This window comes from Phyllostomus discolor, chromosome 14, assembly GCF_004126475.2.
Source record: "Phyllostomus discolor isolate MPI-MPIP mPhyDis1 chromosome 14, mPhyDis1.pri.v3, whole genome shotgun sequence".
In the NCBI taxonomy this organism is placed as follows: Eukaryota; Metazoa; Chordata; class Mammalia; order Chiroptera; family Phyllostomidae; genus Phyllostomus; species Phyllostomus discolor.
This window is the reverse complement of record NC_040916.2, coordinates 26994799-27121743: the sequence shown is the minus strand read 5'-3', so window position 1 is coordinate 27121743 and position 126945 is coordinate 26994799. Positions and strand designations below refer to the sequence as shown.

Below are 126945 nucleotides of genomic sequence, written 5' to 3'. Positions count from 1 at the left end.
GGAAGGGCGCCGTGCCTTCGGGGACAACCGTCCCCCAGGACACACCGGACAGAGCTGCCCCTGCGACCACGGGGGAGATGCCCGTGCTGGGCCTGGAGAGAGTTGGACACCCGCCTCCCCCGCTGAAGAGGAAGCACTGCGATGATCCAGTCTACACGAAGGAGGCTTCGCTGCAGATACGTGGTCACCGCCGACAGACGTGTAGTAACGACCCCTGTTAATGCACGAGGTCCGTCCAGACGTGTGACAGAAAAGCAGAGACCTTTGCCGGAGGAGAAGATACTCGCCACGTGGTACGCTGGACAACGACGCCTCAGTCCCCTGCAAGGAAGGCATTTCGGGACTCACACGGTTCTCCCAGGCCCCGTCAGCTGCCCCGCCGCAGCTCCCTGAACTCATCAGTGACCTGAGTCTCTTCCGTCTCAGCGGCGACTTCAATTTCGGGAAACGCCAGGCATCATAGGGTGCTGAATCCGGGCTGCAGGGGCGCCGGGTCACCGGGGTGGTTTGGTGTTTCACCAAAAATCTCCGCATGAGACAGGATGGGTGAGCAGGCGCGTGGTCGTGAGGAGGCTGCCAGCCACCAGGTGCCCACGGGTGCGGCCTCCTGAGTCAGCCGGACGCCGTCTGCAGCGGGATGTTCAAGCCCCGCGCAAAGTTGGATGCGTATCTTCTGGTGCTCTTCTCCCGCAGGCACTTTGAACGTGACGGCCACACGGTGCACACGCTCACTGAGCAGCGGCCCCCACCCCCGGACCAGTACAGCGAAGTGGCCATTGTTCACGCGTGTGCATCCCAGTCCCGCTCCCTGGCTGCCGGGTGACATCGGTGTCACGCCAGTTGTCCTCAGTATATCAACAGTGGCTGGACTTTTTCTGGACCGGCCTCTGATTTTTATTTATTTATTTTTAACCCCAGAGCTTGTGGGCAAAGACCCACGCTCTGGGCGTCTGGACTCGTGGTGGGAGTGTCAAGACACCCACGCGAGCTGCCGAATCTTCTCCGGAGCTCCACGGGGCAAGCGCTTCCATGAAGTGCAGCGTTCCGATCAGGTGAGTGGGGTTGCCGGCCGAGGGCAGGGGCAGAGCTCTGGGCTGCCAGGTGTTTCACAGGAGGGTGGGGTCCGCCATCCTCCAGAACGGGGAGCGGTGGGCGGGGGAGGGAAGCAGAGTGAGCATCCAAATCATTAGGCAGAGTCGGGGCATGTGCGGGGGGTGGGGGGGACTTAGAGGAAGACTCGGCCACTCCCAGGGGAAAGGTCAGGATTTCAAGACGGGGACACCTGCGCACCTTGAGAAGAGATGCTTATCATCCGAGAAGGGCTCCTTGGGATTACCCGGGCTCCTTCCCTAACCAGGGTCTAGCAGCCGCCGCCCACAGGCCGCACTTCAGGGAAAAGCCAGAGGCCACCTGGCCTCCAGCACTGTGGTTTTGCCACCGACCCAGCCCTTATATGGGGCCCCTGGAGCTGGGTTTCAGCCAATGGGATGGAGGCTCTCCCCATGGAATCAGAGATGCTCGGCTCGATCCCCATCAGCATCCTCAGGGACCAGTCTGAGTGGCTGCATTCCGACCAATTAGGACAGTCCCTTTTGCACCAATCAAACTGGGGATTTAGAGCCCTCATTTGCATGAGGGTGGACCAATCAGGGCCAGGGGCAGGGGCTCCTCCCTATAAAGTCAGCTTCCCCCTGGCTCCCAGAGGCACTTTCCCTGCCCCCTGAGGACCGTGTGCTCTCTCCAGGTCGGAGGTGAGTGAGACCCTGCGGATGGCCCAGCAGGCCAGGCCAGGCCAGAGCGGGGCCTTGCAGGGGCCACCTTGTAGCCCTGCTGCGCCACGGCTGAGCCGTTGGCACTGAGTCAGGTTTCCCCTCCCGGGGCTTCTCGCTGGCGTTGAATCGACACCAAACACCGTCGGTGGACAATGTCGTGTAGTTGTAGCGTATCAGGCAGCCTGGGGTCGCAGGGGGCCCCAGGCTTTGGGGTCAGACAGGCGGGCTATGGGATGTGGCCCGGCCACCCTCTGCTGGCCTCGGGCGGGTCACTCCATCCCAGCGTCAGGGCCACACAGCGCCCCCCGCTGCTGGCTGTGTCCCTTCCTCAGTCTCCCAGGCCAGCGCCTCGACCCCAAGCCCCAGAGTCACGGGGTCAAAGGTCACAGAAGGTGCCAGAAAGGGTAAGTCAGTCGTACCCAGCCTGGAGACCCTGGTGGAAGGGTGAAGGTTACTTGGGAGGAGGAGAGATGGTTCTCCTCTGAGCTTTGTGTGGGCGTCGGAGCGGCAGGCCTGGGCGCTGACCCTAACCTGGCCCCTCGTCTGGGGGGTGACCTCGTCTGGTGGGGTGACCTCGTCTGGTGGGTGACCGCCGCGCCTTACTTTTCCGGTACAGCCCAGTTGTCATGGAGATCGGGGCTGTATAAAGACCCCGCCCTGTTGCCAAGTGTTTGCTAGACGGTGAGCATGTGACCACACGGCATCCCTTTGTTACGGGGGGCGGGGGCGGGGGGGGGGGCGTCATCTTCACTGCGTGAGCTCAGTGCGGACTCTGTGTGCCTCGGTTTCCCTACCTGAAGAAAGGACGTCATCGTTTCTGACTCTGCTCCCTGTGGTTTGGGCCAACGGGCTGTCCCCTCTGGGGGCTTGTTTGGTTCCGGGGATGAACCTCAACAAGGGGGACGTTCCACGGTGTGAGCAGCTCCAGGGGGGCTCCCGGAGCCTGGGCCCGGGGGCGGCTGCCCGCCCGTCTTCGCTGGCAGAGCAGCCGGGATCTGGCCTGTGGAGATGCTGCTTGAGTGTGTGTGTGGGGGGGGGCGTTGGCAGTAGGGTCGGGGGGCTCTCTGGGAGGACAGTGGGCACAGTCTGGCATGATCCCTGGCCTGACATGGAGTCCGGAGTGAAAACCCGAGGTCCCCTGTCACCCCAGACGAGAGGGAGCCCAGCTGCACGCCCCAAGAGCCGAGCTCCTGTCTGAGGAGAGAAACACCTCAAACAGCCTCGGGGCGGGGTGGGGGGGGCAGCTTGGCCGGGGCGTTGGTGCCCGCCCAGATTCTCTGCCCTTCCTCTGCCACCACCTCTTCCCTCCGAACACCCGGCTGAAGTTGTTCCAGTGAACAGCCCGGGGAGCCCCCGGCCTCGGGTGCCCTCCTGGGGCCCCCCCAGTCCCTCCTCCTGCCCTTCCCATGGGGGGGAGGCCACCCAGAGCCTCAGAGCTGCCACCTGAAAGTGACAGGTGTGCGTCCCGAATGTGCTGCCACTCAGCAGGCTCTCAGCATCGGGGCCTCGAGTCCTGCAGACCTAGAATTGTACAGCATCTTGTCACACGCTGCCCCACACCACCCCACACCGCCCCAGGGGGCTTGCGCTGGGAACTGGGTCCCCACAGCTCCGGACGGCCGAGCACCTGATAGGGCCGGGTGCCAGAGTCTCAGCTCACGCTCACCACCATCCTGCAGCGAGGGGGTTGCTGTCCGAAGCCGCAGGCGGGGACGCCGAAGAGCAGGGGTGACCATCGGGTTTGAGGACGGAAGGGCGCGGCCTGCAAGGGGCAAGCCAGCTCTGAGCGCCGGCTGTTACTCACGCCCTCCAGCACCTGACTGTGAAACCCCACTTCAGCCCCTCACCCACATGCCCTCTGCCCTTCCGGGAGGTTCCCCAACACCAGGAGCAAAGGGGCACGCCCGTGGAAGAACCACCACCTGCAGAAGCCAGGGCAGGAGACGTCCCGCCCCGGAGATGAGCCTGACGCTGCCCGCCCCTCCGGCTGCACATGAGCCCGGGGACCCCGGGACCCCGGGGAGTCACGGCCTCAGCTCGGCCTGCTTGCGGAGGCAGCTGGGCTCATCTCCGGGGTAACACTCCGAGTTCTGCAGCCCCCGAGCTGGACATACTGGCCCTCCCGCAGTGTCCTGGAGCTCCGGCGCGTTGGGGCAGCTCCCCACAGGAAGGGGCTGTTCTGCGTGTCTCTGGGAAGAAACACGGAGGGCGCTCCACTGAGGGCCTCGGGGATCCGAGAGGTCAGAAGGGCAGGCCCGTCCCGCCACGCCTGTGCACCTGGGCCTCCCCGTGGGTCAGTCACGTGGCTGCCCGGGTCAGTCATGAGGCCACAGTGTGCCGTCTGCGCCCGGAGGCAGTGGCGGACCAGGGAGGAGCCCGGCTCTGGGTCACAGTCACCCTCGGGTGAGTGGGAATCCAGGGTTCCGAGTGCTCAGTCACTGAGGTTCCGGGTGAGTGGTCACAGCCCCTGCTCCACCGCTGACTCGGGCGACCTCCTCCTTAGAGCGAGGCCAGGTCGGGAGGGGCAGCCCGCCCGTCACCTGCGTGAGAAGGGCGCCCCCAACCAGCAGCCCGAGTGCTGGTGGGAGCGTGGCCCGTGCTGGCCGCACACCAGCGGTCCTGCACCGATGCACAGGGCTGGGACCGGGGCACTGGGAGCGCAGTGTGGCCCGAGGGGGCTCGGAGACGGTCGGCGTCCCCCAGTGCTGTCCACGGAGGCGCGCGGTCAGTGCTGGCTGCACAGCCGAGTCTGCGAGTCAGAGACGCAGCCACGTGCGGGGAGTGTCCACACGGGGCTGCCGGGACAGGTGACCGCACCACCGGTCTGCGTGGGCGGGCGGCAGAGAAAGGCCCCGGGATCTGGGTGTCGCTCCACGGGAAGCAGCAGCAGGTGCTGTGGCTTCTGCGCGGAAGGGAGGCCCACAGCGCGGGTGGACGTCCCCTGCTGCCGCTGCCGCTGCCGTTGCTCTGGGGACTGACTCCCAGGCCTCCTCCGGGCCCCGCCCCCAGCTCGCCCTGGGCGGGTCCTCCCCTCCAGCTCGGGGCCCCGACCCTGGTCCTCTGCTGCGGTCGGTGAGAAGGTGGCCCCGAGACGCCCAGGACCCGGAGGGAGGGAACCACGTCCTGCCACCCGCGGGGAGTCGCCTCGCCCGCCCCGCTCCGCTCACGCATTTCAACGTCAGGTTCTGGGGGGGCCCTTGGGGAGCTCGGGGCAGTCTGCGTCCAGGCGAACTCCGACGCGCGCCGGCACTGGCGCGACCTCTGAACGAGGGGATCCCGCAGGATGGTGCCCGCGCAGGTCCCCGCGGGTGAGCGGAGCGGTTGCCGCTCCTCAGCGCCGCCGCCAGAGGGCACCAGAGACCGCTGGGCTGTAGCCGCCGCCGGCAGGACCGGCGGGCTCTGGGGCCGCGGGGGCTGGGGGTGGGGAGGGAGGGGCGCGAACGGCTTATCCCTGCTGAGGTCTGCGTGGCGGGCAGAGGGCAGCCGGGTCCCTGGGGTCAGGACAGGACCCGAAGCCTGAGTCCAAGTCCGGTTGGGCTACCAGCCAGCTGTGCAGCCTTCCAAAGCGACTGGCCTCTCTGGGCCTCAGTTCCCAGCTCAGGAAGGGGCTGGGGGGGGCGGAAGGAGCGGACCCGGAGGGCGTCTCCCTGCAGTGCTTTGAATGCTCTACGCGCCAGGGAACACGGGGAAGGACAGAGCCCCAGGGCCTTGCGTCCTGGGGCCTGTGACTGCGTCCCCTCCTGGGCACCGAGCTCAGCAGGACCAGGAGGAGCGAGTCTGGCAGGGAAGGGGGGGGGGGGCTCGGGTGATGTCAGAGCCTCGGGTCCCCGCCAGTGCTGGACCGGGCTCCAGAGGGACGGATCCCCCTTCTCGGCTGCCCAGCCGTGTCCGAAATGGGCCTCAAGCCACCATGTCACAGGACAGCCCGGAGGGTCGGTGCCACACGGCATTTGTGCTTTCGTGACAGCCCAGCATCCTCCAGGGTCCTCCGCACGGCAGCCGGTGCCAGAATTTCACTTTTTAAGGATTTGGCTGGGTAATACTGCACCGCATGGGGGGGGGGGGCATTCTCCCTCCGTACGGAGGGGACGATTATCCATCACCTGCCGAGAGGTGTGTGAGCTGCTTCCACCTTCCAACTCCCGGGAGCACAGGTGAACGGCACTCTGCTCAGAAGGAGGCTGTGCAGCCCAGGCTCATCCTCGCTCTCACCGGCAAGCCCCGTGTCCGTGGTGGCCTCCCTCCACGAGCTTGGCGAGGGCTTTCCTGGGACCGTGTGGTGGGCGCGCAGGAGTCGGTGGCAGGGAGCAGTGCCGCCACAGGCCACAGGGGGTGCGTGACTTCACCGGGAGCTCCCCGGCGCTGTGCCGGCACTCGGAAGGGAGAACAGCTTTACACTGAGACATCCTCCCCCCGCCCCCCTACACTCTCCGTTCCGGCCCGGAGACCGGGCTGCTTTTCCAGGAAGGAGTGGGCTTGAGAAACGCTTGTTGTGAACTGAACCTGGCCGCAGGTACAGTGTCACCATGTGAGTGGAGCTCCGGTGACAAGGGCGGCCTCTGGCCGGGGGCGGCCCCACGGCTGCTCAGACGGGCGGGCAGTTCCGAGGCCCCTGTGCACGGTGTCGGGGAAACGCTCCGAGCGGCGCAGAAAGGGGACCTGCTGGCGGTGCCGAGGGATTTATCACGGAGATTGTGGGACCTTTACAGGGCGGGCTGCCGCCGCCGCCGCTCACGAGGGAGACCTGGGTCAGGAGACCGGGTCTGGAGGAGGCCGCGCAGTGTCCTCGTTTTCCCGAAGTGTCGTTCCTCAACAGCACGGTGCCGCCCCTCCCCCGCCCCCCGTGTGGGCTCGGGGGGCAACGCCACGGCCCCGCGGAGAGCCCGGTGTGCTCATCAGGAGTCGGCTCCCCAACACCGGAGGCCCCACACGGCCCACCCAGCCTAGGCGGGCGTGTGCGGCCCCACACACACCCGGGCGAGCACACGGCTGTATTTTTCTTTTTCTTTCTTCCTTGTTTTTTTAAAGCATGCCAGTGGGGCGCCTGAAGAAAGCTCTGCTTTCGAAGCAGCTGCAAATCTTAAAAGCTTTATATGTCCAAAGAGAGAAGATCTGAAAATAAAACACGAACTTGCAGCCCTGGCTGGTGCGGCTCAGGGGACTGAGCGCCGGCCTTTGAACCAAAGGGCCTCGGGTTTGATTCCCGGTCAGGGCACATGCCTGGGTTGTGGGCCAAGTCCCCAGGAGGGGGCATGTGAGAGGCAACCACACAGGGATGTTTCTCTCCCTCCCTCTCTTCCTCCCTCCCTTCCTCTTTCTAAAAATAAATAAAATGTTTTAAAAAACCCAAAACCAAAACCACAAATGTACGTTGCACCCCCAAGCATTCCCATGGCCCCCTCACAGCCTCGTGTCTGTCTGGAGAATGCGGGCTTATAAAGAGCAGCGAGACCCGTCGCCGCGCCGGGGTGGGCTGAGCTGAGCCGACAGGCTCCCGCTGGAACAGCTGGGCCCTTACTTCGGGTTTTAAATAGACAAGCAGCGAGAACAGCCCCGGATTTGGAGACAGAGATCTGAGTTTGCAGGGGTAAGGCAGGGTCCCAGGCCGGGCCTGAGCAGGGGCAGCCGAAGCACATTCTCCACGAAGCTCGCTCCCCCGCCGGGGGAACCAAACCCTCTCTCGAGGGCACAACAGTCCCAGAGCTGCCGCACAGGGGGGCGGGGAGCAGGGTGTGGAAGCCGGTGGGGGGGGCGCTGCTGGGGGGGTGGCTCTGGACCCACGAGACCAGTGCGGGGGGTTGCTGACGGCTCGCCCGTTTCCATCACTGGGCGTTTTTGTGGGACGGCGGGGGCACTGGGTGCTCCCCTCTGCGGAAAACCCGGCCGTCCGTCGGCTCCAGGGCCAGAATTCCTCCACGGCGACTTAGGTCGCGGGACGTGTGTTTCCCACGGTGGGCTGCCCCTTCACCCGGGGAAAGCCGCTCCTCGCAGACTCCAGGCTCGGCTGCTGGCCTGCCACCAGCCGCGCCGCGGGGAGGACACGCCGTCCTGTGAGCCAGCCTCCTGTCGCCCAGACCCCGGGCAGTGACACCCCCCGCCCCTGCCCTCCTCCGGCTGGGCTCTGTGCTCAGGTCAAAGTCATTCCCTCTTTGCGAGCCAGGCTCCAGGCCCAGTCTGGGCCAAGCCGGTCCCGCCGGCTCCGCCCCCTCCCTGCCTCCCGTGACGCTCAGAGACGGTGCCTCTGGTTCTCTCGGTCGGGCCGCATCACCTTGCGCACGGCCGGGGGTCGGTCTCGCGCAGGGTGCCTGCCTCTCGCACCCCCGGGGCCCCTGGGAGGTTGTGAGAGCGGGCACCCCTCTTGGAAACGGTTTTACTGCCTGTGACCAAAAGGTTTTTGAAGCAAAAGCTGTTGAGTCAATAAGTATTTCTCACCTGAAATATGAAGCCAGGCCAAGAAACACAGCTGTGAACTTGACCTGGAAAAGCAAGGAGGTCCCTCCGCTCAGGACAAGCCACACCAGAGAGAGTGCGCAAGGCCGGTGGGGGCCCACCCAGCCTCTGTCAGCAGCTCAGCACCCCCAGACCCTGCCTCTCTCTCTTCATGGCAGTCTGGACCCCAGGTGGCCCCAGGAGAGGGAATGTGGGGGCAGCCTGTAGACCCCCCCATGGCCTGGGATACGTGGTGTGGGGGCAGGGGGGAGGGGAGTCAGTTTCAACTAAGGGGGAAAACATGTAAGTCAGCGTCAGAGCCTTTTAGAGCAACTCCTATGGGGAGAACACCCCAAAGTGTTGGTTACAGAATAAAAGACCAGGACTGAGCAAACCCTGACCAGAGACCACCAGTGAGGGAGGGTCCTCTGCCTCTTTCTCCCTCCCTCTCTGTCTGTTTCCTTCCGTCCACCCACCTGTCTGTCTGCCACCTGTTTGTCTGTCCACCTCCCTCCCCACCTTTGCCCAGAAACCACACAGTGTCTTTACTGCCACCTTTGAGTTGGGCGCATGGCTCTCGCTCTCTGTGACCCGGGGAGAGACCATCGGGTAACAGTGATGTCGTGGAACAAAACCTCAAACTCTTTGGAGCGAGTGTTACCTGGCAGGAGGAAGTCACTGTAACAACTGTGGGTCGTTACACCTTGAAGTGACTATTTACTCAGAGATTTTATGAGTTCTTCCACGTGTGCATCTGAAAGTGTTGAGCAAGTGGACACACTCTTTGTTCTTTTTTTTAACGATTTCATTTATTTATTTTTGGAGACATGAGAAGGGAAGGAGAGAGAGGGAGAGAAACATCGATGTGTGGTTGCCTCTCACGTGCCCCCTACTGGGGACCCGGCCTGCAACCCAGGCATGTGCCCTGACTGGGAATGGAACCCAGGACTCTTTGGTTTACAGGCTGGTGCTCAATCCACTGAGCCACACCAGCCAGGGCCACACTTCGTTCTTTGTTGGCAGTTCTCTGGGGAGGTCCTCAGACTTGTCGCTCCGAGAGCTACACAGCCTCGGGGTCCTCGTCTGCCCACCCACCTCACGTGGCCACTGGAGACACCCACAGGCCGTGCTCAGCTGGTGAAGCAAGCATTTTACGGTCAAAAATGAATTCACTTTCTCCACTTCAAACATGGGCTAAAAATAAATTCGCTGCCAAGTAATTTATCACTCGTCATTGTGTGAGGGAGAGTTTCTGAGCTCGGGGCTGGAGCCTGGAGTGACCACCGGAAAAAGGACTTAACCTCTCTGAGTTGTTGGGTTTTTTATTTTTTTATTTTTTTGGTCTTTATAATGAAAGAGCTGGGTTAGAAGGTCACTGTATAACTTCCAGTTGTAAAGTCTGTGTTTAGGATTTTTTTGAATTCACTTTTTTTTAAAAAATATTTTATTTATTTTTAGAGAGGGAAGGGAGGGAGACAGAGAGAGAGAGAGAAACATCAATGTGCGGTTGCTGGGGGTCATGGCCTGCAACCCAGGCATGTGCCCTGGCTGGGAATCGAACCTGCAACACTTTGGTTCGCAGCCCGCGCTCAATCCACTGAGCTATGCCAGCCAGGGCTGAATTCACTTTTAAGCAAAACTTTAATAAAAACTAACAAAATATGGTATGCTTTGACAGTTTATCATTTACTCACGTGCACTCCAGATTAAGAGTGTCGTATGCAAGTCTAGAACACAGGAGGCTCTGGGGAGCGAGGCACACGCCTGTCGTCCCCGTTAGGGAGTGACGCCCGATTCGCTCCTGTGTGGATCTGGAAACGCCGTGGGTGGAAGCCAACGGCCAGCCCCTTCCAAGGTGTACAAACAAGACTGAAGTCTCTGCTGCAGAAGGAAGTGACTCTGGATGCCCATTGTTCCCGGCAGAAGGTCGTCCCGGGCCTCTGCAGTCGACACTGGAGCTGGCAGAGGCCAGAGCGGAGAGCAGGCCTCTCCTTCTGGAACATTCTGTCTTGGCCAAGGGGGATGGTTAACCGAGCCTGGCAACGGCACACACCTGCAGAGCACGTGCGCGTCTCGCCTGCAGCAAGAAGCCTCCTGAGCCTTCCCCGGCCACGGCGGCAGCACCTCTGGTCGGAACCGGAGTCCAGTGCCGGCTCCGTCCCCTTTCTAAACGTGTGACCTTGGGCCAGCCAGGCGATGCCTCTGTGCCGCCGTTTCTTCCAGAATGGGGCTAGCCTTAGGGCTGTTGTGCCCGTTAACGGAGATGACACATGTCACACAGCGACCATTAGCTGTAATTATCACTTGATTCCATAACGAATTATTGGATGTGTGCTCGGCCGTAGTCTCTAGATACCAGACCCTGAAATACTTCGGGGGCCCAGCCTTTGTGTCCTGTTGGAAAACAGTGGGTCACAGCTGTAGGTCTGCAGCTGCGGTCATCCGGTCCCGGGAATGAAGGCCGTTAGGAGGCAGCGGATTTTTAGGCTGGGGGAGGGGGCTCGATGTAAACGAGGTAGTTATTCACGGTCTCGCCTGGACACTTCGCTCCGGCGCCAGGTTTTGGAGAGTGCCCTGCGATGCGTGTTAAAACCGGGATGACATTCAAAGAGTCAAACGAGCCTGATTAGACTCACGTCCTGTATTTATAAAAAGGTTAGCGGCGTGCTTCCTCAGTGCCGATTATTTTTGGCTCTTACTAATACTGAGGGATAAATGAAGTCTGTCCAGCGTAACGTACATGGTTAACCTGCCCCAGCCCTCAGCTGGCTTTTATTCAGGGAGATGCCGGAGCGGATGCTGCACCTGGACCAGTGATTCCAGCAGCCAGGGAGTTGGTAGCATGTGAAAAGGGTTTCCAAGACGAGAAATATGACGATGATGCTAGTGCATTTTATAGAAATTCATGTTGCAAATGGTGTGGGAAGACATGCCCTTTGCAGGCGCTTCCCCTGGGACGTTTCCCAGCCTTGTCTGCGCAACAAGCAGCTGAGGTTCCTGCTGTGCAGGCTGTCTCAGGCGGCTGTGCCCCTGGTTCAGGTGGTGACTTCCCAAAGGAGCTGGCCACTCCGCCTCCGTGACCTCGGGCCGGGCTGGCTCTGCTCGCGCTGGTTTGGTGGCTTTTTGGGTGACTTTGGGGTACTAAGCCTGTCCGTGACAGCTGCCCTGCCCCCTGCCCACGGGGTCTGACAGATGCTGGCTGAGTGCTGGGTCCCTTCATTTGCACCGTCGGCACGGGAAAAACTCGGACGCGAAGGGGAGGCACGCACAGGCCTCTCAACGACGGGCAAATCGAGCTCCAGCTCTCCCCAAGACGGACTGCGGGATCCACCGCCAGAAACGGGCGTTTTTCATCCGTACCCCGTTACAGACGGCGTTTCAGGGAGAAGGACCGAACACCGCCGTGGCTTCTCCCGGTCTCCGTGCCCCGCCCCAGGACACAAGCCAGGCAGCCCTGCTCACGGGGACACAGCACGCGACAGAGGCCCGGTTTGGGCACCGCCTCGGTTCTCCGAGCAGGGAGAGCAGCCGCTCGGAAGTATGAGGTGGGTACCTTTGGGCCACCAGGCTGGGGCCTTCCCGGTAGAACGTGCAAACAAAACAGCAAGTACCGCCCCTGCCCCGCTACAAAAACAAAAACAAAAAGCCCGGGCGCCGCCGCCGCTAGCAGCCCCGCCCGCCCGGAACCGACAGGGAAACAAAAGCAGGCCCCGCCCGGGTTCCCGCGACCCGGACGCCGGGCGGGGAGGAGACCGGGCCCGGCCGCGGGGGGGCGCTCCGGGGACTCGCACCGGCTCGGCCCACGCTGGGGGCGGGGCCTCGGCGGTTGTGGGACGGGCCTCGGCGGCGGCGGGCGGGGCTGCGGCGGCGGCGGGGGGCGGAGCCTCGCGGGGGGCGGAGCCTCGCAGCCGGAGGAGGAGCCGCCTCGCGCTGAGCCGGCGTCTCCGTGACAGGCGCTCTCGGCCGCCGCCGCCGCTTTTTTCTTCCCGGTCCCGGGCTGCCTGCCCTGCTCCCGCTGTCCGGCCTCCCCGCGGCGGGACCTGCGCGGCCGCAGCACCGCCCGCCTCGGCGCCGCGCCGGCCCCCGCGCCGCCCGCGCGCCCGCCCTCCGCCCCGGGTCCGGCCGCCCCTTCCCGCCGCCCGCGCTCGCCATGCCCAGCAAGACCAAGTACAACCTTGTGGACGACGGGCACGACCTGCGGATCCCCCTGCACAACGAGGACGCCTTCCAGCACGGCATCTGCTTCGAGGCCAAGGTGAGGGCGCCCGCCGCGGGCGGCGTGCGGGCGGGCGGAGGGGTCCAGCCCGGACCGAGGGGGGCGGGGGCGGGGGCGGGCGGGCCGGGGGCCTCTGCGCCGGCGGGCGCAGCTCTGAGTGTGGAGTCCGCGGCTGCTGCCCGGAATCGGGGTGTGCTGGCAAAGTTGCGGCGGTATCGCCACCCCCCCCCTGCAGACCCCCTCCGCCCCTCCCACCCGCAGACCCCCGCCCTCACCCTCCTCCCACCTGCAGGAACCCCTCTCCTCCTCTCCTACCTACAGACCCCCCTTCGCCCCCTCCCACCTGCAGACCCCGGCCCTCCCCCCTCCCGCCCACCTGCAGACCCCCGCTCCCCTCTCCCACCTGCAGACCCTTGTCCTCGCTGGCCCAACACTGATGGCCGCATTTCCAGACCCCGTCCTGGGGAGATAGCCCCAACAGCCTGGGCGGGGGCGCAGTGAGCACAGCCCGGACACCCGGTCCCTTAGAACCAGTTCGGGGAAGCTCTGGTGTTATTTACCTGCCGGGATCCCACGGGAGAGGCGCTCTCGGGAACGTCCCTCGCAGGGGGAATACCTGCTTCCGGGTTGAGGAGAATAATACAGGGTGCGCTTCGGGCTCCAGGCAGCCAGGCCCCGGTCCGCCCTTCCCCATGCCCGGGAGGCCAAGACTCCTTTGCAAGCGGCAGTCATGGAGGGGGCGGGCTGAGAGCCCCCTCCTGCTGGCTCCCTGGCACAATGCTAAGTCTCAGCAGCTCGCAGGGAGCCGGCCACAGGTGCAGAGCTTAGGGGGGTGACCAGATCCCCAGCCTGGGGCCCGAGCCCGGGCCTCCGTGGGGCGGGGTGGGTGGCGGCCTCTGTCCTGGACACTCAGGTGTGAATAAGCTCCCCCCACCTCCCCTCCCCTCCATGCTGCGTTTCTCAGAGCCAGGAGCTCTGGTTTCTAAAGTTGCAGCTGGGGTTCCCGCTGCCCATCGCCGGGGAGGAGTGCCCATCGCCTGTGGAAAGGTGGCACTTTCCGTGTGGAGGTGATTTTGCTCAGCACTCCCTGCTTCCCCTGCAGGGCTGTGTAGGTACAGGTGTTGGCAGGGATTGGGCTGTCACGTGGCCCCTTCGTGGCAGCCGTGAATCCTCTTCTGAGCATGGACACAGGCCCCGGGGCGTCGGTCCTGCTGAGATTTGTCCCCTTCTCTTGGACACGTGTGTTGGGGACCTGCCTCTTCTTTTGCCCCCGAGTGACCTTCCCCCGACCGTCTTGGCCAGTGGAGCAGGGACACCCCCTGCCCCCAGACGTGGAGCCCCGCGGTGGAATGCGGAGCTGAATCACTGCCGTGGCTGGGACCAGAGTGGGGCTGCCGCCAGCGCCTTATCTTGCTTCTCTCAGAATAGATCTGGTCGGTCTAGGAAGGGATGTTTGGGTTAATTTTTGTTCAGGCCTGTTGCTTTGGTGAGCAGGGTTTTTTTTTTTTTTTTTTTTAATTTTAAATGATGTTTCCACTCCCATCACAACTTAATTTTCTTGGATGAACCTTAACTGGGAACTTGGCTCCTGTCTCGTTGGGTTCACGGGGCTCTGTTTTGCAAGAAGAAGGGTGAGGAGCGAGATCAGACTTAAAACGTTTTGAGCCTTTCCGTTCCCTTCTCCCAGTCCCCGCACCAGATCCCCGCTCGGGCTCCAAGCCTGGAGTGCATGAGAGTCGCTGGATGAACTCGTTAAAAAGTCCGCTTCTTGCAGCCTCCAAGTCTGACTTGATGACTCCTGGGGGAGCCCAGGACTGTGGGTGTTAGGGGGCATCCCCTGTGCTCTGATGCGGGTGGCGGGGTCCAGACTTTGGGAACTACTGGGCCTGCGGCTTGCCTCCAACTTGCTGGGCCTTGCCCTCCCTTTCCCGGTTTCTTTTCTAAGCGATGTCTGGGGGCTGCGTGATGTGGTTTCCATGGCAACTTCCCTGGGCTCCCACCCAGCGATGCTCCAAAAGAGGAGGGGGTGCCCCCGAGGGTCGGGGCTGTTTCCCAGCACAGAGCTGAGTGCAGGGAGGAAGCTGAGTGTGGTGAGACAGGGGAGGAGGGACAGGGCTCCGAGGACAGGGTCCTACCTCCTGGGTCGTAAGGCTTGATGCCGGGCACCTGCACCCCCCATCAGCTGAGACCCATGCAGAGGGGGGAGCAGAAGCTCTTCTGTCCTGAGCACACCCAGTTTTCACGCCCCCACTCCTGGGCCGTGCCTGCGAAGCTGCACGGTTGCTGCACGGTTGGGGTTGAGTGTGCAGCACCTCTGCTTGTTTTGGCCACGCACCGGCTGTGAGACGTTAAGTGCGTGGCTGCTGCCTTGACAGGTCCCCCTGGAGGGCCAGCCAGGGCCTTCCCCCCCAGGGCTGGCAGAGTCCCCGCAGAGAGAGCGACTGGATAGCTGCCTCTCGTCTCCAGGGCTCTGCAGAGGTTGAAAGGTTGTGGCTTGGTTGAAGGGCACCCAGATGTCAGAGGTCTGGCACTTAAAAAACCCACCATATTCAGCTACTGAGCAGAATCCTAGATGCTTTTCACCTGTAGGGCCTGGCGTGCTTCTCACCGCCTCCCTGGAGCGGGCCTCCTTGTGTCCGATCCCCAGGGATGCTGGGGTGCTTGGGGCCGCACCGCGGTGCACGGCAGTGCGGGACGGGACCTGGACCGGGAACTTTAGACTCCCGCACCCGCTGCTGCCTCACCTGACGCCCTGCGCCGGGCAGTGGTCTGGTTCACAGCTCGCTGGTGGGCTGCCTCCGGCTGCGGGCCCCTCAGACTCTGCCGTGAGACATTTTCCCAACTTTTCATGCTGGGCTGTTCCCGGATCCCCCCTTGGACTGGGAGCTGCTCCCCAGGGTGGCCCACACAGGCCCCCGCTCCCCGGCTGTGGTGGGTCACGTGGCCCCCTCCATGTCTCGGTGTGCCTCCCCGGGGGCCAGCGCCACCCACCAGCAGACCCTCTGCTCACTGGGCGAGGAGGAGACACCGAGTGAGGACGGTGCGAGGGTCATGAGAGCTGTGAGCCTTACACGCATAGGCGATTACTGACTTGCACGGGGGCCTGCACACACAGAGGTCTCCTCGTGTGCAAACAGGCACTCCTGGCATCTGAGTTTCCGCGATGAAAATATGGGGCTTGGAGTGACGAGCCTGTCCGGAGTTGCAGAGCTGATGAAAGCCTGGTGACGGTGGCTGATGCTCTCGCTGTGAGCTGCGGGCTGTCCCCGGCGAGGCCTCGTTCAGTCCACACCCGGCACTTTGCCCCGGTGGTGGCTCTTAGCGCCCGCAGAGCGCAGACAGGAAGTGGAAAGCACCTGAGCCTCCTCGTGGTGCAGAGGCGGCGGCTCAGGTGCGGGGGAGGATAGGTCACGGGCACGAGGTCACAGACCCTGGTGAGAACAGAGCCAGGATTCGCCCTCGCTCTCTGGGTGCCTCCAGCCTGAGTTCAGGCACCGACTGCTGCTGCACCAGTGACCTCCCAGCCCGGGGCTGTAACCGGGCACCTGTGTAATGAGCCGCTGCTGCCCCGTGGCCCGGAACTCGGGCTGGGCCCGCCTCGGCTGCGCCGCCGGTGTGCCCCCACCTGGGTCACTCAGGGGCTGCAGCGAGCTGCAGGGGGGCTGCGCCAGAGGGTCACAGAGGCGCCATTCCCATGGCTGGTCTCCCCGCGGCGGTTCTTTCCACCCGCCACCCCCGCACGGCCGCACGTCCTCACGGCCCCGGCACGGGGCAGCTGGTTCCCGAGAGGCAGTGTTCGCGGTGGCGAAGGCAGAAGCTCGTGAGGCCCGGCCTCCAGCATGACCCAGGGTCACTGCTTCTGCTGCTGCTGCATTCTGTTGGGCGCCTCGGGGCGTCGGCCCGCTCAGATTCCAGGGCAGGGGACACGTGGCAGTCCCACCGGACGAGCGTGCACGGGACGAATGACGCTGCAGACGCGAGCTGTCTCGGGGTCCCCGCGGACCACGGCACCTGCGCTCTTCCCCGGGCGTCCCCCTGCGTCGACACCGAGTGTCCTCGGGGGGCCTGGCCCCCGCCGCCAGGCCCTGTGTCCACCGAGGAAGCGCTGCTGCTGGTGTGGAGTCTGGAAGCAGCAGACGCAGCCACACCGCCAGGCAGTTGCACACACATTTCAGTGAGCCCTTGGAGGCCTCCCCGGCGTCCGATCCACTTTGCCGTTAATTTTCCTGAAATATAATTACGTTGCTCTCCTCCTTGAAACCTCTAGATCCCCAGTCCTCAGCGTGACGTTCAAGGCTCTCTGGTTTTGAGCACCCCCCTCACTGCCCCTGCGCTCAGTCCGTCCGGCAGGAGTGCTCACCAGCCCCTAAACGCCCCAGCAATCGCCCGCCTGTCTCTTGGGCCCGCCCATCTGTCCCCAGTGACCTGGACGCCGCCTGCCAGTCTGATTGCACCCCCACTGTCGTGGCCAGGTCCCTGCCACTTTGCCGCTGGTGTTCCCTTCTCGGCTGAGTGCAGCACTTCGGTGTAGAAAATGCACTTTGAATGAATGTGCATAATTTCCAAGACACTCCCAACAAGGACTGCTGGGCCCTCCTGTGTCACCCAGGGTGGGAGGTGCTTCCGCTGGCTCCTGTCTCCTGCCTGCCGTTGCTCTGGCTTCAGGCCTGTGCCGCTCAGTCCCCAGAGGCCCCACCCAGTGTCCCACAGGGCACCCGCTCCCACCTCCCAAAGGCAGTGCTGAGGGTGCCAGCACTGAACACACGGAGTCCCGGCGGTAGACAGGCAATGCAGTCAGAGTCTCTGATTGTGGGACACGTGGCCGACTTCGGTAGCTGATTGTCGTTTGTAGGTAAAGACACACCTTCAACCTTGCTGCCATCCTGTTGGTGAAGTGGTCCCTTCCCTCCACCTGTTTTCTGCTAATCTGCCACGTCGCAGTGTTTCTGACCTGAACGTGGCTGGCGGCCCAGCACGGCACGGTCCGGGCACTGCACGCGGCGTGGCCGCAGACCCCGCCCTGTCCCTCCTTCGCCGTGTGTCCTCGTGTGGGCTGCTCGAGCCCTGCGGACATCTGTGGAAAGACGATGCAAACATCCCACACCTCGGAGGGCTGGAGAGCGGAGGAAGTGAGTTACACGTGGGGCTGCCCGACACACTGCCTGGCACAGAACCGGCCACTGTCCTCACCGTCCCTCAGTCCCACGCACTGCAGCTGAAGATGCGTGGTTTTGACCTTGGGATTGGGATCCTCTGCTCATTTGCAAGACAGAGGCTTGTAGCGGGCTGTCCTCCTTGCACGTGCTGCCTGAAGCACCCAGCTGCGGTGCCGCTCGGTCCCTCCACTCGGGATCAGACAGCGCCCTGCTCTGCGGGTTACGGCAGATAGCCGCCGGCCTCCTTGGAGGGGCAGAAGGGGGTTAAGGAGCTCCGGCGCAGCCCCATCGCCTTCGTCCCTCTCTCTCTCTTGGCATTCCTCGGGTAAACGTTTCTTTGGGCAGAAGGGACTGTGCATCGTGGGAATGAGGAATACCTTGCGATGCTTACATTTCCGTTTTCAGTTTTCAAATTGGGCACCGTGTTTCCTTGCAAGCACAGCAGCAGCTGCTCTGAATGTTACTTAAAACGGCACTTCCAGGAAGTGCTGAGCCCGGGTGCTGGGACACACTGGGTCCCTCCTCTGTCCGCTGCGTGCGCCTCTGGGGGTTCTCTGCAGCGTTTCAGGGAGACGCGTGGGGCTCACCGTGGCGTCCGTCCAGGAGAACGGGGACAGAGCTGCCCCCGCCCGACCCCTGGGCTGCAGTGCTGTCAGGAAATCGGGGGAAACGGGCGCCTGGAGAGCTGACGAGGCCTGGGGCCCCCCCATGGTGTGGTGGCTGGGAGGGGGGCACGCGCCACCCAGAAGGCATTCAGAACGCGCCGAACTCCGTGGGTGTGAGCGCCGTGGGGAGCAGGCTGCCCGCACCCTGTCCTGTGCCGCTCTCCGATGCCGGCACGGGCACCGCTCGTCTCCTGTTCTGGGGAACCTGCTCCTGAGGCCGGGGGGCCCCCACACGCCTGCCCCGTGCCGTCCGCGTCAGAGAAGACGAACATCATCGTCACCGTCGTCACTCAAAAAGCACTCACCGCGTTCCAGGCACTACGCCACGCTCTGTGAATGAGGTGATTAATCCTCCCAGCAGCAGAGACTGAGCCTCACGGGGCGCAGCTGCTGCACAGAAAGGTGGGGGACCCCCCGCCGCACAGGTGGTGATGGACAGGACCCCGGTCAGACCCCGGCAGCGTGGCCGGGGCGTTGGTGACAGCGGGCCAGTGTCTTTGACAAGCCCGAGAGCTGACGTCTACCAGGCACTCGCCACGCGCTCCGTGCGGGGCTCCGCGGGTCAGCTAGTTTAGCCTTGGCGGTGGCCCCCTCGGGGTGGGCGTTGTTCTCACGGTGCGGGCGAGGAAACTGAGGCACATCTTCCCAGGCTGGATGGGACGGGCAAGCGGTCTCCTCAAGGTGGGGGTCTCAGCCCCTCCCGCTGCAGTTCCGCCTGGGACCAGGCACTGGCTGGTTCCAACCGGGTCCAGCGGCAGGGCTGTAGGTGCGGAAGTGGGGCCCCTGCTCGGGGCCTCCCAGTCTGCACACGTCGGGCGGTGGGCCAGGGTCCTCTTCCCTCAGTATCTTCCCCCGCAGCCCCAACCCCCCCCCCCCCCCCCCCCCGCTCCTGGGACCAGCTCTGTGCTCAGGGCCCCCCAGGGTGGTCCGTGCACATGCCAGGAACCTGCAGCCCGAGGTGCGGCCTTGTGCTGGGAAACCCGCTGCCCGCAGCGTGGCGGGAAGGCTCCTTGGCTGCGTGCCTCCTCCCTGGGGCACGGCCGCTTCCCTTTCTGGTCCGGGCTCCGTGCACGGGAAGGGAGCTCACACGGAGGCATTTTCTGTTTCCGACGCCGGGAAGGTCAACGCCTCCCGTGGGCCGAGCGGCAGGTGGCGGGTTTCCTCGCTCCGCGCCTCTGCCCCGCGCACCGTCCCGGAGCCGCATTTGGACCTGGCCCCCAAGGCCCCGTGTCTTCTGCCCTTCACCTTGGCGGCCGGTTGCACGCCTTGCACCCTCCACACCAGGGTCCCCTGGGCGGCCGAACCTCGTTTCTCACCATGATGGAAACTGCCCCTCTTGCTTCCAGGCCGCTTCCACATAGCTTTTTCCTCGTTCAGGGGAGCGCCTTGCAGCCTCCTCACGGGAGGGGGTGCCCCGCAGACCCCTCGGATGAGGGGGCCCGCTGCTCTCCCGCGGGGTGTCCGTCAGAACCTCCCGGACCGGCCAGCGCCGCCCGCCCCCGTCCACGTGCGGCGACTCTGGCGCCCAACCTGGGGAGCCACCGCGCGGCCGAGTGCTGGGAGCCGGCTGCCCGACCGCGGCGGCGGGTGGAAGCAGCGTCTGTGCGCCGCGGGCGTTCACGTCCGTGTCGGGTGCCTGGGGCACACCTGCCCTCTGGGCGCTGGCGCCGCCGTTCCCCGCTCCCGGCGACACCGTCCTGGTTCCCGGGGGGGGGAGGGGGCTTTGTCACCGCGCCCTGGGCGTCGGAGCGGGAGGCTAGGGGAGTCCCGAGCTTCGGTGTTCTCCTTCGGGGAGACGCCCCTGCCAGGGCCCCGGGGGCGCGGGGCTGCTGCGCCGCTGGCGGGTGGGGCTGGTGGCCTAGGCCGCTCAGTGGCCTCGGTGGGTGCCACTCCGGGGCTGCCAGGTGGGCCTCGGGCCCTCCGCTCGCGCGGCCCAGGGGGCTCTGCCCGGTTCCCGCCACTCACGTGGCCCGCGGAGCTCTGCCTGGTTCCCGGCTCACGTGGCCCAGGGGCCTCCGCCTCACCCCTCCGCCCCTGTGGCCTGTGGTGCTCCGCCTCCGTTCCTCCGCTCACGTGGCCCGAGGTGCTCCGCCTTGTTCCTCCGCTCACGTGGCCCGCGGCGCTCCGCCGTTCCTCCGCTCACGTGGCCCAGGGGCCTCCGCCTCATCCCTCCACTCACGTGGCCTGCGGCGCTCCGCCTCGTTCCTCCGCTCACGTGGCCTGCGGCGCTCCGCCTCGTTCCTCCGCTCACGTGGCCCAGGGGCCTCCGACTCATCGCCCCCACTCACGTGGCCTGCGGTGCTCCGCCTCGTTCCTCCGCTCACGTGGCCCAGGGGCCTCCGCCTCATCCCTCCACTCACGTGGCCTGCGGCGCTCCGCCTCGTTCCTCCGCTCACGTGGCCCAGGGGCCTCCACCTCATCCCTCCACTCACGTGGCCCGCAGTGCTCCGCCACATTCCTCCAATCACGTGGCCTGCGGCGCTCCGCCCCGTTCCTCCGCTCACGTGGCCCAGGGGCCTCCACCTCATCCCTCCACTCACGTGGCCCGCAGTGCTCCGCCACATTCCTCCAATCACGTGGCCTGCGGCGCTCCGCCCCGTTCCTCCGCTCACGTGGCCCAGGGGCCTCCACCTCATCCCTCCACTCCCATGGTCCACAGTGCTCCGCCACATTCCTCCACTCACGTGGCCCGCGGTGCTCTGCCTCGTTCCTCCACTCACGTGGCCCGCAGTGCTCCGCCTCATCCCTCCACTCACGTGGCCCGCAGTGCTCCACCGCATTCCTCTGCTCACGTGGCCCGCGGTGCTCTGCCTCGTTCCTCTGCTCACGTGGTCCGGGGCGCTCCGCCTCATCCCTCCACTCACCGCGTGGCCCGCGGCGCTCCGCCCGGTTCCTGTTGGCCGCTGGCGCCCTGACGCTCGGCCGGGCCTCCTCTGACACCCCCGCCCGGGGGAAGGACGCCGTGCGGCGGTGCGTAGGGCAGCCGTCCGCGCCGCCGCCGGCGGGGGCGGGGGCAGCGTCCGTCCAGCGCGACGACGGGGTCGGGGGGCCGGTTTCCCCGGGGTCCGGCTGCAGTTGGGGGTGTCGGCGCCCAGCGCTGCGCTGCCGCGGAGGCCGCCCCTCCCGGGCCTCGGGCTGGAGACCGCTGGCCCCTCCCGGGGCTCCGCGCGTCCGCGTTCCTGGGTCTCGGGCCTCTGCAGCCGCCGAGGCGGACGAGCACTCGGCCGCGGCGCTGGGGTCCCGGCTGGCCGGCCGCTGCCCCTCCGACCTTCTCCGGAGGCTTGCGACGCGCGCGCGGCACTCGGAGCGGCCGCGCTGGCGCGGGGAGCCGCGAGGGGGTGTCGGCCCGTCTCCCGGGAGCTGCGGCGCGCGCCATTTCCACTCGAGGCCACGTGGTCAGCGCGGGGCGGAGCCCGCGGGACCGGGCTCACCCGGCTCGGGGGAGGCCCCGCCGGCTCGGGGTGTGGCCCCGGGCTCCCTCACCGGCTCTGGTCGCTGGTGCTCCCTGCCGTAGACGCGTCCCGCGTGTTTTTCTCTCCACGCAGCCGGTGCCCAGTCTCACTGCCGTTTCCCGAACCCACGACCCCAAGTACGGGTGCAGGAGCACCCCGATCCCGCGGGAGGCATCCGTGGTGTTCACGGCCCGGAGAGGCGGGGGCGGGGGGCTGGGAGGCCATCAAACGGGCGGCGGCGGCGGCGGCGGTGGGGTCCCGCAGGTGCGCAGCGGGAGCACGCGGTGAGCCTCCTGCTGGGCGTGGCGGAAACTTCGGCTTCTCCGCCGGCTGCTGCGGGGTGGAGGCTGAGTCCTCAGGGGCTTCGCCAAGGCCACCCCGTGCCCAGCTCCGGGGCGGGCTGGGACCTGGGCTTTGGTGCTGGGACTGGCCCTTGTTTTTTTTTTTGGTTTTTTTTTTACACGGAGATGTTGCCTGACCTCTCATCACACGCATGCTCATGGGGTGCAACTGTGCGCCCCAAATTCTGGTCCCACGAGTGCTCGTGGGGTGCAGCTGTGATGGGGCGGCGGTCACCTGTTGACCTTCTTCCCAGGCCAGTGTGTGGAGGCAGCTGCTGTTGGTGCTTAGTCTGCGACTTTAGCAGGGGTCTCGCAGGGGCACCAAGGGGTGAGCCCCGAGGTGTAACAGGGTGTCTGTCGCAGTGCTCTGGGGAGTGGGCCGTGACAGGCGTTGTGAGGCTGTCCAGGAAGCTCCCACCCTCGGGGCAGGGAGGGGGGCTGCCACGGGGGGCCGTGTCCCTTCTGGAGTGGCCGAGGGGTGCAGGCTCGTCTCGGTGTGGACAGCTGGGGTGTGAGCGGGGAAGGGGGCGGCGGCTCTTTGGGGAGGGAGGGAGGGAAAGGCTGGAGCTGGCCCCTGGCGGGGAGCGGGCTTTCTGTGTGGGCTGAGGTCACTCCTGCCAACCAGGGGTGGGAAGACCACCATGGCTGGTGGAGGCGTGAGAGGGAGGCCGGAAGACGGTGCCCCCGGAGGCTGGAGGTGCCCGGCTTCGGAGAGGGGCCTCGTCTCGTAAACGCTGGGGAGGGAGCGGGTGTTCCCAGCAGCTGATGGGACTGTGCTTGTGCAGTGTGCACGTGCAGTCGTGTGTTTGGTGTGTGTGTGTGTGTGTGTGTGTGTGTGTGTGCGTGCCTACTTACATAACATATGTATGTGGGAATCGTGTGCCAGGTGTACATGTACGTAGCACAGGTGCGTGCACACGAGTCACTCCTCGTACACGTATGCAGTGGTGCCCAAGTCCAGGTGTGAGCCTGAGCCAGGACGGGGGTGCGGAGGCGGGGGTGGGGCAGGAAGGGGTGGGTGGAGGGAAATGACTGGGAGGCGGGTGGGGCCGGGCTGTGCTTGGGGGGCAGGGACAGAGGAAAACGTGCCGAACTGGAGCCCCGCTTCCCAGGGACCTTTGTCTGAGCGAGTTGTTGACACTCACCCGGACACGGAGGTGTCTGCAGCCCTGGGCCTGGGTTCTGCTCACCGCCCTCGGCTGCACTGGGTCCTAACGCCCCGCCGGCCGCTGTCCCCGTTCAGAGCGGCCCAGTAAGTGACGCCGTGTCCGGGTTCGGGACGTGGCCGTCCAGGGCCTGTTGAGCTGGAGCGACGAGGACAGGGCCGTGTCCACAGGGGACCCCTCTGTGAGGTCAGGAGGGGCTGCGTGGGCACCGTGGGGGCTCAGCGCAGTGGGCAGTCCCACCGGCCCCCCCCAGGACGCCCCTGCCTCCCTCCTGGCCTCTGCTCCGCAGTGGAGGCTGCTGGCGTGCGAAGTCCCGGCCGGGACTCGGGTCGCTGGCAGGTTGGGGCCGGGCCTCAGAGGTGCTCCCCTGCGGGGACCTGGGCGGCAGCGTCCTTCACGCCCCTGGGTTCCCGGGGACGCTCTCCTGCCCGTGGGGCGGTCCCTGCGTCTTCAGCCCCTCCCCCGCTCGGTGCCCGCTGGCCGGGGAGAGCCTTCCGGGGGCAGCAGGTCGGGGTCACCTTCGCGCTTCCTGGGTGTGGTGCAGGTGTGTCATTGGTCTCCAGCGAACACGGCCGTCACTGCACACCTGTGGCCTCGCCCTCACTGTGTTCACGCGGGGCCCGCCCAGGACTGGGGCCCCCCCAGGACTGGGGCCCCCAGCACGGGGCTTTCCAGGGCGGTCGCTGTGCCGCTCCCGCCCGGCCCACTGGTCCTCAGGCCGTGCCGTGGGCCCCCTCTCAGCTGTATTTCACAGGGCGGTTTTTGTGGAGAAGATGCGGTGTGTGGTGACTCTGCCCTCCCGGCCAGTCCCTTGCAAGACGGCGGAGCCGGTCCCGGTGCCGGCCTCCTTTTCCCTGTCCAGGCCGCAGCTGCCCCCAGACTGCCGGCTGGAACGTCTGTGTTGGCTCCACACTCGTCTCCCGGGGCGAGGTGGCCCAGGACTCGTTTCTGCCCGTCCCCCAAGTCGGCGTGCGTCCCCTCCCCTGACAGCGAGGCCCCGTCTGGTTTGCGCCGCGGGACTGTGTGTGCACAGGCCCCGCCCGGCGGCTGCACGTCGGGGCTCCCTGCGGCCCTGGCAGAGGCCGGCACCCGTGGCTGCTGAGCGGGGGTGTGGTGGGGCCCGCGGAGGCTGGGAGCCCAGGAGCCCGGGGTCGGTCCCCGGAGGGTCTTGTGGGTGTCAGGTGCTCGCGGCTGAGATGGCTCTTAGTGAGTGTCTGTTTCCTCTTTCCATTTGGGGGGAGAAAACAGCTTGAGGCTGTTTTTCCTGAGAAATATGTCGGAAACGCACCCAGGCGGCTGACTCAGCTCCTGTGCCGGGGGAGTCGCTGCCCTGCCCACGCCACGGGGGAGGGGGAGGGCGGGCAGCTGTCCCTCTCTCCTCCTGCAGTCGGTGGGCCCTGTGCTCGGCAGGGAGCCCCTGGGCCCGAGGCTGGAGCGAGGCAAGGACTGTCCGAGGCGGGCGGCCCCACCCATGCCGTCCTCCGCCAGGTCGGCGACGGCAGGAACCAGTGGGTGCCAAGTCTCTGCACCTGAGTCCCTCGTCCATGAGGCGAGGAGCTGGCTTAGAAGCTGCACCTCAGTGGCCCTGACTCTGTCTCTTCTTCCCTATCCCCTGCAGACCACCCCGTCCCCAGGGAAGCCACGTCCCCGTCACTTAGTCCCCGCGCTGGCTGGCGGATGTGCGGGGACAGCCAGCCGGGACCAACCCTTGGGTGTCCCGGGGGGCCGGGCGGGGGCCCGGGCCCCTCCTCCCTGAGCCGCATACTTCACTCCCTGCTGCCTTCCGTTCTCCGGTGTTTACACCTTTCGCTGCTCTGTGGAAAAGCTCTTTAAGAATTTGTCATCCACGTTTCTGTATTGCAGCCGGAAGAGAAGCGTTTTGAAAAGCAGCAGAGTCCCGCAGGGTCGGACCCCACAGACAGGCACGGGCGGAGAGGACGGGGCTGCGGCCTAGTTTCTGTGGGCGTGCGGGCGGGCGGGAAGGGGCCGGGCTCCCCCGGGGCCAGGGCCTCAGCCTTTCAGGGAGTGACCCACACCCGGTGTCCCGGGGTCAGACCCCCAGCTTCTGCTGACTTCCACTGCAGCCCAGCACTCATCGGGGCCACCGGAGGACTTAGAGGCACACGTGCCGGGTCCCTGTGTCCTTCTCCCGCGGGCCGGGCTGGGGGCCCCACCCTGTCCCCGTCCCGGCTTCTGGGTGAGTGCAGCCTGCAGCTGGGAGGGTGGAGGTGCTCAGAACTGGGGTGTCCGTGCGAGGCCCCGATGCACAGGTCCGATTTTAGGCCAGAGTCCTTTTTGTGGGTCTCCAGTGCCAAGCCCTGCAGGGGACGCCAGGGGCACGGTTGGAGGGGTGGCACCCCAGCAGCAGGGGGGCTGGGGAGTGTGGAGGCTGAGGCCCGAGAGCCGTGCGGTGCCCCCCCCACCCTGGTGACGTCCCCCCTGGAGCCAGAGCTGCCCTGCCGCGACGTGTCGTCACGTGTGACCGAGTCTAGGGCGGTGGGTTTTCCAAGAGCCCCTCCATCGGGCGTGAGCGCCGCCTCCCTGCCTTCGGGGGTCGTCCCCTCGGCCCGGGGGTCCCCCCTGCATCTCCCGTCTGTCCGAGCTGCAGTCCTCCCGACTCTGAGCTGCATGTGAGGGCTGCTCCCTCCCGCATTTGTGCCAGCTGGTGTTCGTTTCCAAAGTGATTTTCTTCTGGCTTTTCCCCCTGAGTCCTCGTCCTCTGTTTTTGAACTTCCGTGATTCTAACTTACCCCTTCGTGTCTTGCATAATTTAAAGTGTGGGGGGCTGATTTATGCATTTATGTTTTTATCTGATGTGGAGTCTGTGTCTTTGGCTTCATTGCCACACGTCCCCAGAGATGCTCCTTTGCCTCTGGTCTCTCTCTTGTGACATCGCCGGTGGATTTGACCTTGACACTTCCCTGGTGTCGGCTTCTGTGAGCCTCTGTCCCTGCACTCGTAAGGGACGGTGAGTTGGGTGGCATTTCTAACCTCACAGAGCCTCTCTGCCGTCCTCGCTAGGTGAGAAGAGAGCGGCTGTCCCCCTCGCCCTGCACCCGAATCATCATCTCTCTCCTCTGTCTCCTGCCGCACGGCGCGCCACCCCATGGCCTCCCCCGCCTGAGAGCCCAGGGGCTGGTGTCTGCCCCACGGCCCCCGAGGCCCGAGTTCCCCTGGGCTCCCCGCCACTCCCTGCCGCCCCAGCGTGTGCTCTGGGGGCTGCAGTCCTCCGGCCTCTCCTTCAGGGTAGGCCTGGGCCTGGAAGCTTGCTCCGCAGGAACGCCAGCCTCGGGCTGGCTGTGGGGGGGTGTGCCCCTCGAGTGTGTCTGGCTGCGGGGCTGCCTCGTCGCTATGCTCTGCTGGGTGCTGTCTGCGAGGTTTCAGTTTTGCTGTCCAGTTTGTCTGTGGCCGGAATGGGAAGGGGAGACAGGGTCAGGGCCACTGAGGTGCAGGTTCTAAGCCAGCTCCTCGCCTTACGGTCGAGGGACTGAGGTGCAGAGACTCGGCACCCTCTCGTTCCCGCCGTCGCCGACCCAGCGGAGGGTGGGGTGGGTGGGGTGGGTGGGGCCGCCCACCCGGGAGGGTCCTCGCCGTGTGGGGCGAGCGTGGAGCGATCAGACGGCTGTCCTGGGGGGACGCCGGTCGTGGAGTGAATTGCAGGGTGTCCAGGCTTTTGTTTCAAGACGTGGGCGTTTCAGCCGGTGGGTTTTCTTGAAGTGGGGGCGCAGGGGGTGGGGCCGTGTGGAGCCGGACTCATCGCAGCAGCAGAGCTCCCCCGGCCCCGGGGGCCTCGCCTGGAGGCCCTGACACTTCCACGCACAGGGGGCGTCTCTCCGAGCGCTCTGGGCCGCTCCGGACGAGGTTTACGGCGGGCTGACGCGCGCTCACCTCGGCCGACGCTCCGTCCAGGGGCCTCGTTTCTGCTGCTGAGGGCACAGTGGCCCCCGCACCTGTGCTCCCGCACCCGCGCTCCCGCACCCGCGCTCCCGAGCACCCGCGCATCCATGCACCTGTGCCCCCGCACCCGCGCTCCCGCACCCGACGATCCCGCACCCGCGCCCACTGCACCCGCGCCCCGCACCCGCGCTCCCGCCACCGGAGGCACACCGGCACCAGAGCCCCCCGCACCCGACGCCCCCCGCACCCGCCGGCCCCCGCCACCCGCCGGCTCCCGCACCGCGCCCCGCACCCGCGCTCCCGCACCCGCGCCCCCCCGCACCCGACGCTCCCGCACCGGAGCACCCCGCACCCTCGCTTCCCGCACCCCGCGCCCCCCCGCACCCGCCCCCGCACCCGCGCAACCCGCACGGCCCCCCCGCACCCGTGCTCCTGCACCTGTGCCCCCACACCCGCGCTCCCACACCCGTGCCCCCACACCCGTGCTCCCACACCCGTGCTCCCACACCTGTGCCCCCACACCCGCGCTCCCACACCCGCGCTCCCACACCTGTGCCCCCACACCCGCACTCCCGCACCCGCGCTCCCGCACCCGCGCTCCCGCACCTGTGCCCCCACACCCGCGCTCCCGCACCCGCGCTCCCGCACCCGCGCTCCCGCACCTGGCCCGTGGCCCGTGCCACTGCACACGCATGCACTGCACGTGTCTCTCTGGAGAAACGGGACCCGCACTCGAAAAGGGGAGCACGCTGAAACCCTGTGCGTCCGTCGTTGAACACCGCGCAGTGCACGGCGCCTCCGAGGAGGAGGGCGCGGGCTTCCCGGAGAAATGGTCCTGGGGGAGCCGGGTCCTCGCTCTGCTTCTCTCTCCCACGCTCACCTGCGCCCTTACAGCCGTGGCGGGGACGTCACGTGAGGGGCGCCCTGGGAAGGTGCGCTCTGCCCTCAGGGAGAGATGGCCGTGGGGGAGAGGCACACGTTCCGTGGCATCCCCCGCGTGCCTTGCAGTCCGATCCCCAGCCGGCCTATTTGCTCCTGCAGCTTCTCAGACGCTGTAATGACCGTGTCTGGTCCTCAGAGCCTTCATTTGAGGGTTATTTCTGTGTCCCCTTGCCGGCAGGGAAGCGGCCTCCTGCCACTCAGGGTTGTGGCGTGCCTTGGCCAGTGGGAGGCAGTTTCCTGGGACCCAGAGCCCCCCGTGTCACTCTCGGAGCTGTTCTGGTGGAGGGTGTGCCCCCGGCAGACGCTCTGTGGGGAGCCTCAGGCGGGAGGGGCTCGTGGGCACGGTGTCACTGCTGCCCTCCCGGGCTCGTCCTGAGCTCTGCCGCAAGCCAGGTGCCACGCTCAGGGTCAGCGGTGGGGCCTCGGGCCCGACAGTGCCTGGCTGCAGGGTGCCGTGGCGTAGCCTTGGGTCACATCAGGTGGGCTGGTCCCGTGGGCTCTGTAGAGTTGCCGGGCCGCAGGTGTGCAGAGCACCTGTCCTGGGTGGCGGCGTGCTGGTGCCCCCTCTCCCCCGGCCACTGAGACGTTTTGTTACTGTCCACCTGAGGGCTGCAGGGTCCGTCCACTGTCACAGCGACGCCTGGATTCGCGTCTGAGGGACTGCGGCCTGGGCCCAGCCAGGCTGACGGGTCAAAGGACAGCATCGCCTCTGTGACCCGTCCCGTTTGCACCCGGCCTGGGGAGTTGGGTGCTCCAGCGCCCTGGTGACCGAGCCCCTCCTCCTGCAGCCCGCCCCGCCCGCCCCACCTGGGCTGGGGCCCGAAGGGAGGCCTGGGGGGAGCGGGCGCACTGGAGAGGGAGAGGGCGCATGCGGCAGGTCAGCGCTGCTGGTCTGCCCAGGGCCAGGTCCGCCCGTGAGGGGCCGACCTGCACGCCCCGGCCCGGCAGCCCCTGTGGTCGGTGTGCCGCCCTGCAGCCGAGAGGTCGCAGGTTGGGTTCCCGGCAGGGCACGTGCCTGGGTGGGGGTTTGGCCCCCGTCCTGGCGTGAGCTGGAGGCAGCTGACTGACGCCCCCTCTCTCCTTTCCCTTCCCTCTGGAAGCGATGGGAAAGCGTTCTCGGTTGAGCATTAAAAACAACAACAGTGAAGTGAGCTGTGACGGAGAGGGCCAGCGTGCGAGGGGACGACGAGAGCGGTGCAGCTTTGGGCCGTGAGAGCTCGCAGGGGCTCTGCGGGGGCACCCCCCCTCCGGGCCCCCAGTCCCCGCGGGACACGCGGGGGCCCCGCAGAGAGGTCGGGGTCTTCGCTCCGTAGCCGTGGAGGTGGCCAGGCCAGCCGCAGCTCAGCCGCGACGCCCCGTGGCGACAGACTGGTTGACGGGCTGGTCGCCGGGCTGGCCCAGAGAGCTGTGCCCTCCGGGACATGCCCCGGGGCGTCAGCCGCTGCTCGGAGCTGCGAGGTGTGACCCAGCTGCTGCCGGCCGACCTCGGGGTAGGTGGGGCAGCCCTCTCTGGGGGCCGTCCCGGGCTCCACTGGAGCTGCTGGCGTGTCTTCCGGTCGTGACCGAGATGAGGAGGGCCGGGAGGGCCCTGGCAGAGCGTCGGGCTCCCAGGCCTCTGACCCTGGCGGCGGGCCAGCTCCCCGGCGGCTCCCCGGTGGCTGAGGTGGGGGTGCCGTCTGCTCGGTCTCCGGGGCCCTGCCAGACCCGCGCGGCAGCCAGTGAGGGCGCTCCGAGGATCAGCTGCCGCACCGGGTCGGTGACTGCGGAGACGTGGGGTTTGGTGCAGTGGCACGTGTGTGTCCCAGACACGCTGACCTCGGGGCGTGCATGCCGGGGTCGGCCCAGACCGTCTGCTCCTGGGGCCGGGGTGGGTGTTGGGGGGGTCACGGCACAGCCCTGGGTGGGGGAGGCCCTGGCCCTGACGGAGCACGTCTAGGTGCACTCTGGGTGCGCGCACAGCTCCCTGCGGCGGAGAGCGGGGCCCAGACGCTCTGGGCACATGGCGCTCGTTGGGGAGAGGGTGCGTCCCACAGGACCCCCAGGCAGGGGTTGGCCACTCACGGCGGGAGGTTGACCTCTGCGGAGACTGGTGGGGGAGGGGGATGCCACGTGGGGTCGTCTCCTGTCCCCTGGGTCCCATCGGTGCACACGCGGCCCTGACGGAGAGGAGTGGAGGGGATGTAGGCTCCTCCCTGGGGGCCAGGTGCGGTGGGAGGGGGGAGAAGCGTCGCATGGGTGGGGCCTCAGGGTGCGTGACGGTGACTCCAGCCTGTTCTCTGCTCGTCACGTAGGAGCAGCGCAGAGGGTGCTGCCGAACAAGCGTGCTCTGACGCGGGTGCCGAGTGAGCGACTCTGAGGGCGGCGTGGGGCCCGGGCCCGGGCTTCCTGGTCTCCACGCCGCTGCCCGGCCTCCTGCTCGCTGGGGCAGAGCTCGCCGCCTGCCCGTGCCCGGCGTCTTGTTCGCTCCGGCTGCCCGTCCTCTGCCGCCGCTTCTGCCTTGGCGCCAGTGGAACCTCGGCGTTGGCAAGGTCCAGGGATGGGGGTGGGCGGGGCGTCCCGGTGTCGCCTGTCGGCTGAGATCTCGGGGTCCATTGCTTCAGCCCCAAGGTCATCCCCGGGTGGCCGTTCACCTCGCACCTGCTCTGGCCGCCTGCCTGTGCGTGAGCCCGCTCGCTCGGCCTGCTCTCCGAGTTCGAGTTCAGGCGCGTGGACGCGACCGACAGCGAGGGCCAGTCCCGGCCGCGCTGCTGCGTGCCCCGTGCTCTGTCCCAGTCCCGGTCCCGTCCGGCCAGTGCAGACCCACCCACAGGACCTCGTGCACCCGCACCCACCAGACGGAGCTGGTCCTGGGGGCCCTGCAGCCCGCTGGTCCCCGCTGGGCCTGAGCGCAGCGGCCGCCGCGGTCTCTCTGGAAGTCTGAATGGGGTCGTCGTTGTGTCCCCGGGTTCTTGTTCCGAGAGCGTGGTGCTCTGGGGGACCAGGGTTTGCAGCTGCCACCTCTCCATTTCTCTGTAAGCGGGCGGCGGCCTGTACGCGGTCAAGGTCTGTGCGGCTGCTGGCGCCCCGCCGTGGCGTCGGGCAGGCCGCGCTGTCGTGGGAAACGCCGCCCCGGAGCCTGTCGCAGCCGGTCCGTCGCCGTGCCCTTGAGGTCTGCACCGCAGGGTGGGCGCTGCGGCCCGCTCCGCTCCGGCCGCTCCTCAGTCCCAGTGTGGCTGGTCCTCTCGGGGCCGGGAGCCGCGGTAGTCCTGGACGGTCACCGTCACGGCTCTTGCGGCAGGCAGAGGTGAGGTGAGTGGCGTCTGCCGAGGGCCGAGAGCGTGCTGGTGGCGGGGAGTGGAACGCGGGGCCCGGTCAGGGGAGCAGGGGTGGTGGGGAGGGAGAGGGAGGAGGAGACACCTTTCCAGAACCTGCTCCTCCTCGGGGGAGAGAGAACGGGTTCAGGTCGGAAGGGCACCTTCGGGATTCAGTCAGGTGGGGCGAGACACGGGTGGCGGCTGTCCAGGCCCCGCGGCTCTGAGGGGTGAGCCCGGCAAGCACAGGTGCGGTGCCGGGCACGCTACAGAGCGGCGGGGTGGGGTGGGGGCAGGGGCGGGCAGGTGTGGAAAGGTGAAGGTCGGAGGAGGCTGAGAGGGACCCCGAAGCCCACCCTGGGTTCGTCCCCGCTCCGGTGGGCCGCCTCTGATGACGACAGGGGCGGGGGGCTGCCCCTCGGGCCCGCCATCCCGCCCGGCTCTCTCCCTTGGCTGCTGGCCCTGAGTCCCGCCCCCGCCCCTCATCCGGGAAGCTGCTGTTTGACCTGATTACAGTGTGAGGTGCAGAGTCCCTCCGCCCCAGGCGGGAGGACTGGCGGCAGGTGTGGGAGCAGCCCACACCTGTGCTGGGTCCCAGCCCACGGCCTCTGCCCGCCCACCCCGCAGGGCCTGTCTCTCCCGGCCAGCACCCGGCCGGGCCAGCTCGGGAGCGTGCAGGTGCACCTCCAACCCTGCCCCGCCCCGCCGGGGAGCACGGCCGCCACCGGTGGAAGCGCGGGCCTATCGGCTGCGCCGCGGGCCCCTAGGCGGCGTGCGGTGCACACGGCTGCGCTGGGGGACGGGCTCCCAAGGACGGACAGCAGGCCCGCTGCGGGCCGCGGAGGCGTGTGGCCCCACCTGCGGCACGGGGAGGAGGGGACGGGCTCCCGTCTCGCTCTGGAGCACCAGGGCTGGAGGCGGCACAGCGGGTGCAGGTGTCCTGGATCCGCGGCCCTGACCTCGCGGGGACACCTGCTCCATCTGCGGGGTTGGCACAGGCTGGACCCGGGAGCGTCCCTGTCTCCTGCGGGGACAGCCGGTCTGCGCCGGGAGGCGGCAAAGCTGCTTCGTTACTTGGCAGGGACTGTCACCATCTGGGTGTCAGCCGCCTCCTCCCCGGGTTGTGTCTCCTGTCCCCGAGTCACAGCAGGGTCGCCTTGCGCTCCTGTAGGGAGGGCTCTGTCCTCCTCGGACTGCGACCCTGTGGACCCTGGGTCAGAGGCTCCCAGTCCCTGCGCGGGCGCCGGGACAGCAGGCGGCCTTCCGCGCCTCGCGCCGAGGAGGTGGGGCCTGGGGAACCGCATGTCCCCCCAGCGCGGTGGTTTTCCTCTGGCGTGTACGTGGGGGCGGGGTGGCCGGGAGGATAAGCCTTCGTGGTGGCGGGGGTGGTTGCAGTTCCTGGAATTTGCCCAGAAATACCCGTGGTATCAGCGTGCGGTCCCCCGTCGCCGTCTCGTGCCCTGAGCAGTGCGGCGTCCGGTCCAGTTAGCTCCCGGTCTGTCCTGGGCAGACGGTGGGGGGGCCGCCGGGTGTCCCCGGAGCCCTCCCGCACCTGTGCCCGCCGCCTTCCCCACACCTACGGGAGAGGCCGCTGGCACCTGCAGCACCCGGGGGGGCTCGGGGCGGAGGGGCGGGGACGCAGCGCCGAGGGCCCCATCGGACGGCTCGCCCGGCCCGGGTTCCGGGGACACGGAGGCCGCAGCGCTCAGACCAGGGCAGCTCTGGGCAGGCGGGTGGCTGGTCCTCGCAAACACGGCGGGAGTTGCTTCCCTGGGGGGCTGCACCCCTCTCCGCACCCAAGCGACCGGCGCCCTCGGCAGGCGGCCCTGGTTTGGGGCGTGCGGCAGTGTCTCGCCCCAGCCGCTGCCCTGGGCCCGTCCTGGGGTTGGGCCTCGTCCCTGCTCGTCCTCTTCCCGGAGCCGCAGGGACCCCAGGGACCAGAGGGCTGAGTGGGCGTTGGACTCGTCAGCCCCTTGGCCACCCTGCTCCGAGGCCGGGGGTTTGGGACTCGGGGCGAGGCCCCTGCCCTCCAGGGGCCCCCAGGCGATGTGGAGGCAGGTGGGGACACGTCACGGGGCAGCCCCCCCAGCGCAGGCTGTGGGAGTGCTGGCGAGGAAGGAAAGGGCGACCCCAGAGCACCTTCGGGTGGCTTCGAACGGGAGCCCCGTGAACGCTGGCCGGGCACCCAGCTCTCCAGGACTGGTCACGCGTTCTCGTTGAACCCTTTTGTGACGTAACCTCGGACACGACTCCTGACGTTCCTTTGGGCTCTGAAGTCGGTGCTGCTGCCCGTGACTCTGGTTTTCAGCAGGCGCCGGGACAGATGGCTCGTGAAGGAGCGGCTCAGGGGGGCGCCGCCCTGGTGGTTTCCAGGTGCAACAGAGGGAGCTGGGTTTCTCCCTGGCCGTGTGTGGCTGGGGGACCGAGGGAGGTGACCCGGCAGGCAGGACCCAGGCCCGTTTGGACCTGAGTGGGGAGAGGTAGTGGGATGGCGGGCGGGACCGGACGGTCTGGGGAGGAAACCGGGGGCTGGGGAGACCGGCCCCTCCTCCCCTGTCTGCTGAACCCCCAGGGCCCGGCCCCTCGTGTGGCCTGTGCTGCCGGCTCTGGGCCCAGGACGAGCGGTTTCCAGAGAGAAGCTGAGAGCCAGAAGCGCGGGGACCCGGGGACCGTTACTGTGCGTCCCCCTGTGGGCCTCCCTCTTCACCGCAGGAGCACAGGGCCCTGTGGCCTCTCCCGCGGCCCGGCCTCCCGCCGCCCGGTGGGCGTCAGCAGCCCCACAGCACGGCCTGCGGTCCCCTTCCGAACACTGCAGAGTTCAGGTCCCCCAGACAGTCAGCCCGGCCGCTCCTGAGCCCTAAATCTGCCCCCGCGGGGGGGGCGGGCGGGGGGCGGTGCCGCTGTCCCTTCTGCCGGGCTCCTCGGAGCCTCCCGTGCACGCCTGCAGTGCGGGGGCATCCGGGGACCTGGGTGGGGTGGACGCCTGGGACGTGGGCTCCCTCTGTGAGGCCCCCGTGGGGTCTCTGCCTCCCTCTGGCGCTCCTCGGGCCGCCCTGTCTCTGCTGCCCGCCCCACCAGGTGTCTGAGTGAGCCGTTCGGCTCACGCTGCAGGCTGTGCCGCGGGCCGTGTGCCGGGCAGGCACCGCGCTGGCCGAGCGCCCGTCTGCCTGCGCGAGTCTCCCCAGCGCCTCCCGAGTGATTAATGGACCTCATTCTTTAAGACTCGTTTAATGATCAAAGGAAAATTGGGTAGCGAGGACAGGACGGAGCTCCCGTAGACCCTCCTCCCCAGCCTCCCCATCACTGGTCTCTTGCTCAGCGTGGCGGTGCACTCGTCACAACTGAGCCCCTGTGGACGCGTCGTGGTTAGCTAGCGTCCACAGCTGTATCGCCGTTCTCGCTCTGCACCCGTGCTCGCTGCAGAGTCACTCTGTGTCTTGTGCGGACTTCTGTTTTCTGTGTGAAGGCGCCCGGTCTGGCGATGACACAGTTGCTCCAACACGACCAGAAGCACCGTCACCTGACGCGTTTATTTCTGGTTCACACGTGTCTTTTTCTGGTCTCTGGAAACGCTCGTGAATAAAGGGGGTTCCCCGAGGAGGGTGACGGCAGGAGGGCTGTCAGGTCGAGGGGTGGCGGGGGCACTGTGGCTGTCGGGTGCCACGTCAGGCTGCTTTCGGGTCGTGGGTCACGTGCCGGGAGACCCTGCAGCCGAGAGTGTCCTCGTCTTCAGAAGCTAATCTCCAGGAAACGGGTGGGAGCGAGAAAGGGGAGGTGAGCTTTCCAAGGCTTTAATCCAGCCCCGAGGCGGCGGTTGTGCGGAAACTCCGAGGGCTAACTGCCGGGCCCGTCGGGGGCCTGGTTTGCAGTTGGCGCCTGCTGACCTGGGAGACGAACTGGCCGAGGGTCTCACGTCGAGACCGCCCAGTGCGGTCACACCTTCCAGTCGCTGTCCCTTTCTGGGTGCTGGGGGGAGAGGTCGCTCCAGGGGGCCGGCCCTGCCGCACGTCTCGGGGAGGTCCCACTGTTCCCACAGCCGCAGGCCCGTCCTGACTCCCGCTCCTACCCCCACGGACGCCGCCTTTGCTCGGGGGGTGGCCCCCCCCCCCACCCCGGGGCTGAGTTCTGGGGTCGCCCTGGGCTCCTTCGTGTGACTGTGCGGCAGGAGGAGAGGCCGAGCCCTGGGGCTGGTCGGCGCCAGGAGAGACGCCCAGGCTGTCTCTCGTGTGGGGACCCAAGGAGCAGGGCCGTGCGAGTGAGGGCACGAGCCTCGGCGTGCAGAACGGACACCCCGCGCGTCCCGGAGCGTCACGCCCGCTGTGGCGCAGGGACGCGGCGCAGGGACGTGGCGCAGGGACAGGCCCGGCTGCTGGCGCTCAGGCTCCTTCCTTCACCCGGCACCTCCTGGGCGACTCGGACGGCGTCCGGTGAGGAGCCGCTCGCACACCGAGCAGCGCCCCGTGTGTCGCTCCGTGTGGTCAGGTCGGACGCTTCAACGAAACAGGACGTGCCCTTCCTTCTTCTCCGGTCCGGGCTCCCGCGGCGTGTGGGCTCTCCAAAACACCGGGCCCCGGTGCTTCTCCATTGGCTGAGAGACCTTCCTGTCCTGCTGTTGGTCCTCCGGGAGTGCCGTAGTGTGTGCGCGGCGGGTTTGTGTGAGAGACCCCTCGTCTCCTGGGCCCGGCCTGGGGCCCCGGGCCGCAGGGAGGGAGGTGGCGCGGGAAGGCCACCGTGCCACCCCAGCTGGGTGGGGGCCGGTCTCCCCCTGGGTCTTCCTGGGACCTGCGGGGGCCAGCGCTGCGCCTCTGGGGGCGACCTGGAGGGTGAACGGAGCACCTGTCATCTCATTTCAGTCTCCATTTGTTTGCTTTTGACACACAGAGCTAGAAGGAGTCGCGCTGTGTGGCTGCTTCGAAGTGGGGTGACGAACTGGCCGGCCCCCCATGGCCTGTCCGCTGCTCACAGGCCGCCCTGGGGACGCGTGCCAGCTGTGTTCTCACTGGGCGTGTGCTTCCCCCCGCAGTACGTCGGGAGCCTGGACGTGCCGCGGCCCAACAGCAGAGTGGAGATCGTGGCTGCCATGCGCCGGATCCGGGTGAGTGCCGGGGGCGGGGCTGCCCCTCGGTCCCCCGGGCCCTCTCCCCACTCTGCAGGGGAGCTGTTCCCAGTGGGGGGCGTGGCCTGGAGTGAGGGCCAAGGGCCAAGTGGATGGAGTGGCTGCAGGGGCACATCCTTCCGCTCGGCTGACCTGCTGCTGCTCACCCTGAGGTGCCTGGCGCCCTGGCTGGCGGACGTGTGGGGCCCAGCGGGGCGTGGGCGGGGGTGGCGAGAGGGTCTCAGTCAGCGGGTTGGGGAAGGGCTTGGCCAGCAGCAGTTAATGAGCACGAAATAGTCAAAGCCCAGAGCCGTTTACTGTGATACAGAAGGTGGGGTTCCCTCGAATTTCAGGAACAAGTGTGGGAGTTCACCCGTTCCCTCGACCGGCTGCTTTGGGCTCTGCAAGTGCATGTGCCTCCCCCCACCATGGAGGGCCCTGGGGAGGGGGGTTGCCGGACGCCCCTCCTGGCTCGGGGGCGGGGCAGAGCACGCGCACCCAGCACCCACCGAGGTGCCTCCTTCCGACTGCTGCGCGGGGCCCTGCCAGGTGCCGTCCCTGAGCGGGGAGGCCACTGCAGGTCCGTGGGCGCTGACCGCGGGCCCAGGTCGGTTGGACGAGCTGCGGTGACTTTGGGGTTGAGGGGGTGTGGGGGCTGGGAGTCATCCTGGGTGCAGCCCGTTTGTGCTCTCTGTCTTTGGGGGAACCCACTGCTCCCCGAGTTCCCCCATTGCCCGCCATCCATGGGGCCCTGTGCCAGGAGCCCTGTCCCCGTGACCTGCTCCCAGGGCTTAATGAGCAGCCCGTCACGCTGGAGGGAGAGATTCATTGGCCACGGGGCTGCTTGGTCGGCTGCCCGCAGCCTGTGCAGACTGGCCGCCACCCACTGGGTGTGGGTGTCCCACAGGCCCCCGTGCCCGTGGCGGGGGGCATCTGGGCGGGGCTGCCGCTGCCAGGGACTGGGGCGAGGGCCTTCCGTGTAGAGGGCAGTTCCCGTCTTGGTCCTTTGTGCTGAGCGGGCGAGGCCAGCGTCGGGCTGGTCAGGGCGGGGCTCGGGCCTCCGGGCCTGGCCAGGGCAGCGGGCGGTCCCTGGGCGCAGCAGGTAGGACCGGGTCACAGTGTTCTCATGGGTGCCACATGCAGTGTCCCCTCCCTGACCCCGTGTGCGGCTGCGCTGGGACCCTGGGCGGGGCCGTGCAGGGCCCAGCACCCCCCCCCCACCAGGGGCAGACTGGCCCCCCCTGGTCCCGGGGCTCCTCTCCTTCCCCAGCCCCGCCGCCCGGTGCCCACTCCAGGGCAGACACCAGGCTGGGCCCCTCCGCCTGCTGTCCCCCCTTCCCTCTTCCCGGTTCCCAGGTCTTCTCTCCCACGTAGATCTTCTTCAAAGATTTGGGGTTGAACTCGGGGATGTTTTCCGCCACCTTCCTTCTCGGCTTCCAAGGTTGCCACGAAGCCCGGCCACACCGCAGGGCGCAGGCGGTGCCGTGGCGCGTGCTCGAGTCACTGTGCTGGTCTCTCCGGACCTGTCACCCTCGAGAGCGGAGGCTCTGCCCCTCACACGCCCCTCCTGCCTCCCTCTGCCTCCCCCCCCCCCCCCCCCCCCCCCCCGGGCACGGCATCTCTCGTCGGAGCCGCTCCTGCTGCTTCTGCTGCTCCGGGACGCCCAGCAGTGACCTTCCTCCACGGTCAGGGCGCTGGAGGGCGGGGGGGTGGGTGAGGCGCCCCCAGGTCAGGGCACCACTGCTCCCCCGAGGGGCTTGGGGCCCCTCGGGTCCCCACCCTGACTTGCAAGGAGCTCCGACTCCCTTCCCCTCTCCCCGGTGGGAAGGACCTCGTGAGCCAGGGGCTGGGACGCTGGAACAGACGCCCCGGCTCCCAGGCCCCGGCTCCCAGGTCCCGGGAGGACCGCCCACGGCCCTGCCCCACCACCTCCGGCTCAGCCTCCCTGTGGGTGCGCTCCTCACGCGGCCGGCCAGTGGGCAGCCCTGGGCGTCCGGAGGGCCATTCCTGCCCTCCATAAACTTTCTTGGAGACTCTGAGGCTCCTAGACCCGGGGTGACGCCCCGTGGGGGGGTCCCAAAGGCACCTCAAGTTCAGCGTGCCCCTCAAAGACCGACTCCATCGTGTCTGCGGCGTCTTCTTGTTGCCTGGAGCCCTCTCCCGTCTGTGTTTCCCTCTGTCCGGAGACCCCCTTGCCAGATAGCCGACCCAGGCGGGAGTGGGAGCCAGGGGCCTCAGGGTCGCCCTCGGCGCTTCTGCGGCAGCCCCCCCGCCAGTCCCCCCACCCCCCGAACGTCTCTCAGGCTCGAGGCTCCCTCTCCGTCCCCAGCCCCCAGCCGGGGGGGCCCAGGGCGTCTGATGCACGGACGTTGGCAGTGGCCCTCTGGCGGTCACTCCGCGCCCTCCCACCGCCTCCACGCTGCTGCCCGGCGCACGCGCCTGCCGGCAGGTCTGCGGGGGTGGCTGTCCGGGACCCTGCGGCTCCTCGCCTGGGGACTGGGGGCTGGACTCTGGATTCCCTGGCGCCCGGGCCCTGCACGTGCCCTGGGGCCGCCTCTGCCTGGGAGGCACCCCCTTCTCTCTGTGGCTGAGCCTGTCTCCTCAGGTATCCTCCACAAGCCTCCCTTCTAGAAGCTTCCCTCTAGAGACCTCTGTGCACTCACCACGCTGGTAAAGGTGACAGAGGGAAGAAGGGCTCCGGGTCCCCCAAAGCCTGCCTTCTCTGGGGGATGGGACCACCGCCGCTCCGCGTGGAGCCGCCCGGTCTCTGTCACCGAGACCTGCTCCTCAGACACGGTGAGGAGTTCTGGTTGGCTGGTACACCTGGTCTCCGATCAGCAGGATGACGGTTACGTCCAGGGGGTCTGCCTTTCAACCAACACCTACCTTGTGGGGGCCGGGGGCCGAGACCAGGGGTTCACTGCGAGAACTTGGGCTGTGCTGACTTAGGCAGGGCTCGCACTTCCGTCCGTCCCCAGACGCCCGGCGTGTCACTGCACAGCCGAGCACTCGGCTGCCCGGGGTCAGGGCCCAGGCTCTGTGCGCAGGGCCTCGCATGCTTGTGGCGGGCGCCCCTCCGGCCTCAGAGCGGGGCGCCCCCCCTGCGCTGGCACCGAGCCTGACTGTGGGCACTGAGCTGGCCCTCCAGCGGCAGGAGGGACGTCAGCGTGGGTCGTGCCCCTGCACGTGGGTCGTGTCCCTGCACGGATGGGAGGCGGGAGGCGGGCAGGCCTCCGTCCCGTTTGGGGCTTTCACTGCCCAGGCCCAGAGACCGGCACCTGGGGGGATTTGGTGGGGTCTGACGTCTCCGCAGGTGTGGCAGAGGTCACGGGACTTTCAAAGTCCCCACCTGACCTTCCTGCCCTCGGGCCAGGTGCACGCCGAAGGCACCTCTCTGCCCCCAGGGTGGCCTGCCAGCTCCCCCCAGCCCCCAGCAACACTTCTCCTGCGGGGCGGGCTCTTCACCCCCAGGTTCCTTCTTCCTCCCCACCCCCCCACCCAAGGGTGTGTTTGCTGATTTTGGGGAGGGAGAGAGAAACTTGGATGTGAGAAAAACATCCACTGGTTGCCTGCCAACCGATCACCAGACTCGAACCCACAACCCTGTGGTGCGCGGGACAACGCTCTAACCGGCCAGGGCAGAGCACGTTTTGGTTGGTTCGAGCAGCCCAGGCCCTGGGCGCGCCTGAGGAGCGAGGCGGGCAGGGAGGAGGGGGGCACCGGGCTGAGCAAACTCCGTGAGGAGGGCCCTGCGCTGGGCCCCTCGGGCGAGGTCTGAGTCCCCACCCAGCCCAGCGCTGAGCCTGCCCAGAGCAGCCTACTCGGAGCAGCTGCCCAGAGGCCTCCGCTTGGTTTCTCTCCAGCCCGGACGGCCGCCACAGTCCACACGTGATGGCACCCTGCGCCCCTGGGGCCCGGGCTCTGGTCTGTGTCCGCCCCGGCTCAGCTGCCTTGCCGACATTCTCCGCTCCTCTCCGAGCGTCCTTCTCCGGGGGTCCCCCACTCCCCAGGGCTCTCTGCACCATGCCCTCCAGTGCCGGGGCCGGTGGGGCTGGGCACCCAGCCCGTGTCCCTGCGTGTCCTCTCCAGGCCCCACGCGGGGGAGGGGGAGGACATTCCCTCATTTCCCCCCCCCACCCCACCCCCGGACTCCTGGTGCTGTTCTGTGATTTCCTGAGCTGCCGGAGGATCTGCGTCTGGGCTGCAGGGGAAGATAAGGGATTCCAGACATTCCTGCAGCTCTCTCCCGAGTGCTGGCCAGATGCCTTTCTCCCCCGCCCCCGCCCCCCCGCCCCCGCCAGGAGGCCCAGGAGGAGAGGGGGTGGGGCGCGGCCGGCCCCGTACCTGCCTGCGCTCCCAGTCTGTACTGGTGTTCGGTCTCCGGGGCCGCGGCCCCCCAGTTCCAGCGAGGACCAGGCTCGCTGCCGTCTGTGCGGGCACACCGCCCTGCAGCCTGGCCGTGCCCCATCCGTGGGGGATGCGGTGACAGGGGCCGGGGGCTTGTCTGCCTCCTGGTTCGGTGTGGGGGGGGGACTGGTACTCGGCTCACGGTCCCCTGCTGCTCGGCTGGGAGGGGACTGTGCCCCGGAAGTGCGGGGAGTTGGCTGGGGTTTTAGGTCAGCGAGAGCACCCTGGTCTCCTGAGCCTGGGTCCTGGGCGACCAGAGTGACCGAGGCCAGTGCTTCCCCAGGTGCAGCCCCGCGGCCGGCAGCCCCGCCTGGGAGCCTGTTAGAGGGGTGCTCTCGGCCCCACCCACGACCCGGCCCAGCAGCTCCGGGGTTCCACGAGCCCTCCCGGTGGTCTCGAGGAACGTCGGTGTGGGGGCTGCGGGTCCGGGCCGTCGGCCTGAGCTCTGGGGTCCCTCGGGGCATCGCAGGCTCCGGCATGAAAGCTGTTGCCCTTGAGATGGTTCTGCTGAACGGGACCGGCCCAGGAGAGGTTTTCGGAGGTGGACGGGCGGGCGGGCAGGCGTGCAGCCTGTTTGGCGACAGGCTGGTGGGAAGGAAGCCCGTGGAGCCAGAGACGGGCGGCGCAGGCTTGGGGGAGGCGGGGTGCTGAGCAAAGGGCCGCTGGGGGCCGCAGGTCTGGGTGCCGGTGTTGGGAGCCAGACCCAGGCCGTAACCCTTCACCTGCGGAACGGAGCCCCCCCACCCCCCCATTTACCCCCAGAGGCTCCGGCAGTGCGTCCGAGGGAGGCTCCTCCGGCCTGTGGCCCTGTGGACGCTCAGTCCCTCTGGGCTTCCACGGTGCCAGCCCTTCTGGTCTGGGTTCGTGTGGACACAGAACCGGGTCTTTGCTGCCTGGTCTCCTGTCTGTTTCCTGCAGGCGGTTTTGGGTGTGATGCCAGTTTGGTTTTTAAGTTCATGGTCAGCAGCATGGGTGTGACGTGCTCCTAGCCCTCTTTTGCAGGGCGAGGCCTGTCCCCACATCCTGCACACAGACAGCCCAGGGGACCTGAGGAGGTGTCTGTCCCTGTCACTCGGCTGCCCCCAGGCCCTGCACCCTCCACTGTGACCTGGCCAAGGAGCGGCACAGGCCCGTGCAAGGGGCCTGTGGCCTCAGCCCAGAAGTCCCCAGGGAGGGCTCAGCCTCTCTCCGGAGAGCTGGCGGCACTGCTGCGGAGGGATTAGCACGGGAGGGTCTCCTTGACTGTTGGTGAGGGGCCGGGCCCTCTCAGGCTCTCGGGAGACACGGTGCCTGGGAGTCGCGTGCAAACAGGCAGCTCCCGTCCCCCATTCCAGATCCCAGTGACAGATGGGCCCGTGTGGGGCATCTGAGAGCGGACGCCATGGCCCGAGTGGAGGGGGTGGGGTGGGGGGGACGGGACTGTGGGCCCTCCTGGCTGAGGGGTCTCTGAGGGGAGAGAATGTCCTGGGCTCCTGGGGGGGGTGTCCAGGAGTTGGAGCTTCTGGGCACGGGCGTGGGCTCCTCCTCCTCTTCCCCACGGACGGACGAAGTCTTGGTCTGTGTGGCTGAACAGCAGCCAGGAGACCGAGTTCTCTGGGCTTCTGTCTGATTCCGCAGGGTTGTCTGCTCCCCTTCCTGACGGTTCCCTGGAGAACCTCCTGGCGCAGAGGGGGCCCAGGGCACGGACGCCTCCCGGAGACCCCGCGGCCCTTCTCTCCTCGCTGCCCCTCCCCCGCCATCACGGGAGCTAGGTTCCCGGCTCTGTTCCCGGCTCCGGGAGGACGTTTCTCTTCTCCTCTCCTCTCCTCGCTGACTGAGACGTCACCGTGTGCGCTGGCCGTGAGCGTTTGTTTGCCGGGAGACCGAGGCGCAGCGGCCAGCCGCCAGAGCGAGGTGGCGCTGCCGCGTCCGTGCCGGGCACACACGCCCCGTGCGTGTGCCGCTCCCACACCCAGCCTCGGCCAGCATCTCCACGGACCCGCCTGCTCCCGTGTCGACTCCCTTCCCACCTGTGTCTGCTTCTGAACGAGACGCCCCACTGCCCCCCACCGCCTGGTGTGGACCCTCCAGGAGGCCGTGCGGCGCAGTGTGCCGGATCGGTGAGCGAGCAAACCCCTCTCGCCGACTCGGTGTGTAGACGCCCCCGGACCGCACGCACCTGCTCCCCGGGGCCCGTCACTGCCATCCCTTTCCTTGGTCCCGCCCGCCCTCTCGTTCCCAAACCCCGTTCTCTTCCCTGTGCCATGCTGCGTCTGGCCCCCCGTCCCGTCCCGTCCCTTCTCTCCACGGTGTGTCCGCAGCCGCCCCGGCCTGGCCAGCCCACCTCGGCAGCCCTGTCTGTGTGTAGCCCGTGGGGCCTGTTCTGGGACTGGGCTTGTGTGGGCGTGTCCCCTCCCCTGCCAGACCGCCAGCTTCTCGGGGGCAGCCGTTTGCCACGCAGGGGTCTGTCCATGGGGGCCGCAGGCCAGGGGCAGCCCCGCACGAAAGGGTGCCGTCGTCGGCGTGACTGAGGGAGGCGGGGGAGGGGGCGAGGCGTGCGTGGGGACGGCGCACGGTCTGTGTTGGTGGTCGGTCTGTGTTGGTGGTCCGTCTGCGGGGGCCCGGGGACAGGTGTCACAGCCAGCGTTGGGGTCTGGGCCTTCTCTCTCCGCCCCCCTCCGGTTCTGCTCTCGCCCTTCCCAGCCGCTCTGCCCCGGAGGCGGGCGCCCTCCGAGAGTCCCCTGCGTGTGGGGCGCGGCGGCACGCTGGGGCTCCGCGGCTGGCCGTCCCGCCGGCTTCCCAGGGTGCTGCGTCTGCCCCTTCTTCCTCTGGACTCCTTCTACCCTGCTGGGGGTGCTCACGCTTCTCTGATGGTGTGAAGGAAAGCGTGGCAGGATGAGAATGTGCCACCTGCCTGTGGGGAGGGAGGCCGCCCGTGTGGTGATAAGGGAAGTGGGGGCGACCGATGGGAGCGTGGAGGCTGCTTGCCCAGGGCAGCTGCACCCGGTCATCTTCCCTGGGCGGGCGATGCCTGACGGGCGAGATCGGCGGGGGCGGAGTGAAGCCGAGAAGTCTGCATGCGCCGGGATGTCAGCAGGTGTGCAGCGCACAGTAGGTGCTTTGTGCGTGTCTGGGGATGGACGGATGACACGGGAAATGCGGGGCCGGGGCTGGGCTACAGTGAAGCGGCAGGGAGAGAGCCGGGGCGAGGGGTGGGCGGAGGACCCCGGAGGAGGGGCCGAGCAGCAGCCCGTTGCCCCGGGGCTGAGACTGCGAGACCGGAGGCGCTGCAGCGCGGTGTTCTGCTGCAACACCGTGTTCTCGTGTGACATGGCGTTCCGCTGTCACCATCTGCAGCCAAGAGCTGTCGGTTTCACGGAGGACCCAGCCCCGGGGCGGGGGGAAGGGGGGGGTGGAGGCCGACTGGCAGTCCCACTGTGGGTGAGCAAGGCCACGCGGTGCGTGCGCCTCTCCCGGCAGGTGCGTGAGCACACGCTGCCGAGGGCAGAGTCCGTGGCCGTGAGGGGTCAATCATTAACTGCTCGTGGTGCTGCCGTGGGTGCTGCCTGGTAAACAGTGGCGGCGTACGTGCTCGGCCTCTGTTCGGTGAGGTTTTCAGGCCGAGCCGAGACGGCATCGGACACACCCGAAAGGTGGTGTTTTGAGTAAATACAAACGCAAACAAAGGGGAAAAGTCCAGCTGGTTTTGTCCACGGGACTCTTCCTGTCCCGCGGAGGACGCAGACTCGGTGGCGGGGGCAGGTGGTGGCGGGCGTGGCGCCCTGTGGGGAGCTGGGGGCGCCCGAGGGAGACGCGGCAGGTCCAGGGCTAATCAGACAGCCCGGCTCCCTGAGCGGTGGCTCCTTATTTTTCCTGCCGTTCCCTAATCAGTTTGCGTTCGTTAAGTCCGGGCTGCACCCACACCTGGCCTTGCCCCCACGGTGACAGCTGTGTCCCCACCAGCTGTCTCCTCGCGGTGCTGGCTCGCCTGCCACACAGTGGCCGTCACTGAGACCAGAGTCAGCCCACTCTCTCTGGACGTCACTTCCGCCAGGCCCACGGCTGTCTCGGGGCCGGCTCCCCAGGACGCCCTTCCTCTCCCCGAGGGGCGTCTGCAGGGCCCCCCGGGGCGCTGTCCTGCCCAGTCACTGGGCGGTTGTGTTCACGGCAGCCCGCTCAGGCTCCCTGCCTGGACTGTCCCCACGCTTCCTGCTGGGAGCTGGGGGTCTGTCTGTCCGGACAGTGGGGTGACAGTGGTGCCCACAGACGGTCCCGTGACGGCAGCCTTCCTCTGCCCATGGAGCGCCTTCACTCTTCATCTCTGCTGCTGTGGGCAGCGGGGCTCCACGTGCAACCAGCTGGGGGCCCTGAGCTGCTGGGTCCAGCCTACGGCCTGTCCCCGAGCCTGGGGCTCTGGATCTCCCCTCCTGACGCCGCACTGTGCTGGCCTCGTCTGCTCACTGCTGTGCTCCGCCCACCTGCAGGTCCCTGGGTTCTTCAGGGGGTGGCAGGGGGCAGTTTGGGGCTGGGGAGCCCACAGGCTGCTGGGGCCTCTGCTGTCTGCACCAGCTCGGCCGTCACACAGAACCCCACATGCTGGGGGACAAGAATTACGTCTGTCTGTCACAGGCCTGGCGGCCGCACGTCCACACCAGGAGCTGCGCCCGGGGACCCCCGAGGGGACAGACCCGGTCTGTCTCCTCCCCTCCTCGGGCCGCCAGAGCTGTCGGAGTGGGGCCAGCTCTCATGGCCTCGCTGAGCCCGAGTCACCTCCTCCACGCCCCTCTCCAGGCAGTCACTCTGAGAGGCAGGCCCTCAACGTGGGAGTGTGGGGGACCTGACTGCAGCCATGGCACTTAGTTACTGGTGGCTCTGAACGCAAGGAGTCGTGTGCCTCCCAGGGCGTGCACCCTGCAGTGAGCAGGGAGCCGGTGGCTGCGTCTTCCCGCTGGGACGCCGCCTTTTCCCTCCCTTGTGCCCGTCCTATGCCTGTTGGAGACCCGGGAGCCACCTCCTCCTCTCCACAGTGCGCCCTTGTCCACAGACAGCTGAGCAATCCTGGTGCCTGGACACTGAGGGAGTCCGGGTGTCTGGGCACGGCCATCCAAGGAGAGAGCTGGGCCCGAGTCCGGGCTCAGACGGGCTGGGCGGGGCCTGTTTAGGGCGAGCTCCGGTCCCTCCTGCACCGGAAGAGCGTGTCCAAGAGACGCAAACCTGCGATGGCTCCCAGGGCGACTGTCTTCAGGCTGCTTCTCGCAGGACCGGGAGGAGCCTGGCCAGTTGTGAGCCCAGGTGGCTGCAGCTGCTGCTCCCCTGGCGGCTGGAGCGGGAGGAGCCCGCCAGCTTTGCTGCTGTGGGAGCTCCTGTCACACCGAAGGGACAGGAAAAGGAGGAGATGGCGCACCGTGTGGCGTCTCCCCAGGCCTGCGGGTCCCGCCGCTGTCCTTCAGACCCGGCGCTCGGGACGCGCAGTGCGAGTTCTTCCGCCCCGTGCTGCAGGCTGGGATGCGGTGGGACGCAGTGGGTGGGAGTGTGCGGTCCGTGGTGCGTGCGACGGCGGGCCCCAGGAACCGCCCCTGCAGCACAGGCCGGTGTCGGTGTCAGCGCGGGGCCCACTGCAGTCACCGGCCGGGCGGGAGCCCTCGGGACCTGGTCGCCCGGCAGCGGCAGCCCTGCACGCTCCACACCGCCTCCTGGTTTCCGTCCCCTCCCTGCCCCGGGAACCACCCTGCCCTCCGCCTCGGCGTGTGAGACCTCCCGGACCCCACACGGGCGGGGCCCGCGGGCGCTGGCCTTCCCGGTCTGGCCCACTGCACCCGGTCGGCAGGGGCCCTGCAGGCCCATCGGGGCCGCTGCGAACGGCAGGGTCTCCTTGTGTGAAGCCGAGTGGTGTCGCACCGTGTGTATTGTACGCGCGTGCACACACGTGCAGCGTGCGCACACACCGCCATCGCGCCGTGCCTGTGGGCGGGGGGCGCTGAGCTCAGGCGGTTTCCCCGTGCTGTGCGTCGGGGGAGGGGCTGCAGCGGGCGTGGGGCCACGTCGTCTCTGGACGCTCGCCGGGAAGAGGCACCGATGGCGGGTCATTGGGCGGCTGCGTGTCCGGTTTTCTGAGGGACACGCGCAGTGTTTTCCGGAACAGCCGAGTGGGTTTGCCTTCCCACCAGCGGCGTACGCGGTCCCGTAGGTCAGGGTTTCCTCGCCAGCCCTTCGCTTCCTCCTCTTCTCGGTGACAGCCATCCCGGCGGGCTCCAGGCGGCGTCTCACCCGGCTTCACTCTCTCTCTCCTGCCGACCAGCGGTGCCGGGCACCTCCTTGTGCAGCCACTGGCCACTCGTGCGCGTTCTTTGGAGAAGCGTCTGTTCCGGCTCTTTGCCCGTTCCTCACGGGGTGGTAGGTGGTTTGTTGCTGAGCTGTAGGAGCTCCTCACGTAACCCCCGGCAGACACACGGGTGCGAGTGTCTTCTCCCAGGCCCAGGCGGCCTGCTCACTTTGGTTGATGGTTTCCTTTGCTGTGCAGGAGCTTTTGAGTCTGATGTGCTGCCACTTCTTTGTTTTTTGCTTTCGTTGCCTGAGCTTTTAACGTCCCATCCAAAACGCCGTCACCGAGGCCGGTGTCAAGGATTCCGCCCCCTAGTGTTTCCTTTGGGAGTCCTGTGGTTTCCGGCCCCGCGGCCAAGCCTGTGATGTTTCCAGCTGGGGGTTGAGGATGGGTGAGACAAGGGCCTAGGTTCACGCTTCTGCACGGTGCCGTCCTGTGTTTCTAGCACCGGTTGTTACACGGATGGTCCTCTCCCATCGTGCGTCCTTGACTCGGTGGCTGAACGCCACGCCACGGCACTCGGGTCCACTTCCGGGCTCTCGACCCGGTTCCATCCGCGTGTGTGTCTGTGGGCTCCGACCCCAGCCCCACCCTGTTCTGATGACCGTGACTGTGTGATGTGGCTTGGAGTCAGGAAGCAGGATGCGTCCAGCTTGTTCCTCTTCCTCCAGGTTGCTGTGACTCCCTGGGGTCTTCCGTGGCTCCAGGTGTGTTTCAGGATTGGCTTTTCTCTCTACGTCCACTCCCGTCTGGCTCCTGAGTGCCCTCGGGGCGCCCCACGGCCCAGTGTGCGGTGCCGACACACTCAGCCGGGTGTGGCAGTCCCGGTTACCGAGGAGCCTGGAGACCACCGCTGGGAAGCCTGTCCCACGACTGCCCTGAGTCCAGGCGGCATTTCTGCCCGTCCCGGGTAGTGCCGGGGGGAGCAGGGCGGGGTGTTGTGTCTGGGCGGAGCAGGTGTGGGGGGGTCAGGAGGACTGGCTGCCTCGTTCCCCCCAGCCTTGGGGAACCCAGGTGCTACTGGGAGTCCAGAGTCACCTGCTTCCTGAGAAAGGGCATGAACTCACGGCCACGGCCCCGTTCCGCACACATTGAAATACCGGGCACCACCCAGCTCGGGCTGGGGTCACCGACTGTGCACCTGGCCCTGGGCCTGTCCTTCGGTCCCCGAGCCTGTGCTTCCCTGAGAATCCGCTCCTTCTTTGTCCGGCCCCGGGCAGTTCCCCGGGAGCTGCCCAGTGAGGAATTTCTGCATTAAGGCCGGAGACTCCCACAGGTCCCGTGTGGGCATTCTTGCTGACAGGTTGCCATGGCTAGAGTGGCCGCCTCCAAGAAGCTGACCCTTCACCTTCACCCGGGTCGTGTGCTTTGGGGAAAGAGGGCTGTGCCCGGCCCCCTTCCCACCCTTGATTCCTGTCCTGCTGTGGATTTTGGTTGGCATTAGATGCCCAGTCTGCAGTCCTACCTGACGAATTGGATTGTTTTTAATTCTCCTCGGGATGAATTACGAGCTTTCATGACTCCGGCCGGGCTGCCTGGAGCCGGGCCCAGCCGGGCAGGTGCGGTGCCAGCTTCCCTGGCATGCGGCCGTGCCAGCGTACTTTGCCGTTGACCCCTCGCGCTGCCTGGAAACACCAGGCCCGGGGCCCGAGAAGGCGTTGCCGCTGGCGGTCCTGAAAGGCGGCTTTGTTCCGAGGAGAGCCTGTCGCAGGGAAGCTGATAAGCCGCCAGCTCACTTCCCCGTAAATCACAGCGAAAGGACCTTGCCCAGGGAGGTCACGTCGCTTGTCTCTTCTCCGCGCTTCCATGGGTCTGTTCGAGGCCTGAAGTGGGGCGCCGTGCCCGGCACTCAAAAGGGCCCAGAAGTCGCAGGCCGGGGGCCTGGCCCTGCAGGGCCCGAGGCTCCGTGGTGGGCGCAGACGTGGGAGCCTGAAACCACCGGGGAAGCTCAGCAGAAGCCCCCGGGCCACTGTCTCCAGCTGCCACCCGGACCAGCGCTCCCTCGGTACGCCCCCAGGGAGACGCTTGCACTTTGGTCCTGCAGCCACGGTTCTCCCGTCGCATCAGCATCCCCACTGCCCTGTGGCCCCTGCCCCGGGGACCCTGTTCTGTGTCGGTCACGACGGCGCGTCTGCATCCCCCTGAGAAGGCTGGAAGCTGCTGAGAGAGACACGAGGGAAGAGACGTCGGCGTGGAGTTCGGGCTCCTGGCGGGGCGAAGGCCCGTGGCCGGTGGGCCCGGGGTGGCCCTCTCCCGTCACCGTCTGTCATCGGGGAGCCGCTGCAGCCTGCCCCTGGCCGTACCACCACCTCCTGCCCCGGTCAAGACCTTCCAGCGTCTACCCAGGGCGCTGAGGACAGGGTCTGTGGGCTCGTTAAAACACCGTCCTGAAATTGTATCCGAGACGCTGTGATCGTTCTTAAGTGGAAAAACACCCCCCTTAGAATCAAGCGGTGGAGCTTTCTGCTTTCAACTGAGAGGTGCCGTTTGGACCCCCACCTCCCTGACCCCCACCGCTCCTTCCCCTCTTCCCCGGGCCGCCCAGGGACCGAGGAGGCCGGCTAAGGCCAGGGCGGTGGCAGGGGACGCTCCAGTGGTGTGACAGCTGCGGAGCAGCTCAGGGCAGGTCCTTCCCCCCCCCCGGTGACGGGGCTTGGGGGGTGGTGCTCGGGCTGGGGGAGCTGGGGGCGGGCCGGCTGAGGCCCCTGGGTGCGTGCTGAGCGGACGTTGGTGGGAGGTCAGAGGGGGCCTGGTGTCCTCGTCACGACGCACAGGCCGCACTGCAGTGAGGGTCTGAGTCGGGCCCGGGTTCGGCTCCCCTGCGATCCGGAGACTTCCGAGCACATTGCTAACTGTGCTCACGGCCGTTTACAGGACACACTTCCCAGGCGCGCCAGCGAGGTCCCCTGTTTTAGGAGACGGGGCGCTGGGCGGGCCAGAAGCCCCAAGCCCGGCAGTTCGGCGGCCCATTTGCAGGAACAGACCTAAGGGAACCTGAGGTGGGAGACAGACCCTGCCCTCAGGTCTGTGGGGCGGGCGGGGGAGCCGAGGGCAACGTGACTGACCTGCAGACTTCCCTGCCCCGGGGCCTGGCGAGGCAGGGGGGGGGAGCACCCTGCAGCGCCCTTAGGAAGTTCACGTCAGTGTGGCCTTAATTTGTGCTCCTCTTCGCACTTCCGGTCGAGGGTGTGAAGACTGCAGAGTCATTAGCTCCTAATTAACAGGGCCTGACACCTCTGGTGCAGACCTCAGAGTGCATCTGGAGAGAGGGGGCGAGCGAAGCAGGCAGGCCTGTCTGGGACCCGGGCGGACAGACGGGTGGGGACCACTCCTGCAGCCTGCCCTTCACCTGTTCCGCCCGCTCGGTGTGGCTGACCCCCGCCCGCCCACCCGCAGCGGTGCGCTGCCTGGATGGAGCGGGAGCTGGGCGCACGGTTGTCCCAGGGCGGAGGGCGTGGCTCTCACTCGTCTGACCCGGCGCCTCCTGGCGGAGGGTCTCCAGGTGGGGTGGTGCGCGGACCTCAGACCATGGACATCTGTGCTCGGGGTGCTGGGGTGGGGGGACACAGGACAAGGAGGAAGGAAGAGGCGTCCAAGGGGTGCAGAGGTGCAGGGCGGTGGCCCGGAGACTCCTGGCACCCCTTCAGTGATGCTTTCTCCTCGCTTCTTGCTGCACGCAGTAGGCCCAGCCAGGGACAGAGCCCCCTGCCCCCTGGGTAAGGAGAACGGGGGAGATCGAGATGACAGACTAGTAGCTAGGAGCAGGAACAAACCCTCAGGGGCGAAGAGAATGTCACAGAACCACGGGGGCAGCCTCCGGGGGAAAGGGGGTCCCCAGAGGTGCGTGTCCAGAGCCAAGAGGGTGGTAGAGAAGTCCCAGGGCACCAGCAAGACTGGGGGGCCACGCGCCCCCAGGAGCCGGAGCTCCGAACTGCGGCCCCTGGACGGGAGAGGGACCCACCCCCAGCGCCTGTCCAGCGCCCTCTGCTGGCAAGACAAGGAGCCTGCAGCCAAGCCCCTAGGATTCGGCAGCGCCACCCGCTGTGCACTGAACCGGCCCTCCATCTGGCAGCCGAGAGAGGGAAAGGCACCAGCCCCTCGCGGTAACTCCACCCTGGTGTTCAGCCCGGTGTGCCCAGAGCAGTGTCTCGCGGGGCAACCGGTGTACGGTTGCTGCGGGATTTCCGTACTTCACCCCCGGTCTCCGGAACCTGGCAGGTGCCTGGCCCCGCGTGGCTGGTGGTCCGCGCCGGCCCCTGCACGCCCCAGGCACAGCTGGCCACACGGCGGGCTGCAGCAGCGTGGATCTGGGGCCGGTGGGGAGGAGCCTTCTGGCGCTGCTGCCGGCTCCTGGCCTTGGCGGGTCTCCCGCTGCACCCCCTCCCCACCGTCCTCTCCCCCTGGTTTGTGTTGCAGAAACGTGCCCCGCGGGGAGACCAGCGCTGCGGGGTCTGGTGAGACGCCGTCGCCGGCTGCTTAATTAAAGCCAGGCCCGTGTGCCCGGCTCGGCGATGGGAGGGAGCGAGGCCACTGCTAACAGGTGGTGGCAGTTAACTCCCGGTCCCCCCCCCACACCGTCTTCCGGTTTACAGGGGCTGGTGTGCAAGGAGGGCTCGCCTGTCTCACCCGCTGCCAACACGAGTGTGTCTGTGTGTACATGCACTCACACGCAGCCAGGTCATTGCACGAGCAATAGAGGTGCCGGGTGAGAGGGCTGGCGGGGGCGTGGCATGCCTGGTGCCGTCCCTCCAAGGCCAGAAACAGGCCGGTCCAGTCGGAGCAGCGCCTCCGTTTCCTGTCCCAGGGCTGGGGTGTGGCCCCGGGGCCGGTCCTCAGCCCGAGGCCGGTCTAGAGGTCAGGCACGCGCGACCTCGGGTCAGGTCTGTATGTCTGCCTGAGGCTACTCTGCGAGTGGCAGCTGTCTGGTGAGAACGGAGCGAGGGTTGGGGACCAGTCCTGTTCACGCCGAAGCACTTGGCTCCAGCGGACCAGGGCGCAGCCGGGGCGCCGACGTGAGCGGTGCAGCTCCGTGCCTTGCGGAGCCGGAGCACACGCCACGGAGGGAAACGCGTGGTCACCCGTGGTCTCCAGTGGGGACGTGCATCCTTCCTGGGAGGGGAGGGGTGCCGAGGGGGCCGAGGGGCCGTGGGGGGGCTGTAGCCTGGCATGCACACACCCACGCACACCCACCCTCGGGTGTGCGGAGGCGTCCTGCATCCTGACCGCCTGTGACCAGACTGTGTGCCGGGGACGGGAAGACCGCCCCACGGCCGCCCCTCGTGGAAGTGCTCGGGCGGAACCTCGGCCGTGGTGGGGGTGGGGCAGGGAGGGCTCCGGGAGGTCGGGGCGCTGTGGCTTCAGGGAAAGCTGTGCGTGTCCTCGTCTGAAGGACTTGTGCCCCGAATGTGTAAAAGTCCTCACAGCTCAGTAATGAGGAAATAACCCAGTTTAAGGGACGGCAGGAGATCTGAGTGGACACGTCACCAGGAAGATGCACAGATGGCAGACAGGCCCTCGGGAAGACGCTCAGTGTCATCAGTCACCGGGACACGCCAATCAGACGCCGAGAGTAATCGCAGGACGGCTGCGCTGGGGACGACTGGCCGCATCAAGGTCGGCGAGGACACGGGCCGGCCGCTCGCTGCTGGTGGGGGCGCCGCGCGGCCTCTTTGGAGGGCAGCCTGGCCGCCTGGTGAAATGTGAAGCGCACACCTGCCGTGTGACCTGACCGCTCCACTCCAGGTGCTCTCACCGGAGAGAGACGAAAGGACGTCCACACAGAGGCCTGGGACGGTGACAGCCCCACACGGGAGCCAGCCCCACGCCCACTAGCCACGGCTCCTCCGGCGCCGCTCTGCGGACCCGACCCTTCAGCCCCTGCAAACCCGTCAGGCTCGGCCGGCAGGCTGGCGGGAGCCTCTGCTCGGGCCCAGTGGCTCTCCGAGTGCCGTGAGGCACTGCGCAGTGGCCAGGACCCGCAGACCCCCGTGGTCCTCTGCAGAGCCTGAGGCCCAGCAGGCGGGCGAGCCGTTCCGGGTGCCGCTGGACTGGCCCCCACTCCACCGACACAGGCGGCAGCCGGCCCCCGCTCTCATGCCCCCGTCTGTGGGCTGTGGGGTCGGAGGTCTGGCACACCCACCACACGAGTCTTCAGGGGACAAGCCTGGCGGGGTGCTGCCGTCTTGACATAACTCCAGTTCTGGCGGTTTTCTCCTTCCCCCACACCCCCACCCCCGCACCCCTCGGCCTTTCATTGGGGGTGACGGACAATGGACGGTGGCAACGGTTCCTCTGGTAGCGGCGTCTGCGTCGTCTCCCTGGAGACTGGCACAGGGGCCTCCGTCTGCAGACCGGCCCCCGCAGCTGGAGGGCTTTGTGCCCTGAATGCAGCAGCGGGGGTGCGGGTCTCCGGGCCCAGGCTCCCCGTTCCCGCCAGCTCCCGCGGCCGGGCGCTTTGGGCAGAGAGCCGGCTCCCACCGGCGTGGGGGCGGGGAGGCGGGGGAGCGGGGTGGTTCTCCGGCCCCGCCCGCAGCCACACCTTGTCCTCCGTCCAGCAGCAGGTAACCAGTGGCCTCAGCCAGTGGGCCTCTTGCTTTCCCAGGAGCCCGGCAGCTCCCTGGGGCCCCACGGTGGGTGGGAGTGCAGCGCACGAGCCAGCTGGGTGTCGCGAGTCTGCAGAGAGCCCTGCACAGGGTGCCGTGGGGCAGCTGTGCCAGCCCCGGCCCTCCCTGCTTCCGTGGGTGCTCCCTGGGGAGGACCGAGGCCCTGGTACGTCCGCGGTGCTTCCCGGTTCACACAGATGGCTCGCCGCTCCCCGTCCCCGTCTCCCAGGAGCTCCGGTGGGACAGTGCAGCCTTGCTCCTGGTTTCTTAGCGCCGGGCCTCTGGGGGCCGGGGTGTCAGGGGACCAGGAGCGGTTCAGGAGGGTGCGCTGGCCGGGAGCAGCCCGAGTCGCTGTGGCGCAAAGGGGCGAGCAGCCCCGCCCCCCGCACGCCCCATGCTGACTTCACACGTGTTTGTACGCGTCACCGGGAAGCGACCCGGGTGTTTCCAGCTGACGGGCCAGACCTCTTGTTAAGACCCCCCGAGCCACTTCCCGGGGCGCAGACCAGCCTGGCTTGGGCCTTTCCTCTGGGCCCTGGAGGGCAGCGTGCGGCTCCGCTGGGCCGAGGGTCCCGAGGGGGCTGCAGCGGAGGGAGCGCAGCGGGGCAGGGAGTGGAGCCGAGCCTGCACCCGGGTGGGCCGGGAGGGGGCAAGCAGGTCGGGAGCGTCTGGGGCCCGGGGTGCCAGGAGGGGGCACAGGCAGCTTGCTCTTTCAGGGAGCAGCACGGGGTGCGAGGGGCGCAGGCTGTGCTGCCCACGCAGTCGGCGGGGCAGGGCGGGGTGCTGCTCGCCGCCTGCGGGGGGGGGGGGGGGCAGCTGAGGCCGTGTGAGTGCCGCCCCAGGGATCGCGCAGCTGGGAGAGCCCGGTCCGGGCTCCGGAGCCAGGCCTTTCTCAAGCCCGGTTCTTCCTGCCGCTGCTTGCTCTGCGGTCCGGTCCGGTCTCTGCGGCCAGGACGCTATGGAGGCGCCCTTCCTGGGAAGGCCCTCCGGACCCCGGCGGAGCCCTGGGTGGGCTGACGTGTGCCCCGAGGGGCTGTGGGAGCCAGAGGGGGGGTTAGCAGCTGCCCACAGTGCCGGAGGGGCTCGAGGTGACCCTGAGGAGCACTTGGAGGGGCCCCGCCTGCATTACAGACCAGTCACCGTTGTCCTTTCTGGGAGACTGGGCACAGGGGCTCTCTCCCCGGAAGCTGGGCCGCGTGCTCTCTGCCCACCTGGGCCGCTGGCCTGGTCCAGCTGAGGCTGGCTCCCGGGCCCCCAGGGCTGCTCCCGTCCCTCAGCCGTTCAATGCCGGCTCTGCAGGACACGGCGGGCGGCCCGGCAGAGGGACTCGGGGTGCCGGTCTGTCTCAGCTTGCTGCTCCAAGCTGCTGCGAGCTGCCCCGCCTCTGCCCCGACTGCTCCTTTGTGACCCTGCGTGACCCTGCACAGCTGTGGCGCACTGCGGTGGGGCAGGAGTCCGTGGCCGTTGGGGGTGGGAGAGGTCAGGTGGACCCTGTGGGGGAGGAGGGCCTCTGTGGCGGCGTGGTCACAGCCTGAGCGCTGCGCACACACGGGGACACAGGCCAGGCCCTTGCCCCTCCTGTGGGAGTGCCGGGCAGGCAAGGGTGGCCGGAGCGGATGAGCTCGGAGAGAACCAGCACAGGTGGGCAGCGCAGCCGGCAGGACCGGGGCCGTGGCTGAGCGTCCGGCAACCGTCCTGCTGTCCTCAGACACGCGGGGGGACGTGCGGCGGCTGTATCCTTGGCTGCGGACAGGACTGCGTCTCCCGGCGGCCGCATCTTCCTCCGCGAGGTCTTTGTCACGCTCGCCCGAGTCTGGGGGCCGGTGGCCGGACAACTCGCTGACGGGGGCCGACTGACCCACCCCTCCCTGGCCCCGGCGTGCAAAGCCCCCGCCTTCCACGGCCTGCTCTGCCACGTTACTCATCGGCTCCTTTGCTCCCCGCTCTCCTCCGACACACGCACTCACTCACGCGCGTGTGGCTTCTGTCTGGGGTGACAGTGTCTCTCGTCTCTGAGGAACAGATCGGCTGGTGACGCGGGGGCCACTTCCCCTGGAGCCTTCGGGTCTCTTGTGCCCTTGGCTGGGCCGGGGGGCGGGGGGGACTTTGCTGCCTCTCCCATCTGTCACCTAGTGCCAGGCGCGGCCGCTGGGGCCGCCCCCCCCCCCGTGGGGGGAGGTGCCGCTCTGTGGTCCTGCGCCCCCCGCCGGCCAGCCCTCCACGCCCCACGGCACCTGTGGGCAAGGCTGGTTCTGCGTGAGGTCGCTTCCAGTGGGTGGCCGGGGGTCCTGGGGGTGGGGGTGAAGGGGGTCCGCCGGAGGGGAGGGGAGGGGACTGGCAAGGCCTCAGCAGCTCACCCCACAGCCCCACGTTCTGGCCTCGAGTCCGCGTGGGAGCCGCGGGGCCTCTGGTCGGAGAGGAAGGTGGTGGGGTGGGGCGTTCCCAGAGCTGGGCAGTGGACATGCGGGGGGACAGCGGGGAGACAGCGGGGACCCCGAGCTTCTGTGTGGGATTTTCCTCATCGGAGTCGGGTGCCCGGGTCCCAGTCCAGCACACTGCGACAGCTGGTGGGGGAGGGCGGCCGCCCACTGCGGGTGTGGGGCCCGGCGTGAGCTCGCCCCTCTCGGCCGGAACTGCGGTGGCCGCCAGCCACGGGCGAGGCCCTCGCTCGACACTCCTCTCCTCGCGCGCTCTCCTGCCGTGGGTGTGGCCCTGCTTTATCTGAGGGCCGCAGAGGTCAGCTCTCCGTCACCTTCCAGATTTACGGCCTTGTTTTGCTGGCTCCAAAGCTGGCCGGGCCCTGGCTCTGGCCACGCTCCGAGCCTTGTTGCCGGCCTCTCCCGCCCTCACTTCCTGCAGGCGCAGCTCGGCCGTCTGCACCCCTGAGCTCCGCAGGGGGGAGGGCTCTGGGGGCCACTGTGCACCCTGCACCCCTGCCCCGTGGGCTGCCCGGCCCCCAGCCCTCCGGGCCCCCTTCCCGGTCTCCGGGGCACGCCCCCGTTCCCCGCCCCCCAACCGCGCGGTGCTGGTGACGCCGAGCCACAGCTGTCACGCACCGGCCTTCTCGCTGGTCTGTGGCCGGGGAGCAGGGGCCACGCCAGGTGCTTTCTGCGTGCTCTGGGGTCACAGTGACGCCCTCGCTGGCCCCTCCCATGGGGCCTGGTGGGACGGGGGTGCTGATGGCCGGGCGTCGATTTCAGCACAGCCTCAGGGGCTGGGGGCCTCCGTCTGTGACCATCCAGTGGGCCTTCCGCTCCCCTCCAGGCAGCCTGCCCACCTTGCCTTGTGCCCAGGTGGGTACCTGTTGTCCACGTGTCTCCCACCCCGGCTCACCCCTGAGCTCTAGGTGAGTGTCTCGGGCCAGGCCCGTGGCCTGCCGTGCGAAGCCCCCGGCCGCAGCACCCGTTTGCCCTGCTGCAGGCCCGGGCGGCATTCCGACCGGCGCTGGCGCTCTGTCTCCGATCCAAGTTTCTCTACGCTGCTCCCCGCATGCGAGTTTTCGGGGGACGGGGAGGCGCCCACAGACAAGTCTGCCACCAGAGTCGGCAGGGCTCCTCGGGGTCACGCGCTGGGGGCCGGTGCGCGTGGGGGCGGAGCGGCCCCAGGTGGCGGGGTGTGGGTGGGTTTCGGGGGCCCTTCCCGCAGCCTGCGAGCTCTGTGACTTACACCCTGGCCCTGGCTCGGGGCCGGGGAGAGGGCTGTGGGCCCTGAGCCTCCCCGTCTGGGACGGGAGCCCGCGGGCACACGCAGCCCCGAGGACACATGCGTGCCCTCGTCCTCCCGGAGCTGGAGCCGGGTCCTCGTGGGTGACTGGGTCGGACGACGTGTCCGGTCCTTGAAAACACGCTCCCACGCCTGGGGAGGCGTTCCCGGGACGTCTCTGGGCTGCAGAGCAGCCGGTAGACGGTGAGCCCTGGAAGGCCGTGCGGCCTCCCGGCGAGCACGGGGCCGTCCCGGCCAGACCGCGGCGGTCTCTCAGGTCCGTGTGGGCAGAGGCGGCCTTGGGGGGCCGGCCGCCCTCTCCACGAAGCTGCGTGTCTGTGAACGCTTTTGAAAACGTCGAGCTCAGCTCTGTGTAACCGCGGGGCCTCGCCGGGGTCTCTGCTCGTTTCCGTGAACGCGGCCGCGCCCCTCCCCGTCCCCGCGGTTGTCTCGGTTCTCCCGTTTTCCTGTGCGGCTTGACTGCTTATGAGATTCCCTCTCTTTCCTGGTTGAACTGCTAAAAGCCGTTAAAACTTACTTGCAATTAGGTTAAGTTCACAGTGAATAAACCCACGAAGCCAAGCGCCTTTAAAAAGCTGTAAACGATTTCAGAAGCACGACACCGTTCCGACGTGTGTCGAGTGGGTGCGGGTCTGTGGTTAGAGAAGAGCCGGTTGGTTTTCTTGGGCCGAGTCGGGCTCGCCCCGGGGCGGCGGCGGCTGCGTTTCGGGGAGAAGGGCCGCCCTCATGTGCCCGGGTCCCATCGGCTCCCACCTGCTTGCACCTGTTCGTCCCCGAGGAGCCGAGGCCCCGTCACACGGCCCGTCCCCTCACGCTGTCCGGGTCTGGTCCCCTGCAGCCACCCCTGTGTCACCGTTGAGCCTGAGCCCCCGGCTCCTGCTGGGCCTGGAGCCGGCTCCCACCACGGCGTCTCAGCCGGCGTAGCAGCTGCACCCGGTGCAGGCCTGGGGCTCTGCTTGCGGCCCAGAACTTGACCTTCCCCCTTTCTGGTGGGTGGTCGGTGTTCCAGGACTTGGCTGGTTTTGTTTCCGAAAGGCAGGTCCTGCGGGGCTTCGTCTGCCCCGGCTGCCAGGGGCTGAGCTGGACCTGCTGGCACAGACCCCGGAGCGGCACGGGCCTTGTGGGGGTCTGGCCTCGGCCGCAGGCGGTGGCGCCAGTGTCCTGTCTGTCCCCAGCCCTGGCACAGCCCAGGCGGCTGGCTCCCCCCCTGAGGCCACAGATGCTCCCTCCCCAGCTCGCCTGCCCTAGGGGCTGGGAGCCTGGGAGCCTGGGAGAAGGGGGTCTGGTCCCCGTGAGCCCCGGCTCTGCCGGTCTGCTCGCTCCCAGGAAGGGCACGGCTCAGAGACTGGCTTCACCTCGGTGGTTCTCCCCAGAGCGTACTCTCTGTGCTGGGAGAGGGTCGGGGATGCCCGGCCCCGGGCGGGCGGGGCAGGTCAGAGGGTCGTGTCTTGGGGGCCCTGGCAGTGGGCTGGGCCTCTCCGGGGCGGGCGCCTGGCAGTGTGCAGAGCAGCCCCACCTGCGGTGACGAGGACGCCCGTGCTGCCTCTGTCCCTCCGGCCGCACAGCTGCACCCGTGGTCCCTGCGCTCCCACAGACCCCGTGTTAGCCCCAGGGATGTGCGTACGGTGCTCCCGTGAGAGCTGCTTCCTGTGCAGAGAGAGACTTCCGTGGCGTGTTGAGTCTGTAAGACGAGGGTCACAGGCAGGGCCGAGGGGGGAAGACTCAGGAAAGAGAAACCAGTCCTAGTGGCGCCGGCAGGGGGCTGGCAGGGCGCCTCTCGCCAGCCTCGGGAGGGTGTCCTGACGTACTGAGGGTCCCAGGGACGGTGAGGCTGGTAGGAGGTGGCCGGGCAAGAGAGAGAGATGCTTCTGGAAACTCGAGCCGGGTCAGGGCCTGGTTTGCGGGCACCTGCCCCCTGGGCCCGGGGCCGGAGGGGTGGCCCATGTCGGCAGAGGTTTCAGCCCGTGTGCTGATTGGCTCCACCGCTGGGGGGCGGGGTGAGGAGTGTGGGAGGAGATGAGGGAGCAGGGGGGACCCAGCCGTTGGGCGGGGAAGGGGGCGGGGCAGACCGGGGACTGCGTGGGGAGCGCTGCCCCAGTCTCTCAAACCACAGCAGCAGGAGTCACAGCCCCGGGACGGTCCTGCACGCCTGACGAGGTTTTCGCGGGAGGCTCTGTTTCCACGTCATCGCTGGGGACACCAGGTCCGTTCTGTGGTCCTGCCTGAGGGCCGAGCGGCGAGACCAACGGCTGTGCAGTCATGGTTCCGACCCGGAGTGCCCGGGCTGCCGCCCACCTGCCGCCTCGCCCCGGTGCCCCTCGTCCGCAGGAGCCGCGTCGGCCCGGCCGGTGCTCTGCTCTGACTGCGCTTCTCGGCCCCTTCTCTCCCGCAGTACGAGTTCAAAGCCAAGAACATCAAGAAGAAGAAGGTGAGCATCATGGTCTCGGTGGACGGGGTGAAAGTGATCCTGAAGAAGAAGAAAAAGGTGAGCAGCCTTGTGCCAGCACCCGCCGGGGGCAGGGAGCGGAGGAGTCTGCCGCGGCGCCTCCGGCCTGTCCGCTGTGCCCGCACCTGGCTCCGGGGCCGCTCAGCACCCGTCATACCGCTGATCACAGTGTCCAGGGACCCCGCCTCTGACAGACGGGGGCGGGGGGGGGGGCGTTCGCAGCCACCGGCCTCTGTGCCTCTTGCTCCCACGGGACAGCCCTCAGGTGTGGGTGTGCCGACGTCACCCCTCCGTGTCTGTGGAACGGACAGTGGGCACACCCCCTGGTGTCCAAGGAAAGGCGCCCCCAGCAGGTCTCGGTGGTGGCCGTCCAGGTCAGACCAGGAGCCCACCGCAGGGCCAGGCACCCGTGGGTGAGGGAACGGCCGTGCTGGTCCTCGGTGACACGCCACCCCGGGCCCTGGGCAAGTGCGGCCTAACGCTCTCCACCCATGGGTGCCCCTGCCCGAGAACGGCAGACTGATCTCCGCCTGGCCGGCGGGCCGTGGGGGAGGTCCCTCAGCTGAGCCGAGACCTGGGTTCTAGGCCTGGCTCTGCCCTTCCTGGCTGTGGGGTTCCCGGGAGCGACTGCCTCCCTGAGCTGCACCTCCACAATGATAACTGCACGTTAGCGATAACCCTGAAGTAATAGTGACCGTGTAGTAACAGCACGGTAGTGACTACATAATGACAGTAACCGTGTAGTTACAGTGTCCACGCAGCGGTAACGGCTCTGCAGTTACAGCTGTAAGAGTGATGCGGTAACAACTGTGGGATAACGACACAGTAACAACGATGTAACAACAGTGACACAGCAGTCACTACCATGTAACGATGACACTGCCCGCAGACCTCCGACGCCTGGGAGGCTCAGGGCTGGGGTGTGGACGCAGCTGCTGGGACCCAGGGCTGCGCTTCGATGTCCTGCGGCCCCACGTGCTCCTGCGCCGTGGCCTGAGCGCCGCCGCCCGGCCTCTGTCAGGTGGCTGTGGAAGCCTGGGGTCGCCCCGTGCTCCGAGGAGTGGGGTCCGAGAGCACCCTGAGCACCCCCCCGGGGACTTTGTGCAGAGGGTCCGGCGGGCCTGCTGCATTCGGCCCCTCTCGGGGGCCTGTGACCCTGGGGGTCCCCACGGAAACATTCCGGAAGGGCTTCGTTGTCCCGGACGGACCCCCACTGGGCAGGACGGGCGACCACTGTTGGCCGAGGGCCCTCGCAGCACAGCTGGCGTGCTCGTGGCGGCCACGGCCCCTCCCGGGCAGCAGCCGTGGCCGTGAGCGGAAGGAGCAGGACCCGCCCTCGCTCCATTTCCCTGTTTGGGGGGGTGCGGCCGAGGGGGCACGCTGCCGAGGGTCACTGCACCCTGAGTGGTGGCCGCGGAGGGTCCCAGCCCACGGGATGGCAGGCCCTGCCTGCCGCCCTGCACCCTCACGGCCACCCCAGGAGGTGGGCCTTCCTTGCCTGCTCCTGCCAAAGAACGGGGCTCCTCCGCTCGGGCGAGACCGCAGGCCGGCTGGCTGGGGGTGGGGCCGAGGCTGAGCCAGGCGTTGCTGGACGGCGGGGGGGGGGCCCTGGTGTCCTGCCCCAGGACAGCGCTGCTTCCTCTGCCCGCGCCTCTGTGAGCCTGCGATGGAGAGCCAGCCTCGGTGCCCAGAGCCCCCGTCCTCAGGCGCTGATATGGGCGAGGAGACCGGGCACCAGGCACGCACACGTGTCCTTGGGAACTCCCTCCGGCGGTGGGGGTGGGGGCGGGGTCCGGCCGTGGCTCCTGGTGTCTGCCCCGCCCCCGCGGCCGAGGACAAGCCTAACCCGTTCACGCACAGCTCCTTCCGTTGCAGAAGAAGGAGTGGACGTGGGACGAGAGCAAGATGCTGGTGATGCAGGACCCCATCTACAGGTGAGCGCCGGCACCCGGCCCAGGGCCCCGTCGGGGCGGCACTCGGGGCCGAGCCCCCTTCCCCTGCCTGCCCCGCCCAAGACATGTCAGCAGCCGTCGGCACTGGAGCCGAGGGGCCTTGTCCTGGACGCCGCCGAGAGGAAGCGTCTCCCCCGGGCGGGCTCCGTGGGCCCCGCAGAGGCCCGAGTCCGAGGCCGGAGCCAGGGGCCGGCTGCCAGAGCGGCTTGCCTCTCTGGCCGGGGCGTTGGCCGCCGCTGCCCTCCCGAGGGAGGGAAACCCAGCGTGATTCTCGCGGTGACGGTGACGCAGCGTCTGCGTGGGCGGCGGGCTTCACGTCAGCGTCCTGGGTGGCGGACCGCCGGCCGAGGAAGGGGGAGCCCGTGTGCCTCGGGGGCCCTGAGCCGTGCGGACGCGGGACGTCCATCGGCTGTGGCCCACAGTGAGCGAGGGTGGGGCTGTGGTGGGGCCGGCCCCGCTCTGAGAGCGCAGCCTGCAGGGAGCCTGGGCCTCCTTTCCGGCCACTCGGACGGACCTCAGCTGCGGGGCCGAGGTGGCTGGGAGGACGGGGGTTGTGTGGGGTGCGGGGCGAGGGGAGGGGAGCCCGGCGGGCCCGGGGGGCGGCTGTGGCAGCCTCCAGGCCTCTCCTGTTCCTGGCGGCACCGGGGACCCCACCGGGCCGTGGGGAACCGCGTCCCTGTGCTGGGCTCAGTGTCTCTGCTGTCACCTCCTTGGTCACCTCTGCCCCACGACGGCCAGGCCCCTTCCCTGATGGCGTCCCCCTGCACCACCCCCCCTCGGCCCTGACTCTGCCGGTCCTGGTGCTGCAGTCACCCGTGCGTGGCCCGTTCCCTCGTCTCCGCGGCCACTGCCTCGTGCACAGCGGTGCTCGGCACACTTCTGGTCGATTGAATCGATCTCTTGAATCTTGGCAAAACTCCCAGGAGGCAGTGCCTTCACTCTGCGGGCCTCTACCTGGAGGTGAACGGGCGGGCGGAGGGGCCGGATGGGGCGGTGGCTGGGGAAGGTCGCACGGGACGTGGACTGCGGAGCATCCAGGACGCTAGCTCCGACAGCAGGACGGCTGTGACGCGGGCAGGGTGGCGGCGGGGGCCCGGGGGAGCGAGGAGTCCCACGACCCCATTCCGCTGTGTTGGGGGAGCCAGGCGCCCCTGCGGGCCCCCCCGTCACTCAAGGTCACGGGCCCTCGGGGTCGGGGCGTGGGTGAGGGCTGCGAGCCCTTGGTGACCCTCCGGCTGCACTGGGCCCACCTGTGCCTGACCCTCCCCCACCTGGAGAAGGACGGTCACTGTCTCGGAAGTGGGGGGGGGGCTGCTGGCCCTGGGGACGCGGCCGCGGCCACCTCGGGGTCCAGGTCTCAGATGCACAGGACAGGCCCTCGGATCTGCAGGCCCAGTGGGGACAGTCAACGATGGGGGAGATCGCCGTGTGGGAGGGGCTTGGTTGTGAGGGGTGCGGCCCGAGTCTGCCCGCCTGGCCAGTGCTGGGCAGGGGGGGTCACCCTTAGGACGCCGACCCCCGCACGGCCCCGTGGGGCGGCTTGTGGCTGCGTTGCAGGTGTCACGCGGGTCGCAGTGGGACGGGGGGAGGAGCGTGTTGCAGCTGGGATGTTGCAGCAGGCCAGCTCCTGAGACGGGGCGGCAGGCGCCTGGCCAGGCTCTCGGGCAGACATGTGCTTGCCCGGCTCACGTCCTGCCGCAGGGTCTTGGCAGGGCGCCGCGGCCGGGACTGAGACGTCCGTGGGCCCTTCTTCCCCGGGGGGCCTGGGGGTCATTCCCCTGCCGGCAGCCGGGGTCTCCGTGGCCCCGGAGCCGGGGAAACTGGCACCTTGCGAGCGGGACGCAGGGTCCTGCGGGGGGTGGGGGGGGCGTGCAGGTCCCGGCCCCCGTCGGAGAGCCTGAGCGCCGCTGGCGGGAGGGACCCTGTCTCGTCTCTGGGCCTCTGCGCTCCGACGGGGGCTGGCGTTGTCCTCCGGGACAGAGCGGCTCCTGGCCGGGGTCGGCGTCCTCGGGCTCCTGGACGCTGGTGCCCGCGGCCGCGCTCGCTCACGGGCGTCTCTGCTGCTGCCCCCTCCCCCCCCCCAGGATCTTCTACGTCTCCCACGACTCGCAGGACCTGAAGATCTTCAGCTACATCGCCCGGGACGGGGCCAGCAACGTCTTCAGGTGCAACGTCTTCAAGTCCAAGAAGAAGGTAAGGTCACGGTCTCGGGCGCCTGCTCTCGTCCCCTCGTCCCCAGACACGGCCCCAGTGCGCCCCCTCCCTCAGTCTCTCCCTGGTGACGGGCATGGCCTGCAGGTGGGGCGCACGGGGACCCTCTGAGTCCTGGGCTGTCGCCCCTGTGTCCCTCTGGTGTTGTCCTCGGGGCTTCGTGCTCAGCACGCACAGACAGGTGGACAGACCGCCTCCGGCCTGCGCTCTGGAGGGGCTGACCGGGGCCGGCGCCCACGCCAGGGCCCTTGTGGAGGGGCTGCTTGGGGGACTTGGCGTGGGCCAGGGGTGGTGCCGGGAGGCCGCTCCTGCGCGGGCCCTGGGTCCTGCCGCGTCGCTCTCCCCGGCTACTCAGCCTCAGCTCCCCCCGGCCTCCGGCTCCAGGCTCTCTGTCCCTGCGCCACCCCCTGCGGACCCGGGCGGCTGCATGTGTGTGCAGACCCCGGGCCGGGAGCGGGACAAGCGGGGCGTAGGCCCCTCGAGTCCAGAGCCGGCTGTGAGGTGGGCACCCCGCTCCGTCCCCCTCCCCTCCCCCCCATCGGCCCTGTGTGCACGGGCTCCTGCGTGTCCAGTGTCCGCGCCTCCCTCCCTGGCCTGCCCACAGACGCCCCTCGTCCAGTCCACCAGCTTGGGAGCCCAGGGCGGGTGCTCGGGACAGCGCCCGTGGGTGCCTGCTGAGTCAGCTGCGGAACGAGGCTCGCAGTCACCTTGTCCGCACGTACACAGGACTCCGGTTCCCCCGGGGTGCAGGGCCAGCCGGCGACACGGCCACTTAGGGGGAGGACAGGACCTGCATCCGTGACGGACTGTGACTTTGCTGGGGCAGGAAGGCCGGGAGGCCCCTGCAGGCTCGTCTGCTCTGAGCGGACGCCCCCCGCCCCCCGGGGGGCGGTGCTGGCCACGGCGGCCCGTCGGGTCGGGCCCCAGGGAGAAGAGCTGCTGCCCGGTCCCGACCCCCCGGTGGGCCGAGTGGCGGCCTGGCAGCCTGGCGCTGTGCGTGGCGGGCGGTTTGAAGAGACACGTCTGTTCGCCTCGAGGGGAAGTGGCACATCCTTCTGTTTCCACGGAGATGCCCGTCACCGGCATCCCCCCGTGTTCCGGCGTCTCCGCGTGCAGCTGGGGGCTCCTCCAGGTCGGCGTGTCCTCCGCCTCTGAGAGCTGCCCAGCGACTGCAGTCGGCCCGACCCAGCCACCAGGAGCCGTGGGTGTTTGGGGTCCTCACAGCACTGGATGCTGCGGGGCATGGTGGTCATCCTCTCTTGGTGGGGGGACGCCAGCTTCTTTGAGGGCCTCCCCCTGCCCGAGGGGTCCCAGCTGCCCCGTGGCCACGCTGTCCAGGGTGGTGGGATGTCGGGGAGAAGGGCCCCCGGCCCCCAGCCTGAGCGCACCACGGTCTCTGAGGGGCTGTGGGAGCAAACTGGCCATCCGGTGACGGCCCGGGGGCCACGGTGGAGCCCAAGCCCAGCGCCTGCACGTGACAGCTGCTCGGGGCCTGCGCGGGCCTCAGGCTCTGCGGACCGGCGCCCTGGCCTCCCTCCCCTCCCCGCCCAGAGCATCAGAGTGCAGGGTGCGGGGTCAGGCTGTTCCAGGGCTGTCCAGGGAGGAGATTCAACTGCAGAACACGGCAGAAAGGCGGTGGCGTGGCGGGCCCCGGGTGAAGGCGTGCCCTGGGCTGTCGAGCCCACCGGTCTTGGCGGTCCCCACGGCCCTTGGTGGGCGGGGCTCCCGGGCACCTGCCGTGCCCTGCAGACAGGGGACAGCGGCTGAGGAGCCCCTGGCGTGTGAGCCCACTGAGCTCGTGGTGGGTGGCACCCGGGGGCTGATGGCCTCGGCCACACTGGGGGAGCGGTGGGGCCGAGCCGGAGTCGGGGCTTCCGCTCTGTCCCTTCCATGGACCGACTCTTCCCCGGCGGTGGCGACCGCGTCTGGAGTGTGGGGGGGAGGGCAGTGTCTCCACTCTGTGAGTGTGTGCCCTCGGGACACCGTGGGGGCCCCGGCCCCGGTCCCCCTGCACGTCTTGCTCCGCCCCTCGCCGAGGTCCCCTCGCCCCTCACCCGCGTCCCCTCTCCTCCAGAGCCAGGCGATGCGCATCGTGCGGACGGTGGGCCAGGCCTTCGAGGTGTGCCACAAGCTGAGCCTGCAGCACACGCAGCAGAGCGCGGACGGCCAGGAGGACGGGCCGGGCGAGCGGAGCAGCCGAGGCTCAGGGGACACAGGTAGGCGCCCCCGCCCCACGCCGGCCGGGTCCTGAGCAGCGTCTGCGTTCCCTGCCCCTCTGGGCACCCCTCGTGCGCCTGCAGGGGCGTGTGCCCTTCGCAGCGGATGGTTGTCGGGCACACCCGAGGGCACAGCTGCCGCCGCGGGTCTGCCCCCAGGAAGACTGGGCCCGAAGGCCTCTGCAGGGAGCAGAGGGGACGTGAGTGGGCGGTCACCCCCAGAGCGGCTTCTCCTGTTCCTGGACCCGTAGTTCCGTGCCCCCTCGGTGTGGGCGTTACCCTGATGTCCTTGATTTTTCTTTTATCTGACCAGTCCCAGAAGTGGAACTGAAGCGATTAGACACAACTACCCCACGCTGGTGACGGTTCTCTCAGGTCCCAGGGACACAGGGGACCTCTGCCGCGTGGCATTGTCGGCGTCCCCTCCCCCGGGGGAGAGGGCACTGGATCTGCCACAGGTGGAAGCGCCGGGGTCCGTGTTGGGAAACTCTCCAGGCCCCACTCGGGTGCTGGGAGTGGCTCTCCCTGGAGGCCGGGCCGCGGTCCCAGCCAACGGAGGCTGTGCCTGCCCTCCCCGTTGCTGTGTGTCACGTTGGCGCCCACAGGGCCGTGTCACCCTCATGCGGATGTGGGCGTGGCCTGTGGGCTGACTGACGTGAGCTGCGTGGGCCAGGGAGACCCGGGCGGCACCACCTGTCTCCCTGAGCCTTTGGGGCGGGGCCTCCCGTCCCCTCGTCCACTTCTGCAGTCACGCAGCCCCTGCCCAGCCACAGGGCCCTGGACCAACTGCGCTCCCCAGCTGGGGGGGGGGGCCGAGACGACCATCACCCCTGCCCAGGCCCCCACACCCTGTCCCTGTGCACGTCCCTCCCAGGCTCCAGGCTCCAGAGACGGGCGCCGCGTCCCCAGGTTGGAAAGTCGGTGGGCTTGCTGCAGGCCCAGTGAAGGTGTTAGGAAGCGGTGGCGTTCCCTGGCGTGGCCCGGTGACACGGGCGTGTCAGGAAGGACGTGGTTCTTGGGGCCCATCCCCCGCCCTCCTCCTCTGTCCCCGCAGGCTGCCAGCTCCCAGGGGCCGAGAGGGCCACCCCCACCACCGCAGAGGAGACCGACATCGACGCCGTGGAGGCGCTGCTGCCGGGGGCTGACGGCCTGGACTTCAGCCGAGGGGTGACGGACCTGGACGCTGTGGGGAAGGAAGGCAGCTCCCAGGCAGACGCCAAGGTGGGCGGGGCCGGCTGGACGCTGGGCACCACCAGGCCCTCTCAGGCCTCCGGGCTCGCGCGGGCAGCCAGGCCCCAGGGGCACCTGACAGTGGCCTGGGAACGAGAGGGGGGCCTGGAGACCAGCTCCCCACCCCCTGAGGACGGAGCAGACGGCCCGGGGACGAACCATGACAAACGGCCCCCGGCTCCCAGAGGGAGAAGCCCGTCCCCTCTGGGGGCTGGTCACGCTCGCCCTTGCTCCCCTGCCAGCGTCCCGGGGGGGCTTGCTCCTTCACGTGTGAAGCAGCAGCAGCAGAAGTCAGGGTCAGGGCCCCCCGCAGCCCACGCCAGGCAGCGTCTTGTGGGATTGGTCCCTGCCTTCCAGGAGGGGCGGGGAGGAGGGGCTGAGGTGCTTTCCAGGACGGCAGGCTCTGTCCGGGCCCTGACCTCCCCTCCCCCCGTGGCTGTCACCACGAGCGGGTGGCGGCGGCAGCAGCCTGGCACCACGGCCTGCTCCCCCTGGGCCGACCTGGGGACGCAGCGCAGCGCGGGCCCTGAGGATGCCGGCGGGGCCCTGGGGCTGCGGGGCAGCGCTGCCTCGGTCCGCTCCCGCCCCCTGCACCGCCGCGGTGGGGGCCGCGTGGCGGAGAACTAGGTCCTTGCACTCTCAGAGCACACGGAGCCCAGCCACGTGGCACCGGCGGTGCAGGGGGCGGCACTGAGCCGGCTCTTTCCCGTGGGCAGGGCCTCCCGCCCTCGGTCACAGCCCTCGGTCTCAGCCTGGTGTCCGCGTGGACCCCGCAGGTGCCACCTCGGGTCCGAGAGGGCGAGGGCCCCGCAGCGCCTGCGCCCTGGTCATGCTGGGCTTCTCTGCCCCCCCCAGGTGCCGCCCCCGGAGCCCGGGCCCGCAGCCTCGCCCAGGATGCTGCTGCCCCCGGCCTCCGCACCGGACCCGGACCCCCAGACGCCGCTGTCCTCGCGCCACCAGCTGCAGCTCCTGCAGCAGCTCCTGCAGCACCAGCAGCAGCAGACCCAAGTGGCCGTGGCCCAGGTCCTGCTCAGCCTCCTCCCCGCCGCCAGGCTCCGCGCTCAGGGGCTCGACGCGCCCCCCGCCAGGGCGCGGGGCAGGTTTAAAGTCGGAGCGCAGGACCGCACACGCTGAGGCCCGCGCTTGTGGGGGCTGGGGCCTGGGGAGGGGGCCGGGCGCTGGGCGGAGGGTCCCGTGCGTCCCGCTGCATTGGGCTTGGCTGGCTTGGCTGGATGCCGCTGGGCGTGACTCGCGCTGACCTGGGGGCAGGGGCGGCCGATCCCCTCTCCTGCCTGGCTCCCTGCTGGTGGCGGCAGCTGGGCCGTGAGGCCCGCCTTCCAGGAGCTCCGTGAACGTGTGCCCAGCGCCCTTGCAGAGCCCCCCCGTGCGTCCCGCCGCTCCCCACACGGGTCCCCACGCCTGCCTTCGTGCTGCAGGCGTCCCAGGGGGGCTTGGACACCTGCCTGGCCCAGGGTTCCTGGCGGGGGCACTTGACCCCCAGGGGCTCGGCCGCAGTATCGGAGCCACGACGGAAAGACCTGGCTGAGGCCGAGCAGTGGGGTCGTGCGACCCCCAGAGGCTGGTTGGGGGGGCCACTGGTTCGCAGAGGAGGGCGGCCAGGCCCCCCCGCCTCTTGTCCCCCTGTCGAGGGACGCAGATCCGTTCACGGGAGCTGGCGCTGTCCTGGCCGGCTCGGTCAGGCGGGGACGTGACTGGAGGCCCCCAGGCGAGCATCCGTGCCCGCGCCACGAGGGGCCTGGGTGGGGTGCGGGCGTGCAGTCTTCACCCAGGCCGGGCAGGGCCTGGGGGTCGGCCGGCAGCTCCCCGGCACGCGCCGCGCCCTCCCTGCCGTCTGCTGGGGGTCTTGGCTGCAGGGAAAGTGGCCGAGGTCTCCTTCGTCCCCATCGCTGGGTGCCCGCGTCCCCTGGGCAGCTGGGTCCTGACCCACCTTGCGCTGCAGGTGTCCCCGCACCCCTTTCCTCCTCCTGGCACCCCCCCCACCCCCCAGGGCCTGGTCAGGGTCCCTGCCTCCAGGCGGAAACCGTCACCTAACCCGAGGGTGGGCCCCGCCTGCGGGTGTTCCCCGCGCATTTGAAGCAGAAGGGGGTCTGGCGTGCGGGGGCTCCGCACGAGGCAGCTCGTCCTCGCTCTGCCGGTCTCTCCCCTCCCCCTCCCCTCCCCTCCCCTCCCCCCCCCCCCATCGCACCCACTGCGCCGGCGCGGCGGGGGGTGTGTGGGGACCTCCCGCTCGGCCGGGGAAGGACGGTTTCTCGCAGACCTGCGCTCCCGGGGGGGTCTCGTGTCACGCCCCCCTTCACCCTCGAGCCTGTCCGGCTCTGCCTCTGTCCCTGGCCTGAGACCCCCCCAGTAGCCTGAGTCGGTCTCCGACCTTAGCTTCTCCCGTCCCCCCCCCCACAAACTGGTTCTGAGCTGGTTCTGAGCAGCTGCCCCACCCGAAACAGAGCTTGGGCAGAAGCGGTGTCCACCTGCCCACGTTTCGGCTCAGCCTGCGTGTGTGCGCTGTGGACACCAAGCCCCTCTGCCCGCCTTCCCCACGCAGCATGAGGCTTGTCTGGCTGCCCAGCTCCCGCTTTTTAACGCACGGGACGGCCGGGGCTGGGACCGAGGGCCTGGGCGTCCGCATGGCCGTGGGCTGGGCCCTGTGGCCAGCTGCAGCGGGGTCGGCTGCCCACCTTCCTGGCTGCCGGGCCCTGGGGCTCCAGGGGGGGCGTCAGTGCTGCTCAGTGTCGCCGTCTGCCAGCACCCCTCCCCCACACCCCCCCCGCCTGAGCTGAGCCAGGGGGCGGTCCCCGGCGCCGTGGCCGCCTGTGCCGCAGTTAGAGAAGTGTGCTCAGAGCGCTCTGCACCCGGCCTAGGCCCTGTGGTCAGTGCCTGTCCCCACGGCTGCCCCCACGCCCCTGGCCTGGCCCCCACCCTGTGCATGCTGACACGCCAGCCCCCACCTGCATCCGGGCGGGGGGCCGACTGCCGTTCCCCTGTGCCCCTCTGTGCTCCCCGGCGTCAGCCCGGCCCTGCCCCCACTCCCAGCGGAGGAGCTGGCGTCCAGGCAAGTAGGCCAGAGTGAGCAGGCCGGGGTCAGGGTGCAGGACGGGCCGAGGGCGGGAGCCAGAGGGGCGGGGGCAGCGCGGAGCCGGGGCTGGACGCGGAGTGGGCTGTGCTCTGCAGGCCATGCTGGAGTCCGTGTCACTGGAGACCTGGTGGCCCCGGGGAGGCGGTGCTGACGCGTGTGAGACGGGGGCTGGACGACCTGACGGGGCCGCGTGCTGCAGGCGGGGGGGCGTCCGTCTGCAGGGAGGGGTGCGGGTGGGGGGGCTCCCAGACTAGAGCCCCAAGTGTGCTACGGGAGACAGCCGCTCCGGTCGGTGCTTCCGGGCCCACTGGGCCTGGCCGGAGCCGCACGGTGGCTGGAGCCTGAGCCAGGTGTGACCGGCAGCGGCAGAGCCTCGTCCCGGCTGGCCCTGTACAGCGGCAACCCGGGCTTCCGTGTCCCCGGGGCGTGGGAGCCGCCGGGACGCCATCGCCGGCACGTGCAGAGCCGCAGCGCCCCCTCCCTGCTGTGGTCCGCCCGCCGGGAAACGCACTCCCCTGCGGGAGCAGCCGCTTTCCTCCTGGCCCGGGCGCCGGCCGCTCTGTCTGCCTGGACGGGGGCCCTGGCCCCCCGTGAGCCGCTGGCCAGGCTTCGGGGCTGGGCGACGAGGAGGTGTGGCCTGGGGAGAAGGGCTGCCTGCGGGTGCGCAGGGCCACACGGCCCAGCTGCGGCCGGCTCTCCGGCAGCCTGTGCTGGGTGCTCTGGCGTGGGAGCCAGGGGCCCACACCCGCGGGTGGCCGCGTGCGGGGCTCCGCCCTGTTCCCGTGCCCTGAGAGCTTAGGTGCACGTCTCTGCACACCGAAGAGACTAGAGACCACCGTCCGCTCGGGAGACCCCTCCCAGCTGTTCTCCTGTTGCGACCATTACTCGCAGGTGGGAGGCTCCGCCCACCTGCCGTTCCTCTGGGGGCTTCCCCCAGCCCCGCCCTGTTCCTCAGAAGCAGCAGGTCTGGGGGCTCCTTCCCGCAGGCTGCCTTGTCCAGGCCACCGAGTTCCTAGGGACCTTTTCTCAGGGACCTTCTGAAACGCCCTTCAGGGACCTCTTAATGCCCTTCCAGGCACAGGGTCGCCTGGGTGAACGTTGTTGCTGCCCGTGTCCTTGCTTCTCCAAGCCAGGGCCCCCCTGCCCTGAGCTCACCCCCACACCCGGGCACCCAGAGCAGACCGAGCGCCCAGCAGGCGGGGGGCCCGGCCCCGGGTCCGTGGAGATGGGAGGGGCGGGCAGCTGGGACGAGGCTGACACCACAGACGCGACGGCAGGCCTGGCCACGGCCGCCTCGCAGCTCAGGAGGGCGGCGGGGCTCCCCGTCCTCTAGCATCCCGGTACAGGGGACGGTGAGTGTTGGGGGGCGTGGCCGCTGGGAGGGGGTGAGCCCAGGCGGGTCCTGGTACCGGCCGCAGGGCGAGCCCGGGCCAGTTTGTCTGGGACGGAGCGCGGAGGCCCCTCCGGTCCTGGCTGCCACCGGGACCACGTCCTCACTCGTGCTCTGTCTTCTCTCGGCCCCTCGGCCCTGCGCCTCCCGCCCGCAGGTGCACCTGCTGAAGGACCAGCTGGCGGCGGAGGCGGCGGCGCGGCTGGAGGCGCAGGCCCGCGTGCACCAGCTGCTGCTGCAGAACAGGGACGCGCTGCAGCACGTGTCACTGCTGGTCCGGCAGGTGCAGGAGCTGGAGCTGAAGCTGTCGGGACAGAACGCCAGTAAGCCGGGCCCCGCCCGCCCGGACAGCCCCGTCCCTGGGCGCGGGGCGGAGGGGGCGGCCTGGACCACCGTCCCAGCCTGAGGAGCCGGGAGGCCCCCCCGCTGGTCGGGGTGCAGGGTGGAGGGGGGCCCCCCCGACCGCGTCGCGCTGACCCTCGCTCCCTCGTGTCCGCGCAGTGGGATCCCAGGACAGCCTGCTGGAGATCACCTTCCGCTCCGGGGCCCTGCCGGTGCTCTGCGACCCCACGACCCCCAAGCCCGAGGACCTGCCCTCACCGCCCCTGGGCGGCGGCCTGGCCGACCTGGCCCCGCCGGCCGGCAGCCCGCTAGGTAGGCACGACTGCTTGGTGAAGCTGGAGTGCTTCCGCTTCCCCGCGGGGCCGCGGGGCCGGCCGCTGCTGGGCGGCCTGGAGCTGCTGCGGTTCCGGGAGTCGGGCATCGCCTCGGAGTGCGAGTCCACCACGGACGAGAGCGAGGAGGAGCCGCCGCGCCTGCTGCACGTGCGGCGGCACCAGGAGCCGGGCGACACCCTGGACGACGAGATCGCGGTGTAGGCGTGGCCGCGGGGCTGCGCGGCGGCTCAGGGGCAGCGGGCGGGCCCTGCCGGGAGTCTGTGGCTGCAGAGGAGGACGAGGGTCTGCGCCCGAGGGGGCCGTGGAAGACCCTGGAGGGCCGGGGGACCCGCTTCCCCTCCCCCCGTGACCTCGGGAGGGGCGGCCGGGCCTTGCGGAGCCCGGGGCCCCAAGGACAGCCCTCCGCAGCCCCTGCTGCGCGGTCCGGTCGGGAAGGGGACTGCGTGCCGCCTCAGGTGCCTTGTGTCTGGACACCCGCCGTGGCCAGCTGCCTGGCAGGACAGGGCCCCGCCAGCCCCTGCGGCGGTGTGGGGGCCGGACGCTCTGGGTCCCAGTGGGAAGGACGGTCCTCCCGTGTCAGGGTGCCACGGGTCTCTGCTCAGGTCCGTGCGCCCAGGGGGTGTGCCCGTGTCCACCGTGAGCGTGCTTCCCAGGGGGCGGGCCTGCGAGGGGGGGGCGGCCTGTTTGCTGCCGCTCGCATCACTCGGTTCCGACTCTTGTCCCGCCCACCTGCGAGCCCCGCCGTCCGTGTGGAGGGGAGGGGGCTGCTCCCCCGTCCTCTCTGTCTCCTGCCCCCAGGATGTCCCCGTGGAGGCTTTCGCTGCACCTGACCTCTGGGAAAGGCCCCGAGCCCCAGCCCCGCTTCCCGGCGGGCCCCTCTGCTGGGCAGCGGGGTCAGTTCTTGCTGCAAGAGACCGGCACGGGCTGCAAGTGGACGTTGTTGTGCCCACGGCCCAGAGTCACCGCCACCTCAGCCGGGGGCCGCGGCCACGTCCCCCGACGCGTCTCTGGGCCGTCCCGGGAGCGCATTGGCGGTGCTCGCACCTGGCCACCTGGCCCTCGCCACTCGGCACCGGGGGGCCGGGCCGTGAGGACGAGCTCCTCTGTGCGGCCCGGCCCGAGGGAGCGTCCGCCAGGTGGTCTCCCTGGACGGAGGTGACGCAGTGGACAGTGGGACCGAGAGCGGAGGTTGCAGCCGCGTGCCCGTGTGTGGTGCCTGGTGTCGGGTGGGGTGGCGTGTGCGTGCATGCTGCGTGTGCCGTGAGCGTGTGTGCGGGGGCGGGGGTGGTGTGTGCGGGTTGTGAGTGGCAGACGGGAGAGAACGGTGTGTGGGTGTGTGGGTTGCCGCTGGAGGCGGTTTCCTCCGGTGCCCCTGGTCAGAGAGGGTGGTTCTGCCGGCTGTCCAGCTGCCCTTGCTGATTCAGCGTTGGCGGTGGGGGCGGACACGTGAGGGGCAGGAGGGGCTGGGACGTGAGGCCTGGGAAGCCGAGGGACTGCCTGCCGTCAGGCTTCGGGCGGGGCCGACACGGCGGCACGGCGGGCTCCTCCAGGGGCCCCCGGAGGCCGCCAGCGTTGGGAGTTTGGAGACTGGAAGGTCCGGGTCTGAGGCCCCACCTGAGGCCAGCCGGTGACAGTGACGTGGGGGACACTGGGAGAGACGGGTGGGAGGACAGTGCTTCCAGGTGAGTGAAGGGGACCGAGGCGGCAGCGGAGGAGAGGTGACAGCTTTGGGGACGCTGATCCCTGAGCCCCTGGCTTAACCCACCCACGCCTGGCCCTCCGAGAGCACAGGGCTTCCAGACGCCTGGCCGGCCCCAGCCTCGCCCCAGGGGCCCCGACCAGCACACGCCGGGGCGGACCCGGGCTCGGGACAGATCCGGGGGCCTCTCGCTCTGCTAACCGAGTCCTGCCCCCCACCTCCCCGCTTGTCCCCCTGCTCTGCCCCGTGTGGAGGACACATGGACACTGCGGCCAGCCCCCCAGGCCCACAGTGCGGACAGACGGACAGCACCTTTCTGCGGGGCTTCTGCAACAGCCCCGGGCTGCCGGCTCCCTCCGCTGGGGTGTCCTGGGCGGGGGCTGCGTCCCTCAGCCTTGCTGGCCAGGCGCTCGCTGCCCGCAGCCCGTGGGGGGCGCTGTGGGACCCGTGCTCTGGGAAAGCTTGTGTCCTGAAAGTGCACTTACCCTCAACGCTGACACTTGTGGCTTTTGCTAATAAACCTCGCTCGTTTCTGAAGCTTTCCTGACGTCTCCTCTTGCTGCTTCTGTTCCACCTGCTCCTCCTCCTCCTTCTCACTGTCGCCCGCTGCCCGAGCCCTGGGGCGCGCTCTCCAGGCCGCGGTGTGAGGGTGCGTCCGTGCGTGTCTCAGAGGCGGGCGGGGTGTCCGTGGAGCAGCCCGGTGCTCATCCGGGGACGGATAGCTGCTCTTCCCCCGGGCGCACTGCCTCACGGGGACGGTTCTGGTTGTCATGACGAGGGGACGTGGGCAGGGTGGGCGGGTGCCGGGACTCTGTCCGCTCTCGAGGGTGAGACGCCGTCAGCTCGGCCTGCCTGGCTCCAGGCCGCGCTCGGGTGGGCGGCGGCGGCCGGTGTGAGCGCTTGAGAAACGTGACCTCGTGGCTGTGTGGTCGGAGCCGTCACTGAGACCGAGAGCACCAGGTGACCGTCCCTCGGGGTTCCTGACGGGACGTCTCCACGGGAGGCCGCTCGGGCCCAGCTCGGGCCGGGCCTGGCAACCTCTGCACCCGGCTCGGGCGGGCTGCCCCCGCCGGCCGGAAGGACCCCGGCGCGGGGCCGAGGGGCTCGGCAGCAGGAGGGGAGTGCGGGACGTGCGGGCGAAGGCGGGAGCGCCGGCGGGTGGGAGAAGCCGAGAGGCTGGCCGGGGTGGTCAGCCGTTCTGACGGCCGGGGGCTGGTTCGGCCGGGGGCTCGGGCCGTAGGGACGTCGAGTCATGACCGGAAGCCGCGCGGGGGCGCTGCCTGGTGACCAGAGGCAGGGTTCTCGCGGGCCCCCCGGGAGGACGACCGCACGCAGCCGCACAGAGGGGCCCCGTGTGCTGTGCTTCAGCCGGCCCTCCCTTCGGCGAGCCCGGCGGCCCGGCCATGTGACCGCCCGCGGCCTCGCGAGCAGGCACACCACCCTCCCCGCGCTGCCCCGCCCCATCCCTCCCCGCGCCATCCCTCCCCGAGCACGCCGGAGCCCTCAGACGGCACCGAGGTTCGTGGTGCCAGTGGAGACCCCACGCTGGCAGGAGAGGGCGCCCCCCCCCCCAGTCCCCTCGGGAGCACCCCCGCAGGGCGGGCGAGGGCTGGTCCCGGGGGGCTGGCGTGTGAGGGTGGCAGGCCTCACGCTCGAGCGGCATCGGGGTGCCCTGCAGGCCTGGGAACCTTCACCCTTTGGGGTCCCCAGAGCTGACAGTGCCAGTCCGGGCTCCTCAGGCTGAGAACTCACTGCCCTCCCAGTGGACCCCCCCCAAACCGTAGGTGCCATCGATAGGGGGGAGAGAGGGAGAGGAAAACGGACGGGCGGGCCTGGATGCGGGCCGGGTTGCCAGGCAACAGGGAGCCGCGCGCAGGGGCGGGCGTGGGGCCGGCCGCCAGCAGGTGGCGCCGGGTGACTCGGACCGGACGGAGCTGTGGTAACGGATTTATTGGTCTCTCTCCGGAGCCTCGCAGGCCCAGCCCCCGCAGGCCGGGCCCCCAGGCTACTTGTGGGCCTGGCAGCCGCCCAGGGGCGAGGACAGCCTGTCGGCCGGCCGGGCCCAGAGGGCCTTGAGCTTGCGGTAGAAGACGCGGCAGCTGAAGCCCTCGCGGGAGCCGCCGCGCACGTGGCCGCGCAGGGAGCGCAGGGTGGGGTACATGCGGCAGCAGGCCGCGCACTGGAAGCCGCTCTGGGGGGCCCGCGGCCCCCGGGAGGCCCGCAGCAGGTCCTGGGGCGTGATGTGGTCCGCGGCGTCCGGCCCGGGCCTGGGGCTCGCGGCGGCCTCCCGGGGGCAGGTGTCGTCCGGGGAGGACGCGGAGGAGCAGGCGCTGTCGGCCGCGTCCTCGGGCGGGCGGCCGTCCCCCCGGCCCTCCTCCCGCGGCAGCTCCGGGAGGCCCGGGGCCTCGGGCCGGCTCTCCTTGTCCAGGCACACGAAGTAGCTGTACGGGGAGAACCAGGGCCGGTAGATGGTGCAGCTCCGCCTGGGCCGCGCCCCGTCCGGGGGCTCCCCGAGCACGCAGTCTGCAGAGGAAAGGGCGCCTGAGGGGCCGGCAGGCCGGCCGGGTGGGGCAGGGCCTCGGGCTCGGAGAGCAGGGAGCCTCTAGGACCCCTCCCCTTCCTGCGCCCACCCCCCAGCCCTCCCGCCACTGACAGCAGCTCGGTCCCTGGTAGGGGCTCCCCGGCACGGTGCCCTGGTGCCCTCGGCGTGCTCCCTCTGGGACAGACACGGACGGGGGCGGCGGGCTGAGGCCCCGCTGCCCCGGGGTCGTGGACGTGGCCCTTGTTCCCCTCCGCTGTCCCTGCCCCAGCCCACCAGGCGGGAGGCGGGAGCCGGTCTCCGGCAGCCTGGCAGTCGGGACAGGAGTCGGCACAGCCTGCAGTCTCGGGGGGTGGGGGGGGCGCAGAGAGGAGACTGCAGGGAGGAGGCAGCCCTGGGCGCCTGTCCTGTGCCCGCCCGTGGGGCTCACCTGGCGAGAGCACCACCCCGTGCCGGAGAGCGCTGCTCGTGTGTGGCGGCGGTGGCGGGGCCCGCACTGGGCTGGGCACCTCCGTGGGGGACGTGGGCTTGGCAACGTCTGGGGGCAGACGAGACGTTATGGGTTCTGGGTGCTGAGCGAGCCGGGGGTCCTCAGCCCCCTTCCCCCTCCTGTTCAGGCTCGCAGGCCTGACGCTGAAAGGCCTGGCGGGCCCCTTCGAGGACCGGACCGGGAGCTGGTTTCCCCGAGCGAAGCCCCTCCCATCCCCAGCAGCTGCTGTCGCACCCGCATGGCCCCTGGCACTCCGGCCCCCGGCCCGGCCCTGCCCGGTTCGTGCCCAGGTGGGCGGCGTCCCCCGGTGGGCCGCGGGCGTCGGGGGTGGGGCCTGGTAGGGCCGCGGAGGGCCGCAGCCCCGGGCTCGCGCGGCCCCAGAGCTCACCGGGCAGGCTGGTGGCCCGCGGGGCCTGGAGGCCGGGCAGGGCGGTCAGAGCTGAGCAGGAGGCCCGGGGCCCCGAGATGCTGAGCAGCGAGAAGCGCTCCATGCCGTCCCTGCCGGGGGCGCGGGACACACACCTGCCCCTCGGGGTGCCGGGTCGTCCAGACGACCGCGTTCCGCGCGCCGGCGACATCACAGGAGGCCCCGCGGTTCCGCTCGGCCGCTCTGCCCCCGGGGCCACACGTGCTCAGCCCCGTCGCCTGGCTCCGGGCTCCTCTGTCCCACCGGCCGCCGCCGGCTCGTCTGTCCCCTTCCTCCCACAGCCGGCGAGGTTTCGTCCCGTGCTTCAGCCTGCGTGTGTTGTTGGGGGTACGTTCTACACCCCCCACACGTGTCTTGGAGGTAGCTCCAGGCTTACAAAGAGGCTGCGAGTGCGAAGTGCGAGCCGAGGACGCCTGTCGGCCCTGCACCCAGGAGCTGCCTCTCAGGGACCGTGTCCCTGCGTTTCCGTCCCGTTCGCTGCCCCCCTGCCCCCTGCCCCCGCCCCCCACGGCCTGGGTGCCGCGTCGGCTTCCCTGACCGTTCAACTGCTGACAGGAGGTCCCTTTCAGGCCCAGACGTCACTGCGTTTCCTGGGCAGAGGGGCCCAAGGCCGTGCCGGGGTCAGCACCCTCCGTCTGCAGCAAACGACCACCTCCCCCAGCGCTGGGCGGGGCCTGAGCAGCCTCCCAGGGGCTGGACCCCGAGCGCCGGCCCGTCACGACCGGGTGCCCTCGGCACCTACCTCGCCTCGCTCTCCGAGGGCCCAGGCGTGTGCCGTGGACGCTGGCCCATGTGGAGGGCGGCGGGGGGCGGCGGGGGGTGTGGGCCTCTGCGGCCCCCAGGTGTTGTCCCGCCCGTGCCTGAGCTCAGGGCCCAGGTGCCGGCAGGGCGGGGAGGGACTCCGGGTGCCTCCGCGTGGCCGAGCCCTGGTCCCCAGTCTGCCCTGAGGCCCGCACGGCGCTGGGCAACCCCCCAGCCCCCAGTGGCCTGCCGCGTTCCTTCCTTTGGGCAGTCGGCACGGACACGCCCTCCTGGCCTGGGGCCGGGGGTCTGCTGGGCAGTCGTCAGGGCACGGCTCCACTCTGGCGGGGGGTTGGCGTTGGTGGGACCTGGCCCTCCGGGGTCAGTGCGTGGGGCGGGTCCCTGTCCCCATGGGGGGCTGTCGGGGGGCTCCGCTGCCACATAAACTGTCTCTCTCGTTTGCTTCCCGCCTGCTGTCCGAGCCGGTCTCGGCTGCTCAGGTAAGATCCCGCCCTCCTTGGGGGGACCGTGCATGTGGGGGTCCCTCTCAGCCCCAAGCCCCTGGTCCTAAGGAAGGTGGGACAGAGTTTCACCGGCAGGGACCGGGCCCATCATTTCTGTCTTGGGGGGTGGGGGAGCAGTGAAGGAGCCCTGGTCAGGGAGGAGGGTGGCTTCTCTCTGCCGGAGCCCAGGAGCCCCTGCGGCCTGTCCCCAGGCGGGCAGCAGGCGGCGGGTGGGGGCTGGCTGGGTGGCGTTCATAGACCTGAGGAGGCTTGGGAACAGCCCCTGCACGGCCGGCCTGCGGTGCAGTCGGCGTTAAACTGTCCGCATCAGCACTCAGCGCTGTTAAACCGGCTTGTCCCGAGCCCGCCGCCGAGGCCTCCGGGGAGCGCCCCAGAAAAGGAGCGCCCACGCGGCCATGTCCCCCCAGGTCACCGCAGACACACGGCGGTGTCCCCGGGCGGCTGCCCCGGGGTGCGGAGCGCGGCCACACGCTGCCTCCAAGCTCCCTGACTGCCCGGCCCGGGCTGGGTGCCTGGGCACCCACGCGGCCGGAGGCCGGAGGTCGCGCACGCTCCTCAGAAACGGTTTCGGACACGGAGACCGCAGGGGCTCCCCCTCGGCACGTCCGCGGGCAGGCGCTGCGGAGCGACCGCGTCTGCTCTGAGCCTGCGCGGGGAGCGCCGGGGCGGCCGGGGGCTGTCGGAGCACAGCGGGGGCCTGTCCACTCCGGCGTCCGCGTCCACACGCCTCCGGCTGCAGGGGACGGCGCCGAGCCTCCCGTCCAGGGGCCTTGCGGCTGGCGTGCGGTGTCAGGAGCACCGAGAAAGGACGGGGGAGTGGGGGGGGGGCAGGCAGCTCGCCCCCCGAGAGAGGACGCAGGCCGCCCGCTCGCCCGCCTGCCTGGGGAAGAGCCGGGGGTTGATGGGCCGGTTCGGGGCGAGTGGGGGCCTCTGCCCATGGGGCGGGCCTGCACCCCACACCCGCCAGTCCCACACGGGCGTCCCACGGACGCCCTCCTCCGGTCCCCGCCCATCCCCCTCGGCGGGGCACTCCCTGCGCAGGGGGCACGACTGTGGGGCCTGTCCTGGGGGGTAGTTTCCACGCCGCCGCCTGCTGCCCCACGTCCTTTAGAATGTGGCTTCCTGGGCTGCGGGCTCCCGGGCCCCGGACCGGGCAGCGCAGGGCCGAGGGCTGCCGCTCGCACGAGGTCAGCAGAGCAGACCCACGCCCTGACCGCATGCGCTCCCGGGAGGCCTGGTGAGGACAGCAGCCTGCGGCCTGCCCAGACCCACGGTGCTGGGACGCCGGTCAGGACGGGCCCCTGGCTGCTCCCGGGGCCCCGGGCGGGCCTGTCTGCGTGGGGGACTGCGTGGGCTCTGGGCGAGTGGGGCTGGCCGGCGTAGAGCTTGGGACCCCGGCCGCCCCCGTGACGGACCCCGAGCCACAGGCTTGGCCTCCACAGCTCTCCACCTGCACGCAGAGTTTGATTCAAGGTGTTTATCAGGCACCTACTGTGCGCCAGACCAACTCGGGCAGGCTGCTGCAGGTGGAGATGAGTGGGCCAGCCCCCGCTCTGCAAATTTTGTAGCCTGGTGGGCCCACGCCAGCCCTTGGAGGGACCCGGTGCAGCCAGCACGGGGCCACCAGGGCCACCAGGCAGCTTAGGTGGTCCCGAGGGCACGCAAGGGCCCAGTGAGCCGGCGCCGGTCCCGCTCCTGCCTCAGGGCGCCCGTCCCCAGCTCCACCACCCCCCTCCCGGGGGGCTGCAGCCCCTGCTCGTCTTCCCTGGACTGCGTGCACACGGGCCTTCCGGTGGTGCAGGGCCCAGTGCCGGCCTCACGTGAGCCCCCCTGCACCATGCCATCCCAGGCCCACTGCGCGCTCGTGCTCACGGGGCTGGTGCCCGCATGGTGCGGGGGGGGGGGGGGGGGTACGGGTGTGCCGGGGAAGGCAGATCGGAGGGCGGGGTTGGCTGGGCCAGGCGGGCCCCAGTCTCCAGTCTGACGCTCCCGCCGGGAATCTCGCTGGCCCTTTGGACGTCTGCAGACCCCTGGGCAGGTGCCAGTCCTGGGCGTGGGGTCGTCGGGGAGGGCCGGGCACGCACACCGCGGCCCACAGCCCCTCCGCTCACCCGCCGCCCCGCCTCTGTTGCAGTGGACCACAGCGTGTTCCAGAACCTGAACGCGTCCCTCACGCCGGAGCTGCAGCCCGGCCGCCCTGGGCCCCGCTCGTCCCGGCCAGCGGCCCCGTTCCCCGGGTCTGCGGGGCCCGGCGGGCCGGGTCTCCGGGCGGGCGGCGGCCAGCACCTGAGGAGCCTGGGCAGAGCCGTGGGCGCCAGGGTGGGCGACCTGCTGCGCCGGCGGGAGCCCCGGGGCCCGGGCAGTGCGGGCGCCACGGAGGTCAACCGGACGGCGGAGGTCAGCTGGACGGCGGAGGCCCGGCTGGCGGGCGCGGCCGACGAGGAGGACGACGGGTGAGTGCCCCCCTCCCCACGGTGCCCCCGCAGCACCCGTGTCCGCCCCGGAGCCGCCCCGATCTCCGAGCGAGCACGTCCCAGCCGGAGCGGCTGCGGCACACGCCGCCCCTGAGCGCCAGAGAGGGGGCAGGCGGGGTCGGGGCGCGGCCCGGCCGGCGGGCACATGGCGGGGACGGGCTGCCATGGCCGCTGTCACCATCGCCCTTGCAGGTCCGCCGGGCCGGACGCCTTCCCGCGGCTGGAGCCCCCGCCCCCCGCCGGCCGGAAGCGGACCCCCCGGGCCCTGAAGACCACGCAGGACATGCTGATCTCCTCCCAGCCCGTCCTGAGCAGCCTGGAGTGCGGGGCGGAGCCGCCCCTGTCCCCGGGGCAGCCCCAGGACCCTCCTCCCAGCGCCCAGCCTGCCCCAGCGGACGCCGCCCAGCCGGAGGCCCCCGGGGAAGCCGCTGTGCCCAACGGCGAGGCGCCCCTGTCGGTGCCCGACCTGATCCACCAGGACGGCCAGGACGAGGCCAAGCTGAGGGCCGGCGAGTGCAGCGGAGCCCCGCCCCCGGGCCCCAGCGAGAGCAACGGCCTCCCACCCGGCCCGAGTGCCCTGGGCCTGGCCGAGCGACAGGACAGCAACACCCGTGCCGGGGCGCGGACCCGCAGCCTGGACTCAGAGGGGCCGCACCCCGACCTGCTCTCCTTCGAGTAGAGCCCCGATCTGCCCTCTGACCCCCCACCCCCAACCCCCTCCGGCCTCAGGGATGCGCTGGGCCAGGGGTCAGGCAGGGCCAGGAATGACGGGGTTGGCTTGAGGAGGGGCCGGGCCCGGAGAGCCGGCCCGGACCTCAGCCTGCCCCCTGAGCCCCGAGGCTGCTCGCGGGCCAGGCCCTCGCCGCGTCCCCCGGAGCGGCCCCGGGGGGTGCCATCAGCTCCAGCTCCAGCTCCCCGGTGTGCGCCACCTGCAGCAGCACCCACGCTGACCAGGTCTGGGGGGCCCGGGAGCTTGGCATTCGGGGCCTGGTCCCCAGAGAGCCCAGGGCAGACCAGACGCGGGGCCAGGCCACTGTCCAGGGCTCCCTGCCGCCCGAGGCGGTGAGTCCCGGGTCCGAGCAGGCGCGTGTGGCCCGGACGGACAGAGGTGGGGGCGCACGCGGTCTCAGGGAGGCGCCGCCTGGGCTTGGCGGCCGGGGTCGGCCCTGGCGCTGAAGTGGCCTTGTGGCCCCGGCTCTCCCCGGGGGCCCCCGCCTGCCTTTCTGGTCCCGGAGCCACAGGTCCCCACTCCTGCCTCTGTGAGCAGCTGAGGGGCTGGCGTGCCCCCCCCCCCCGTGACTGCCCTGCTCCTGTCCTGTGCCCCCAGGGGTCCCATCCTGCCACCCTCCTGTGGCCAGAAGACCCCGTCGGGGGCGGCCCCTTTGCAGCACGAAGAGGACGTCCCTGCCCTTGAGCAGGTGGCCTGTCCGGGGCTTGTCCCCTGCGGCCCCTCTCGGCCCGGCCTCTCGTCCGAGCGCCCGTGACCCTGCTGAGGGCGGGGCTCGGGGCTGCCCTGCCCCAGGCCCTGTCCATGGCCCACGTCCACCCCCATCTGACCGCCCTGCGGGCGGCGCGGCCACAGCCCTGAGGGCGGCTGGCGGGGGGGCCAGTGGGGGCTCTGTGTCCCCGAGGGCGAGTCGGGGCGCTGCCTCTTCTCCCCGCCCCCGCTCCCAGACCTGAGGGTGGGGGTCAGGGTCCGAGTCCCGTAGGGGGTGAAGTCGGTCAGGCCTGTCACCGTTGTCGGCTGCGGAAGGACAGGCGTCGCGCCCTCGGGGCAGGAAGAGGACAGCAGCGCTGTCCGGGGAGTTTTCTAGAGATTTTGTATTTATGTTTTCAGTAGTTTCCGGATAGGAGACGGCACAATAAACGACCTCTCTGGTCTCGCTGGCCTGGTCTTTCTCCTGGCGGGTGGGGCGGCCAGCTGTCCGGACCCGGCGTGTCTCTGAGAGTGTGGGTCCCGAGAGGACACGGCCAGGGAGACCGCCGGCCTCGGGCCCGGAGACGGCCCTGCCCTGTGGCCGGACGCGGGGAGGTGTCCTCTGCCCACCGGCCGCCTCGTGGGAGGCGCTCGGACAGGCCGGTGCGTGCAGGTGAGACCCCGGGGGCAGGGAGGGAGCAGATGCCTGGGGTGTGCTGTGGTCCAGCCACTCTTCAGGGTGGATTTACCAGGCGACATTTGGCCGATGGTTTGCTCAGGGACCTCAGGACGAGTCGGTGACGTGGCGTCTGTCTGCTGCGGCCCCCACCCCCGAGACCCCGAGGCCCCCCTGTGGCCCTGTACTCGCCCCCCCGCCCCCTGGGGAGACCCCACCGGGGCCTGAGAGTCGGCCCAGGGCTGCTCTCGGTTCTGGGTCCCGCGAGCGAGTGAGGCCGTTCCGGTTCCGTCCTTCCCGCTGTCCGAGGTGTTCCACCGAGCACGGTGTGCTCCGCCCCTCCCCAGAGCGGCGTTTATCGGAGAAGACCCGGGAGACACTGTGCTGGGACAGGGACGCCTCGGTCCCCCTCAGAGAGGCACCTCGGGGGGGCCCCACCAGCGCCCCCGATTGCCGTCCGCCTGCCCCGTCCCCTCTGCCTCTCCTTCCCCCACCCCGCCCGCCCGTCCGCTCCTGGAACGTCCTGTGTGTTGTTCCAGCCAGGGCACTGCCCCCTGGTGCGGGGAGCCGCCACCTCCTGGGGCCCTCCCGTGGGTCTCGGAGCTCCTCCCGGGGGGGGAGTGGCCACGTCACCTCCCTGCGTCACTCCTCGGTCCCCAGCCGCCCACTGGGCGCGTCACGGGAGGTGGGCAGTGGTGCACTGCGAGTGGAGCTCCGAGTCTGTCCTTCTGCTCGGGCGATTTCACGTTTGTGTGCGGGCGCAAGCCTGCTGGACGGACGGTGTGGGCCGGGCCGGGCCGCGCCCTTCCTGGGTCTCCCACAGCCCACACGCGGCCCCTGCACCGGAGGGTCGAGCAGGGAGGAGGCAGGGAGGGCCCCTGGAAGTAGGACGTGGTCAGTGGGCCCTGTGCCCTCCCGTCCGTCCAGCCTGAGCCCTGCGGCTCTGAGCCCTGCGCAGGGCACCTCACTGTGCAGCCGGCAGAGGCGGCCACCAGCCTGCAGCCTCGCACGGAGAGGCCACACGTCTCTGCCGGGCACCCGCCCCGCCAGCTGCCGCGTCTCCAGCTGCTCCGAGTCCCAGTGCCTAGCAGCTGACCTTCCCCATGGGGGGCTTTGCTGGGAGCGGGTGCTTCGTCGCTGTCTCCCTGGAGCTCCTCTGCGTCCAGTGCTGGTCGGTGCACGTGTCTGCTTTCCGCGGGAACCCGTGCGTGGGAGGCCGGCTCCCGCTCGGCCCTCTTGTCAGAGGCAGCCCTCCCGCGTCCAGAGAGACACGTGCAGGGTCTCCTGAGACCATGCTCACGGGGTAGCTATGTTGGCAGCGCCATTTTGTAGATGGGCAAACTGAGGCTGGGAGGACTAAGCACGTCGCCTTACAGCGGATCAGAGGCAGAACCTGGAGGCCTGTGTTTTCGACTTGGGGGCCGGTGCCCCCCTGTCACACGAGCCAGGGGATTCCGGGGCCGAGTGTGACGTCACCGACACCGAACAGTCACGTGGCCTGGGGACTTCGGGCCCTGAGGCAGCGGGACCAGGAGGAGGGCCTCTCCCGGGGCTCACCTGTGCTCGCCGGGCCCACCATGCCCACCGACAGCCCTTTGCTCTCGGAGCTCCGCCCCCACATTCGGGCCGGGGCCGAGGGAGTCCAGCACCTTGTCCCAAGTCACCCACCTGTGCAGGGCCCAGCGGCCCCCGGGCCCTGGAAGACACCCGCTCTCAAGGGCTTCAGGGTGAGCCTGCCCTGCACGTGGCAGGGACTGGCCTGAGGGCAGTGCAGGACGATGTCTGTGCCCCTCTCGCTGGCTGGGCGCCCGCCCGCAGGCCCCTGCCCCCTGCAGGGAGCGGGCACCCCCGCTCCGTGGGCCCCGGGGTGCCTCGCCAGGCTGAACACAGTCCGCGCTCGCTCGCTCGCTCGCTCAGTGGCTGGCTGACCCCGTGGGGCTGGCTGGACGCGGTTTCCCTGCGGCAGGAGCTCGGACTTGGGCTCCGTGTTCCGTTTCTCGTGTGTCCCACGCCCGGGGACACACTGCATTTTGTGGCAATTCGGGACGGGAGGCGCTGGGGCTGGGCAGTGCTCACAGGTCCTGGGCAAATGGAGTTCTCGGCGAGCATCGGGGGTCGGGGGTCGGGGACGCGGTCTGGCCCCGAGAGTTCTGGGCGGGAAAGAGAGGAGGGGGACCCTGGTCCCGGTCCCGGTCCCGGTCCCCGACGCTGGGCTGCTGTGCTGATTCCAGACCTCACTCCCGAGAGTCAGTGATGAACGTCCCCCCCCGCCCCCCCCCCCGTGAACTTGCTTCTCTCTTTTGTTCCAGAAATAACCCCACTTCAAAAAACACACAAGAGCACAGGGGAGCCTTTTTAGTCACGGAACAGAAGACGTCACTGCGCATACTTGGGTGCGTGACCTTTTCTGTCAGCACGCCTTCCCTTGTGTCATCAAAGGTGACGTCCCCCACCCGTCGCTGTGGCCGTGTCACTACACACGCACCGGAGGAGGGGGGTGTGCGCGTTTGGGGATAGGAAGGAGGGACCTGTCCCCGTGGCGGCGACGGCAACATTTACCGTTTTCTCGTTGGCCAAGGAGTAGCCCCCAGTAGCTCAGGATCGGTCCCCCAGGAAGGGGGGGGGCCGGAGGGAGATGCGTGAGCTTCGTTGTGGCAGCGGAGGTGCGTCAGCGTTTCAGAGATGAGACACAGGAAGCCTGCGGTGAGGTGCCGGCAGCTCTGGCGTCTGGTGCGGCCCCTTCCTGGGGTGCCCACGGCCACACCCCACCCACCCCGTGTCCTCACAGCCCTTGGGGGGCTCCAGCGTCACTTCAAGGGCTTAATCCCCTCAGTGTCGCCCCCCCCCCCCCCCCAGGCTTCATGGGAGCTGTCACCTCCCAAAGGCCCCTCCTCAAACACCATCGCCCTGGGGGGCAGAGCTTCAGCCCGGGGGTGGGGGTGGGTGCACACAGCCAGCTGGCCTCAGTGGCAGGTGCATTTCAACAGGACAGATTATAACAACCGTAAGCATACCCAGCTCACCACGGAGAGGGTCTCAGGTTGGAAGAAAATTATGTTCGGCGATGTTTTGTCTACAGAAGACAGTCAACATGAAAGATTTTTTAATAAATGAAAATAAAGTTTTGGAGAATGTCATTATCCTGGGAAAGTATGAATTAGAAGGAAACCAGGATATGATGCAAAATACAACTAAAGGCAAAAAACTTTAAGAGACAAAGAGAAACACTTTGTAAACTAAATGAAACAGATCGAGATGATAAAATAGTTACAAGAAGACATCCACTTGCTCTGGCCGGTGTGGTGCAGTGGGTGGGGCATCAAAGTGCAAGGTCACCGGTTCGAGTCTCGGTCAGGGCACAGGCCTGGTTGTGGCCTCAGCCCCAGTTGGGTGTCCGCGTGAGAGACTGACGTTCCCCTTCCTTTTTCTCTCCCACACTTCCCCTCTAACAGTGAATAAATGACAAAACCTTCAAAATCCACTTAAAAGTAATAATAGAAAAATATTATGAACTATATGTTAATAATTGAGAAAACAGTCAGTCCAAACATGGATACATTCCTGGAAAAACAAAGAATGGCAAAACTGGCAACATAATTGAGTAAACTGGGGAGAACTGGAGATACTGAGAGTCCTGAGACGCCCCGCACCCCCTTGCCCACGGGCCTCAGACGCAGTTTCGCAAGAACGGAAATGAACATTGAAGGTGCAGGGGGGCCCTCCTCACCTTCCAAAGGTGCCGCAGCAAACCAGCCGGGGACAAAGACGGCGGGACTCGCTGTGTGCGGCTGGAATGTGGTGATGCGGTCAAGTCCAGCTCCACGCAGATTGTGAATTTTATTAAGTTTTTAGGAAATTTTATTTACTTTTAGAGAGTGGGAAGGGAAGGAGAAACAGGGAGAGAAACATCAATGTGTGGTTGCCTCTCGAGCGCCCCCTGCTGGGGACCCAGCCTGCAACCCAGACGAGTGCCCTGACTGGGAGTCGAACTGGCGACCCTTTGGTTGGCAGGCTGGCACTCCATCTGCTGGGCCACCCCAGCCGGGGCTGGGTTGTGAATTTTAATGAGGAAATCTCAAATGCAGCGTCGGTTCCCCGACCCCGCCGGCGGGGAGTGAAAGCCAGGAGCACGACGTGGCTGGGCGTCTGGTCCCTGACGCAGCGCAGCCCCGCGACGTCCATGACCCCGTCCGTGTGAGTGGCCCCTGCAGCTCCGCGTGGACGGACCGCCGGCACCCAGGGGCCCGGAGCGGCTGTGGGAGTCCCTCCCCGGCCCACACGCCCAGACTGAGCCGCATGGGCCGGCTCTTCCGACCAGTTTTGGGGACTTGGTGGACGCCAGCCGTTTCCTCGGGGCCTGCCTGCCGGTGGGAGAGGCGGACCCTCCGGGACCAGGGGCAGGCGGGGCCGGGCCTGGGCGCTCGGGAAACAGGCCACGGCCCGGGAGGTGCATCGACAACCTTGAGCCACGAGTGCTGTCTCGCTGGGCTTGGAAAGGTGTGACGCCCGAACAGACCCCTGCCCTGCAGAAGATGGACCCACTGTGCGCGTGGACCTACTCAGTGTCTCTTCCGGAAACCTCCTCGGCTGTCTGGTCTGTGCCCAGGGCAGCGGGGGCTCCGGGGCGGGGACGCCCCCCTTGTGCCCCACGGAGGGAGTCAGACCTGGACGCCCCGGGGTGCTCCTTGCTCCTGGCCCCTTCCCGACCCCACTGCAGGGTCTGCTCCGTCCCCCTCCTCTGGGTGGGGCTGCACCCCGAGATTCATGCCTTCTCCGCGTGGTGGCGGCTGCGGTCACCGGGACCCGTGAGCCCCCGGCGGCTCCCCTCGGGGTTCTGGTCTCCCATCTGCTCACGCCGTGCGGAAACCTGGGGTTTCTTCCTGGAACAACTCAGAACCCGCAGGGCCCGGGGCCAGCCTGGCCAGCCCTTCAGGACGCCCTTCCAGAGTCACTGCACAAGCGGGACTTTCCACCCACGAGGAGGACACGGGCTCCGGCCACCCTTCGGGGGGCCCTTCAAACCTGGTCGGGGGCAGGAGCCACGCAGGTCCCGACAACACCCCCACGTGTGTCACCGGACAGAGCCTGTCCGTGCGGCCAGGTGGCAAGCGCGTCGATGAAATGAGGCCAACCCGGGGGGGCAGGTGTGTCCAGGACCAGGCTGGGCAGCAAGGTCAAGACTGGAAAGAAGGAGGAAGGCGGGTCCCCGGGGCCGGAGGGCTGCGTGGCCAGGACAGTGCGGCCACCGCAGGGGACGTGTCAGCCGGGAGGCTGGGTCCCCGATGGGTGCTGGCATGTCCGTCCGACACTCCAGAGCCCCGAGTGCGCCCGGCATGGCCAGGCTCCAGGGAGGGGGCTGGGCCGATGGGTCCCCCCTCCCGGGAGGGGCAAGAGCCGCATCCAAAGTCCTGGGCCCAGGGACTGTCTGAGGGAAGCGGCCCCTGCCCGCCCCACCGCCCACAGTGGGGGGAGGAGGACCGCCCAGCGCCAGGTGCTGGGAAGAGGAGCCGGAGGGGCGGGGCTCCCGGCCGCCCGCTGGGTGCCGGGCCGGTGGTGCCGGTGGTGCGGTGCCCCCTGGAGGCTGGCGGACAGGACGCCGGCAGTCGCGAGGCCGGGACAGCACGCCTTGTCCCCCAGGTGCGGTCGGTCTCCAGACTCGTGCGTCTTCCCGGGGGCTGCCGTCCCGTGCTTCAGGGCAAGACTTCTATGTACTCGCTGCTGCAGTTCTCTGGGGACAAGCAGGGCCCGGGTGAAGCCAGCACCGCCCGGGGGCGCTCCCAACCTCCTGCTTGCTTGTGGGGAGGCGGACCTGCCCCCGTCCCCACTGCCCCCCCCCCCCGTCAGCCTGAGGCCACGTCAGAGCACCGTGTGGGCGAGGGCACGGGCACCGCTCAGAGCCCCCCCGCCACCCGGGGCCCTGCTTTAGGAGTCGGGCCCCGGAAGATGCCCGGAGTGGGGGCGCCCTGTGTCCTGAGGGGTCCAGGGAGGGGCGTTTCCCGCTGAGGAGGAGGGGCTGACCACACAGCGACTGTGGCGGGCGGCAAGTCTCGCCTGGGTCTCGTGGGGTGGGGTGGGGCATCTGCAAGGGGCTGCCCTGCGGGCTGGTGGCCGTTGTCTCACTGGTGAGCACTGTCGGGGGCCCCCCCCTGCGCCCCCCCCCCTTGTGGCTCCGCCCACAGGCCGCCCCGCCCCCTGATGCTCTGTCTGTCCCGCAAGTTCTGGGGGAAGGTGGTCCTGCAGCCGGGGCCACGCCTGCAGCCCAGCCCAAGGGAAGGGGCTGTGTGGTTGGGTGCAGGCCCCTGCGTGTGGGTGGGAGGGAGACGCCAGGGCGGGGGCCAGGCCCACCACTGCTGGGTCTCGCTGGGTGGGCCAGGGTGGGGCGGTCCCCAAGGGGCTTTGCCAGACACAGAGCAGAACGTGTGTGGGGTGACGCCCCACTCTGTCCTCTGTCCCCGGCCCCGCCCACCGGCGGCTGCAGCCTCTCCGCGGGGCTGCGACCACAGTCCCAGGGAGAGGAGGTGGGCCCCTCCCCTCAGGAGGACTGAGTCGCAGTCAGACTGAAGGTCGAGGACGGTCTGTCTGTGGGCGTCCGGGCCGGGCCGCCGCGGGCTGTGCTGGGAGAGGCCTCGGCCCGGACCCCTCTGCACCCGTGGTGGCGGCTGAGGTGACTTGCCCCCCAGCGCTGCACACACGGTGCGCACAGCCTACGGGGGGGGGGGGGCTCCCAGGACCTCGGGGAGGGGCCGGAGCAGGGCGGTCGCTGGACCGTCTGCCTGTTCGTCACCCTGCCCCAAAGCCGAGGGCAGGCGGGGGTGACGGTGTCCGCCCTGATGTCCCGGCTCCCCATCGGCCACCCCTGGGCTGGAGGCACCGCCCCCCCCCAGCTGGGATGAGGGGCCCTCAGAGCCGAGGGGCAGGAAGAGCCCCCCCGCCCCGTGACGCCCCCCCGCCCCCGTGTGCCGGCTCCGAGGGGACGGCCGTACCGTAGTCGTCGTCATCCTCCGTGTCCACCTTCGAGCTCTGCCACCGCAGGCCGGGCCCGGCCCGCTCCACGGGGTTCAGGAGTGGGAACACCAGTCCCTGGTTGGGCTTCCGGAACTTGGAGACCAGCTCCTGGAGGCTGGGGAAGGCCTGGTTCGGGACGCTGTCCGCGGTCTGCGGGGACAACACGAGGAGGGGGCCGCTGGGCGTCACGCGACCGTGTGCGGCAGGTGGACGCCCGTCTCGGGTGGCCCCCCAGGCCTGGGGCCCCCCGGGGACCGTGGGTCTGCAGGACGCCTGTGACTCGGCCACCGGGGGCCCCGGCTCAGGCCGCGTCCCACGTGAGCCCTGCGGCGGCTCAGGGACAGCTGGTGCCCGTGGGCACCTCGCTGATGGCCTCGCTCCGGGCGGGGGGGGGGAGGGCGGGGACCGGCAGCGTGGCTCTCGGACGGGACACCCAGATGTGCCAGCTGCACGCCGGCGGCCTCGGGGCTGCCGGGAGCGCCAGCGGGACGAAACGTCCGGGTTTGGGCCGAGAGCAGCGTGCCCGCCTGCCGCGGGGCGATGGCGCAGCCGTCAAGCAAGGACGGTTTCCTAACCTAAACCCGACAGGGAAGTTTACAGGAAGCAAATACACACACACACACACACACACACACACACACATAAAGGGAAGTGTGCTGAGCTCCCGGGGAACCAGGGGGAGGAGAGAGCCCTGCAGGCAGCTCCCCGGCTCCTCCCGGCCGACTGCGGGGCCCCACACCTGCCCCCGCCCTCCCCGCCCCCTTCCCCGCCACCGCAGGGCCCCCTCCTCCGTGGTGGCGCCGGGCCCAGCGGTGCATTGGGCCGCGGAGGAACCAGGACCGAGGGACTCTCCGTTTTGAGTAGCCGCCCTGGTTGGTCCAAGTGGGGCCAGACGAGCGTGCTTCCTGGCTCCCGTCCCTTCGTGGCACCCGCCCCCTGCGTGTCCCCGGGGCGACGCCCCCAGGTGCCGGGCCCCGGCCTGCAGCTGCCGCCCTCACCTGTATCTTGTAGTGCCCGTACTTGTCCTGGAAGATGCGGTACGTGTAGACCAAGTTGTTGAAGCTGCGGGGAGAGGGCGGTGAGTCGGGGGGCTCTTGCGTGCCGGCAGCCACGGCGCGTCGCCGGAGCAGAGCCTCTGTCCGCCTGGCGTCCCAGCACCCGGGCTCGTTCTCCCCCTCTCGGCCGTGGGGCCGGGGAGAGTGCGCACGTTGGGGGGGGACCCTCGTGGGAGGGGACATCTGGGTCGCGGCCAAGGGCACGAGGACAGAGGACTCACGGCCGGGCCTCTGGTGCCCTCGCAGCCCCAAGGACACCGGACGGCCCTGCTTGGTGCTGCCTCAGGAAGTGGCCCCACGAGGGACCATGGCAGCGAGCCCACGGCAGCGAGCGTCGGAACCGGGTGTGCGGCTCTCGCTTCCTGTGGGGACAGCGGGGACAGCGGCCGAGTCACTCGGCCGGAACCGAGACGACAGACCTGACCGGGGAGCTTGCCCGAGGAGATCCAGCTGCCACGACCGAGTCCCTCCCACTCCCAGATGACCTCCCACCAGTGACCAGACCCGGGGTCGATGCGACCGCAGCTATCCAGGGGGAGAGGGCGCACGCTCAGCGTCTCCAGCGGCTTCCACAGGTTCGGAACCCACGGAACCGTCACAGCGTCAAAATGGCGTCACAGACCTCGACCTCCGGCGCCCCTACCCACCGACCCCAGCACCGGAGCCTGCGCCAGCGAATCGAACGGCCGGGGTTCGGGCGGAATCGGGGAGCCAGACCCCCCCTCGCTGCCTGAAGCTGCCTGAAGGGCAGTGGGCTGCGAGGCTGATCGTCCACACCCCGTTCACTGCAGACCCCGTCCTGTGTGGGGGGGCTTCCCAGGGCCGGAATAAGCCCGGGGTGTCCCCAGGTCCTGGAGCAAGCAGCGGGAGGTTCGCACGGGCCCCAGAGCCCCTGCAGCCAGGTGATGTGGCCTGCCGTCTGAGAACAGAGGTCCTGGGAAAGTTCCCAGAAGTACTGTTCAGATCGGGGCCCCGACAGTGCATTTGGCTGGTCATGGGGTGGGTTTGGAGCCCAACTATCCCAGAGCTTACGTCACATTCTCCAACAAGGGGCTTCTTTCTCATCCCGTTAGAAAAACAACATCGAGCCCTGGCTGGTGTAGCTCAGTGGATTGAGCACGGGCTGTGAACCAAAGTGTCGCAGGTTCGATTCCCAGTCAGGGTACATGCCTGGGTTGCAGGCCACAGCCCCCAGCAGCCGCACATTGATGTTTCTCTCTCTCTTTCTCCCTCCCTTCCCTCTCTGAAAATAAATAAATCAAGAAAGAAAAATAACATCAGACTGGGCTACCCAAAATGAGACACCTGGAACTAAAACTCCAGGAAAAAAATTAGGGGAAAAACCTCCGTGAATGGAGGTAGGCGAGGATTTATCAGACACATCACAATCCATAGAAGAAAAAAATGGAAGCTTCTGGCCAACGTGGAGGTGTACGTAGACACACTGTGCCTCCTCGCACAACCAAAACAAGGACAGCAACAGATTTAAAAGCAAACTGCCAGAACTGACAGGAAATTGAACTATATAGAAATCCGACAAGCTAGAAGTTGAAGCAGACACATTTACCCAGAGCAGTAGGAGGGGCGGAGACGGGCAGCCGGGAGAGGGCACTGGAGGCGAGGTGGCGGCTGCAGGACAGGGCGGTCCCACATTTGCACGCGGATAAACCAAGAGGAACAACTGGGGAGTGAGACGGACCCACAACCCAGGGTTCCAGGACGGGGCAATACAGCGTCAAACCTCTGACTGAAAACACCTGTGGGGGTGGAGGCAGCGGAGAAACTCCCAGCCTCACAGGGGAGTTTGGTGGAGAGACCCACGGGGTCCTAGAACGTGCACGGACCCACCCGGGAGTCAGTGTCAGAAGGGCCCAGTTTGCTCGTGGGAAGCGGGGGAAGGGACTGAAATCCAGCAGGGAGCTGAGCAGGCGGCACTATTCCCTCTCGGACCCTCCCCCACACACAGCGTCACAACACAGCGACGTGGGTTGCCCCGCCTCGTCAATACTTAAGGCCCCATCCAGTACTACATAACGGGCAGGCCGAGACAAAGAAATATGGCCCAAATGAAAGATCAGATCAGAGCTTCAAAAATGGAACTAAACAGGGACGAGATAGAGGACCTATCAGATGCAGAGCTCAAAACACTGGTGGTCAGGATGCTCACAGAATTGGTTGAGCGTGGTCCCAAAATAGAGGAGGAAGCGAAGGGTATGCAAAGTGAAATAAAGAAAGATGTACGGGGAACCACCCATGATGGGAAGGAAAGCAGGACTCAAAACAACAATTTGGAGCAGAAGGAAGAAATAAACATTCAACCAGAACAGAATGAAAAAACAAGAACTTAAGAAACATGGGGAGAAGCTTAGGAACCTCCAGGACAAGTTTAAGCTCTCCAACATCCAAATCATAGGGGTGCCAGAAGGAGAAGAGGGAGAACAAGGAATTGAAAACTTAGTTGAACAACTAATGAAGGAGACCCTCCCCCAATCTGGCAAAGGAAATCAGTGTATTTCCAGGAAGTCCAGGCAGCTCCAAAGAAGTTAAGCAAAACAAACTCGGCAAACAACTAGAACAGGAACAGAATTGCAGAAACGGAGGTCACGTGGAGGGTTATCAGCGAGGGGGGGCGAGAATGGGGGCGAAGGTGCAGGGAATGAGAAGCAGAAACGGCAGGTGCAGAACGGACGGGGGGAGGGCAAGAACAGGATGGGAAATGGAGAAGCCAACAGCTTGTGTGTACGACCCATGGACGTGCACTAAGGGGGGGGGGGTGCTGGTGGGAGGGGTGTGCAGGGCAGAGGAGGGGTGAAAGGGGAGAAAATAGGACAGCTGTAATAGTGTAATCAATAAGACATTAAACAAAATTGAAGAATTGGGCTCCGTTAAAATGGTCCGCCTCTGTTCTCTGGCGCCTCCCGGTGAGAGGACGAAAAGACAAGTCCCGGGCGGGGAGCAGCGCTTACGAGGGGCCGTCGGCTAGGGAACGAGCGTCCGAGGCGGCAGGAGTCGTCCGGACTCAGAGAGAGAGCAAACACCAGAATGACCCGAAACGGGCAAACTGTCTGGACGGGCACGTGGCCTCAGGAGACACGTGGCCGGCAGGTGCGCCCGTGAGCAGACGCTCAGCATTGTCAGCCAGGAGCCACGTGCGGATCGGAGCCACGAAGGGATGCCCCCTCGCCCTCGCGAGCGTGGCCGGCGTGGAGATGCCGGGCCAGACCCCAGCGTGCCGCTCGAGGGGGCTCTCGCTTCGGAGAACGTCTCGGCGGTTAATTTTCCTTTTTCTCTCCCCCTCCCCCACGGCCATGCTCATTGATTTGAGAGGGGGAGAGAGAGCACGCAGGAGAGAGAGGGGGAGAGAGGGAGGGAGAGAGAGCACGCAGGAGAGAGAGGGGGAGAGAGGGGGGGAGAGAGGGAGAGACAGTGATGTGAGAGACAGACGTCCCTCCGCTGCCTCTTCCTCGGGCCCCGACTGTGACCGCACCCGGGAATCGAACCCACGGCCTCTCAGTTTATGGGACGGCGCCCGACCCACCGGGCCGCCCGCTGGGGCTGTTCGGTAGTTCCCTAAAACCACGCACCCAGCGCTGAGCACGTGACTCGGCCGCCCACCCTCCCTATCTGCGTGGGAGAAGTGGCCCCGTGGGCCGTGTTCGTGGTCGCCCTGGGGCGTCGGGTGGAAAAGACGTTTCCGTGTCTGCTGTCCGGCCCCCAGGGCGGGGTGGGGGCTGAGTCCCGGGCGAGGGCGGCCGGAGCGGGGCGGGCTCCGGGCCAGAGGCCAGGCCTGCGGTCCGGGTGAGTCGCTCAGTCTCCTCCGAGGTCTGGGAAGCCTTCAGCCTGTGTGAGGTGTGTTTTCCAATCTCTGGGCCTCCCGTTTCCAGCCGTGGCCGGAAAGGGCAGGTGCGGGTGCCCCCGTGTCTCTGTCCGGCGGGCGTGGGTGGTGACGGGCGCAAGCCCGGGTCCCCAGGCGCCGGTCACAAGCAGCTGACACGTCGGCGAGGGCTCAAGCTGAGGCTGGGGTTGTGGGGAGACTTGTTTGTGGGCACGTTTTAGTTCTATTTTAACCAGACTTTAAAGACCACGGAAGGACGGTGTGGCTGTCCCCTGGCGCTCAGGGAGTGGGCAGAGGTGGCTGTGGCCGCGGCCACACCCAGACCGGATGTTCTGAGGGCGCACCTGAGATGCCACCTGCCTCCTCTCCGTGCACTTTTCTCTCCACTGGATCTTTGAAAAACAAGCAAGACTGATTTCTCCCTTCCTCCCTTCCTTCCTTCCTTCCTTCCTTCTCTTTCTTCTCTTTCTTTCCTAGCATGAGTCTTCCTAAGGTCTCAGACCCTGAGAGTGAGAAGTGCATCTCAGGACTGACCTCTGCAGTGGGACCTGGCAGGTGGCCGCCCCGGGGTGTGGGGGGGGCGCTGCCCAAAGCCCCGTGCGTCCCACCGCACGTGGACCCCTCGCAGCCCAGATGCGACCCCACTTCAACTCCCCTGGCTCCGGGCGGACCCCGCTCCCGCCTCGGATGCACAGGAAGTCCCCTGACCCAGTGTGTTCCCACGCTGGTGTCCCTCACAAGCCCTATCGGGCTGTGCATCAGGTAGCAGCACTTCCTGTCCACAGTCACCACGGGCCAGCTGCCTCTTCCTGCCCGGCCCCACACTCTCTCTCTCACCTGGGCTGGAGGCCGGGGGGCTGCCCTGGCGCACCCCCCCCCCAGTCTAATATGGCGGTACTCAGCCTGTGCACACCTGCACCCCCTGATCGGGAACTTGGTGACGAAGCTCCAAGGTGACCCTGTGAGCGTGTCTCAGTGGAACTGGGGTCATCGGAAAGAGAGGGACTGGGGCAGCTCGCCGGTGGCCTGGGCACGGACAGGTCATCTGGCAAGAAGCTCCGGTTTCTCTCCCCACGGAGGAGGGTCGACAGCACCACCTGCTGGGAGCGGCGTGGCCAAGGGTCCGAGGTGGCGATGGGAGGGGGAACACGACGTGTAGGTCACAGGAAGCAACTTCACCGTGGCGCCCTCGGCCACCCTGCAGGTCCCCGGCTGTGATGCGCCCCTCCCACCTTCCGTGGCTCTGAGTGCGTGCTCGGGGCTGGGGGCTCGGGGCTGGGGGTGGTGGCCCTGCAAGGCAGCAGGGGAGCCCTTCCGGCAGTGTCCAATCCCAAGTCGCTCCTCGGTCCGTCCGGGGGTGATCCCGGTGTTCTCTCCACGTGGGCTCCTCCCGCTGCACCTGACTTCCTGGGGGCCGACCGAGGGCCTGCAGTGTCGGTCACTGAGTCCCCGTGTCAGGGACACCCGGGTCGGTGCCTGCAGGCCGAGTGAGGGGCCAGTGGGCCGGGCCCTCCCCCAGCCCCAGCTCCCATGCAGGCCCCCCACCCCTCCACACAGGGCTCCCTCCCCCCCTCAGTTCCGTTCGGCCCTGTGCCAGCTGGTCATCGCTGAGCAGCCAGAGCTGGGTGGCCTGTGCCGGCCTGGGCGATGACAAGGTTCACAGGGGCCGTGACGGGGGCCGTTTCCAGCGGTGACACCACGCCTGAGCCTGGAGCCCGAGGTGCTGGGAGCTCCGTGTGCCTGTCAGCCAGGGGGTGGCCGGGTCGGCGCCCCCAGGTGACGGCCCCGCCCCTCCGTTTGGCCCACTCTTTTCATGTCCCAAGTGGCTCTTCCTTCAGAGGAGCGGGCGAGCCCGGCCCCGGCGCCCAGACGAGTTGGGAGTGAGCGTGGCTCCTGAAGAGAGCCCTGTACAGGCCGCCTGCCCCCACGGGGGGCCCAGGTCCCTCCGGCTCTGTAGCGTCCACCCCCCCCCGCCCCGCAGCGCTGTCCTTCCAGTCCTCTCTGCGTGTCACCCTCCGCTCCTCGGCCCTGCCAGCCGCGCCCCACCCCCATCCCACCTGTCCCCGGTCTCTGCGGCTGGCTGTCACCGTGGTAAGGTCTCCAGACACTCAGCGCCAGCCTCGTCCCATCTCCGCTCAGAAGCCCCCCGGGGCTCCCCAGTGTCTGCACCCTCCTCCTCCAGAGACCCCACGATCAGCCCCCGCACCTGCTCTTCAGGGGCCGCTCCCACAGGACCCCTTTAGAGCTCATGTGGAGCGTTCCCCTCCCAGGCCCGGGCCCAGGCCGGCCCTCATGCCGCCCGCCCTGTCCCACTGACCATCCGCTCTCCAGCGGGAGCCCCACGCCGCTCCGGGGCGTCTCTGCTCCCCGAGTCCTTGCACTGGAGCAAAGCCCCTGCTGCGGCGTGTATGTCGGACCCGGTTCTAGTCACTGACGACGGGCTGGAGCGCCCTCCTCTCGGACTCTCCTCGGGGAGCCCCCCAGGCCCCCCCCCCCCGGGCTGGGGTCCGCAGGCTCTGCTGCAGCTTTGCTCCCTGTCTTTAAACCGCAGAACTCACTCCTGCCCCCGGCCCCATCCTGGGCGCGTAGACGCGACCACAGGGCAAGAGCGGCCCCACGGCCTCTTCCGGGAGGGGAGAGGGGGGGTGTCCAGGTGTGGGCGCCGCGGGGAGTCCCACATGTGCTGGGAATTTCGCTCAGACGCAGGGGTGCCACCGGTGGGGGGGGGGGTCGTGCCCTGCCTCTCGCCTGCTCCCACGACCCCAGGCCTGGCAGGTTTCCCAGCCCGTGGCCGGATCTTCTCGGTCGTGTTCGCGCCAATTCCAGCAGCGCCAGTGTCGTCTGGGGGGGGGGGGGGGGGGGGGGGGGGGAGGCCCGAGCCTGGGAGGGGCGGGAGGGGTGGGGGCCCTGGGGGCCCCTGCGTCCCACCGAGCTGTGTGGCCCTGTGCCGCCTGGAGTGTCCCTTCCCCTCAGAGAAGGGCCGTCCGTCCTCCCCGGGCAGACGCCTCCCCCCGTCTGATGGGCCGACGGCAGCCCCCTCTCCCCCACCCACAAAGAGAAATCTTTTGGGGGCGCAGCGTTGTTCTACGGTGGACAGGACGGCCGCTGTGAGACCCGAGTTCATCTCGAGGTTTGGGGCCGAGGTCCGGGCACTTCCTCTGGGCCTCCTCGGAGCCCGGGGCCGCCCGTGGCAGGGCGGACAGGGCCTCTGGCGTTTCTTCTCCCGGTGCCTCGCCGGCCGCCCCGGGACCCGGCTTTCCCGGGTCTTCGAGTTTCTGTTTCGGAGGATCCCCTCCTCACCCTGTCGTCCTTCCCTCGGTTTTCTGCTGTTTTAAAGCTCTTCCCTGTTCACAGAGACGATGTTTTCCTGTTTAATCTTTTTAAAGTCGCTTTTAACATCAGGTTTTCTTTTTTTAATTTTACGGCGGTCACATTTAGCTGTCTTCCCTTTTTTGCTTTCTGGGCTCTGTATCTTGTTTAGAAAGGCGATAGATATCCTTGTTGACTTCCCTTTAAGATCTTAGTACCTTTTTTTTTTTTTTTTTTCAGTTAAACGCTAGGTGTAAAACCGTTTCGGCAGCGGATCATAACTTTGCCTCTTTCTCGTCCAAGTTTTCACACTTCCCCTGACCACGCGAGACCCAGAATGTGATGCGAGTGCCAGCCACTGTCTCGGGCGCCTCTGGAGCTGCGCCCGGCCTCGGGGGTCCCGACCTGGCTGTGTGCGGTCAGGAGCGCGTTCCTGCCTGTGAGGGGTGTGCGTGCACAGGCGCGCCTCTGGGTGTGTCACACTGAGGGGTGTGTGTTGAGTTTCACCTAATACGTTTTAAGTCAACTGGAGTGAGCTACGCCGTTGGCAACCCTTGCCCTGTGAACATGGGGTTGAGCTGGTAACTTTCTAGACACAGGAGCCCTGCTTGGACACGGCGTATGTTATGCTCATGGCTTCTATCTGGTGAGCAGATTACAGAAAACTGATACTGAAAGAAGTTACAATTGGCCTGTAGTTATCGTGTGTGTGTGTGTGTGTGTGTGTGCGCGCGCACCCGCGTGTTGGAAGAAGTGTTTGCCCTCCTACGTAGAAACTGAGGCGGATCAGTAAGAAGACAGACAGACATACAGGCAGGGCTGGGGACGGACGGAGGCCTGGCTGCACCGCTCCGGGAAGAGGACCGACTCGCGGCTGAAAGACACACCAAACCGTCTCACAGCGCTCGGGGTCCGGGATGTCCAGCCGCTGGCACGTTGCCGGGGCTCCCTCAGGCCCGAGCCCCAGCCCCACGGAGAGCACGGACACGTGGCTGGTGACAGTCACTCTCGCCCCACGGCTTCCTGACGCCCCCCCCACCCCGGGACACACGGGGCTCCCGGTCCTGTGGGGAGCAGGGGGGAGGGGTCCAGCGGTCCCCCCAGGAGACACCTGGAGACACCAGGCACCCGCCGAGAGCTCTGCAGGCTCCTGTCTCAACGGCCGAACCAGGATGCTCACAGGGGCCCTGGCGGCTCCGGCCGGGGCGTCGTCAAACCCGGAGTTTCAGAATGACACCAGACCCTTGGGGGGGACGCCAGGCAAACGGCAGCAGGACCACCGTCCGTCCGAGAGGCCCTGGCCCCGTGTCCTCACCCCGAGGGGGCGCGTGGCGGCCGGCTGCGGTGGGCCGCGGGGGAGGCCGCCTGCTGGGGCCTGCACCACTGTCTGTCGCACACGGGGCACGGCACCGGCGTGTGACGGGCCGTCAGTGCAGCGACCACGGGCACAACCCGGCCTCTCAGGGAGAGGTGGCCCAAAGGGCCCTGACCTTTTCCTCAGAAAGAAACAGGCAGAAAAGGGTCCCCCACTCCCCCCACGGTCGGCGGTCCCCTCCCGGCTCGCACCTGTGGCCCTGCCCTTTGCCCTCCGGCCCTGACTCTGGCGTCTGCGTGGGACAGAAGCAGACAGAGGCCGTGGACGGCGGCCCTCCCGTGTCCCGGCGGGCCCCGGCTCGCTCTGCGCGCTGCGGCTGCCGAGGCAGTGCAGAGCCTCAGCTCTGTCCGGCGTGGCTGCCGTCTGGACGGCCGCTCCGCGGGGCGGACGCGGGGCCGGGGGGCTACTCACGAGACGCAGAGGCACAGGACGCCCGGCACGGACTCGCTGTCCCGCAGCAGGAAGTCGCCGTCCGCCCGCCGGGCGAGCAGCAGGCCCTCGCAGTCCTTCTTGGACAGGCGGCCGTGGTAGTAGGGCAGGTCCATGGGGGCCGCACCCCCGAGACCCGCGCGTCCAGCGCAGCTTCCTCCCCCGGCGGCGGCTGAGGCCGTTCTCTGGACGCGGTCAGCGTTGCAGCTTCAGGAAGTGGGAAGGAAGGAGGTGGCGAGTGACGACGCAGACCTTGCCGCCAAAAAGGGCCGGCCCCCCGATGTGATTCACGGGTGTGAGGTCCGTCTGAGGGCCTGTGGCTGCTGCGGCACTCAGTGGGGGCCGCGGTGCCGGGGACTGGGGCGCAGGCTGGCCCATGCCCGAGGGCCCGCCGCGGGGGGAGCAGCGTCGCCCTGAGCTGTGACGGCACCCGCCTTCTGTGGGGGTGGGGGTGGGGGCTGCCTCTGACCTCCCGTGCAGAGCTCAGGACGGGTGCTCAGACTGAGCTGAGATGCTGCGGGAGCCCACAGTGGAATGGTCAAGAGGGGGGAGACTTCCGTGGGTCAAAGGGAACAGGGAGCTGCCGGACTCCGTGGTGGAGGCAGCCTGTGCCCTGGACAAGGCTCTGGCCTCGAGTGACCAAGGCCGTCCCCAGCGTCACGCTTTGGGGGAAGCAGCAGATGCAGGTGGAGGGGCACCTGGGTGTGCAGGTTAGCGCAGGGATGGTTTTTCAGGCAGAAGAAAAGGGGTTGTTAGGCCTGGTTTCAGGTCCCTGCCTTGGAGACAGAAGTGACGCCTCCCCGTGAAGAGGACCAAGAAACGTGCGTCCGGCCAGGGGCACTGGCCCGACTTAGACGAGCTGGTGCTGGTGGAAAGGTGCCCTGGGGTGCACAGTACCCTGGGGGGTGCGGTTCCTCTCCTCTGAGGCTCAGAGTCAGCCCGAGGGTAAATACAATGGAAATACAATTGACATGTAACAGTGTGTAAGTTTAAGGTTTACAATGTGATGATTTGTTACATTTCTATGTTGCAAAAACAGTCACCACCATAGCATTAGCCAGCACTTCCAACCTGGCCACATAATTACCACGTCTCTTTTGTCCTGAGAGCATTTAAGATCTACTGTTACTGTGTGCGACAGGGGATTAGTAATTGTAACCACCACGCCGCACTTGTGCTCAATCGTATATGTTTTGTCGCTTTGCACAACATCTGCCCAGCTCCTCCATGGCCTTTTGAGCAACCAACGCATCCTCCCCGTTAGTATTGATCAATGCACTACTAATTTCAGAGACATCAGCCATGGAAACATGTCTAAATGCAACGTCAGTCAGTTGGTATCCATGTATGTACTCCCCCCCACCCCCGCCCTGTTCAGCTGCCTTACTCAAACATCTGTAGGATTTGCTGTGTATCTCAGGTAGGAACCTATGCCAACAGGACCACGTGCTCCTAACGCCTTCTTAACTGGGAGGATGATTTTCCACGGCCTGAGAGGCCAGCCTGACCTTGAACCTCCCCACTGGGCACTGTGGCTGGCTGGCTGGTGCCCCCCACCCCCCGGCCCCCGCCCCTGGGGTCAGTGTCAGGAACTGCAGCTCAACGACTCCGATCAAGAGAGGTCTGCTCCCATCCCGGCTGCGCGAGTGGCCGTGGCCACCTCCTGTGTAGTTTCTCGGGAGCCGTGGCCAGCGCGGAGAGACCGTTGGCCAGCGCGGAGAGACCGTTGGACAGCGAGAGAGGGGCTGGAGTACCAAACCGCGGCTGTTTCCTGAGAGAGGCAGCAGTCGCTGGCACCGGCTCATCTCTGTCCCCACAGGACAGCTTTCTTGCCTCTCTATCAACCACATCCCCTCCTCAGGCCCAGCCCCCTCCTCCCCACTCAGCATCAGACGGTGCAGGTTGAGTCCACGCTGCGGTAACCTCTCTGTCCTGTCACTCAGGCGAAAATCGAGTGTGAGCGTGACCTGGCCTGGCCGTGCCGGGGTGGAACAGGGTAACACCGTGGGCACCGTCGGTCGGACCGTGAGACGGCGTCTCCCGCCGCAGGGGGGAGTCTGGCATTCCTGGCAAAGCGACGCACGCCTTTACCCGAGACAGAACCAGCTCAGTCCCGCTTTCCGATGCCTGGTGGAATAAGGAATCCGGGGGGACGTAGTTGGTGGGTGGAAGCTTTGGACACATGTCTGAGAGTGACCTTGACAAAGTGAGACCAGGCCGTCACCACCTGCACCTGCCGACCTCGGGCTCCGCGGGTCTCGGGCGGGACTATCACACGTTGACGGCCCACCAGCCGGCAGCAGGGAGCGTGCAGGCCTCTGTGGAGCCGCCGCTCAGACACGGGCGCCCCCCCCAGATGAATGGGTGTAACCGGCCTCTCCCTGTGCGGCCGTCCCAAGGGAGCAGGCAGGCACAGTCCCGCCGTGTGGGGCATTCCACGGGGCAGTGACCAAGGTTCCTCCACAGGCCCGTGCCATGCACGCCGGCTCAGATGCTGGGGTGGGGGCCGCTCGCGGTGCAAAGATGCCTGCAAGGCACAAAGCGCAGTATGAGGGTCTGGTTTGGATCCTGGTTTTTTAAAAGAAGGTGAGTACAAAAAATTTCCTGCCCTGGCTGGCGCAGCTCAGTGGATTGAGCTCGGGCTGCGAACCAAAGTGTCACAGGTTCGATTCCCAGTCAGGGCACATTCCTGGGTTGCAGGCCACGGCCCCCAGCAACCGCACATTGATGTTTCTCTCTCTCTGTCTCCCTCCCTTCCCTCTCTAAAAATAAATAAATAAAATCTTAAAAAAAAAATTTCCTGCCATAGGGGAAATCTAAACATTGACTGCGTGCTGGATGACACCAAGGAATTTCTGCTGATTTCGCCGGGGGCAATGATGGCATTGTGCATACCTGGGTACGCATCTGTCGCTGGGTGATGGTGTGTAGGGTTTGTTATGCTATTGTCCATCTTGGGATGTGCTTAAGGTTTTTCACGATGAAAACACCTCTACTGGGACGCTATTCTGGTTACACAGCACACACAAGTGGCGTTCCTCCCCTGCCGGGCCCCGTTCTCTCGCCTGCGAAATCCAAGCCAAGGGTCACGTCTGCAGCCACCACCGACGGGACCAAAGACGGGCTCGTCGGGAGCCCTTGCCGAGGAGTCTGAGGAAACCGAGTACAGGGGAGAGAGGCACCGGGGGCTGGGAGGGGTGGGGAAATAATGGAAAAGGCTCCTCCAGGAATGGCCGTGTGACAGGTGTGTTTTGGGGCCTGTGAGCTGGTGGGCACGGCGCTGCCAGCAGCCAGGTGAAGAGAGGGAACTTGGTCAAGAAGAAGAAGGAAGCTGACTCATGGAGAGGAGCCCCCCTCGCCAGAGCCCTGCCAGCGCGGCCCACGGAGGGGAGAGGCTGTCTGCAGACCACGTGTCCGATAAGGAAGAGACCCACGTCCACACCAGAAAGACGCACACAACTCGGCGGCAAAAAGCAGCAGGTGATGCAGCTAAAAAATGGACCAGGGATCTGAACACACATTCTCCCAAAGAAGACACACGGACCGCCGGCGGCTCTGTGAGAAGATGCTCAGGGTCACCGGTCATCGGTTTTGCAAATCGAAACTGCGGTGAGGCGTTACCTCACCCTCTGCAGGACGGTCATGACCAAGGAGGCCAGAAGTGAGTTTCGGGGAGGAAGTTGGAAAAAGGGAACTCTTGCCTATTGTTTATGGGAAAGTGAGCCGATGTGGCCACTGTGAAAACCCCCCATCTGGACATAAAAATACATTTAAAATAGATCTACCACAGCATCTAGTAATTTTGCTTCTGCATGGGTGTGTTTGGAGGAAATAAAAAACACTAACTCTGGAAGGCGTCAGCTCCGCCATGTCCACTGTGGCGTTGCTCACAGCAGCCAAGCTGCGGGAGCCACCCGGGTGCCCAGCGACCGTGGAGGGAGAGGCGGTGCGTACGGTTACCAAGTGGAACAGTACTTGGCCATAACGAGAAGGACACCCTGCTGTTTGTGATGACATGGACCTTGAGGGCGTTGTTTTAAGTGACACACTAAGTCCGGTAGAGAAAGACAAATACTGTATGACCTCCCTTACGTGGAGATTTAGAAAGAAACAAGCCCCGGCTGCTGTGGCTCAGCGAATTGAGCGCCGGCCTGCGAAACAAAGGGTCGCCGGTTCGATTCCTGGTCAGGACACATGCCTGGGTTGTGGGCCAGGTCCCCAGTAGAGGGGGGTGTGAGAGGCAACTACACATGGATGTTTCTCTCCCTCTCTCCCTCCCCTCTGTAAAAATAAATAAATAAAATCTTTAAAAAAGAAAAGAAAGAAAAACATGTCACTCATAGACAAAGAGATCAGACCTGTGGTCCCCAGAGGTGGAGTGGAGGGGGAGGGAATTGGAAGGAGGGGCTCAGAAGCTACAGACGTTCAGTTGTAAAGGGATGAGTGTCCAGCGTGGTGTGGTGACTGCGCAGGACACTGCTGAGTGGTGCAGGCGAGTTCAGAGTCGAGCCTCGGAGTTCTCACGGCAAGAAAACAGCATCTCCTTTTTGCTTGTGTCTCAGCCAGAGGACGGTGCTAACGAGCCCGGGGCCACCTCTCCGCAGCTCCGTGTGCCACCTGCCACACGCTCGCCCGGTGACGGGCCTCACTCACGTGCAGCCCCACGCAGCTGCGAGGACGCGAGAACTTCCTCCCTAGGTTCCCCACGGGTTTCACCTTCCTGACTCCTTCCTGCGGCCTTGCCTCGGGGCCTCTTGTCGGTTTTGAATACAGTTCCCTCTGCCACAAGACAGCCGGAGCTCGGTTTTCTGCCTCCTACTAAAGATGTCAAGTGAATCGGCCTTCAGGTCCAGGGGTGCACGGGGCCCAATAGGAGTGACAGGCCACAGGAGCGAGAGGCCCACGGAGCCTGGGCGGTGGGGCGGAGATGGCAGAGCACCCAGGGTCGCCACAGCCACCCGGTCAGGCTCCCCACGCGAAGCCACGCGGGGCAGGCGGTGTGGTCTCATGCTCGTTGCTGGGGTCTCAGCACAGCCTCGTCTGTCTTCTCCGACGGCTGAGCACCATTCGCTGAGCATGCTCTCCAGTGGCACACCGATGTCGCTGGACTCTCTGTGGCTTGCAGGGCAGAAGTGGCCATGGGAGAGGCAGCCGGGCAGCGATGGTGTAGCACGGGGACACCGGCAGACTGGTGCTTCGTGCCAAAGGCTCAGGCTTGTGAACACCCGATTCTGCAGGTGTGGGAAGGGGCTGGGGTGTATTTTGGGTTGGGAAAGGCTGCAGACCAGCGAGTCAGATGACTTGATCAATGCGCAAGTGTGTGCTTGTGTGTGCGAGTGTGCAATGCTCCTATGGGTATGTAAATGCTCAGAGAGAAGTCTAGAAAGAAGTTTACCAACATATTAGCGAGGGTCGTTAGAGGGTTTCTGCTTTCTTTGTCAGCCTTTGTATTTTGTTTAACTTTTCTGCAGTGAACTCGTATAAAATGTAGGCCCTTTTCTCCAGAATCTAGAGACTTCTGCACACCTCCGAAGGGCCTTGGGCCTGCACAAAGCCCCGTGCGTCCCACCGCACGTGGACCCCTCGCAGCCCAGATGCGACCCCACTTCGACTCCCCTGGCTCCGGGCGGACCCCGCTCCCGCCTCGGATGCACAGAAGTCCCTCGACCCAGCGTTCCCACGGTGGTGTCCTTTGCAAGCCCTATCGGGCTGTGCATCAGGTAGCAGCACTTCCTGTCCACAGTCACCACGGGCCAGCTGCCTCTTCCTGCCCGGCCCCACACTCTCTCTCGCCTGGGGCCGGAGGCCTGGGAGCCGCCAGGGCGCCTCGCCTAGCAGAGTCTACCGTGGCGGAGCGGGCGGGAACTCAGCCTGGGGGGAGTCCGCGCCGCGCTCCCCGGCACGTGGAGGACGGGCCGGCAGCCAGCCCCGCAGGGGTGGAGGGCATTCCTCCGCAGAGCGGCGCTGCCGCAGCCCTCGGCGCGCGCCGGCGTCAGAGCAGGCGCAGGGAGGGCTGCAGTGGCCGCACTGGGCGGCGGGCTAAGGGGCGGGAGCGAGCACAGCGGGGGAGTGTGCAGGCCTGCGCGAGAGGCTGCCTGTCCGCGGTGGCTGCGGACAGTTAACGCCCGCGGCGCTCGGAGCAGGCGTGCGGGGCTCGGCGGTCTCGCCGGTCTCGCCGCCGGGAGAGGCTGCCCTAGTCCCAGGACCACCCGCTTAGACAGACTCGGACGCTCGGAAGCTCGGAAGCTCCGCCTCCTTCCCTGGAGCCACGCCCACCCGGGCTCCCGCCTCCTTCCGGCGCAGGCCCGGCTCTGGGTCGGCTTCCGGCCTTTGGCTTCCGGCTTCCGGCGGGGCGTGCGGCTTCCGGCGTCATGGCGGCCTGAGCCCGGCGGCGGCGGCGGCGACGCGCGGTGGGCCTCTCCCTGCGGAGCGGCCGGTGGCTGCGATGTGACCCGCGGGCGCGGCCGGCTGCCGGGCTTCGCGTCAGCGCCGCGTCGCCCTGCGTCCGCGCGGATGGCGGGGTCCGGGTGCGCGTGGGGCGCCGAGCCGCCGCGCTTCCTGGAGGCCTTCGGGCGGCTGTGGCAGGTGCAGAGCCGCCTGGGCAGCGGGTCGTCGGCGTCGGTGTACCGGGTGCGCTGCTGCGGCACCCCCGGCTCGCCCCCCGGCGCGCTCAAGCAGTTCCTGCCGCCCGGCGCCTCCGGGGCCGCCGCCTCGGCCGCCGAGTACGGCTTCCGCAAGGAGCGCGCGGCGCTGGAGCAGCTGCAGGGCCACCGCAACATCGGTGAGGGCGGCGGGCCGGCGTGGGGCGGGCGGGCAGCGCAGGTGCCGGGCCCCGGGGCGGCGGCCGTGCCTTCGCTGCGGCGTCCGGTCTCGCGGGGACATTTTTAGCCTCCGCGAGGCAGCGGGAGACGGACCCTTCTGCCGCGCTGGTGACGCCGGTGGACGCTGCCTGGATCCGCAGGGAGCCCGGCCTGGCGAGGCGTGACTCAGTGGTTCACGGGGCCCTTGTGGACGTGTGGCGGCCGCACGCCCCGCGCGCTCGCGGCTCTGGCGCCCACGCCCAGGCTGGGAGGTCTGAGCTGATCGCGGATGACCCCGTTCCCCGCCGCCCCGCAGACCCCCTTTGGGCTCTGCCTAATCCCTGCTCGCACGCAGCCGGGGCGGCATCAGGGACGATGGGCCTTCGGCACCTTACCGCTCGGGAGCGTCGGCCACCACCAGGGTGGTCGCTCGTCTGTCTGTTCCAAGCCTGCCGCGTTTTGTACGTAGCCGTGGCCTTTCGGGGGAAACCTTTGGCGTTTTGGAGGCCTCAGGACTTGTCGAGTCTCCGAAAGGTTAGACGTGTCTTCCCAAGGCGCGCTCCCTTCTTTCAGGGTTGAGGTTACCCAGTGCAGTTTCGGATCGGGAACCAACCTTCAAGTTCTGTTTTTCCACATTGTGACATTCACCTTGGGTAGTATGTAATATTTGGTTCTTACCTTAAAAAATGTGTTTATTGATGTCGCAGGGAGGAAGGGAGAGAGAGAAACATTGATTTGTTGCCCCACTTGCTGACGCCTCGTTGGTCGACTCCTGCGAGTGCCCTGAGCGGGGATGGAACCTGCAGCCCTGGAGCATCAGAGGATGCTCTGACCCCCTGAGCACTTGTCCAGGGATGGATATTTTGTTTTTATTTTTTAATTTTTACTTGTGCTCAACTTTGCTGGGCACCCTCAGTGCATATGCACCCCCCACGAGTGCTCGGTGAAACGCAGCCTGAATGACTGTGCCTCGTGTAGTGTCTTTGAACGGTCGCCAGCGGCTGAAGGCCGAGTCCTTTTATGTTGTTGAAGTGACCCAGTGGCCCCGAAATCTCCCTCGTGGGAAAGTAGGTTGCAGCGGGGGCCTCCTTGCCCATCAGAGCGCTTCTCTGTAGTCCGTCCCGGCTCGCGCCCTGCGGTCACCCGCGTCCGAGGTGGCTCCCTCGCCCGGCCCCACTCCTGAAGCCGCGCCGCCCGCCTCTCTCTGCAGTGACCCTGTACGGGGTGTTCACCATCCACTTCTCCCCGAACGTGCCGTCCCGCTGCCTGCTGCTGGAGCTGCTGGACGTCAGCGTGTCGGAGCTGCTGCTGTGCGCCAGCCCCCAGGGCTGCTCCCTGTGGGCCATCCAGCACTGCGCCCGGGACGTGCTGGAGGCCCTGGCCTTCCTGCACCGCGAGGGCTACGTCCACGCTGACCTCAAGCCGCGGAACATCCTCTGGAGCGCGGAGAGCGAGTGTTTCAAGCTCATCGACTTTGGCCTGAGCTTCAAGGAGGGCAACCAGGTGAGGAAGGCCCCGCCCCCTGCGGGGTCTGGGCGGGCGTTGCGGAGAGCAGGGGCGCTTCAGCGGGGGCCTCAGGTCTGCGTGTGGCTGCGATTCGGAGCTCCTGGGGGTGGGGCAGACGGCAGCAGCTCATGGCCAGCGTGTTTGGTCGGGGCGGGCGGCCAGCCGGGGACATGCGAAGGGGCCTGAGGCTGTCGGGAGTGGCTGCCCCGCAGGGTGACTCTTTTGTTCTTGCTGCATGACCGGCGCCTGCACCGCTGGGGACTCCACGGGTGGTGGGTCCGGCACCCCCCCCCCCCTTGTCTTGGTTGGTCAGGTCTTTGCCCAGTGTCCTTGATCATCAGCGGTCCCTCGCAGGCACGAGACTGCGGAAGCAAGGGGCCGCCCGGCGTCCAGCTGGCAGTAGAGGCAGCGCCGAGGTGGGTGGGTGGGTGGGGGGACGGACAGCGGACGACAGTGTTTCACTGGGCGCGGTGTCCACTCGTCTGCTCAGGACGTGAAGTACATCCAGACGGACGGGTACCGGGCCCCGGAGGCAGAGCTGCAGAACTGCCTGGCCCAGGCCGGCCTGCAGAGCGACACGGAGTGCACCTCGGCTGTGGACCTGTGGAGCCTCGGGGTCATCCTGCTGGAGATGTTCTCGGGGACGAAGCTGAAGCACACGGTCAGGTCTCAGGAGTGGAAGGTAACGGCGCCGGCGCTCCCCTCGGGGTCCCCGTCCCAGCGCCCGGGGCCCCAGCTGACGAGTCTCGTGAGCCCTCTGCCTCGCGCCCGCTCTCGCCACGGCAGCCCCTCCCGCCCAGGCTGCAGCCGCTCAGCGACCCTCCCTGCTCCTGGGCCGTGAGGCCGGGGCTGGAGCGGGGACGTGGGCCTTTTCCCCAAGACCCAAGAAGCGGAAGCGGTTTCTTTCACCTGGGAGTTCGGTTGTGCTACTCCCCGGAACACTGGCAGTGCGACAGCGCGATGTGGGGTGAGCAGGTGCTCCCTGCGCCACGCTCACAGTGTCTGCGAATCGTCGACGTGTTTTCACGCACAGTCTCACTGAGTTCTCCCGGCGGTCCTGTGGGGACAGCGAGCGAGGGGAGCCGGAGGCTCTGCCTGGGGCCACACGGCTGTCCCTGCCTCCTGCCTCAGGCTCTGCCCGCAGCACTGCACGCCGCCTTTCTCCCGGTGCAGCGGCTGCTCTGGCTGCTCGGGCTCTGAGCTCCCAACCCGGGCACAGCAGGGAGCTTCCCGTCTGTTCCTGCACAGCGTGGGCCCCGTGCCCCTGTCTGAGAATACTCCCTGGGGCTCGAGCGTGGTGGTGGCCTCGGCAGGCTCCAGGCTGGAGGGTCGAGGGCACAGCACAGAGGCGTCCCTGGTTGTGGCGGTGACGTCTGAGGCACGGAGTGTGGCTGTCAGTGCCCAGGCAGAGCGTTGCCATGGCCTGGTAGGCATGCCGGGCGCTCACCTTTGGCATGGAAGCACGGCCGAGCGACGGGGAGCGAGGGGGTCAGTGTCCTTCTTTGTCCCCGGCGCCTCCGACAGACCGGCGCCAGTCTCTGGTGCCCCTGTGGGTGGGCCCTGGCCACCTGAGCCCCCGGGACGGCGTCTGCTCGGCCGAGCGAGCAGAACTGGGTGGCGGGCAGGCCCTGTGTGGGGAGATGCCAAGGGTGTGCACTGCGGGCCCCCAGTGCCCGCCCCCAGGCGGAGACGTCGTGGTCGCACGTGGTGTCGCCTTCTCCGAGGGGCCGTGGGCGGGGCCCGTGCGTGGCCGTGCGTGGCCTGCCGCTCCCATGGAGCTGCGTGTGCAGGCCCGAGGTCCGGCCGCCGTCTGCACGGCGGGGGTGGGGGCAGCGTGCGACCGTGTCACAGTGTCGGGGGCAGAAAGGAAGCGCCTGGCACTCGGTGTGGGGTGCCGGTGGCACATGTCCGGTGGGTTTCAGTGAGGCTGCTCCTGTGCACACCTCTGCACACTTGGGGCGAGTGATGGGACGGCACGTGCCGCCTCGTGCCCCGAGCGCTCTTCTCCCTGGAGGCGCGCCCGCTCGCCCTCCTCTCCACATGCACACTGAGCCCCGTTTCCCGGGGTCGCTCGGTGCCGCGGTGTCTCCAGTCGCGCACGTGACTCTGTCACAGTCCCCCCCTCCAGAGCGAGGGGCGGGGGAGGAGGGGTTTCTGGGGCGTTTCGCAGGGCACCCGGGCCTGGCCCTCGGGAAGCAGTGGCTGAACTTGAACCACCAAGGGACGACTTCTCCCCCTCCCCAGGCCAACAGCTCCGCCATCATCGACCACATGTTCGCCAGTAAGGCCGTGGTGAACGCCGCCATCCCCGCCTACCACCTCCGGGACCTCATTAAAAGGTACGGCCGCGCCCTTCGCCCCTCCCCCCGGCTCACACCGAACAGACGCTTCTGCTTCTGACCCTGCACGTCTCCCGGTTGCTTTCGGTGTGCAGCGATTGTGGGTCCTCGGGAACTCGGGGAAGGGCGGCCGAGAGGCCGGTCCCGCAGCCAGCCCCCCGCAGCGGGGCCTCTCCGCGGCTGCGGGGGGGGGGGGGGTCCCCCTGCAGGCGACAGTGCGTGTGTGGCGCTGCCCCCCCCCCCCCCCATGCCTGAGTGTGACGGAGCAAACAAACCCACCGTCGGTGTCCGGACGGGGCGCCTCGAGGGGCGTTTCACACCGAGAGAGGCCGTGCACGCCCAGGACGGGGTCTGCGTGGTCTCTCCCCGCTGGGTCCCTGAGCAGCGGTGTCTGGCTCTCGCTCGCCCCGCCCGTCCCTGAGTCCCTGAGCGGCCCGGACACGCAGCTGCTGCCGTGGGAAGGTCGGAGCGACCGCCCGTCCCTGTCTTCTTCCCCGGGGGCCGCCGGGGCTTTGACAGCGGGGGGCACCCGGCCACTCAGTCAGAGGCACTTGCTGGGTAAGACTGTTGGATGGAAATGACAGCAGCCAACACAGCCACGGCCGTCCGTGGGAATGAAGCTAAATTATACCTGTTTTGTTTTGTCAGATCAGCCAAAAATAAAGTGTTTGGGTGTGCTGCAAAATTTCGGCAGTTTATGCTGCCCCAAGATGAAAAAGGTTCAAAATGTTTGCTTTATATTACGAGTCATTTGGCCTTTTTCCTAGACGGCCAAAGGATTTTATCTTTTCCGTAGACGTCCCGTGGTGGTCCCGGAACACCTCTGGGTCTTGGTGGTCTGGGGCCGGTCGTCTCAGGGGAGGCGGTGCTGCCAGGCCCTCCCGGGTGTCTGCTGGGGCGGCTGTCCCTCGCCTCGTGTTTTGGCGGTTGTCACGGTTACCTGGTTCTGCAGACGCCGCCCGTGGGCGTTTGGTTTCGCTGTTGTCACGTCCGGGGTGGGTCGTGGTGTGTCTCTACGGGGCGCTCCGTGGGCGAGCGATCGGCAGGCTGCGCCCACGCAGCCGGTGCCTCGGTGAGCACGCGTGCTGCTTCCCGTGACGGTGACGCTGGGCCCTGTCTGTGCCGCAGCATGCTCCACGACGACCCGCGCCGGCGAGTGCCCGCCGAGGCCGCGCTCTGCAGCCCGTTCTTCAGCGTCCCGTTCGGTGAGTGCGGCTCCTGGCGTCCCCGGGCCCGGGTGGTCGGATGCGCGTCGGGACCGGCTCTGGGGGGCGGGGGGGGGGGGGGGCTCGTGCCTGACCGCACTGTCCCGCCTGGCCCCGCAGCCCCTCACATCGAAGACCTGGTGATGCTCCCCACCCCGGTGCTGAGGCTGCTCAACGTGCTGGACGGCGACTACCTGGAGAGCGAGGAGGGCTACGAAGGTCGGTGCTGCCCCGGGCCCCGCGCCCTGCACCCCCGGGGCTCACGGGCCTGGCCCTGTCCCCGCCGTGGCAGCGTGTGGGGTTGGCGCCAGCATTGGGCGGTCTGAAGGCAGGGCGGCAGGGGGGGCGACGGGGGCAAGGGCCTGGGCATCTGGACCGAGTGGCTCCTGAGCCCCTCCATCCCGGGCTGGGCCTGGGGTGGGGGGAGGGGCACGGGGCCAGGGTGGGGGCGGGGGTGGTGTTCACAGGGAGGCCGCTGGTGGGTGCCGCTGCACCCAAGGGCATTTGCTGGGGAGCGACCCCCCTGGTGTGTTTGGGGTTCAGGTTCCAGCCCCGAGGGGACGGCGCCGGGGCGCGGGTGCAGCCCGGTGCCCGGGCTCAGCTGGGTGCGGCAGCCGTGCTGGGTGCTGGGCAACAGAGGGGCAGGGCCAGCCCGGCGCCGTCCTGCGCGTCCTGGGGGCTCAGAGGCGAGCAGACTCCCCAGGACAAGGCTGAGGAGCCCGCTCGGCGCTCGGGGGTCTCTCTGGGGGACCAGACCCTCACAGACGGGGCACACGTCTCCGTGCCGCATCCCGGGAGTGCGGGTCACGCTGTGTCCCGGGCGTCGCCCGGTCCTCTGACACACGAGCCGAGGTCGTTGCGCGACGTCTGTGGCGTCGTTAGCATCTGCTGCCTCCGCTTCTCTGGGCGGGGCGTGCCCGCGGCTGCGGCTGCGGCTCCTGGTGTTTGTCGTGGCGCAGGGCCGGCCCGGGCGCCGAGTGGACCTCACCCCCGTCTTGCTGTGTGGTGCTGTTTTTTCCTCCTAGATACAGAGTGCTTAGATGATGTTTGAACGTAGGTGTTAAGTCTTAGTGTTTAGGAGTCTCACACGGATACCTCTGTTCTGAGTAGAGGGTCGTTGTCAGGTTACCTCCGATTGGGTAAGCTTGCTTGGTTAGAAGTCACGTGTGGGAGGGATGGCTGTCTTGTGACCTCGGCGGGGATGGTAAGGAAGTGGGACTCCAACCATCTGCCTCAGACCAAGGTGTGCTCTCAGTCCAGTGAGGACCGTACCGTCTGAACGGCCAAGCCCTCCACGAAGTGAGGGGGGGACAAGGCAGGGACAGGAGAGAAAGGTGGGCGGAGGGAGGGAGACAGGTGGGAGTAAAGGAAAAAACTAACTTAAAAAATCATGGGGCATTTTTACAAATAATATTCCTGGCACTGAAAGGCCTCCACAAAACTCAGAGGCAGTGAAATGGTAGTGCCACACGCTGCACCTTGACAGAAGCTGAAGAGACACAAAACCATCTTGGAAAACCTGTCCCGGCCCTTAGCAGGGCCAGGCCCGGGGAGGCTGGCCCCAGGGGTGGGGGAGGAGGTGAGGGACGCTGCCAGGCCCTTCGCGGCAGGGTGCCCGGAGGCGTTCCCACAGGCCTCTCCTCCTCGCTTGTGGGGACACCCGCTCCCCCGCGCTGTGCAGCCTGGGACCCGCCGCGCGGGCGGCAGGGCGCACGTGGGGACGCTGCGGGCGCGGCATGGAGGACACCTCGGGGCCCCCATCGAGGGCTGGCTGCGTCGGCGAGCGTCTGCGAAGGGCAGGGGGTTCGTGCTGACGACGCCCAGGTCAGGTCGGTGGCCGCGGCCCCGTCTCCAGGAGGCAGCCTAGAAATGCGGGGGGGTTGGGGCCTGCTCTCGTCTCGTGGGTGACGGCAGAGGACGCGGAGACGCTGCCGCGACTCGGCTGTGGGGGGCGGGGGCTCGCCTGCCGTTCCCAGGGGGCAGTGCCGCACGGCCGCCGGACGGCCGCGAGGTGCGGGCAGTCTCAACAATCCAGTGCCGCAAGCTGCTTGGGTTTTGGGTTTCGAGAGTCTGGGTGTGTCAGCCCTGGGAGTGCTGAGACAGAGGAAACTTGGAGTGCGTTGATTTGTAGCGTGAGCCGCGTTTCAGAGGTGCCGGGAGTGGCGGCGTCCTCGCTCCGGCGTGGGGCCGTGCTCCGGAGCACGCGAGGCTGGGAGAGCCGGGTCCCCTGACCCCCCCCCCGCCGGCGTGGCTGTGCTTGCACCCGCAGACGCCGTGGAGGACGTGCGCGAGGAGTGCCAGAAGTTCGGGCCCGTGGTGTCCCTGCTGGTCCCCAAGGAGAGCCCTGGCCGCGGGCAGGTGAGCGGGCGTCCCGGGGGGCTGCGGGGGGGGGGGGGGGCACACGGCTGGGACCGGGCCCTGTCCTCAGGGAGGCGGCATCCTCTGGGGTCCCCACGTCTCCCGGGGTCTGTGCCGAGCGTGCGTCTGTCCTGTCCGTCTGTCCTGTCCACCAGCGTCTGTCTGTTACAAGGTGCCCGTCTGCCGTCCAGTCACTGTCGGCAGCAGCGCCAGCGGGGTGGAGCCCTGGCGAGGGTCAGGGTCAGCTGCGGCCCCAGCGAGGGCAGGTCGGGGGCCAAGGAGGGCGGGGGGCGGCCGCTGGAGCCTCCCTGTGCCGCGAGCACTGGCGGCAGCAGGGCCGAGGGTCCCTCAGAAGCTGTGGCCCGGGGCTGGGTTCCAGGGCAGAGAACCCTTCCTTCTGGGGTCGGCGTCTCCGTTTCTGGGGGCACAGCCTGGAGCGGGCTTCACGGGCCCTGTGCGCGGGCGCCCCCTGCTGGGCTGGCCGGGCGCTGCGGGCAGCTCCGTGGCTCGCGGCCTCCCCACGCCGGCGGCCTCCCCACGCCGGCACCCTTCCCTGCCCTCAGCGCCGACGGCCAGGGGGGGCTGCAGAGGCTGCCAGGTGCTGCCCCCGCCCCCAGGGGAGAAATCCCCTCGGGTCACGGATCATTGTTTTGTCTCACGGCTCCGTGTCATGGGGGTTTGGGGAGACCGAAGAAAAGGAACGAAGCTTCACTCCAGCTGCAGTGGCAGTGACTGCGGTCTGGCGCTGACCCTGTTCCCCCGTCAGGGTCGGGAGGGCACCTGGCCCCTCACTGCCCCCTGCCGTGTGCTCCAGGCGCGGGGGGGAGGGCGGGGTCAGGGACAAGGGCACTGGGTGCACCATGTGGGGGGGGGCAGGGGGGCTGGAGGGGGCTTGCGGTGGGTGGGGAGGGGGCAGCCGCCGGAGGAAGGGGGTGCAGGGCCGAGTGTGCCGCAGGCGGGAGGGTCGGTGCGACCTCGGGGTCGGGGGGTGCAGCCTGCAGGCAGGTCACGAGCCTCTGGGGGGAGCACACACAGCGTGGCCCTTCGGAAGCGCTTTCGGTGTGAGCTCCTGGCCCTGGGGCTGAGGAGCCTGCTGACCTGTGGGGACGCGAAGGCCGCCTGAGCCCCCGAGGGCCGCCCCCCTGCCGGGGGTGCGGAGGCTGAAAGTGGCCGTGGCACGGACGAGGCAGGAGCAGCCCCCCCCCCCCCACGTTACCTACAAACTCAGGAAGTCCATGTGGGCCTGGGGTCCCCCCAGCCTCCCGGGAGCTCGTGGTGGGGGGGGGGTGGCGGGGCCCGGGCCCCGGGCTGGCACGGCGCTCAGCTCAGAGTGCGGGGAGGCTGTGTTTGCAGCGTGCACGCCGGCCGCGTGCTGGACGGGGCCGTTTGGTCGAGGTTGGACCCGACTCGGCGGTCCCGCGGGAGCCGTGGGGCGGAAGCTGCCGCCGTGAGGAATGGGGGGGGCGGCGTGCAGGTCGGGGCCAGGTCTGCGGGCTGGGCGGCCCGCTCTCCGTCCCAGCACCTCGGTTCCGGCATCGCCTCACGGCCCGCTTCTGGGGACGGGCCCCTCGCCAGGCAGAGCAGGCGTGTGCCCGGGGCCCTGTGCGCCCTGCGGGGCCGGCCCTGCCCGGCCCAGGGGGAGGAGGGGCTCACTGGCTGGACCGCCGCCCGGGACCTCCGAGAGCCTGCCCCAGGGGTCCCCGTGTGCCCGCAGCTGGGTTCCAGGGACACGGCCGGGCGGGGAGGCTGTCCTGGTCCGCAGGGGACAGGTCGCAGAGGTCGCATCGCTTCCGGTCACTTCTCCTCCCTGTCGCTTGGCTCTCGACCAGGGAAAGAACTCGGAAGCCACCGTGCTGTGTCCTCTCCCCGTCTCGGGGGTGGGGCTCAGATGCTCCGGAGAGGGGGGTCGCCACCCTTGCTGGAGGCCGGCTTCTGCGTCTTTCGAGTTGCTCTCCCCGGCGTGGCGGCTGTCGCCGGCGCCGTCGGGCAGTCCTGCGTGGCCTGGGCAGGAAGAGGCGGCCGGTGGCCCGTGGTGGTCGCTGGCTCCAGAGTCGGCCGAGTCCTGGGACGCACTCCTGGCCCTGCTGCCTGCAGCGGCCCCTCGGACCCAGCACCGGCCCCGCGGGGAGGCCGTGGAGACGCGGCCTCGGGGCGGCCGGGCGGAGACAGTCACTGTGTCCTCTCCCCTCCCAGGTCTTCGTCGAGTACGCGAACGCCGGCGCCTCCAAGGCGGCCCAGAAGCTGCTGACGGGCCGGACGTTCGACGGGAAGTTCGTGGTGGCGACCTTCTACCCACTGAGCGCCTACCGGCGCGGCCACCTCTACCAGACCCTGCTCTGAGCGCCGCCCCTCTCCGCCTCCCGCGTCCCCGTGTGCGCGTCCTCTCCCGAGGGCAGCAGCTCCCCTCGCCGGGGGCGGGGGGGCGGGGGGCTCCTTTGTACATTTGTGTCACCTGCGCAGGTGCGGGCGCCGGGCGGGGCCCGGCTGCCGTCCCGGGGGTCCCTTGCTGTGGGTGGGGGGGGTGCGAGGGGGCTCCCCCGTGTGTGGCTCAGACCACCGTCGTGCAGGTGCTCCTGAGGCAGGGGCGGCGGCGCCCACACAGTGCTCCCGTGTCGTCCGTGTCTACATCCATGTGCACAGCCGGCACCCCAGGGAGGCTGCAGTGAGCCCGTCTGCGTGCGTGCGCATCAAGGCTTTTAAGGCAGGAAGCTGGTGCTTGGCGTCTCGCAGCCCCCGCCCCCTCGTCCCCGTGGCGTCGCACCTGTCGGAGTGAGAGCCGGGCGCCCCAGGGCCACCTGTGTGACGGAACGTGGGGCGAGCCAGCCCCGGCCTGGGAGGCGCAGGCCGGCGGGTGCAGACCGGGCTCCGCTGGGACTCGCCTGACCCAGCGGGTGGGTCCCGGGGCCCGTCCCCTCCTGCGCCCGCGCTAGACCCTCTGTGGGCCCCTTCCCGCGGGGTGTGCTGCGGCCGTTGTCAGCTTTCTCACGGTGCAGCTCGGCCTGCTGCGACAGGAAACGGAGGTGGTCCAGAGAAGGAAGGGTGGGGTGTTCGGTGGAGGGAGGAGGACCCCCAGAGACAGAGACAGAGACAGTGGGTGACCATGACCAAGGGCTCTCCTGCTTCTCCCCTCCCTGCCACGCCCACCCTCCGCCCTGCCCTTCCTTCGCCGAGGGCGGGGCCGGAGGGACCACGTCCCACGTGACCTAGTCTGGAGGCAGGGCAGTTCCGGGTGGTGCAGCTGCACAGGGGAGTGCGGAGGGACAGACGGAGAGCCCCCCGCAGAGAGGGTGCTGGGCAGGAGGTCCTGCACACAGCGGGTCACAGGCTTCCTCCCACCTCAGGGGGTTGTTAAAGTTCAGGAAACCTTCATAAAGCACTGATTATATGTACACAGAATAGGGTACAGAGTATGGGTTTTTCCTTGCTATTTATTTGTTTTTTCCTGAGGAAGCTGGCTTTTATCTCTTTCCCTGCTGGCAGCCTCCCGCATGGGCTGTGAGGTTCCCGAGAGCCCACACAGGGCCCCCAGAGGAGGGGAGGGGCCCCGCTGCCCTGCTGGTCCCGTAGGGACCACTCAACGGTGTGGGCACCACCAGCTGCCCCGTGCCTCAGGGCTCCCCCCCCCCCCCAGCGTGCATGGGGAAGCCAGGCTCAGTGTGCGGGGGCTGGCGTGTGAGTTGCCCCAAGCCTGGGCCCCAGGGGCGTGTGCCACCTCGAGCTCCCGGTGTGTGCCCTTCGAGGGGCCCTTCCGGCGGCGGGCAGGCCGCCCTGTCGCAGACGCTCGTCCGGGAGGGTGTGCCCCGTGCGGCTGACGCCTGCGCCCTCCGGGGACAGACGTGGGTGTGGGGCCTCTTCTGGGCGACGGGGCGCGGGTCTCGCCGGGGGTCCGGATGGACGCGCAGCGCGGGGGGGGGGGGGGGTCCTCCTGAGGGGCGGGTGTCGTGGGCGAGTGTGCGGACCTCTCATGCCCGCGCCGCCGCCGCCTCCAGGAGCCAGGTCCCGGGCGTGCTGCAGGTGGGCTGCCGGGCTCAGCGGTGTGGGGGCCGCGCACGCCCCGCGCTGGGGGGTCTGTCGGCGTGTCGCGTCTCCGTCCTGCCCTGTGCTCGCACCGGGAGGTGGCCGCCCACGCTGGAGGGCCCTGTGGCGGGAGATGCTGGCCAGACTCGCAGGGCGCGAGGGAACACTCAATGAGCTTAAGCAGCCGCTTACCGAGTCGGATGTTTTATATTAAAGCCGCAGAGTTGGAAAAAGACGCCTCCTGTGACTTAAGTTATTTTATCCCTAACCCTTAGCCTGTCACCACCAAAGATGCTATTTGTAGATTTCCCCTTCCTCTTCTTGTAACATCAGATGTTCAGTCTTAGTGTCTTTTCAAACCTCAACCAAATATCAAAGATGCAACTTTCAGATCCTTTTAGGGTGAGGTGTGTACACAGAGATTCAGGCTCTTTGACGTTGCTGAAACGCTAGGGATTCTGGGGCGTCGGGTGAGGAGGCCAGGGGCCGGGTCTCCCCGCCCTGCCCCCTTGGGAACGTGGGATCTCAGGTAGTTTTTCCCTTCCTAAGTCGGTGTCTGTGCCCCCTCACCCCCCCGTTTCTCTGGTGTCCGTGGTGTTGAGGTGCGTTTCTGCCAGACAGAGGCCTGCCGTGCCGGTGGGTTCTTCGGGGCCGTTTTGGTGGCCGGGAGGCCTCTGAGGAGGTCGGCAGGTAGCGCCTTCCCTGCTGCTGTGACGCTGGCAGGAGGCAGTTGGGAGGCGGCATTCGCCCGGAGGGAGGAGGAGAACCCCGGTCCGTCCCTGTGTCCTCCCTCCTCCGGGGGGGACCGCGGGCCACGGTGGCTTCAGAAGGGGCCCGAGCCTGGCCGTCCACGAGCCTGGGCAGCCTTCTCTCTGGCGCCCGGCCGCTGGGGCGCGGCAGCCCCTGCAGAAGTCAGAGGCGGCTCTGAGGGCCGCGGAGCTGCGTTTCCTCCCCTCCCCCGCGCGAGTTCATCGTGAGGCCTGTCCCTCCGAACCTCCTCGGTCCCCTGGGCAGCACGCCTTCCGTTCTGGTTTGTCCTTTAATGAAGGTCAGCACCGCGGTGACGGGCAGCAGCCGGGGCAGTTCGGTTCTGGGTGAAGGGGTGCTCAGGGCCCCGGCTGTCTCGCCAGGCGGGGGGCTGTGTTTTGGGGCGGGGAGGGGGTGCAGGCGTGTCACCACGCGGCCTAGTCTGTGGGCGAGCGGCGGTCCCACTGGAGCAAGTGCCTTGTGATTCCCGGAAGACGCGGACACCCCTTGGGGCGCGAGCCTCCCAGGTGCCGACGGTCCGCTGCGTCTGGGTCTGCTCTCGGGCGTGACCTGCGGACCTCCTGCGGAGCGCGGTCACACGCACAGCAGCCGGGGTCCCGCCGCGGCTCCAGCTGCCAGCGAGGCCCCTTTCCTGGGGGTCCGACTCCCTGGCTGCCACAGCCTGGAGACCCCGCCGGGCCGGGGGGCTGAGCCGCCTTCTCTCGGTCGCAGTCCCCAGGGATGTGGGTGACCAGTCCTGAGGCCCCTGGAAGTTGGCAGATTCGGCCCGGTTTTGTGGGGCGTAGCCCCTTTTTGCCCGACACCGGGGTGCGTTGAGTCTGTCCCTGCCCTTTTGTTTGTGGCGGCTGCGCCCGCTGCCCGAGGACCAGTGGGTCACACCGCGGTGGGCAGTTGGCCAGCACTGGGGGTATTTAAGAAGAAGGCAAAACAGTCTTAACTGTGTCTGCTGTTAGAGAATGTTCAGGAAACTTTATCTTTGATAGGGTGGTTGGGGGGGGGTACGGGGAGGGGGGCACGGCCCTGATGTGAGGGGTGCGGCCCCCCTAACCTCTGTTCCCCTGATGAGAGGCTTCCGCTCCGCCCCCTGCAGCGGCACCTTGCGCCTCCCTCCCGCCGCTGGGAGGGCTCGCCCTCTGCGTTTGCCCTGGCCGTGCTTTTCCGAGCCTCGTCCGTGGCCCCGTCAGTGCTGGGATCCGTGGGAAACTCGCCGAGTGACTGCCGGCGTGGCGCGTCCCGCAGAGCAGAGCCGCCGCCCGTGCCCTGGAGCAGCCGTGGCCGCCCCGCAGCCACGCGTGGCCCTGGCCCGGGGCCGTGTCTCACCTCAGGGCCAAGGGGGGCAGCGGGTCTTACTTGCCTTAACGACTCTCATCCTCCTGCGGAAGGGAGGGTGTGTTGGTACGCCCCTCGTGCGGTGAGGAGAAGCCACGTTCCGGGTAAAAGGGAAGCCGAGGCTGGGACTGTCCATTGTGCTTCAGGGCCACTGGTTGCGGAAAGCTCGGCGCCCAGCACGGCCGTGCGGCCCGGTGGGGTCGCTTCTGGGCGCTGGTGACGGCCAGACGCTGGGGCTGGGGCCGGGCCTCGCGGCGGGTGGGGCTCCCCCAGCAGGTCCCCTCCTCTCCCCTTCGTCCCTTCCAGACGGTGTTCGGGAATCTCCGTTCCCACTGGCGCTCCGGCTGCATCCGCCTGGGGGCAGGTCTCCCCCAGCCTGTGTAGTCCTCCCGGTCGCCCCAGACTGGCTGTGCGCGCCCCGTGGGCGGAGGGGGGCGGGGAAGGCTCCGCACCGCAACTGTGCCCCCTCCCGGGTTGACCCCTCCCCTGAGGGACCCCCTCCCCGCCGGCCCCTCCACCGGCGCCCAGGGCCGCCCGCACAGCACGTGGTGGCGGTGGCGGTGGCGCGGTCGGCGCCCGGCTCCCCTTCCTGGTCCGGCGCGGTGACCCTGTTTCACCACCCGGCGGGGCTCCTCGCGTGCTCCCTGCCGAGAAGGCGTCTGCCTGCTCGAGCCCCGAGTCTGATTTCTCGTCGAGTCTTTAACACTTTTTTTTCCTTGCTGAGTAGCACAGAACCTTTTCTTTGCACTTTCCCGAGCACCGAAGGAGGCCCGCGCTGTGTCCCCGCGCGTGCTGCGCGCGGTTTCCGCGGAGACGCCGGTCCCTCCGCTGCCTCGTTCGGTCTCGTGCTGTGAGCCGACGCGCTTCCCGGTGTGTGTGACGAGGTGACACAATAAAGCTTACACCTGAAGGAGCGGCTCCTGTTTCACCTCTTTCTGTGTTTCGTGTAAGAGCGCGCGTCGGCCCCTGAGGCTGCGGCACGTTGTTCTAGCGACCTCCGCACAGCGAGGACCGGGCTCTTGGGTCCTCGCGCCGCAGAGCGGGCGGGGGCGCGTGCGCAGCAGCCTCGGAGCGAGGCCGGCTGCCGCCTGGGACCCACCGCGAGCTCGAGGTTCACGCAGCAGGTGCAGCGTGGGCGCAGCGTGGAGGACGCAAGGCGTCGTCTGAGCGTGAGCCTCGGCCCTCACGTGCATGTGAGCGCGCAGCCTTGGCGCCCCCCCCCCCGCCCCCCGCGTGGCTGCGGAGGCGGAGGTGCAAGCGGCGCGGGACCGCGCTCCTGCTGGAAAACGCGCACCGGAGCGGAGGACCGGACCGCAGCAGAGGGCCCTGCTGTGCGGCGAGGGGGCGGGGAGAGCGCAGCCGCGCGCTCGCAGGGACCGTTCCAGGGTGGCGCCCAGGACGAGGGGGACTGTGCTTGGGTGGGAAGCAGCGAGGCCCGCAGGCAGCAGGCACGTTTGGTCCCCGGAGTGTCCCCGTCCTGGGCCGTCATTTGCGTGTACGCAGGTGGACCGGGCATCGAACTGGTAAACCGGTTGCTGAGGAGGGAGGGTCACGGAGGCAGGGCCCAGCGAGTGAAGGCGGGTCCTTAGCCCAGCAGGGAGGAACCAGCTGGGGGCGGTGCCCCGGAGCCGGGGTGCCGCGGGCAGTGGGCGGGCGCCGGGAGTCTCGGCCAGACGCCTGCGCACAGAGAGTTGGGAGGGTCCGCTGCCCACGGTCTGCAGCCCCCTGAACCGGGTGGCCACACCCCCGCCCCCCCCGCCCTGTTTGCTTTTTCCTTGCCCCCCCCCCACCCGATGAACATAACGCGGGTGTCCGTGTTTTCTGAGCAGTGGAAAGGCGCCGGTGCCTGCGGACTTGGGTGGGACTGCCCTCCAGCGGTCGGCGTCCTTCCTCTGTGGCCCCCCATCACGGCCGTGGGGACACAGCCGCCCGCCGCACACGCGCAGCTTTTCTCCGTTGTCCCCTCGAGTTCTGGGCCCTCGTGTCCCTGGCCAGGACGCAGTCACAGCTGTTGCGTTGTTAAAGCGTCGGCTGAGAAGCGTGGGGGTCAGCGATGCGCAGACCGCAGCTCGGGGGAGACGGGCTCAGTCGTGCGTCCCCGTGGGCCCCTGGTCGTCGCTGACCGAGTGTGCGGCTGCGTCTGGTGCAGTCCTTTCCTTGGGGGAGCGGCGGCGACCGGGGCACGAGTGTTGCCCTTGAGGGCTCTGAGGTCGCGGGGAGCTGACCCAGCCCACAGACAGCAGCACCTGGGGAAGCCAGCTGCTGCCGGAGCGAGCCTTGGACCCCGAAGGTGTGCTCCCTGCCACCTATGTGGACAGACCCACGGTGGTGGTTAAAATTCTGTTTCTAATTACAACTTTTTTTATAATCCTGTGCTCAACACAACTTTGGACAGACGACATTTTTCTTCCGCTCTTTTCTCATGTCACGGTGGGCTGCGGGGGGAGGGAGGGGCGCAGGGGAATGGCATCTGTTGGGGCCTGAACTCGAGGACAGTGTTCTGACGGGGGGACTTGAAGAGGAAGGGGACGGAGGAGCAAGCAGCCGCCCGAAGAACCCACTTAATTGGCAGCTGTCCTGCTGGTTAGTAGTTGAAAAGGAGCTGTCCCGCAGAGCTCCGTGACAGAGAGCGCCTGGCACGTGCTTGGAGGCCGTGCGGGACCCACCCCAGGCCGCCCGGGAGGCTGAGGCCGGAGGTGAGTCGGTCCCCGAGCAGAGCCGTGGGCCGCGCCCGGGCCCTGCGCCCCGAGGAGGCGGCCCGGTCCCCCGCGGGCCACCGGTCAGCCGTCGGCCCCTCCCGAAGGCGCGGGTGTTCTCGCTCACCAGGGGTCGGACGTGCACGTGGAGGTCGCCCCGACAGCCCTGTCACCGCCGGTTCCTTACGCGCCACTGGGTCGGCCACGAGTCTGCAGACCGCAGTCACGCGTGGTGATCCGCGGAGACCCTGCTGCGGCCCCACTAGGGGTCGGTCGCTCCTGGTCCCTCGGAAACAACGCGTCTGACTTCCCGGCGGGACCGCGTCCGTGGCTCGTCCTTCTCGGGTCCTTCCCCGTGAGCCCAGGGACGCGGCCATCCCCCACCCCCATCCCCCCCATCCCCAGGACGCCCCGCACAGGCCCCCCCCCCGCCCCGCCCCCGCGGGCACCCGCCCCGCCTCTCAGACCTCCTCTGGCTGCTCCACCCGCGTGGCCTGTGGGGGCGTTGGTCTCGAGTCGCCTGCTCTCCGTGCCCGTCCCTGTCCCTGTCCCCGTCCCCCTCCCACCCAGAGCAGTGGTGCCGCTGAGCTGGGCGGCCCCTCCAGCAGATCCCGAGTCCAAGGCTGAGTGATGGCGACGCCCCCCGCAGTGCAGCCGGGCCTCCCGCCGTGTCAGGAGCCGGAAAGGGCAGCCGCCTGAGTCTCCAGGCCTCGTGTTTCTCGGTCTGCACAGTGATGGTGGGGGGCTGGGCGCTGCGGAGGCCCCTGTGGCCCCCCACAGCCCTGTCGGCGTGAGGGTGGTCCGGCCGACCTGCTCCAGCCTGGCAGCGGCTGTCGGGAGCATCTCGGCCTCTGGCTATGCCGGGGCTCTCTCCGCCGGCAGTTTGAAACTCCCTCCGCCTCTGGAGGCTCCGCTGTGGCTCCCCCAGGGCCAGTGCTGCTTCTGAGCTCGCCTGACCCGGAACCTGCCTGGGACGCTGACCAAAAGAAGCCCCCAAGGTCCCCCCCCCCCGCCACCCCCCAACTCAGTGTCTGTGGAGAGTGGAGAGCGGCCGCTGGGGCTCCCAAGGAGCACTCCCTCCCGGCTGCCGCCTTCCAGGCCCAGGTCTCCCCTCGGCGCCCGGGCCTGCTGCTTGCCGTCTCCCTCCCTCACGCTGGAGGGCGCCTCTCTGTCCCCTCACGGCACGTCGTGAGGCCTTTCAGAGTGGCTGCCTCGCGGAGGTCCCATGCAGCGGGAGGTCGCAGTGGAAGGACGTAATACACACAGCGGGAATGCCTCGTCGTTTCTGCCCCGGCCACGAGGACGCCAGGGAGGGAACCCTCCCCTCCCCTCCCCCGTCTGCATCCTGGCCTGACCTTCGGAGGAAGAGTGGTCAGCAGGTGGGGCTCGGGAGGGTGCTGTCCACGGGTAGGGGTCCCGGAGAGCGCAGGCCGGGGCCCAGCGACGACACACTGCCCTACCGCGCCGTGGAAGAGGGCTGCGCCCCCATGGTGCTGCTCCCCCGTCCCAGCGAGTGCAGGGCGGTCACGGCCAAGCTCACCGATGCCTGGTCCCGTCCCCAGAGGGGCGGGTGAGCTCTGCTCCCCGGCAGGTGAGGGAGGGAGGGAGGGAAGGTGAGGGCGGGCCGGGGCCCTGCTGCAGCCCTGCGTGGGGCTTGGGTGGGACAGTGTCCCCTGACACCGAGGCACGGGCTCCCAGCTGTGTCATGGCCACACGTGGACTCAGAGGCCTGTGATCTCGTGACAGCAGGCAATGCCATCACCCCGGCCCAGGCTGCAGCCCCATGCTCTTGGCCCCTCAGAACGGCTTCCACGCACAAGGCCGGGACACAGCCGTCCCCTCCTCCTGTCCGAGGAAAGGGGGGAGTCAGCTGAGGGGCTGGCCCCGGGGCCACGAAGCGCCCGCAAGTCCTGGTCTCCTGCGGCCGTGGTTGGTGCCCCGTGGACGGAGGGCAGGGTGAGGGGACGACGGGTTCTTGTCCTTTTCCGGCCTCTCTTCGGGGCTGGATTTCTCCCAGTGCCTTTGGGGACAGAGCACCGGGGCCGCTTGCCTGCTTGCAAAAGGCCACGTCACCAGGGTCCGAGACAGAGGCGGCCAGACACCCCGTGGGCGTGGGAGTCACAGAGGCGGACGCAGGAGGAGGAGATGACGGGCTGTGTGCATGCGTGTGGCTTCCTCGCGTGACCCCCTCGACTTTCGCAAGCCGCTCGACCCGGCACGCCATGGTGCCCGCACTCGTCCCAGTCACCGCGTGTGCGTCGTGAAACGGTGACTCGGCGCATGCACGGGCACCCAGGGGGGCAGCTGCCCTCTCCCCGGGGCCCGGCCCCGCTGGCGGCCCACGTCCCACTGCGGGTCATCCGCTCCCTGCGTGTTCCTCCACGCTCCTCGCCGTGCAGGTGCGGTTTAGATCTGGATAGAGCTCGATTCTGGTTGCGGGGGGCAGGGCAGCAGTCTGTGGGCCTTTGGGTAAAGTCAGTGCTCACGGGGCGTTTAATGAGGGGTTCTGGGGGGTGGGAGGGAGCCAATGTGCTCGTTTCAGCCAAAAAAAGGATTGACCCCGCCCTGGCTGGTGCGGCTCAGTGGATTGAGTGCTGACCTTTGAACCACAGGGTCACCGGTTCGATTCCTAGTCAGGGCACATGCCCCGTTTGCAGGCCAGGTCCCCAGTGGGGGGCACAGCAGAGGCAACCACACAGTGATGTTTCGCTCCCTCCTTTTCTCCTTTCCCCCTTTCCCCTTTCTCTGAAAATAAATAAAAAAAAATTTTTTTAAAAGGATCTATTCCAGTCCTGGGTGGTCTGTTTATATTTTATCCCTCTTACTGTAACTGCTGGGAGTACAGTTTAACTAAATTCATTCTTTTTTCCTTCTGGAGAAGATTCCAGAATGTGTTTTAAAAACAGTCTCTATGGCCAAGACGGACGCAGTCAGGTCTGGGTGAGGTGCCAGCAAGGCCACGGCCCCCGAGCAAACCCCAGAAGGTCTCGTCGAAGGCGTGCGGGTGGGAAGCGAGCCCGGCGGGCCGGGTGTGGCTTCGGTGCGTCAGGAGGCCCCTCCCAGCCCCTGGGTGGTCCGAGAGTGCGAGTGAAATGTAACGGTTAACGGAGCGGTTTGCCGTGGCAGGTCCTTGGGGCGATTTCCTCTCCTGCCTCCTTCCTCCCCACCTCCCCCTCTCCTCCCCTTGCTCCCTCTTTCCCTCTCCTGAGCATTCCAAATTTTAATGCTTGTAATATCTGTGTAATAAAAAAAAATCTAAGAAATG

General features: G+C 68.1%; 4 protein-coding genes across 11 annotated transcripts; 2 read left to right on the top strand and 2 right to left on the bottom strand.

The window, feature by feature from the left end:
* The first annotated feature begins 12251 nt into the window (after positions 1 to 12251).
* Positions 12252 to 83508, top strand: LOC114489426 (nitric oxide synthase 1 adaptor protein). 8 transcript variants are annotated; one of them, XM_036015161.1, is made up of 12 exons: positions 12253 to 12456; positions 36350 to 36421; positions 59847 to 59939; positions 61761 to 61834; positions 63937 to 64045; positions 66138 to 66279; positions 67334 to 67446; positions 68365 to 68532; positions 72148 to 72313; positions 72492 to 72644; positions 81222 to 81540; positions 81754 to 83507. In XM_036015161.1, the coding sequence occupies exons 1-12, from the start codon at positions 12352 to 12354 to the stop codon at positions 82238 to 82240; spliced, it is 2001 nt and encodes a 666-aa protein (XP_035871054.1). In that variant the 5' UTR covers positions 12253 to 12351; the 3' UTR covers positions 82241 to 83507. The 8 variants fall into 8 exon arrangements, with proteins under 8 accessions (XP_035871055.1, XP_035871054.1, XP_035871052.1 ...); XM_036015159.1 differs by having other exon boundaries at positions 67334 to 67500; positions 81754 to 83506; XM_036015160.1 differs by having other exon boundaries at positions 12254 to 12456; positions 61776 to 61834; positions 67334 to 67500; positions 81754 to 83505.
* Positions 75988 to 77891, bottom strand: SPATA46 (spermatogenesis associated 46). The gene is made up of 4 exons (XM_036015738.1): positions 77538 to 77891; positions 77336 to 77443; positions 77094 to 77242; positions 75988 to 76968 (listed from the first exon to the last, which is right to left on the bottom strand). The coding sequence occupies exons 1-4, from the start codon at positions 77884 to 77886 to the stop codon at positions 76372 to 76374; spliced, it is 1203 nt and encodes a 400-aa protein (XP_035871631.1). The 5' UTR covers positions 77887 to 77891; the 3' UTR covers positions 75988 to 76371.
* A 5630-nt stretch (positions 83509 to 89138) lies between the features above and the next one.
* Positions 89139 to 100847, bottom strand: SH2D1B (SH2 domain containing 1B). The gene is made up of 4 exons (XM_028503349.2): positions 100645 to 100847; positions 91658 to 91721; positions 90638 to 90809; positions 89139 to 89382 (listed from the first exon to the last, which is right to left on the bottom strand). The coding sequence occupies exons 1-4, from the start codon at positions 100776 to 100778 to the stop codon at positions 89345 to 89347; spliced, it is 408 nt and encodes a 135-aa protein (XP_028359150.1). The 5' UTR covers positions 100779 to 100847; the 3' UTR covers positions 89139 to 89344.
* Positions 100848 to 106930: 6083 nt separating this feature from the next.
* On the top strand, positions 106931 to 117413 carry UHMK1 (U2AF homology motif kinase 1). Its single transcript, XM_028503401.2, has 8 exons — positions 106931 to 107443; positions 108673 to 108965; positions 109459 to 109650; positions 111213 to 111307; positions 112436 to 112512; positions 112633 to 112731; positions 114782 to 114870; positions 117064 to 117413. Exons 1-8 carry the CDS (start codon positions 107176 to 107178, stop codon positions 117208 to 117210), a joined length of 1260 nt encoding a protein of 419 aa, XP_028359202.1. The 5' UTR covers positions 106931 to 107175; the 3' UTR covers positions 117211 to 117413.
* The last annotated feature ends 9532 nt before the right edge of the window (positions 117414 to 126945 follow it).

Bases quoted from the DNA above. Each gene is read 5' to 3' on its own strand.
- SPATA46 (XM_036015738.1), bottom strand. From the start codon at position 77,886: ATGGAGCGCTTCTCGCTGCTCAGCATCTCGGGGCCCCGGGCCTCCTGC. The intron at 77,444-77,537 runs GTCAGGCCTGCG...GTCTGCCCCCAG, and splicing joins GGCCCGCCAGGCCTTTCAGC to ACGTTGCCAAGCCCACGTCC. The intron at 76,969-77,093 runs GTCTGTCCCAGA...GAGGGGTCCTAG, and splicing joins AGCCCGCCGCCCCCGTCCGT to AGGCTCCCTGCTCTCCGAGC.
- UHMK1 (XM_028503401.2), top strand. From the start codon at position 107,176: ATGGCGGGGTCCGGGTGCGCGTGGGGCGCCGAGCCGCCGCGCTTCCTG. The intron at 107,444-108,672 runs GTGAGGGCGGCG...CTCTCTCTGCAG, and splicing joins GCAGGGCCACCGCAACATCG to TGACCCTGTACGGGGTGTTC. The intron at 108,966-109,458 runs GTGAGGAAGGCC...TCGTCTGCTCAG, and splicing joins GCTTCAAGGAGGGCAACCAG to GACGTGAAGTACATCCAGAC.
- SH2D1B (XM_028503349.2), bottom strand. From the start codon at position 100,778: ATGGACCTGCCCTACTACCACGGCCGCCTGTCCAAGAAGGACTGCGAG. The intron at 91,722-100,644 runs GTGAGTAGCCCC...CTCTCCCCGCAG, and splicing joins GTCCTGTGCCTCTGCGTCTC to CTTCAACAACTTGGTCTACA. The intron at 89,383-90,637 runs GTACGGCCGTCC...GCTTGTCCCCAG, and splicing joins GGAGGATGACGACGACTACG to AGAACTGCAGCAGCGAGTAC.
- LOC114489426 (XM_036015159.1), top strand. From the start codon at position 12,352: ATGCCCAGCAAGACCAAGTACAACCTTGTGGACGACGGGCACGACCTG. The intron at 61,835-63,936 runs GTGAGCGCCGGC...CCCCCCCCCCAG, and splicing joins ATGCAGGACCCCATCTACAG to GATCTTCTACGTCTCCCACG. The intron at 64,046-66,137 runs GTAAGGTCACGG...CCTCTCCTCCAG, and splicing joins TCTTCAAGTCCAAGAAGAAG to AGCCAGGCGATGCGCATCGT.